Genomic DNA, 144,179 nt, shown 5'->3' with positions numbered 1-144,179 from the left:
ATTCACCAGGACCCAGTCTGTATGCATATCTGAAACTGCCCCAACCTAGAAGTAACACTTTGTACTTGCTCACTTGGTCCATGTAGGCCCAATTCCAAAGCTTGTCCAGATCCCTTTGGATAACACATCTTCCTTCTTTTCTACCAGCTACTCCACTCAGCTTGGTGTCATTAGCAAATTTGTTGAAATTATACTCGATCCCCCTGGGTCATTGACAAAGATTTTAACAAACAATTTTGAATCAATTGAGAATTTCCTTCATTAAAATAATTTTAAAAAATCATGAAACTCTGAAATTTGTATAAAAATCTACTACAAAAATCTGCTTTATGCCTTGTGTTGCTTTGAAAACAGTCTTTTCTGTACAGCCTTAAGACCTTTAACTTGTTCTGTTTAAAATTCTTATGTAGATTATTACACAACCTTTCTTTCAATTTGCCTCTTTGCATTTTTTCTTAATTTAATACATTTGGAATTACTCACTGAGAAAATGAAAGGTACACTTGTGCAAAAGAACAAATATTGTCTCCTTCCACCAGGAGTCATTCCAGTGATAGTGACACTGAAAGCAAATCTCTCAAATAGGCTTGCATTCAATAAAAAGAAACAGCGAACTCCTGTATCTTCATCTTTCAGAGAGTACTGCAGGTCTTCGTGTTGTAGAGATGAGTTAGATGATCCTAAGACTTTAGAAGAGCTTGACAGAAGCCCTTTACAAGGCAGAGGGAACATTTTTCTCTCTGTTGCAGAAGGAAGCTTTCCCACTCTTACATGCCTTGACATCACTTTCTGCAGCCTCTGTTGGAGGAATGAAATCCTAGTAGGTTGATGTGGAGCTTCATTTCATTAGCCTGAGCCCATACTGTGCGCTAAAGAGCAATCATGACTCAAATTTATACTTAGAAGTGTACAACAGGGAAATGTATTTTACCTCTTTCTCTCCTAGATCCTCAGTCATGTAGCTCTAAGCTCTATTGAAGCAAACTTCTATTTCAGCATAGTTGGTTATACCAGTAAAATATGTTCTGCAGAAGCATCTCTATCGACATGTTGTGGTTCAACCCAACAGCAGCTCAATAGCTGTTTGCTCACTTCCCCCAAAAGTGGAGTGAAGGAGAAAACTGGATAAATTCCAATTCTTTTGTGTTGAGATAAAAGCTATTTACTGAGATAGAAGAAGAAAATGGAAACAAAAATGTAATGATAACAATATAAATAGAGGCTATGAAATTTCTCCATCCATCATGCTCTAGATGTTGTGACTCTTTCCCAACAAAAGGCCAGACTTCAGGCATGCTCTCATCATTCAGCAGTAGCCAAGACATTGGTGTGCTATTAGAATCATAGAACTATAGTTGGAAGGAACTTTTAAAGGCCATCTAGTCTAACTCCTCAACATTGAACAAGAACATCCACAGCTAGATCCAGTTGCCCAGGGCCTGATCCAGCCTTGCCTTGAAAATCTCCAAGGATGGGGTATCACACAGTGCCTTACCACCCCCACTGTAAGAGGCTTTTTCCTTATATTTAACCTAAATCTACCCTCTTTGAATCTACCCTCTATTAACAGCGTGTCAGTTGAAATCAGAACACTGTGTCTCATATTTTCATATGTGACACAGCTGGGACACCTAAAATGCAGTGGGCAGAAAAACTTTACATGTACCAGATGGAAAACTTGGAGACACAATTAAGGAACGAACAGTATCCAGAAGCTCAGATCAGACCAAGTAACCTCTTAAGAGTTTTGGAATACAAACAAGACTCAGTAGAACACGCATATGAGAGAAACACAGTAGCCTGGCATTCAAATAGGACAGGTAATGTAACAGGCAGCGCTGTACTGGCATTACCTACTTCTATTACAGATTCATTGCACTGATCAGAAATGTTACCATCTAATTCTGTTGGCAAGGGCTGCTGTTTCGTAAAATTTAAATGCCTGCTTATTTATCAAGATGGAAAATGAAGACTTTTGAAAACCTGCCCTAATATTTTGTGGTGACATTGATGTGTGTTATTATAATAACTCCATCATTATTGTCCACATTTATTTTTGTTAGCTCAACACTGAAAAATAATAAATAAACAGAACTGTAGAAAAAGCAACTTGCATTTCATTTTTGGAAAGTATTTTGCCAAACCCTTTAAAGGAAAGATACTCCTTCATTAAAGTTTGCAGTTTATTATGCATTACAATAGTCTGTAGAGATATTTACAGTGTTGCTTAACATGACACTTTTAAAACATAAATAGATAAGTGGGTTAACATCCAGATGCAAATTTGAGATTTGCAACTCAGGTCTGTTTCTAATAAATTTTGTTATATTCCATCCATATGTGCTTTGAACATTTTCTTCTTGGCAGTATGAGTCAGTAACCATGTGGAATGAAAAAAAGTGACTTATGGAAAATTCATTGCATAAGTTTAGTTTTAATTTTCTTTTGGTATCAGTGCACTGTGAAATCTTGCTTTCAGTTTTGCCTACAAGGCTGCAGTCTCAGAGAAAAATATAGTTTTGTTTTCTGCCTGCCATATAGAAGATATTCTTTGTGATGCCAGAAGAGACAGTGAGAATACAGATGCTTTGGGTTTCTTAATTTATTATTTTTATTATTATTATTATTATTATTATTATTATTATTATTATTATTATGCCACTGTCTTTGCATTTTGTTGTTAAGAAGAGCAGTGAGGCAAGTTTTCTAATTTCTGCAATTGCTAGCTTGCTTGCTACATTTTCAGCACTGATACATCAGTCAAAATCATGTGTGCATTCATTAAGAGGAGGAAATTACTTAATTCTGCCAGACAGTTTGTGCACTGAAATTGTCAAGGCATTTTGTAGCCATTATTTCTTCACAATGAACCAGCATTAGTCTTCCTTCATAAAATGTATATCCCAACTGAGGTTTGGAAGTTGTCAAGTGATCAAGTATCACATGATATAATATTAATGCTACCTTGTTGTTTTACAGAAGACTAATATATTGGCACAAAATTGTAACCATATTGTCTTTATTTTTTATCTTGTACACAAAGAGGTGCTTTTTACTCATCAGCTTGGATGCCTCATTTACGCACTATGTCTGGAAGCTGACGCTTTGAAGTCACTAAACAAATGATTGGCTACTATAAATCTTATTCTGAAGGTGTACCTGAACAGAAGACAGATGTGTCATTTTGAAAAGATATGCTGGAAGAATTTAGATGAGTAAGTACTATCTCACTGAGAACAATTATTGCAAGAATACATGGGTGACTATACATTTTATATTACAAGTGCCAATATGAAGATGAGTATTTGACACACTAAAAACAGTAAACAAAGCATTGTGGAGTGAGTGTGCAGCAGGACATCTGTTTTGCTTTAATGGGACTTTCTGTTAATCAACTTTACGTAAGCAAAAATTTGTTAACCATCAGAATGCGTAGCTTGGTCATAGATCTTCAGAAGAAGACCATGTTGATGGAACAGCAAAAATCTAATCAGCATGTGGGGGGACGGGGATGGAAGAAAAGCACACAAATGCCAAACATTATCCTTGTCACATAAGTTAAATATGTCACTTTTAGCCTTGGGTGTTGGCCAAACATCTCTAAAGACTGAACTAGAAATTACAAGCAGAGTACTATGAAAATGAGGCAGTGAGACAGAGTATGAAGTTCAGAAACCCTCAGTCCAGACTGAGCTCTAGAGCACCTATCAATCTTCAAAAATTAGATCAAGGTTACAATAATTTCTTTTCAATACAAATGTATCTTTAAAGTCACCATTTACCTCCCACTGTTCATATTTTTTTTTAATGTCCTTTCAATAATATATTTGAACTGGATTATGGACACCTAGAACAGAGAATATGAACAAATAAATGATCTATTAATAATTTTAAAATAGTCCTAAACATCTTGGGTAAGAGCAACAGTAACTATTCCAGATAGCAGATATACACAGCCCAGCATGCTTTGAGAGTGAAAATCTACATGAATTGCCATGAAAAAATGAAAGAGATTTTGTTTTTAAAAATCATCTCTTTCTGAAAGACAAATACCTTTTTGAAGACTACAATGAAGCTTACAATTTCTACACACTTTTATAGTTCTGGCTGCTGGCCGCTATGTCAAACATTGAATTCACATGCAAGGTAGAAAACAGATAGGGTTTTGGTGTGGCTTTTGTTACCTTCAGTTCATTGCAAACATTTTTCTGCTTCTCCAAACACACTATATAGAAATACAAACGCAATATCATGGCTCTTGAGAACACTAAATAGAATTTTTAAAAGAAATTAAATATATTTAAGTAAAAATATTTAAATAAATATTTATTTAAAATAAATTTAAAAAATTAAATATTTAAATTAAATTAAATAAATATATTTAAATTATGCCCTGAAGGATTTTGATTTTAAGCCATGAATCTATTTTTAAAACTCAGAATTTTCAAGAAATATGATCTTTCCCTATTTTGAATACTTTTTTACTCTCATGATTCAGCTAATATTTCTAAGCTGTTGCTGTTAATGAGGCCTACAATTGCAAAATTTTTTAAATTTAAAAAGACATTTCTATCTCAGTCATTGAAAACAATCAATAAAAATGGGTTGCTTACTAGTGAAAAGTCTGTAAAGGATCTGCTGCCCTACTGGAAAAGCATGGATTAAGCGAAAGAACTGGAGATCCATATGTCAGCTCTAAAAATGAGCTGTTCAGTTTCTAAGTTCAAAATGATAACTTATATAATTGATTATGAAAATCATCCAAGTTATGTGAGACATGAAACATATTTATAGAAGAGTATTAGCTCTATCATTACAAAAGAATGAAGAACCATAGTGTTCACAGACTTAAGTGCCTTCAGTTATTGAAACAATCACAGTACAATGTGATTGTGATGACTATAGTAAATCCACAGAGGCAAAGGACTGGTCCTGATCATCTAATATCTACAATAAACATATCAGAAAATTTTTGCTTCTGACTAGTAGTGTTCTGATCCTGTGAGCTAAATTATTTTTTTAGAAACAGATGTGTTTCAAGAGTTCTACAGGATTGGGGGAGTGTGGCTCGGGGAAAGCTACACAGCACAAAAAGATCTGGGGATATTGTCTGACACCTCCTCAACATGATCTAGCAGTGTGCTCAGGTGGCTAAGGGCAATGTCATCCTGGGTTGCATCAGAAATAGTGTGTAGTCAGCAGAACTAGGGTGGTGATTGTCTCCTAGTACTAGGCACTGGTGAGGCTACACCAGTGTTCAGTTCACTATTCAAATACTGTGTTCAGCTTTGGGCTCCTTACTAAAAGACACTGAAGTGCATGTCTAAAGAAGGGCAACCAGACTGATGAAGGGTCTGGAGCAGAAGTCTGATGAGAAGCAGTTGAGGGAACTGGGATTGTTTAGTCCGGAGCAGGAAAGGCTCAGGGGAGACTTTATCACTCTCTACAAGTGCCCGAAAAGATTGTGCGTCAAGCTGTGCATCAGCTTCTTCTTCCAGGTAACTAGCAATAGGACAGGTGGTAATAAACTTGTCTTGGTGCTAGGGGAAATTTATGTTGGATATTAGGAAAAAGATTGTTCTGAAAAAGAGTTGTTAGCCTTTGGAACAGGCTTTCCAGGGAAGTGGTGGAGTCACCATTCCTGGAAATGTTCAGTAAAAATGTAGATGTGACACAAAGACAAGCATGTTTAGTGAGAGTGGTTATGATGGGTTGACCATTGGATTTGATAATTTTAAAAGTCTTTTCCAACCTTAAGAGTGGTATGATTCTATAATTCTTCCAGTTCAGCTTTATTAAAAGTCTAAAAAACAATGTGTGAGCTGCAAAATGTCAGCTGAGGACTTTCCAAAATCTCACATCAAAAATCTATTTTGCACCAAATAAACATTAATAAAACTTGCCATCTATGATTCCTTTGGAAATTTTCTATAACAATTTTATTATCTTCCTTAGAGCTTTAAGTATTCATTTTACACCTTGGGTCTTCAGATATGAGATGTTACAAGAATGCTGAAATGTAAATTATTATAATTATTAAAGCCACTCTGAAGACAGACATTAAAAATATCCATAAGAATCAGTTGTGATTGCATTTAAAATTTGGTTAAAGCCAATTTAAATCCACTGTGAATATACATGAGAAGACATTTTTTTTCAGTGGAGAGCGGGTTGGATGATGAGCCGGGCAGACTTGCATACAGGTGCTGAATGCAGGTGCTGAAACTGGTTGCAGGGGTACTGGAACTAGGTGATCTTCAAGGAGGCCCCTTCCAATCCAGGCCATTCCATGATTCTATGATTATTTAATCCAACCTGAACACAAGACCAAGTTCTTAAAAAAATATTTCTGTTGTGGAAAATTCTGCCAATTTCATCACATTTTTTGTGCTGACAGTGAAAATGATTACTTAAACTGAATACTGAATCTTAGAGGAGCCTAAATTTCTAATATAGCAGACAAATGGTTCAATATGGTAAAATACAAAGAAAAACTAGGTAAATAAAAGCAACAGCATGAGTGGAAAGACAAAGGAAAAAAGCAACACCCTAAGAAACTCGGTGCTGTGTGACCTGGGATAAAAAAAAAAGTCGTAAGTTACAGTTTTTTTCTAATTCCATTTGTACAATGAAGACAGTTCTTTAAGTAAGAGCAATGGGGTTGGCTTTTGCTTCATGGTTGTAACCCATCATGTATTTATGCTACAGCCTTTTGTTTCCTCCATGAATCCAATACACACATATGAGTAGATCTGTGATCTGTCAAATGGCATTACATTGCATGAGTCAAATATCTGCGATTATTCCTTAGCCCTTTTCTGTACATAGTGAAGTTCATGTAGACTCACTATCAGAAGCTTGTATATCAACAGTGAAAAGATGCTTGGCCATCTCAGTTGAGTGCCTTTTTTCTACATGTTGAATAACATAATTCAGTATAATTGAACACTCTGTGGATACTAGATTGCTCAGAGAACTGAGGGCAAGAAAAATGCAGCAAGAATGGGCCTGCTTTTATAAACCAATTTTTACACAGGCAGAAAGTGATAGGACAAAGGAGAATGCTTTTAAACTAAAAGAGGAGAGATTTAGGTGAGAGATAAAGAAGAAATTCTTTTCTTTGAAGGTGGTGAGATGCTGGAGCATATTGCCCAGAGAAGCTATGGAATCTCCATACCTGGAGGTGTTCAAGGCCAGATTAGATGAGGCCCTGGGCAGCCTAATCTAGTGGGTTGCAACTCTGTCCAGGGCAGGGTTTCAAAACTAGATGGTTTTTAAGGTTCCTTCCAACACAAGCCATTCTATGATTCCATTGTAGCCAAAATCTAAATGAAAATCAACCAAATTATGGGTTTTTTGCTAGTCAGGCTTGTGGATAGACACAGTTTCACACAAATTAGAAGAAATATGATTGCCAATTCAATCAGTGAAACAAAAAAATATGTACATAGACAAACATTTTATAAACAGACACAAGCACAGACACACACAATTTTATCTAGCTACTTATTTACTTAAGTATTTGAACACATATGTTAGAATTAAACAGTTTGGCTATAATACATTCACAGTTGGAAAATCTACAAAATTCCAATGACATTAATAATAAATAAATAAATAAATAAATAATAAAATAGAAGAGACATTCTGGTGAATGTCTCTTCTATGTTTCCATGGCTTCTCATTGCTGACAAAAGATATCCTGTATTTTCACAGTTTTTCTCTTCTTTTTACATTCTTTCTTCAGATTCCTTCTTCTCCTCTTCTTTCCAGTTATAATGCCTCTTGCTGACTAACATTTTCCCACGTGGTTAAAAGAGGACTGGTGTCAAGGTGTCAATTTTTTTTTCCTCATACAAGACAAGGTGTACGATTCCATGCGGTAGGATGCTTCACTTCGGACTTCCACTTTGGTGCGCTGCTGGTTTGGCTGGTACTAGGAGGATAGCCTTTTCTCCTTTCAACACATAAAGGGAAAAAAGCAATGTGTGAATATGCTTTTGCACTACTGTGGCTTTGTAGGTATATAAATAGAGGTTGAAATGATGAGAAACATCTACAGTTTCAGTCTTCATGTGTTTGCCTGTCTTTGTAGATGCACACTGCATAGTCCAGAAGCTGACTATAAAAGATTGTTTTCTCCTTATGTTTTACTGTGCTGCATAAGCGCTTTTCAATGAAACTGTATCTTCAATTCTCTGCAGCTTCAAGCTGGACTCCTCACTTCTAGGGAATGTGTATTCTGTTTTTCCATGTGATGCTCATTCACAAACTGCTCCATCTTCAATTTTAAGACTATACAAGAAGCTGATTGACTTAGATGACAGTAAGGTGAGTCTTCTACATCTGCTCCTTGAGTTGAAACACTAGTACACATGCAGCAAAGAAGATGACTTGCAACCATCTTTCCTAGTGAAGCATATTTCAAAGATGGTTAAAGGACAAATGAGAGATTTAAAATTAGCAGCAATGTATAATAACGAGTGGCTCTCTACCCACATTTCTGCCATAAAATTAATTGATTTTGGTAGTTATAATAACACTTTGCAACAACAGCACTTTCACTGCCATTTTAGGTAGAGTATAAAAACACATTCTCTCTCACACACAAAAAAAGGATGGAGGCACATATTCATGCACAAGTCTGTGTACATGCATATGTGTGTATATGCATGGATAAACATACAATAATACAAGTATAGAAATTCCTAAAACTCTACTGGCAGAGCTGAAGTACAATCCATGATAGATGTAAGATCAATATCCAAAAATGTACTAAGGTACACTCTGTTCCCAACCTACAGCTTTTGCTCCCACCTGTTACCTCAGCTCAGTTGTTAACTTCATTGTACTGAATGTGTGCAAGTATTGTAGACAGGCAAGTATAGAAGGAATGTTCTCCTGTTTCCCTTGGACTGATTAAAACAGGTATGTGAACACTGAGAACAAAACAGTAACTGAAATGACTGTACACACAAAACAAAAGCTCAAAATGAATGTAGTGGCAGCTGTGTTTGCGATTCTGGTATTCACAGAAGTTCTAACACGATAGATCACAGAAATCAAGGAACTAATCATTAAGTAATTCTTTATGAAGTGAAAATATAATTTAAAAGTATTTATTAATTACTATTAAATCAGAGAACAGCACAGGCAGTATAGGAAGATAAATGGTGGAAAATGAATATAGAACAATAGAGTAGAGATAAAGGTTAATATACACATGACTCAATTACATGGGTTCAGTGTTTCACTTACTTCTTGTTCCTTGTTTTGACATCCACATCTTCCAATCTAAGCACGGTTAATATTTTAGAAAATTCTGGTTGAGACAATCGAAGAACAGTTTAGTGTATGTGCAAACTAACACTTTAAATATATGCATCCCTCTCACTAAAATCATAAATATCTTTTCCTCGCTGAGGCCCTGTGTCTGCCTAACTAAAAAAAAAAAACAAAAAACAGTCGTGCTTTTTTATTGTTCATACTATACAGAATGGTCATAGAAGTTGAATGACGAAACTAATATTATATTACAAAATTTTTCTTTTAAAAATAAGATGAATAACATCTTCATTTAAAACTGTCAAAACTGGCAGACAAGGGTGCAATTATGACAGAGAGAATGTAGCAGTGAATTTACCATCCACACACTGAAAAAAAAAAGGTATGGTATACATCAGTCTATGTATCTGCTTTGTAGGATTTTTCTAATCAACTTTTTTTTTCAGTCCTTATGGACAGTTAAGTCCTGAAAATTCTAAATAATAAATCTGTAAATAAAGTACTTCACTTTTAAGGATCGTTATTTTACATACAGATAAAAACTTGCTCTTCTTTCTTTGAATGCAGTTCGTACACCTTTCCAAAATGAAAAATGACTTTGAACACAACTCAAAACTTTTATAACAGTATGCAAATTAAATATTTAGACAGTTTATGAATATCTTAAAAATACATTTTTGAAGGAATATTTTTCCAATGAAAGGATTATAGTAATTTCATTTAAAAAAGATTTTATTAAGAAGGAATCCTGGTGAGCTTGAATATATGCATTTCACTTCATGTATAGTGCATTTACAGTTTTCAGTGATTTCAGGTTTGCTTACAGAAACTATTTTCTTCTGAAGTATTATTTTTCTCCCTTTCAACAAGTTTTGAAATGGTATTATCAATTTAGTATTTTCTGAGTGAAAAAAAATGTGTAAAAGGAAAATATTATTCATGGCATCTAGTTTTTCTCTAGATTTTCAAGTTTTTGACACTGGATTCCAGAATAAGGGAAAAACTCAAGAACAGGAAGGACCAAAAATAATTTTAGCTTTGAAGAGTTTTGAGGATTTTGAGTCAGGCTCATCTTTGATGTTTTTATATAAGAAATGTATCCGTTCCTGATTTTGCAAAACATACTCACTTGTCAAAGTGCATTCTTTAATCTGCATTTATAAGTAATGATCTTGTTTAATTATACAGAGCAGGAGTTGTACATTACCATACTGAATATGTCATTAGAATAGTTTTTATCGTAAGTACTTTTTTTAAATGGCATTTGGTTACTTAAGTGTAAAAAATGAGAATACAAATATAACACAATACTTTTTTTTCTACCTTATCATGATGACTGCTAAATTAATATAAATAATTAATTTATACAGACAGTTATCCATAACTAGCATATAAACAATGCAGTCACTGATGCTTAATTGAAAAGGAGAGATACAAACAGTTCTTTGATCTCTGCCAAAGGGAAGACTCAGGAAAACTGACCCACTTCCTATGACAGAAAGAAATCAACCAAGCAACCAATCAGAAAGAAGAGAGGGACCACAAGGAAATCAATTAAAAAACAAACAAACAAACAAACAAGGGAACAAAATTATTCTGGAGCCTGTGAAATTGCTTTGGCAAGGGATCTGAATATGAGTGCAGAAAGAAGAAAAGAGCAAAAGAAATTAGTATCTTGTGAAAGATAAGAAAAATAAAAAACCGAGAGTTGAAGGACTCCTATGAAAGTAATTCATTACTATTATTTATTTATTTTTCTAGATTTTGTATTACTTGCTCTTTGTAAATATTAGCATAGCAAATATAGTAAGAAATTAATCATAGCTAGGTCAATATGTATATAAATTTGAAAGATTAGCCTAGGTACAGACCTGAATATTTTTTACTGAGATTAAGTCCTAATATGGTAATTGTCATTTTTAGGCACTCCAGGAAGTTTAAATTTTTAGCTTAAGGAAGATTAATTCAGCCCCTAACTAACAGGGTAAAGTTTTCTTAGTATCTCTGAACATCATAGTCCAGCAGAGATGAGAACAAAAGTAGATTCAATTTCAAAACCACAATATGAGGAGTGATTTCTATTTAAAAATATCTTCGTAAACTGAGAGATTATTACATAAATCCTCACTACGCCAATGTACTTGGAAGACTAGAGCCACATAAACTTCCTTCACACAGATTCAGTAAGGCAGCATGCTACAGGAGAAAAAAATCTGATTTGGTATCAATCTTCAGCTTCCATGATTTTAGCTTCAGGTATTTAGACATGTTGAACTGAGGTGCCCTGCAGAAGTTAAATGAAAAGACAAATGTGGATAGGTTGTTCAGCACTGCAGGTGAAAGGCTACACTTTAATTTGGCAAAATATGTTTAAATTAGGCCTTGTAATAGGTAGGTTCCCCATTATTTTGCGCCATTAACTTGGTTTTAGAGAATACTTTAAAACGCTTTCACTTGTTAAATCTTTCACAGCCAGCTGATTGTCTCCCTAACAGAAAATGAGAAGAAAAATGTCAAGAAGAGCAAGGATTATCTTAACCTTCTACTGCACTGATCAGAACTCTGCTCGAAGTCAATGATTGCAAAACTTGTTCAGAATAACCTGATGATTCAGTCTCCCAGAATGCTAATCTTCAAAATCATTGCAGCAAGAGATAAGAGGTTTAAAGGCACATTCAGTTGTAATGAGATCCATCATTAAAGGCAGATCACAGTCCGTTGACATGAGATGTCTAACTTGTAATTACTTTTACTTTAATATTTTCATTAGCACAAAAATCATTATTCTGTCTTTATATTTTGCCTATTATTTTCATTTTATTCTAATAACAAACTTGTTAATAAAGCTCTCCGTCTTCTGCAGATTCTTGTGTTGCAGCCTTAATTTATACAGACACTGATTTTTTTTTTTAATGAGAAAAGAAACCTGCCTGCATACCCTCTTCGTATTATTCACCAGACTTTTTTTCTTTCTAATGTTCAGAAAAATTGTCTCATTCTGAAACCTGCCTTTCTCTGTTTTCTTAAAGAGTAGATCTCAGAATTATTCTCTACATCTTCTTAATGTATTAACTGCAGTTTGCTAGTGGATCATTCTCCCTTCCTGAAGAACAGACATTTAAGAGAAATACAGTGCACTTACTTCTGCTGATTTATTTCATTTTATTTTATTTTTGTAATTATTTTTCTCTTATTTTTCTTAAATGAAGATTAACTGAGCAGTTCTTCAGGTGACACTTGTGATGGCTGGCTTTACATGGTACTTTTTTTCACTCATAGAACATTACTGAACTTCATCTTCAGCCAGAAAAACTGTCATTTCTTTTGAAGGTGGGGAATGGCAAAGGATACTCTACCTGATTAATTATCATTTAGTATATACTGAAAGCTAATAAATGGAGCAATAATATTGCCAAATTATGCCTGCATCACATTTAGTTGGTTTTCAGTAATGAGATGCAGACTGGAAATACACCTATTTCCATTAATCCCTTCTTTTATACACAAAGGACTAATTCTAATTTCAGCCACATAGTATTTTATTTTTACCATTGAAACTGGAAGAAAAGCTGGAAATATTTATGAATCTTAATTAACAGTTTAAACATATTTTACAGAAACTGATCTGTTCTGTAATTGCTACATTCCCATTTTCTTGTTTTGCTATGTGTCCCTCTCTCTTGCTCCCATATGTAATTGCTTATATAAATATAAACTTATTTTTCCTTTAAGATATATTATGATTTAAAATGCATCAAAAACAGGACAGAGGTAGGATTCTAAGAAATTAAAGGTAAGTTAAAGGTAAGATTCTCCAAATAGCTAAGGTAATCAAAACAGACTTCATGACTAGGAATAAAATCATAATGTAATGTTGTCCCCCAACTACTGAAATTTGCCATTTCCATGTATGGAAGTTGATGCAGTAACAAACTACAGCTTTTAATTCCAGTGTGTTTTAAGACCAAACAAAAAAACCAAAAACCAAAAGTCAGAGTGTTACATTGCAGTCTAAATTTATGAATACTACATAACAGTGCAAAAAAATGTCTGCAATTGCAATTACCTTTGCTCTCAGTTTCTTACTTTCTCACACAGCCTCCCTGGGAGGCTTTAAAGCAAGATAGCTAATAAAATAGATGACTGGATGCTATAACATAGATGTCATATGACAGGTCTGAAAGCATCACGAGCAAATTGACTACTGGGCTACATAATTCTTCTGATATTCAACGAATGAGACAATTTGTCCTGACTTACCCTTGACAGAATCTAAGGCATGAAAATATAAACAAATTATACAAAATCAGAAGTAATCATTTTTGGGCAGTAAGAAGGGATTAGTATTAAGGATTTTTAGTTACATATTGTCTGCCTTTTCCAGTCTGAATTATAGATGCAAGACTATAGATGCAAGAAGCTTTCATAGTGCTTCCTGAATTTTGTCTGTCTCAGCTAAGTATGACAGAGGCAAATTAGGGAAAGAGAGGAGAGAAAGGTGGGGGAGGAAAGACTGCAAGAGAAGTAACCACTTGAAGGTAAGTGCCAAATATTCATAACACAAAACGTAGACTGTTGTAGTAATGTCATAATTATCAGCTGGCAACTTGCCATGCAACATGCAAAAATAACCATGTGCCATCTGGTAATCTCTTTTTTTTTTTTTTTTTCCCAAATGGAAATTAAGGGCTACAACTAAACTGTGATTTGTTACCTTGAAACAGTAGTAGAACAAGCGTGTAGGACTTGTTGGTATATTTGTTTCCCAGTTGTGTATATTGACATTAACATAATAGAGCAAATAGTAATTCTAATGTTCCAGAGAGTGTTTCACTTAGGTATTTCAGGTAAATTATGAAAGGAATGCAATGTCCCTAAGACTGTGAATACTACATACATATGTCTATAAGCCTGGCTGCCTTTCTATGGATTCCAGTTTTAACTCCCTTCTTTTTTATTTTGGATTTACTAGTGCAGTGACATTTTCAGTGAGGACCTGGAATATCAGATCTTAATAGGAAAATTGCAAGTTTGAAAATGGAGTTCATTTTGCTTTTAAACATACTAATTTGCAGATGATGCTGTATGAAAAGATCCTTATATCATTTACGTTTATGACATCACTTCATATGTTTTTTACTACACCTCAGAATTAATATATTTCATAATTTTAATACAGTACATGGTTTCTCCATATTTTGCCTGCATGTGCACATTTTCCTAGGCATGAGATGATTTGTTTATTTATTACTTCTATATATTCTTCTACGAAGACAGGCTGAAGGAGTGGAGCTTATTCAAACAAAAAGAGAAGGCTATGGGGAGAGCTCAGTGTGGCCTTCTGTAATGTTTAAAAGGGAGTTTATAAACGTGAGAGACATCAGCTTTTTACACAGATAGATAGTAATAGGACAAGGGAGAATTATTTTAAGGAAAAGTGAAGGAAGAGAGATTTAATTAGATGTCAGAGGAAAGTTTTTTACAGAGAGTTTTTTTACAGCGAGTGGTGAGGTGCTGGAACAACCTGCCCAGAGAGATTGCAGATGCCCCGTTCCTGAAGGTATTCAAGGCTGGGGTGGATGGGGCTTTGGGCAATCTGATCTAGTGGATCAGATTTAGTGGATCTTGATTTAGTGGATGGCAGCCCTGCCTTTGGCAGGGGAGTTAGAATCTGATGATTCTTGAAGTCCCTTCCAATCCAAGCCATTCTATTATTCTATGATTCTATGATACTCTTTAACTGATTTATATATTACTCTTTAATTTGCATTCAGGTGAAAAGAACATGAGGACAGAAATGAATAATAAAAAATGGTGACTCAGTCTTTCAATTACTAGCAATATTTTAACTTTCTCATTAACCAAAAATTACTTGTAGAAACTATCCGAAAAACTGAATATAGCTGTACTACAGTATTTCATCTAATGTACATTTTCAAGGACAGAAACTTTCAGAATTTATTCAGGACAAATTTACTCTAAATAGCTAGCTGCTAAATCCTCACATCCTTACTGCGTTGGCTTCTTGATCACTCTGTTTTCAAGTGTTGTTTAGATAATTCTTTCCCAAGCGTTTAACTATTGCAGTCCTGAGGGTATTTTCCTAGTTAATATTTCCCAAATATTTATTTGGTAAAGGTATTGTGCATTGCTCAGTGAGCCTTATGCATATTACTGCCGCTGCCAAAATGACGGAGCGCACAGAGTATGACTTTAACTAGACTTACCTGATAGGTGAAGCCAATTAAAGCTCTTTTTTGTTCAGTTCAGTCTGTAACATCCAATAGTGGCTCCATCCACTATTTAGAACACAGCCTATGATAAATCATAGGCTATAATCAACCTGTGAAATCCCAAACGTATGGATTCAAATGAATGTTGCAAATTCTGTTCTCCTTGTTGCAGCTCAGCCCTTGAAGGACCTTTTACTAACACGTGTTTTAGAGAGCTGTTTCAATGTTTGTACTTCATTATTTAATGCACACAAAGTGTGTCAGCATCTCTTACACCAAAATTGTTTTGGAATCTAAGATGAGGTTGAATACAAGAGGTCTTAGAATATTGTTTTCTACTTGTTCCCTGTTCTTTCCCTACAGCTGTGCCTTCACACTTGTTTAAAGAAGTGCTGGTATAAATCTCATGGTTTCTCCCCTGTTCCTTCAGGATCCAGCAACTGCAGAATTTGTTAGTTGGAGTAAAGCTTCTGAATTGATAGCCTATACTCTTATGATATTAGACAATGAAAAATCTCAATAGACCTGCAATTGCTACAGCTCATAAGAAATGCACTGCCTGTGGGATCTTTTTTTTTTTTTTTTTTAACTGGAAGGGTTTGGCTGTGGCTTCTGCTGCATTGAGTTGAAGATAACTTTTCTCTCATGTGAAAGAAACTCCTAGAATATTGCAAAGGATAAGATTTTTCCACAGTTACAAAAATCTATTTTTTTTAAATGAGAAGTCTTATATTCAGATCTTGATAGGAGGATATCACATAAAACAAAGATATTTTCTGTGAAATGATATGTAGTACTTTGAAGCTTAGGAAGCTTTCATTAGCAGGCTTCTCGAGTGTTTCCTTGTCTAGAGGTAATTTTTCCTTTACTTTACTTGGAAAAGTCTACTTACAAAGTTTCTTTTTCAGACAATGAGATTATTTTGTGACTAGACCCTCAAAAATTGCCACTGTATAGAATACAAACATACTGTTAACATAATATTTTTTGGGTGAAATAACTTTAAGGAAGTGATAAAATAGCTTTTCATTCTAAAAAAAATATGTATTTTATTTTAAGTCTCAAGAACCAAATATTTTAACATTTCCCATTACTTTCCCTGCTTAAAAATACTGGCCAGAGCAAGCAGATTCCAAGCTATCCAAACATAGAATTGATTACACCTGAGAACATCAGCGTCTTAATTTTCAGCACAAATTCTGGTTTGACACTTACTGTAGGTACCAAGAAATGAAACAATGAAACAACAGTAGCACGACTTGCGCTCAGAAAACAAAGAGAAATAGGCCAATATTTTTCTGTTGTGAAACAAACTGTGTCAACACTGAACAGATATTATTATCTTATTTTATTTATTTATTTATCTATTTATTTATTTTGTAACTCACTATTAATAATAAACACTGATTCATGGAGTTTCAAATGCCAAAAAAAAAAAAAAAAAAAAAAAAAAATTTAAACAGCGCTTCTCAAACAGTCATAGTGAAAATACAATCATTGCTAATGGAAGATCTCATATTTACTACCTTTCCTATTCAGCCTAAGAGTCAAATTGTGGTTACATTCAGGCTGACCTGTAACTGTATTAGCTGGGGCATCATAAGTTGACTGTTTTAGAACATAAAGTCAAAATGAGATTTTCAAAGAGATTTCAGAAAATCATATAGTATCTTACCATCACTTTTAACAAAACACCATGGTACACGAAGGAAGACATCAATCACTGAGTGTTTTCTAAAGCGGCTTGTGTGCATGTTGGGAGAGAAAGTGTTATTCTTCCCTTTGAAGATTCCTTCTTTCTGTGGCTGCTGAAGATGACTTCAGAAAATGAACTGTGCTAGATGACTACTTTTTCCAGTGAAAAACAGCAGAAGATGCTGACAGTGCAAGCAAAAATTAATCAACATGATTTTAGTGAGTTTAGTTTACCTGGAAGAAGAACTTTTGACTAACATCATCAAATAGTAGTATGACCACTGAAAATATGATAACTTGATTTGAAATAAATTCTTTGTCTTTATGTTCATGCCCTGAGTCTCAATTTTTGGCTTTAAACATCACTGGAAATTTAAAAAGGGATTCAATTTTCAGCGTATTAAGAACAGAAGGATTCTCAGATATTATGACAATGAGTATTTTATATATATATATATATATATATATATATATATATATATACACAATGTCTAATGTGTGTGGAGGAAAAAGCCTTCCTATATGAAGATAATTCAAAAACATAAACCATTCAGTAAATATCGAGTACTAGAAGCTAATTCATGTTCAGAGAAGTGTTGCCTTGTTGTACTAATCTGAGGAAATTGCAGGTCTACAGAATAATTGTGATCACATACTTAACTACAGTAAGGTATAAGTATGCAAGCTTTTATCTAAGGAATGCATTATTACATTTTTCTGTGAGAGGAAATCTCATCAAACCAAGCCCTAACTTTAAAGAATTTGGCATCGTAATTAAAATGCTCTGTAATTTTGTGTCACTGCTTAAGTAGGAGTTCTGAGATTCTTGGCCTATACTCCAAGTTTGTTTATCAAGATCTAGGCTAGAAGCCCTCTAGTTGCATTACTTTGTTACCATGCCTGATAGAACTTCTCAAGGGTACCCAGAGATTTTCTAGTGCTTTAATCAGCTAAGTTATATCCACATGATCAAAAGCAAATGCTTACAAAGAGAACATCTCTATTTGTAAACCCAACTTCAAACAATTATGTTTATTTATTTCATTTTATCCCCAGAACGTTATCTCCACCCTACCGACACTTTTTTTCTTCTAAAAGTTGATTTGCCTATGCTCAATGATTTTACATAATTGCAGCTATTTGGTGTCTGCTAGAGTTTTATTCACATTTCATTTCCTAACAGTCTCTCAAAACATTCCCTGTATAGACTTGATTATAGGTTTTACCACTAGAAAGATGACCAACATTGGTCTCTGATGGCTAAAAAGAAGCTTTACTTTACTATCTTTAGCGGGAGATGAAATTTCACTATAGCATGGCAGTGCAGCTGTATCTGCATTTCAGTAGTGCAGATTCAGGTTGCGTGAATATTCAAAAGTAAGAATCTATGCAGCTTAGAATTTTTATTCATATTTAAGAGCAGAGAATTGATATACATGGTAAAGAATAGTATATAGACTGGGTTGTTCAGCTGAATGGGACAACAGTGTCAAGTATTTTCATCATATAGATAGCAGGAGGGATACAAATAAAGAGCTTGGTAGGGTAAGCACTCATTAACAAAGAAAAACACATACAAATTTGTAAATATGCTTTGTAGCAAACTATCTTCCACTAGTATAAGACAAAATTTGTTCTATCAGCCTCTCTTATAGCAAAGATTTATTAACTGAGGAGTTTGCTTTAATATAGAGTAGAAAGTAATAGATAACTTTGCTATTATTTTCACTATTTCTTTATCTTAAGATAAGATATATGAAGACCACACAGTAGATTTAGCAAAACAATTCCACAACAAACATTTGGCAGACAGTGAAATAGTCGCATCATACAAAATTTGACGTTTTGTATAAAGAAGATCTCTAATTTCTCCCTAGCATTTCCTTCTGGAAATCATCTGAAGTATAGCATTGTTTTATACTTTATATGAAATGCCCCCACTGACCTCATGTTACCAATTTCTTAATATTTAAGCTGACAGATGGAGTGTTGGGATTTGAACTAGATATCAACCTTCTGTTCATATATGACTAGATTTGCCTTCAGTAATACAATGCTGCAGAAACTGAACCCTAATAAGGATTTCATATCATGTTGTATTTTTTTATCAAATTCTCATTAAGAAACGGTACTGCTTGCTTGGGATAAAGAAGATATTCTATGTATTCTTTAAAGATTCGCTGTCCTCCCAAAATGTTAAACGTCACTAATGATGCATTTCCTACTCTCCAACAATAGATAGACCGCGATTTCAGTGACTCTTTCCAAAATGTGCATCCAAGTATTTTAATGCCATCACATTCTCAGTGTATCCTTATTGCCTCTTTGAAGATGCATTTGATGACTTCTTGAAGTGACAATCAGACAAGAACCCTTTTTTTTCAGTTATTCTTATTTGTATTGGAAAGATGGTTATCCAAACTTACAGAAGCACACAGTCAGCTCTTTAGCTTTTAATATATGATGGTAATTACTATATTTATGAAGATTCTTTGACATAATTGGAAGGAGCTTTTTAAAAAAATAGCTGGAGAGAGATAAAGTTGTTGGCAGCATGTGAACTTATCCTTCGTTCCATATCCCTTCTTCCTTCCTTTTCTACTTGTCTCTAATAAAATTTGTGCAAAAAGGGATATGTGTAAAGCAGAGCAAAGAAGCCTCTTTTGTGAGGACTGAAAGATCATCTTAAGTCAACAGCAGATATTTGGTTCAAGGCTCCCTTTATTGATAGCAGCTCACAGTGCAGTTTGAATATTTAGTAACTTCATGCTTACCATTAGTCCTTTAAGTATATTGCAGTGTTTTAAGTAGAATCAGACATCAGACTTTAACAGCATCACAGCATATAGATTAAAACACTCAACTCTATTTTTACTGAAGAACAGTCATATAACTCTTTGCCTACATAAAACCCTCATCTAAAGAAGTTGCTCTCACTGACCTTACGCATACACATGGATCCTGATTATTTTTCCAGAACTTCTGCCTGGCTCAAGAGTGACTCCAACAGTTTCCTCAAATGTGAAGAGGAAGTAGCATGGGATTACTTACTTTTTCATGATTCCTGCTGATGAAGACATATACTAAAATTGCACTGTCTCTTTAGCCTCTTTGGGAGAAAAAAGAGAAAAATATGCGAGAAAGCCTTCCTCTTGCGTGACATCATTTCTACATTTCCTAGAGATTGTATGGAAGGATCAGTAGACTCACAGAAGGTAAGTGAGACCAATCAGTGGGAATGTTTATGCAAGCTTTCTTATGTCAATTTTTCATTACCGTCTCAGGAATTAGATAAATACATGTCACAAAAATCTATTCAAATATAAAATTCCCATGGAGAATCAAAGAGAAAAAGTCAGTCCATTGTCTTGGAATGTAATATCCTGGATGCAATACTTTGTTTATCAGAACACGATTGCCAATTCCTCCACTAAGTGTGGAGTGAGAAGTCATTTTGATTTTTCTATGCATTAGTACAAATAAATCAGTTCCTTCCTCCTTGTAAACATGTAAACTTACAGAAATTTTGTAAAACACTAGAATAAAATTTGTATCCCAGAAATATGGTGCACTGCTGCAAACTAAGTTATGAGTACTTTATTATCATATAAGGCAAAAGTACACTGCTATGATGAAACAGAAAACAAAAAACTTGTGTTAAATTCTTGTGCCACCACATCTCCAGACTAATGATTTCCCTCCTAACAGACAACTGCATAACAACTGGAAGATCACCTCAAACTTGGCAAAACCGCAAGCAGCAGAGGACACAGCAACAGCTTCAGTCTTTCAGCAGTATTAGCATCTTCAATAGCTAATACAAATGCACAAAACCAACTGTTGGGTTAAGAACACCTAATAGATTTTCTTGGTTCTCTACTAATTAAGTATTACACTGAAGGCTGAATGTGTAGAACTGAAATCAGTTTCGATTTTTATTTTTGAGACTTAGCTCTGGTTTGTCAAGCAAGCCCTCTCTGTTCTACAGTTCTTCCATTTTATTATCAACTGAAAGGCAATATTTTTTCACCTATTGACTGATACAAATTAACCAGGTTAATGTTACAGGTATAAACATCACTTTAAAGATTCCATGTCTTAAAAATAGTGCAAAGGAAATGCTTCATATCCAAAATTGAATGGTGGGTTTCACCAGAAATTCAGATGTGAATAAAATTACATCTTCTGTTTTATATGTATGGGTAGTTTTACAGAGCAATGATGCAAAATGGAACATTTTCTTATTGGGATATGGTATGCTTTGGACTAAATACATCATAAGATAGGAACAATATATTAAGCCAATTTAGCCTTAGCTATGAGACAAGAATATGGATGCTATATGATTTCAGCACATACACTTAAAGCTCTACATGCTATACTTCATAGAAATACTACATTAATTAGCTCTAAATATTATTTTAGGCATGAAAGTTTTTGCATTTTTTATTTATTAAATAAACATAAATTAAATGAACAATACAATTTTAAACTTGAGAGCTGCTTGTCCTAAACATCAGGAAACTGCATAGTTAGAGCATTTGTTTGGTTACATCACATGTTTTAATGGTATGTCTAAACAAAGAACATTATGAGGTTGTTGGTGATCTAAAAGTCTGAAATCAATCCTGATTAGCATTTGTAATGTATGAAAATCTTAATTCTGCAATTTTAGCTTGGGCAGTTACAACAGTATATTTTAGTTTTGTAATTTGCTATTATTTGCAATACCACATTGATAAATTATGTCTGTACATTAAGATTAAGGCAAAATACCAGATCAAAGTGCTATGCTTGCTGGCATTGTTTTTTTTTTAAGAATTTGAACAGTGTTGAGATTTCTGATACTACAGTTTTTCAGAATAATAAAAAAATCTGTTTCTTATTAAAAAAACTGAATATTTCTGAAAGTCTAAAATGAACATAGTTACAATAGGACCATTCCAAATTTGTGCAGCTGGACAGAGGAATACTTTCAAAAAAGTATTTCAAAAATAAAGTGTAATGACAATAGAATTTACCAAAATCTTTCAATATGTATAACTTATTAACAATGAAGTTTATGGGAAGATTCAAAACAATTTGATGTTCTCGATCTCTCCTGAGGGTAGACATAAACTAAAGTATTCTTCATACTATGGCTGGAATTTTAATTTCTGGACAGTTGATTTCTTACCATTTTGTAGACGTAGGTCTTCGGTCAGAGTGAAGCAGCTAGAATAGTGTTTTCTATGCATAAAAATGAGGCAAACCTTGCAGCTTTACTTTATTCTTCTCACAGGCTATCAGTTAATAATTGGAATCAAGAGAAGGCACAATATTTTCAGCCCCAAGATGGTTCTTTTGCACAGTTTAAAGTCAATTTTTAAAAAGGTTACAATTTGATTTAGAGAAAAACAGCAGTTACTATTACAGTGCAAAATTATTTTTTAGCCTTATCCTGTCTTCAGAATGAAAACATTAAGAAAAGCATTTGGTTCTCTGAAGAGAAGTAGTTTTGTCATTATGTATCAGAAACATTTGTAGTCAAACTTCAAGCACAAAACATTTTTGTCACCAGCCCATAGAATGATTTCATGATAATTTAGTTTTGTTCTGGTACTTCTGTCCAGTATCATCGTGAGCTTATCAATCAGTTTCAAGCTTACTGATTTATTCAATATAAAAATTATGAAAAAGTGTTTTATTGTACAAGGAAAGTTGATTTAATGTACTTTTTTTTTTTTTTTTTTTTTTTTTTTTTTTTCCAGACTGCATCATGGTAGATTTTACAGGAAGAAAATTTGGAATTTTCAGAACCTGAAATATCTTGGAATTTGTAGTCTGTAAAGAGTTTCTGTTATACATTTTCTACTGCTTTTCAGAACTTTCCTTGTTCTTGCACCAAGGGCTCTGGACATGGGAGATAAAGTTAGGTCTCCTGCTATTGAGATCATTTTCTTTTATAAGGTCATAAACCAATGGATCAACAAACAAACATTTTCAAGCCTTCCTCTGGTGAAAAAAATACAATTCACACACAAAATGGTTACAGCCTAGGCAGTAGGCCTGTCTTTGATGTGGTGAGAACAGCAATTAGTGTCACTTTGAAACAGATTCATAGAATGGGTTACCTGAGCTTTGAATTAAGCTTTAGTGGGGTATTTTGTTGTCTTCATAGTGCGTAGTTGAGATCTACAATGGGTATTGTAGAGTCTCAGCACTTAATTAGGGAGGAAAAGCATCTTAGGCAATTTGATCTACTTGAAGACATTATTTATTGGAACACATTAATTGATTTTTCCATTTGTCAGCAAGGAGCTACATTAAGTTTTGCACACATTAGGACAGAAAAAAATAGTGTGTACTTACACAGTGATGAATGATATAATAGGAGGGAGCATCAGGCACTGAGAGTAATGCGGAATCTTTGAAGGCCTAAGCACATTGATCATTTAGAGTGAGAAAATCTGAAAATCAGAGAGAGGTAACAGGTTTTTTTTCTGGAGATTTAGAAGTATCAATGAAGCTCACTAAATTAACACAAGAACTGTAGATGATTCTATTTCTGTCTAGGGATGTATGCATACAAATTTCCAAGCTCCGGAGCCTTCCAGGGTCTTCTTGTACACAGCACATACAAGACCCCTGTCAACTATGCGCTTAGGGGCATTGTCAAACTAAATTTCAACATGACCTGGTAGCACTGAAGCCTGGTTTTTATTAGAGATTTTTTCATCATTAAGGATCTCTGTAGATATAGCTCTGCTCTGTCTCTACCTCTTTACATTAGTTCTAATACATTATAACATGCAATGGCTACAGTGCTGTACTCTATGCGTGCTATACCTTCCAAAGTTCACCCCCTCCTTTTAGTGTTGCCACTAATCGAATCAATAAATAATTGGATGGGTCGTTTACAAAGATAAGCATTCTCTCTAGGTCTCAGAGTGCCTACACAGCTGGAAAAAAAAGCTCAGTTTAAAAATCAGGTCCCTCTATTTTCGTGAAGTGGAAACATTCCTCTCCTCATTTTGAGGATACATGTAGTGAAGAAATGAAAAGTTCACTACTCGTTAAGAAATCATTGAGCTCTGGGGTCTCTTTTTGAAGCCAGTATTTTAAAGGAATTTCTACTTTGTGTGGTGAAGATTGAAATAACCAGTACGGGTGCAGGAAATTGTAAGATCCCAGGGAGGGATATGAAGGGGAAAGATTTCTTTCAAACCCATTAGTGATTTTAAAGGCCAAAACTACACATGGGTCTGAAATGCAACAAAATTAGTGAGTCTCAGTTTGAAAGTGAGAGGGAGTTTCTAATGCAAGTAAAGCTTTTGCCTCTAAGCCTTCGAGAAGGGGAGTGAAAGCAAGCAGAACCCACAGCAGACCAGGGGCTGCAGTGGGAGAACCCTTGCCGGGAGAGGAATCGAGGGCTGCCCATGCTACCTGAGCAACCAGGTCAGACACGTTCCTGGTAATGAAGATCCATCCATTACCATAACATGCAGTCTAGTGCTATAGATCAGTTTCATGGCCTCCAAAGAAGCTGAACAGTTATCAGTAACATTCAAAATTCCACTGGAAAGTCATTCATTTCACTTTATGGTCCTAATTAGCCATTTGTATAGTTCTATAATTAAATATGTTCCTTTCTCATCAAGTTTTTCACTTTAGTAATGATACCACTGTGCCACAAACAGGCACCATGCTGTTTGGTTTGGGACTTATTCATAGCATTTAATTGGTCACCCAGTGGTTAGCCAATAACCCCTTCTATGGGAAGCAACACTCTGAATGCTGTTAATGGGCTAGAGGCACAGTGATTGCCTCCTGATACCCAGCAGTACTGGGAATAAAGCAATTTCCTCCACTGTGTTGTGTGCTCAATAGCTAATCCTCTCCACTCTTGAAATGCACACTATTTGGTTATAAGTATTTGTACTGGCTTACTTACCGCTGGGTTGTTAATAGGCAGTGATTCTTCAATGCTCCTTCACTGAAGTTACAGTCTGCTTGCTGACTGCTAATTAAAACAAGTTTGCACTCTAAGACTGCAACTAAAAGGTAGCAAGGTCATATTATTTAATGCAGCAGTCTTTTATTTAACAATGTTTATACAGTACTTATATGTGCACATTTTACAGACAGGCACAGATATTATTGATCATAACAATATAGTCAAAATGAGCCATAGATTACTCTTCTCTTCCTCGGAGCATGATCACATCACATCACTAGATTCACTATCTCTGAGATGCAGAGTTAAAAAACAACTTGTACATGCAAGTCTCTCCTCCAGTCTATTTCTTAGCTTGAATTAAAACAAAATAAAACAAAACCAAAGAAATAATAAAAACAAAAAAAAAAACAAAAAAAAAAAAAAAAAACAGATGAGACAATTTTTTTCTACAAGGATTTAAACTTCAGTTGTCTTTATAGTAAGTAGAACATATATTCATGAACACTAGTACTTTTAAACCCAATAAGGTTAAGAGAGAAAGTGATTATGACATGCAGAACTCTGAACTTTTTTGTCATTCATGTAAAATTCAATTTGAGTAAGAACACCAGTCAGTAGGGGGTTTAAGTATCTCTGTCTACAATGTATCTGAGTGCAATATTTATCTGTTGCATGTGATTATCCCTTTCTTCCTGTTTATCTCCAGCAGAAGAAAAGATCTCTCCATTAGATATAATTCTGGTTTATTTATTCTTACTTTCTGCTTTACTAACAGGAAGGTTGCAGAATACTCCTTAGCCATATTGCTACTGAAATTAATATCTGAGACAGATATAAGAAACTGTGCATTTATTTAACTGTACATTCTTTAACATTCTTTCGTTTCTCCGTACATTAAAATAGAAGTTCACTTATCAACTGTCTGTAGCACAATGTAGGACACTTCAATTTCATCAGTGGCTTACTTACCATTGGGTTGCCTTAATCACATAGATTTTTTTCAGGCTTATTTTTCTTTTTAAATAAATTAACATATAGACTTGCACCTTGGAAACAAGTTCAGTGTTTATGAAAATATAAGTATGAGACAAAAAATGCACTGCATCCCATTTACCCTTTACTTCTAGCATATATACTCCCTGTTAGTCTGAGCTGACACAATTTCTCAAGTATGCAGCAGTAAAAAATGTACTTAAACCTACATACCCTCTCACTTTTCTCTGCTACTCCCAAGAAAACAAAATTGAAGCAGTTTTGTTTCTATACTGTTGTCTTTCATTAATAGCATTCTTTATCTTGTAGCACTGGCAGGACAACCTACTCATCTTCAGACTCATTTTACTTTTGTGAGGAAATTCATGCAACTCTGCCTCATCTTCCCTGTGTTATTTAACTCACGGTTACCTAGTTGATACAAAAGAAAAGTGATGAAAACAGGGTTATGCTTAATATCCACAATCTTGCTGCTTGTCTGTGACATTTTTATCTCTTTTGTTTCAATTTTCACTTGCATAATTTTTCTGCACTTACTTCCTTTGTTTTTTTGTTGTTGTTTTTACAGAACAGAAAGAGCTTATTAAACTGAAACCCAGACAAAGTACATATTGTATACCTCTTAAGGCATGAAGGAGTGCTCTCCGGTTTTAAGGATGGCTGATGCTCAGGAGCGGTGCAACCAACTGATTAGCTTATGTTTTGTGGATGAGAAGCTACTTTGCATTCCTCTCTCTTGCTCTGATTTTTTTCATATTTTTTTCACAAAAACGTTCATGAAAGATCATCCAGATGTAATCTTATTCTACAGAATTTTTCCTTTTCATAGTGATTTCACCAGCCTTACTTCAACTTTGATAGACTTGGTTTCCTGAAAAAGGTTTAGATAAACATCTTGATAAGCATATTTGAATCTTATTTTGAATAAAAACCCAGGACTTCTTCCATAACAAACATTACAAGACACTGCAGATGATGTATCAGAATCTTATACATTCTCTTTGTAATTTTTAAAATATTCACATGACCAATCTGTGTATCATGTGAAGATTCCTTCATGCATTTTATGCATCTGCACAAAAGTTATCAAACCTTTTGAACAGAACAGAGCCCTGTTATGCCTTGTACTGTAAACGGAATAGAGATGGAGGAGACAAAAGAGAGTGAGTAAAAAAGAGAAAGAGAAAGGATGCTTTTTACTCCAGTCTACCTAAACAATATACTGTCCATTAACCTTTCCTATATCTGCTCTCCTACCAGCACTCTCAATCACCTGAAGATTAGGTAAACTTCCCAGACTGTAAAGGGTGAGTTTTCTAATTAATATATCTGATGGCATTCTTCCACCCCACCACTTGATCTACAGAACATCTATCCTGTGGATCTTTCAGGCAGAAAATACAATCCCTACTCCCACACAGAAACAAGACAAAATAAAACAAAAAAATATTTAGTGCTTTAAAGTATGAATTAAATATTGGGATAGTCAGTGGAAATCTTTTAAATGTCTTCTTTAAATCTTGGATCAGATCCCTATGAAATACAACCAGTCTTGCTGAAGACTGTCCACAACAGGTATTATATTGCTCTAGTTATTTGACTAATGGACACTAAGGCTCTGAGATACTAAATTAACTTGCTGTCACTATGCAGGAGCATATTCTGCAGTGCCAAACAGAAGTTGTAACTACTAAATCTCAGACTACTCCCATCCGTCAAGAAATATTTAAGTGTCAATATTATTGTTTAACAAAGTAGTCTAATACTACCTCTTAAACATCACTATGATAGACATTGATATCCACCATAATTACATTTTTGGTTTAGTGAAAAACAGATGTGGCTAAAACCCATATCTAGATAGTGGGCCTCAGGTAACTGAAAGGACAGTGAATTCCTATTTAAAACATAGATAAAATAACAGGCACATTGCAGAGGTGAGGACTGATGCTCACAGAACATTAGGAACGTACCTTGGAAGTGATCATTCTGGACCAGTTTTAGATGATCTGGCCCTAGCTGTTGAGTGATTGAACACAGACAGCCTGGGATTGCTGTAAAGTTTAGTGCTACTGCAGTGTGACCTTGCAAGGTCACTTAGCCCTGCATCATGATGATTCTCCAGCTTGCATGTCCCTACATGATAGTCTGCTACATAGCACAGGAATAGGCCATTGTATAGAGCTGTGTTTCAGGGAATCGCTGTCAAATGCTGCATGTGGGAGAGACAGCATGCTCAGAAATCCATCTGAAACAGACAGTAACTGGGTCTGCACATCACGGAGGAATAAGTACACCTACTTTGCAGAAAGAAGCATTCTAAATGCAGGCTGGGAGATTTTCTTGCAAGAAAACTGCCTGCTGTTGTTTAGTTCTACTTCATTCAGGCCAACAGGACTGCATGTGCTCTCTGTAAATAAACTGCTACACCAAAGAATATTCTAGGCTCATGTAATCAATTTGCAGTCTTAATTGAAACAGACCCCCAATATTGGCTGTGTGGGCTAAAGGGGAAGTGATGTTATTATCACCTGGTTGGAAGAGTTAATCTAGTCTGCCATGCATCATGATTTAATTATTCCTAATTGATCCTTAATAGATGGATGTCAAGTCTGGCCTTGTTCAGCTTCAATTATAGCAATTTCACAACCTCATTTTGCAGTGGAGCTTGGCAAATATCTGATGATTTCTGCCACTCTCATTTCAGTTTGAGCACTTCTTGAAACTTTCAAACATTTCAGAACCAGAGAGTGGAGATTTTAATACAGATAGTCTTTGTAGGTGGTTTATGAGCATTTTCAATTTAGATAGCTTTGAAGCTGTGTTTGTTGTTCTTCTGGTGGGTAGAAGGCATTTATGAAAATGGGTAAAAGCCATGAGATGTTAAAAGCGAAACAGAAGTTAAATGTTATTTTTCATTTTCACTTGTTTAAATTTGCATGTAGGTAACCTTAAAAGAAAGAAAGAATTTTCTATTAAAGTTGTTAGAATATACAAGTCCCCATAAAAATTGTAGTTTGTTTTCCATACTTTACTTTTTTTCTTTTACAATTTAAATAAATTAGCACTTTTAAACATGCTCAGACTGTTTTGCATTGTGATTACTAGAAAATTAGTAAAATTATATTCCAGGAGAGTAAGAACTGAATAGGCAAAATAAAGCTTTCAGTGAAAGCTTTTTATTTATTTTCCTTTCCTCGATATGCTTTCTTTCACACCATTTCAACCTCAGAGATTAATTAACATTTTTTTACAGAAAAGAAGTCATATTTGCATTAAATATTCAACACCACTGAAAACATGCTGAATTAAGGCATCAAAAATAACAATCTGTTCTAAGACATGAGTAACTCCACAGTTATTACCGAGAGAAAAATCAGTGTTAGCACTTCATTGGATATGTGTTCACAGGGAAACTACCTCAGATTAGCTTCACAGTAACATTTTTTGTTAAACAGTGCTAAATATATAGGCCAGATCAATGCCAATATATAAAATAGAAGTAAGCTTTTTACATATCCTTTGTGAAAGTCGAGACACAAAACTATTGAGTAACTAACTGAAAAAATGTAAATAACTCAAAACATTTCATCTAGAACATCATTGTTAAGTGAATGAGAAGAAAAATATGGAAAGTGAGAGTGAAATCAGTACACTTTCAGTATGTTTCAGACAGTTATTTGCCCACTGTTCAGGAATATACAAATAATTTCTATTTTAGAGAGATTTTTATTTATTTATTTATTTTAAGAATAAGGAGTTGTACTTAAATAGCAACATTTTTTATAATGTTCCAATAACTTTTTTGTTTTCTGTTAACTATCTAAACCTCTATAGCACCTTCCCTTCCCTGCCAAATATTGCTTCTAATAAGTACATTAATGTTAATAAGAATTGTTACACAAAGGAACCAGAAGAATTTGGTGAAAGAACTTTCTTTCTTTCTTTCTTTTTTTTTTTTTTTTTTTTTTTAAAGTCTATTGTAAACAGAATCACAAATAAATGGGAGAAGAAAATTGTTGGGCCTTTAAAACACTGTTTTCTTATTTCAGGGAAAGACCATCCAAACATGCTATAGGAACATATATATATACTCTATAGCCATTTTTCCTCATTTATGTTACAAACTTGCTAGGCATTAACAAAATAAGATAGCATAGCATAAAATCTATGAGCAAGCAGCATGGGAGTCTTTTATGACTTCAGAAAGAAGACTTGATTTGTCCCTCAGCAGCTTTGCTGTGATTCATAATGAAATTCTTCATGTCACAGAAATACCAAACTGCTTTAACCTGGTTACTTCTGCATGCAGGCATTGGAGCATTCTGTCTGGGATAGTAAGCTATCCAATAAAACCTTAAACACAGCTTTCCTGGAAACAGACCCAAACTACTTCCATTAACACATGAGACAACTTTACTTATTGATCTACTGCTTTTTAAAGGGACATTTCTGACAGGGTTAATGTCATCATAAGGAAGTACCATAGAATCATAGAATCACAGAATGACATAGGTTGGAAAGGACCTAAAAGTCCTTTCTAGTTCCATCTAGTTCCAACCCCCTGCCATGGCCTGGCTATCCTCCCACCAGCTCAGGCTGCCCAAGGCCTCATCCAGCCCAGCCTTCAGCACCTCAGTAGATGGGGTATCCATAGCTCTCACTGTAGTACTCTGTTAAGAGTGTTTGTTGTAGAGTATTTACCATTACCATCCTGGAAAATGATGTCAGAATCTGACAGAATGAACTGCAAAAGTCCTTTCTCCTGCTGGTGTCTATCAAGGGTCAAGCAGCATTAGAAGTGCATGGAACTTTGCAAGACATACTCATGGAGCTGAATCAGGGCATCCCAAAGGGGATTTCAGGCACCAGAATTCATTTGGAGTCTCCAGCAAAGATTAAAGCCTCTTCTCTCTCTGCAGCAACCTTTATTTTCTCTAATGACTTTGTCCAGAGTACACCAGGAAAAGTTTCAGCAGAGTATTATCATTAGGTCTTCTTGTTCTCAGATTAATGGAACTATCCTGCTGATTTAAAGGGGATGAGAGAAATGGATCTATTTGATGAACCAATGGAAAATGGCCAGATAAATATAAATGCCTTGTTCAGCCATTCAAATATTTCACTTAGTAAGTTGTATATATTGACTCTTCCAAGGTTTTAGTATTTCCAGAAGAATGGCCTACATCACTGCTGATAGCTTAAAGAACATCTATTGTTGCACTGCCGGAAGAGTTTATTTCCAAAGGAACAGCATGTACTTCGCTGAAAAAAAAAAACAACAACCAAAACATTACTCAGCAGGCATCTCACTCAGTCCCACACAGACTAAAAAAAAATGTTCCAGAGCTGAAATATTACAGCTTGTTTGCACCTGAAGGTACCGAAAGTGATTTACTGTTGGCAGGTTTACCCACAAAAATTCAAGTTGAATGTTTATTTGGAACTGTACCAGTGTTAGCATGTCTCACTGGGGAACAATGTAACCAGCAAGGCCGCATAAAACGCGGACTGAAAAGCAGTGCAGAGGCAAGCTTTCCATTCTCTAAACATATCCCATCTGAAGCAGGCTTACGAGGCAGGCATCTGCCATAGAAGGATTTGCCATTAATAGGCGATGAATAGTAATGGCTAAGTAGGCACACTGTCAGACACAGGTTTTCTTCTATTCTAAAAACCATATTTTTTTCTTTCTCATAAATGTTTCTACCTTTTTAATAAAAGTATGAGTAATAGGATGGAGAAATATGCTTTATGCTCTTTATGCTGAATCTCAGGGAAGATGTGATGCTTATGCAGGATTGTAACTACTGCTTTTGTAGAAGCATGTCAAATCCACTCTCCAGTGGCTGATGCACTGCCACCCAATGATGAAGCTTTTTAAAATGATACACATCAGCTAAATTAAGATCCCAACATATCCATGCCCACTGGCTAGATACAAAGTCCTTTAAAATCAATCAACTGATTCAGGCCAACATGGCTGTCTCCTACCAGCTATGATGTACTGAAGAAAGAGCACAAGCTAAAGAGTTATGTTGGAAATCATTGCTTCTTCACCTGACTAATTTGGAGAGAGCTAACAGACAAATGCGTAATTAAACAAACAAACAAAACATATCACAAATGGAACAAAAAACAAACAAACAAAACAAAAAAAAAAAACAAAAAACTGCCATTTATTTTTATGAGATAGATCTGGACATATTGCTTTTAATACCAAGTGCAAATTATTCTCAGTATTAGAACCTATTCCAGAGGATCTGCAAAACCAGATCAGCAGTTTATCTAATATAGCATTCTCTTCCTAGTTCTGCTGGAGATTTCAGAGGAACAGTACAATTTGACAATTCATCTAATTGTATAAATCTACACAACCGGGAACCTTTTTTTTCCCCTTGCCCAGCTGGTAATCAGCATATGCCCTGAAGCATGAGGTTTGGTTAGAGAAAAGATAAAAGCAGGGGAGAGAAGAAATAATAATGTAACTTATTTGAGGTATTGCTTTAGACTCTAATGGATCCTGCCACAAATTAATTCTTCATTGTACAAATGCCCTGTGGTGATGCTCTGAACTACAGATAGATCAGCTGTGTCAAGTACACCAAATGAGTGGTGCAAAGGTGCTAGATTTTAAAGGAAAGATTTCTTCCTATTCATGTAGAGAAAAATTTTTCAATGTGGGATCATACCTCTAATGCCTAGGAAATAAATGTATTTCTTCTTCTTGGATGTGTCTTGACTCCATCACTGGATAGCCAAAGCTTTGTGTTCTTAATCTTCATTCAGCTGACTATTAAATTGACTCCTGAGAGCAAAAAGGGACTTACAATGTCTGCAAGTAGTCACAGTGGTAAAGAAGACTATGTTTTTATACCTGTGCTATGTTTCTTAACAGCCAACAAAGACAGAAGGAGTAAGCTGTGTGCCTTGCCCCATCCTGGCACTGGCATTTGCTGCAATTACCTTAAGCTTACCTTTAGGCTGTCACCCCGCAGGACAGTCCTTCAGGTACCAGGCAAAGCAATAAAGGTACCGCTGCAATGGCTTGTCCATCTCTGTCAGCCCTCTTTCCATTTCAAATCCAGCAGAATAGCCTGTGGGAAGTGGATTGACAAAGAGGCTTGGCCATTAGTACTCTTTTGTGCTTTTATCTCTTTTGTTATGTTTGAAAAAGGCTTTCCTTTTTTCTTCTTCAAGGCTGAAACAAATAGCCTGCAGCAGAATCCTGGAGAAAGCAGACTTAACCAAGATAGGACAACAAGGATGAGTGATGAATTGTACTGACAAGACTGCATTGATAGGAATTTACGAACAGTGTGGAGAAAGAAGGCCATAGTCACAGTTTCGTGTTCAGTAGCTGGACAGTGTTTGTCCTGGCTGCAGTGTTTGTGTTTGGATAGTAGAGACAAGGTGAGAGACGTGGATAATAAAAGCCATCCATTCTGATGTCTGCTTTCTAAACTCAGTTTCTCAAGATAAAATGAGAAAAGGACAATGAAGATTGCATGAGATTATAGGTTACCATTTATCGTTACTTGAACAATAAAAAAAATATTATGCTAGGAAAAGTGGAATTGACTGTACTTGCTGCTTTTGGCTTGCAATAGCCCTTGAAAGCATAAAACCCCAAAACAAATGATAATAGGTTATGGTATGTAGCTTCAGTTTCACTACAGTTCAGAAATATTATAAGCTACTGTCCACAATGAGGGGGCAGAGATACATCCGGTCTGGAACACAAAATTACTAAAGAATTCTGATTACAGAATGGAAGTGAAATGATCTTTGGTCTCATGCAGTTGCCCAGAGAACTGCGTGGCAAGAAGTCAATTGCACTAGCTCGACTGATAATTTGACAGAAATGGAATTGGAGTTTAATTTAAAACATCATCCTTCCTGTTGAGTAGTACTGCATAGAGAGCACCTCTTTGTGGACTTTTACTCTATAGGCTGTGAGATTCTCTGTTTTGAAGTTCTGACTGGTCAATCACCACGTCCTCTTTTTCCTGCTGGAAGCGTCAGATTCAGCCACTAAGTGAATCAGCAGTCTTTTACAAACTTTCTGGAAAGGGACAGGTGCCAACAAGTTTGCAGTAAATGTCACACATTCTGAATCTGCTGGGCTTACTGTGCATGCACAACTCAGCAGTGTATCACATAAACACTAAGACTGATATATTATGGATGCATTGAACTTACTGTGCTTGCACTGTACATTCTGGTCCCAAATTTGATGAATGAAAATGAATGAGTAGATTGGAAAGAGATTGAAACACAGACATCATTTTTTATGGAAGTTACAGAAACTGTGCAGCTGATGCTCTCCAATATGCTTCACAAAGTTTGCTCCAACGTCAAATCGCTAGTGCTGTACAGCACAGAGATTACTTTATGTCTAGAATCAGACTGAATTCTGTAAAAGAAATGAAGAGTAAACGTGAATAATAACACCAATAGAAACAATATGATAACATGCCTGTTCACTACCTGACTCCAATTTTTCCACTTGCGTATTTTCATTTTGTTTTTATTCTGAGTGATTAAGCCTCTGGTCATTGTAAACCAGACAGAAATACTGATTAAATTCCAGCTCAAGACTTTATTTTTTGAATGCAATTTTGCAGATTTTCCCAGAGCTTGATTCAGGGGAAGAGAGAATATATGGAACTGTGTAATATTCATTTTTTTCACAGATGATAGCTGAAAAGAAAATAAAACATCTGTGGAGATAAAGCAGAGAATGGGGCAGATGGGAGAAAGAACATATGCTATGTATACACTTCTCTTCCTCATCTGATTTCTGATTCCCCTTTGGTTTCTGTACATCTGAGTTTAAGTAGGAAATTTAAATGAGATTTTCTACTGCTTCTGTCTTGTACCACCACAAGAGAGAAAGAGAAGAAAATGCTTTCCAAATCCCTACCTTCCTTTTAAAATAACTTCAGCAAGAAGATCACTAGGAGAGACAAAAAATTCCAAGTTTGTTCTTTCCTTACTTAATGCAAAGTTTCTGCACTTAGCCACATAGCCAAACTGCAAAATACAGAGGAGCTGGATGTTTTTCTGCAACATTCTTTTCTACCTAACAAGCTAACTCACGTGTACAATAACATCTGTAACATACTTAAGTAATGAGATAGTGTTTCCATTTGAGGCTAAATCTAGGTTGGGGGATGTGCCCTTAAAATTCTCATGAACATACAGTGAAATCTTTCTTATCATATTTAAGGAAAACAATAGAGCTTCTTCCCACAGACAATCATCTTTTTTCCTCACTTCAGTTCAATAGGCTTCACAGTTTCTTGCTACCTATGTTCAGAAAACAATGTTTGTGAAGACCTCCTGTTAGGATAGTGATTGCTCTCTCTTGCACACATTCTTTTTTGATGACAACTACTATTACTCTTGCGTTTTAAAAGTGCTTTTCCTCTATCTCCACAACTTCGTTTATTTGACTTAATTTTGAAAGCTCTTTATCTGGGTGATTTTGTGCAACATGGTAACAATGATGCTACCCATTATTGTCCAAACTAACATTTTAGAAACTTCCTTGTTGTGCTATCTCAAGAAAAACTGTCAACAAATATGTATGGTACCTGAGATTTTCATTTGAAGCTCTTTCAGAATGAACTACATGAAAACGAATCTGTATCCGAGTCTGATGAAATAAGACAGAGCAGGAGAAAAATTTGAGTTCTTTGCAAAACTCAGCTTAGAAACTTGCACAGAAACTTGCAGTGAAGTTGTGTTGCTGGTGCTGGTCTAGGGAAAAACAAAACAAAACAAAACAAAACACAACAACAACAACAAAAACTAATGCATAGTTAATACATTTTTTTTTTTAATAGCTCCTTAGGCCAAATGTTAGATAGAAACACAGACTTCACTAGAATTGTACCTGAGCCCTACTCTAAGGCTTGGCAGGATGATAAGCTGTGCTCTGACTTTATTCAATCCATGGAAAAACTTGAGAAAACTACTGTTCATTTAAAAAATGTAAAGATATATATATAAAGATTTGGGCTCTTACTGGAGATAGAAACAAAACCATGGGTGTTTGTCAATCACAATACATCCGTGCATTCATCTCCTAATTCCAATCATAATTTTTTTTTTTAAATTAGAAAAGCCAAGATCTGATCTGCTTTTCCTCTGACTTCTAATTGAGAATGAGAAATACTTTGATGACATGATTCAGGTTACTGTCAGTAAATGAGAAACAGTTCTAAGAATAATAATCTGAAACACGTGTCTTCGGAGATAAATTAATGGAATGGGTAGCCGTGCTGTTTGAAGCAAAAATTAAACATTTTAAAATTACTTTATAGATATCCCATTGTGAAGGTGATGATACTTCTACCTTGCTGTCTGTTATGGTTTGCTTTACCTTCTCTACTCTTTAGATCTCTGGTGCTTAGAGAACAGCTCTAAACCACTTTCACTCTGTTTTGGCAATGTTCTGCCTAAAGACACTTTTTAAGTATAAATCACTCTGAGACATGAGTATAATCAAAGGAAAAATACTTCTGTTTCTGAAGTAATAACTTAGGAAAGAGAGACACAGATGTTACCTCAAAAAAGCTAACAGTTGTTGGCCGCTGTAAAACTATAAAGAAGCTTATTTTCTGAAAGGATTGTGGGAACAAATAATGAATTGCTCCAAATTATTGAAAAATTCTTTAATTGAAGGATAAAACTTATACACAAGATGTAAGCAAAAGGCCACTTTTTATTTATTTGCTTCTGAAATTACATTTATATTCTTCTTTTTTTTTTCTGTACTACTTTGTAAATGAATCATGTGGCATTCAGCCCCGGCTGTTACTTGCCTCTGTCCATAATTGGTACTTTATTGTTTGTCAGCATTTATTATAGTAGTGCCAGTACCAGTGCAATGAATTCATGACCTGGAATAATGACCCTCTAATAGGATCAAGGGACATTTAAAGTTTCTCTTTTCATATAGTTTGTGGTCTCTTATGAGCAGAACAATCAAAATTCATTGCCTAAAGGATCTTCCGCTGTTGGACATTCAGACTCATTTGCAATCATCATTGGTCTGGGCTAGCCTTAAGTGCTACAGAAATTATGAAGCTCAAGATGACCCTGGTCAGCACGTCACCTTGTCCTTTGGAGAAAGGAGTATTAATGACAAAATCTCACTGCTGAAAGCCGTTTGCACAAAGTACCAACTTGCTGGTATGAAGTAGGACCACAATTACTACATATTCACAGTTGAATAAATAGTGTAATAGTGCCTACAATAAACTCTCCTAAAAATGGAAAATATTTGACATGCTTATTTTCAGGCTAACAAAATCCCAAAATTCATTTATGTTAGATTTTAAAAATGTAAAAAAAATATTTATGATGATACATGCTGCTGCTGTGTTCTCTGGGATGTTCAGTAAAACATACTTTTATTCTCATAATCAGTAGGTTGTATGCAAAACTGTAAAGCCAAGAAATCCAAGGACAGCTGTGTGAGAGAGAATGAGGAAAAATGTTAGATAAGACAACAAGATCCTCCTGAAAGTGCTCCAGCTACCAGAGCAGGGATTCTGTTGCAACCTGTGAAGTAGAAGATGGTGAAGAAGGTTGTACTCATGCAGCCCGTGAAAGACTCACCAGAGAAGATATCTATGCTACCACTTATGGAGGACCCCAAACAGGAATAGATTTTCCATCAGGATGTGCATCCCATGGGGTATCCACACTGGAGTTATCGGAAGAACTGTACTTCTTTTCTGCATCTATTCTTGAAGAATTACAGTCAGTTGGAAAGATCCACATTGATATAGTTCATGAAATGCTACAGCTCATGGACAAGACCCACATCACAGTAGCAGAAAACTGTGAAAAGGAAAGAATGTCAGAGAAGAGCTGTTTTGGATTGTTATGGATTGAGTATCATTCCCATTTCCCATCTGTCTGCACTGCTTAGGAAGGGGAAAGAAATTAAGAAATCAGGAATTAAGTTTAGCTTGGGAAGACAGGTGTTTTGTTTTTTTTTTCCTTTGTTTCTTGCTGTCTTATCACTACGTGAGAATTTCTGAAAATAATGCCTCTTCTATACAAAGATTACTCTGAATATAATGCTTCCTATTTTATTATACTGAGTCACAATCTTAGAGAGATCTGTTGGAAGTATGGCAATGGAGGCTGAACCTCACCGTCAATACTCTCCTATATTTTGTTGCTGTGTGACAAACAACAGCAGAAGGGCAGTGTGACAAAATGGTGTCTGGTCTGGAAGTGCATATGAAGCAAAGGATTCTCACTGAATTCTCCTTGTGGAAAAAATTTGCACACACTGACATGCATTGACACATAGTGAATTTTTATGTAGGCCAAATAGTAGATGTGCAAAGTGATGCTGTGGGTGGTGCATCTCAGAAGCAGTGGCAACAGTGACAGTGTGTCACCTCCACTGGTACAGAATTTTATGAGCACTGAATGCAGGCTTTTGCTCATTGTAGGTAAAAACGAATAGATAAGGGCGATGATTGAGTTGAAAAATATCATATGCTGAAAAATAGTTTTTAGTTGAGAATTTGCTCTATCAAGTAGAACTATAGTGCTCTTTGTATCTGTTGTAGTTTGCATGGAAATAAGTAAGAGGCATTACTTTTGGTGTGCAAGAAGTATTTAACAACCTTCAGAACACCTTCCAAGATTAGGGATTTCCTTGTTTGGTGGGGTACAAAATGTTTTGGTTATGACAATAATCTACTGCCAGAGCTAAGTTGCATGATGGGGCTGGTAATTCTGACAAGTGCTTAATTTTATGTATCAGCTGAATTTTAGCATCTTTAACGAATGAGCTGCAGTTTTCATGTGGACATTTTATGACATAGAGAGTAATTGGATTCTATGGGTTTTTTTTGTTTATTTGGTTGGTTTGGTTTGGTTTTTGTGCTTGCTCTCTCCTACTTGCAGTATCCTGTGCCTGTAGGAACACAATTTCCTCAGCAAAAATATCCACTGTAGACATTAGGGCATATTTTTATCTGGTAATTTTTATCTTGCCTTCTGAAGGCAGTGTAGATGAAAATAGAACTCTTTTATCTTTGAAGATAGTAAACTAGTACTGTTCAATCTGCCTCTTAGAAAAGGGAGTGGTTAGTGAAAATGATTTACATAGATTTTTATATACTGCTGTATTCTGATCTGATAGCTCTTTTTATAGATTACTATACTCACACGTTATAAATGATTACAGATTTTGTCTACACTTTCTTACCTATCAAATAATAATTCCCTTCCCTTCCCTTCCCTTCCCTTCCCTTCCCTTCCCTTCCCTTCCCTTCCCTTCCCTTCCCTTCCCTTCCCTTCCCTTCCCTTCCCTTCCCTTCCCTTCCCTTCCCTTCCCTTCCCTTCCCTTCCCTTCCCTTCCCTTCCCTTCCCTTCCCTTCCCTTCCCTTCCCTTCCCTTCCATGTGCTGCCTTGCTTTCCGTCAGAGAAAATTCTCAGCTAAAAAACACTATATTCTCCAAATACTGTTATCTATGCATTTTTGCCTCTTATGTACAAGAGCCTGCACATCACACTCATAAAAATATACAGAAGTGAAGGTGTCACTGTCACAACTGCTGAAATGTACCACCTACTGCTTTACGTCCTCATATCTACGGTTTGGTATCCATAAATGCTCAGTAAATGTGGATGAATGTCAGTGGATAAAACTTTTTCTTCACGGAGGTAAAATTCAGTGACATACCTTTCCTTTCTATACCAGATGCCACTTTGATAGACTTCCCTCTCTGCTGCTATTTGTCACTGAGCAACAAAATGTAATGGAATATTTGTGGGAAGGTTCAACTCCTACCGCTGTACCACCAGTATCAGTCTCTTCCATTGTGTGCCAACATAATAACATAGGAGGCATTGCTTTTGGAGCAGCCCTCGTAATTTAATTTATTGCTAAAGTAAATTGTGATATATAAAAATATATAGTTCTTGTCGCAATCAGTGACATACACATTAGTACTGAAAATTTTGTTAGTTCAACAAACAAGTGAAAAAAAATTCCAGGAACCAAAATCTTCTAATTGAGCAATCTGTACCTGCTCATCTACATTACTACAGTGGTATAGTTTGGAGATGGATTTCTTATAGGCAGAATTTCTCCCTTTCCTCCCTTTATCAAAGCTTCTTTCTGACAGAATGGTTTTAGTTTTAGAATGTGGACACTCTAAAGAAAAAAAACCCACAAAACCAAAAACACAACTATTGTATTTTCTTGTTAATTTGAAGATAATTTTATACACAGAAAAAAATGTGTAAATTTTTTACTAAGGACAGATTGCATCATCTTAATTTCTAAAATAGGCATGAATAAAAGATATGCTTGCAATTTTGTATCCTCTCTTACCACTTGAATATTTCCCTCTGCTGTTGAATATCTATCTAAAAAATTATGAATATTTTTCATATCATAAATGCTTCATAAGGACAATTTTTTTTTTCCTATTTTCACACAGTTAATGGAAAAGAAAAAAACAAAAAACAACACTTATGAGGAAATGATAAACAACACTGCTTGAATCACCAGCAGTTCCAGGAAAATTTCTAATATTATTCACATTAATTGAATATGTGCTTTTTCAGTCACACAGGTTGCCACATTATTCCTTTTAAAGGTCTGTCCTAGTAAATAGACAATAGTCACCAGTGGTTTTGGAAAGAAGGAGTTTTCATTAATGATCTAAAATGCAGATTTTGTACACTTTATGATTCTAATCTCATCCAAAGAAATGAGTATGTATGTAGATGTTTCTGATATATAGCTCTATGTTTTATGCATTAAAAACAATAATAATAATAAAATAAAATTTAAAAAAAGCTTTTCCACAAGCAGATTATTCCCTTCCTGCATTTGTAGTGATCTTATTAACTTCTTCGTTCTTCTTTCTTAAAAAACCCCTTTAACTCAATCTATCACGTGACAGGAAAAGAGGCTATGAAGAAAAAATAATGATTATTAGGAGTTCTACTCTTTACCTTATATAAACATTCAATCATATAAAGAGAGCAGTAATTTCCATACCTTTCATAAATCACCAAGAAAAATATAATTTGTTATTTTTTATCATTCTTTTAAACTTCACTGTCTTAACACTTCCTCCTTCACCCTCCCCCCCAAAAAAACACTTCCCCAAAAAACAGAAAGAAGGCATTTTTATTATTTTTATTGGTAATTTTAAAGAAAAAAATAGCATAGAAGTATAAAATTAAAATTCTCTGTTGTTATGAAACTTGCAAAATGTTTCTATTCTAATTTTTATACTCCTTTGTTCATCCTTTCCTTCCTTCCTTCTGCCCTTTTTTAATCTGGATACCTATATGTGCTGGAGTGCAAGGTCCAAAAGCTATAACCTTCTGGTTAGAAAGTTACATGGAACTCACTGAAATAATCTGAAGCATTGGAAAAGAGAAAATAAATAAACAAAAAGATAAAATAAACAAACAATCAAAAACGGACAAACAAATAAATACATTTACTTTGTTAGACAAAAAGCTCCTACAAATAAACTCCTAAATTTTTTGCCTCTGATAAATCACATTTATAGTTAAAACAATTCTGCTGACCTAAATCTACAGCAGTTTTTTTCTTATTTGTCTCTCATCCTCACTCTCTTGTACTAATACATAAAATAGCACATAGTATAAAGAAGAAAATCTATTTCTCCTGATAGGTCAGCTGCCTTCGTTAAGTCAACCCTTGCACTTCACAAGGATTGAAGAATTTAAGATTTGCAGAAACTTTAAAAATAGGCAGGGAATGGTAGTAGCATTTTTGTTGTTGTTGTTTATTTTTATTTATTTATTTTTTTTCCAGACACATTCTCCGCAGATCAAGAAAAAAACAGTAAATCTCTTCAGGAATTGAAAAATTTGTATTGAGTATATTATGGTTATTGGTCTGCAAGAAACAGACACAATTTTGGTTTTTTCCACACAAATATCAAATTGGAAACACTATAAAAGGGAGTTAAAAATGCAAGCCTGTAGATGGTCCCTGAAGTATTTACCTGCTCTGCTTCAGTAGTGTTTCAGACAGGTCTAAATAGAGCAATTTAACTGTTTTTGGTGTACTGGTACTGTTTTTTGTTAACAAAAGCAAGAGCAATCCTGTTTCTTTTTAATGTTCTTGCTTTTACTGAAATTGATTTGAGTTACATGGGATAGGCCTTAGCTCTAATTCCAAAAAGCAAGCTCCCGAACAGTGAAAGTAGAAGTTTTGCTTTAATAATAGGTGAAATTAAGAAACTACAGTAGTATGAGGTGAACCAGATGATCTCCAGAGGTCCCTTGGACCCCCTATGATTCTGTGATTCTGTAACTTGAAAACAGCAATACATACAAGCTCCACATGAAATAAAATAATCACATTTTATATGATCACAAGCAATTTCAAACAATGCAGCAGATTATGATAATTAAGATCATATAGGGATGAGAAAATACTACAGAAAGATTTCTTGGGAAAGAAAGAGAAGCCCAGCAATAGCAGCATTACAGGTAGAACTGAAGTCTCTCTGTTTCAGCTATTTGCTATTACTGCTGATCAATTTCCGACAGTAGCAGAGAAATAATGACTCTATTTTTGCGTGGTTTATGCTACCCGACAACTATAAAAAAAATATTTCTATTTTGCATTGAACTCTCATTTCTAAGTATTAATGCTTTAAGGTAGGGATCTCATAAATTCTTTAATTTATGTTGATGAATTTCACACTGAAGGGTTTTAATTGTATTGAAAGACAACAGCATTTATTATCTAATAAAAAAATTCATGATTTTACATTACATGGATACATTTACAGGAAGAAATGTGAGTAAAACTGTTCTCCAAATTCTGTTCTCAAAATGGTCTGCATAGTTTTTCTGATCTCAGTCAAGCCACTTGCATTTGGAAAAACTAGGTGTGAATCACAGAATGACAGAATCATAGAATATCGCGAAATGGAGGTGACCCACAAGGATCACTGAGCTCAACGCATGGCTTCACACAAGATAGTCCAGAATTCAAACCTGATGTTGGAGAGTGTTGTCCAAACACTGATGGAACTGTGCCCATGGCTGATCCATGCATACCAACCTGTGGTACAGAATCTATCCCTAACCCCCAGCTGCCCTCCCCTGACAGCTCCATGCCGTTCCCTCGGGCCCTGTCGCTGTCACACAGAGCAGAGCTCAGTGCTGCCTCTCTGCTCCCTGTGAGGAGCTGCAGCCGCCATCAGGCCTCCCCTCAGCCTGCCCTGCTATGGGCTGAATGCACCCAGGTACCTCAGCTGGTCTCGCATGTGTTGACCTCCAAATCCTTTGCAGCCCTCCTTCTGTGTTCTCTAAGAGATTTATATCTTTCTTATATTGTGGATCTCAAAATGGCTTGTAGTACTTGAGGTGAAGCTGCACCAAAGCTGAGCGCAGGCAGTCGCTTCCTTCAACCTGCTATCAGTGCTGTGTCTAATGCACCCCTCTTGGCTGCCAGGACAAATGTTGACTCACATTTAACTCTCCATCATTCAGAACCCCCAGATACCTCTCTGTGTGGCTACTCTCCAGCCACTTGCTCCCTTGTCTGGACATATAATTAAGTCTGCCTTGTTTCAGGTGCAGAATTTGGTTTATTTTTTAATAAACTTCATGTGGTTGTTCACTGACCTCCCTTCCAATTTGAAGATCTCTCTGCAAGGCTTCTTTATCCCTGAGGCAATGAGCAACTTCTCCCAGTGTAATGCTGTCCAAAAGCTTACTTAATATAGCTTCAACTCTTGTATCTAATTCATAGGTGAAAATTCCATAGAGAACTAGCCCCGAAATGAAACCCCATTGGCAAATGGTTCCAGCCTCAGGTAACTATTTACTGAAAGACTCTGAGCTCAGGCAGTCAACCAATTTTTCACCTACAGCATTACATATTTGGTTGCGTGCTGATCATTTTGTCCAAGATACTGTGAGAAGCAGTAATGAACGCTTCGCTGCTTCCCCTTGTCTACTAGGAGTGTAACTTTATCATAAAATTGAGACTAAGTCACAGAATCACAGAATCACAGAATTGTAGGGGTTGGAAGGGACCTCCAGAGATCATCGAGTCCAACCCCCTGCCAAAGCAGGTTCGCTACACTAGTCCATAAAGGAGACCTGTAAAAATAAGTGTGGAATGATTAAAAGGGCATGATTAAGCCTTTCCTTCAAAACAACCAAACAAGAATAAAAATAAAACAAAACAAAAAAGCCAGTAACAACAACAACCCAAGTATGCAGGGATACTTATAAACTCACCATTTGAGACAGCACCCTGTTTTCACTGAAACATATAGAGCCAGAAAACTAGGTTACAATGTACCCAGACAGCCAACTGTTTCCTGGGGTGAGTGAAGCACAGTAAAGCTTGCTGGTTGAAAGGAGTGATTGTACCACTCAACACTGACGCTATCAATAATCAAGTGCTGCACATGGTTTTATAAATAATATATATATTATTTAAAGGGCATAGAACTATTGCAGAGAGGTGACCGCATTGCAGCTCACAACTTCCTCAAGAAGGACAATATAAAAAGAAGTGCTGATTTCTCTCCAGTGACCTAGTGACCTCTGTGAATTGCTTAAAGTTGTGTTGGGGTAGGTTCCATTTGGATATTAGGAAAACTTCAGTGAGAGTGTAGTGGGAAACTTGATCAGGCTTCCCAGGGAAGTGGTCGTGCCACTGAGCCTGTTGATGCTTAAGAACTGATTGGACAATGCTCTTGGGTTGTCGTCTGTATAGCAAAGGAGCTGAACTCATTGATCCTCATAGATACTTTACAGTTCTATGTTGAACCAGATGCAAGTCTTTTTGATTTTGCTATCTTCATTGACTCAGTATATCACAGAATTTTTTTCAATCCCAATTTCTGCTTCACTCATTTTGCTTTTGGTCGCATTGATACGTTACTTATTATAAAACCAGGAAGAGAATCACTTAGGTTATACTCTGAACACCTGCATGCTGGATGTTGTGTTGTGATTTTGCTGCAAAAAACTTACACACATCTGTGAAATGTACATTTATTTCACTGACTATAGTTGATTGAAGTTAGAGTGATTGTTCTTTTGCTTTCACATATGCATTAATGTAACCTCCTAGAAATTCATAATCTTCCTAAAATATACTCTAATTGAACTGTACAGATTTAATGTCTTATGCTAACACTGTTTAATATTCAAATTTTTCTAATTATATATCTTTTCACAGCTGTAGTAAAGATAAAATATTTAAAATCTACTACTTCTGTTTCATTAGATCTTAATAAGTTATTAACTCTACACATATAATATCACTGCTTCAGCTGCTACTATGAAAACAAAAGAAAACCCAGAAAATAAAATACATTTTTAATAGACAACTTACATTTTTAGAGCAAAATTAGCCTTAAAACTAATTAGGAATGCCATCATTTTTCCAACAATCTGTATTTCTTTAAATGAAAGCCTAGCTTTATCTTGTAATGCCAATAAAGACAGCACCTGAATGCTCTCTAGTACATCCTAATTAAGTCAATGTAACCTGTAACTCTAAATGAGGTAAGTTATGTGACATAGTTTCTGTTTGTTATAGATTCATGAACCTGCTCAAAACTTATTTCCCCTGCTAATGAGCTAATGAACTTTACCTCATCATAAATCTCAAACTGAATGTGCTTTATTTTGAATTATTTCCATATCCACCAAAGATAATTTAGGAGCAGAGTTTATCTTCTGTCTTATTTAGGAAAGTAGGGAATGCCTGATGATCTAGTTAGAAATTATTTCTTTACTTAACAGCACTTCAAACAGTCACTAAGGTATCTGGCTTTAGCAACAAATTACTGTGGAACAAATTTCAAGGGGGAAAAAGAAAAGAGTCAGGATAAATGACAAGAGCTAAGAGACCAAGCACTTTCTACAGATATCTTAGAGAAAAAGGCAATTAGGCTCCTAAATGTACCACTGTCTCCTACAGTTCTTGAATTTATGTTTGCTGAATGAACTGTACTGATATGAAGAGATTTAGTTAGGTGTTCAGAGGTCCCAATGCACAGAGGTATTTACAAAGAACACTGCAAGGTTAGGCCGAGGAAAGTTTGGCAATGTATGTATCTATAAAAAAATATATATAAAAAATAAAAAAAATGACATTGACATTTGTTACCACTGCTTCAAATTCTGGAAAACTGGCTTTTTCTCTCCTCTTCTTCATTTTATATGCTGTGATTCTAAGAGGAACCTATAATCCAAGACTTTATTTGGATATGTCAATCAACTGCTCATTCACAAAGACTCATGAAGTGATTAATGATAGGCTTGACTTAATTGGTAAATTAGCAGTAGAAGAGACCACTATTGCCTTGAAGCAACAGTCCAGTCTACAGAAGGTAACTGCAAACTTATGTCATAGCTATAAATACATAAGCTCAACATTTTGACAGTAATGGCACCCATAAAATGCTACTATTATAGAATCATATAATCGTAATGTTTTGCTATTTTCTCGTTACTTTCTGATCTCCAGCTGGCCTCTGGTCATAAGGGATTGGGACTGGGATCTGTCTTGTTCAGTGTCATTAGCAATGATCTGGATGAGGGGATTGAGTGCACCCTCAAGTTTGCAAATGACACCAAGTTGGAAGGAAGTGTCGATCTGCCTGGGGGTAAGAAGGCCCTGCAGAGATATCTGGATGAACTGGATTGATGGGCCGAGGTCAGTGGAATGAATTTCAATAAGACCAAGTGCCAGCTCCTGCACTTTGGTCCTAAAGATCCCAGGCAATGCTAAGTCTTTGAGCGGAGTGGCTGGAAGACTGTGTAGAGGAGATGCACCTGGGGGTAATTGGTCAGTGCTCAGCTGAACTCGAGCCAGCAGTGTGTCCAGGTGGTCGAGAAGGCCAACAGTCTTCTGGCTTGTATCAGAAATTTTGGAACCAGCAGGTCATGGAAGGTGATCATCTCCCTGTACTAACTGGTGGGGCTGTACCTTGAATAATGAGCTCAGTTTTGGGCCTTGCACGATAAAAAGGCATCGGGGCCCTGGAGTGTGTCCAGAGGGCAACCAAGCTGGTGAGGAGTCTGGAGCACCAGTCTTATGAGAAGTAACTGAGGGAACTTGAATTGTTTTGTCTGGAGAAGATGAGGCTCACTGGAGACCTTACTGCCCTCTGCAACTACCTGAGGCTGTGGTGTGGTGAGGGTCAGCCTTTTCTTTTGGGTAACTTATGACAGGATAAGAGAGAATGGCATCAAGATGTGCCAGGAGAGGTTCATGTTGCATATTAGGGAACACTTCTCCAAAATAGTGGTCAGGCACTAGAAGAGGATGCCCAGGGAGTTGTTTGAGTCATTTCTGGAGGTGTTCAAGTAATTTGGAGATGTGGTACTCAGGGGCAAGGTTTAATAGGCAATATTGGTGGTAGGTGGATGGTTGGACTAGATGATCTTGGAGGTCTTTTTGAACCTCAGTGATTCTATGTTTTTATGATAGAATCATTTGTGTTGGAAAGGTCATCTAGTCCAACATTCCTGCAATAAACAGGGGCATCTACAGCTCGATGAGTTCTTCAGCACCTAGTACACACCACCTTCAATGACTCCAAGGTCAGAGCATTCGCCACATCTGTGGACAACCTATCCCAGCACTTCTCATAAAAATCATTTTTCTTAGGTCCAACCTAAATCTCTCCTTTTAGTTTGAAACCATTTCCCCTTGTCCTATCACATCAAACCCTGCTAAAGAATCTTTTTCCTTCTTTCTTGTAACCCTTCTTTACATACTGAAAATCTGCTATCAGGTCTCTGAGCCTTTTCCTCTCTAGACTGAAAAGCCCCGTTTCTCTACCTGTCTTCATGGGAGAGTTGTTCCATTCCTCAGACCATTTTTGTGACCCTCGTCTGGACACACTCTAACAGATCCTTGTCTCTCATGTACTGAGGACTCCACATCTGGACGCATTACTCCCGGTGAGGTTTTACCACTACCTCTCTCAAACTGCTGACCATGCATCTTTTGATCCAGCTGCAGTTGCCTTCCTGGCCTGCAAAAGTGCATTGCTGGCTCATATCCAACTTGTCAAACACCAGTACTCCCAAGTCCTTTCTGGCAGAGCTGTGCTCAGATGTGCACTGTATATGTATTCCTCACATAGAGTTGCTCTGTACTTAACACTAATTAACAACTATTGTAGAAGTCTCTTAAATTCTGCTGACATTCATGATGTGAACCTGGTGCTTCTCCCTGCAGATATACTGTTCGTGGAACTTAGTTTAGGTTGAATGTTGGTGGTAGAGTGACTTTAAGGTTGACGTTAAAGATGTGAGAGTAAATACCAACAGATTTCCAATACAGTAAGTTACTGCTATTGCCATCAGAATGCCATCAGAAATCAGAAGGCACTGAACATCAACAGGTTGATATAGACTAGACTAAGCCTCTCGGTAGAAATATATCTTCTCAATAACTGTCTCACAGAGAATGAGTTATAACATATGGAAATCCACAAGTTTTCAAGAAGCCCTGCCTTCTTCAACAGAAACCCAGCAACTTAATTAGTTACTAGTTTCTTAGGCTTAAACTGACTATTTGGGATGATCCTAGTGTACAGTAATTACAGTTCACATGTAAACCAGATTTTGTAGTCTACTCATTCATCACTGGATCACACTTCCTGAGGAGTTTTACCCTGAGGTACCTGAATGTACATGTAATCCTAGGGCCAGAAGGTCACATTTATAGACAAGTCATCCGTATGATACTACTATTCTGCAAATAATGTATGTATTATGCTATGCATGCATAGAGTCTATGCATACCATATATACTGACAATAACTGATATCAAGTATTTTGTTTGACATTGTTCACACTTGCAGATGCAGCCCTTTGGATCCTCATTTTGGATTTGAGTTCAAAATTTTATGTTGGATTGGAATTTTTTTTTTTTTTTTTTTTTTTTTTACATAACAAGGAACAGCCCTTTATTGGGTTTAAAACATATAGCTTACCAGACTTGTTCAATTCAGGAGGAACTGTGAGGGAGTTAATTTGAAATAAAAATCTAACTGTGTATTCAGTAGATCCAAATATTTCACCAGGCCTGTCAATGTCTATGTTTATATAGGACTAACTGAAATAGTATAGACAAAGACAGCAAAGGAAAATTTTTTTATACAGAATATGCATTTCATAAAACAAAACTCAGTGAAAATGTTTGTAATATAAGAGAAGAAACAAAACTATACAGAAGACATATAAAGTTTCTCATAATAAAAGGCTGCTCCAAAAGTAATGCCTCCTATTTTGTTATATTGGGTCATGTTGTCAGAATCAGATATTAATGGTACGGCAGTAGAGGTTGAACCTTCTCATCAACATTCCCTTAAATTTTCTTGCCTTGTAATGGATGGCAGCAGAGACACAGTCTGTCAAAATGGTATAGGACATGGAAGTGAGGATGAAACAAAGGTATGTAACTAAATTTCTCCATGTGGAAAAAAATTGCATCAATTGACACATATTGATGCTTGCTAATTGTTTATGGAGACCAAACAAAGGATGTGAGCAAAGTGAAGTGAAGTGAAGTGGACATCTTCAGCAGTTACAGCAATGTGAAAGACAAGCCATGTTCTGGACAACCATACACAGATTTTACACAATGAAAAGAACAGTGCCTCAATCAGCTCATCCTCACAAATCGTCTAATGATGATTATGTTGAAAAATAGTGTTTTGTAGCTGAGAATTTACTCTATCAAAAAGTTATAATGCTCTTTGTGTCTGTTGTAATTTTCATGGAAATAAATGAGAGGCATTATTTTCAGAGCAACCTACATCATTCTAAACTCAGTGGTTTATCAAAATTAATTTTATCTAAAAGCTTTCCAAATGCTTGTGAGGATGATGTTGATGACAACGATGATGATGATTTTAGGATCTAGGACAAAAAATCCGGCCAAGTATTTTATATCTTACCACTCCCACAGAAGAGCAATGTTTTTGTTTTAGCCTGAATTTGAAAACCTGACCCACAAACTCATGGCAGACTGGGCCTACATTAATTACCACATGAAAATCTTAGGGAGATAAGACACATTTATTGTGTTATGGAAACAAAATATTATACTTGTAAGAATAAGTTCCTTCTACAGTCATGGAAAATGTTATTTGAAATTCATCGTGTATACCTCCTAGAAAATTTGGCAACCTATTTCTGTTCAAATGGAAATATAAACCTCTTTACTTCTTTTTACGCACATATCTATATTGAAGCAGTTCTTACACTGTTTTTAAATCTAGTTAATCAAACTCTTTTCTGAACTGTTTTATTTTGCCTCAAGAATAACTTAATTTGATTAAACTCAGTCTTATGCCCAATCAAGATAAACTCCTAATCATTTTAAACTTGAAAAAGCACTTTTAAATGGACCTCTAAGGTATCGACATGGGGGCTAATTCATGTAAAATCAGTTAAATTAAGCCAGCACAGACAAGGCTTAATAGCAAATTAGTTTTTATCCCTATATAATGCTAAGTAGATATTTGTTCTAAAACAGCCTGTTTTTCTTTAAATTATTTTTAATTCTCAATTATGTTATCTACTGGCTCACTGTATGAGCAAAGTTTAAAGCATTTAGTAACAACAAAGGTTTTCTATTAAAAAAAGCAATTTCTGTAAGATATCCTGAATGATTTCTTTTTTTTATATAAGTTAAACTGTATTCAGCATTTGATGAGCTTTCATGTGTGCTGGATATTTATCATCATCAAAGTATTTTTCAAAATCACCAAAGGCAGTCAATTCTTTTAAGACTAAACCACCACCTGCTTTGATGCTATATATTTTTCCCAGGGGTTTGGATCAACCCTGAAGTCATTACTAATGTTTTACTGTGAGGAATACAGGCTGAGAACTGCCATAGTTTGTTTGTGAACTTGCTTTTTGTTCATTCTGCTACGAAGTCCTGAGATTTTTGATGTCATCTGGAAAAATCTCTGAAATAGGGGGAAAAAAAACCAACACAAAAAAATACAAGAAAAGAAAATCACCAAACACAAGCAACCAAACAAATTCTAAAAAGCAATATCTTGGGCAATTTTTATGAGCATGCTTCAGACTAAGATAATCACAGATAAGAAGTCCTAATTCTGATGCTACTGCTCTTACTGGAGTTAAGTGTACCTAGAAAACAAGAAACATTTTATACAGAGAGGGTTGGAAAGAGAGGCAGAAAGTGATAACCATAAATGCTTGCATGTTCCCCAGGAGTACAAAGTTATGCTTGGGAATTGTCCAGAGATTTGTGATTGAAATCCCTGTCCTTAAACTATCTAAGTTTATCTACTATCAAGCTGCTTACTTATCACCACTTATTGGAACCAGTAGTAGAAGGGACATGCATCCTATTGTTCTCACTTGAAAAAAGGATCAAAGTGATTGGAAATCAAGCAAACGTTTTTTCCATCTTTGAAAATAGTGAGATCTTCTCTTTGGGAAAAGAGGTGGAAATACCAGTTGACAATACAGATTACGTCCAGAATCAATTTAGCATTTTCTGATCATATTATAAAGCCTGGCAATTTATTCTTAAAAGTTCTGTGACAGGCAGGAGGAGAATACATACATTTAGCAACACAATACTTATTCATGTATGTAATACTTTACATACTCATTAAAAATTCTGAAGAAAGTTAAAAAAGTCATAGAGCTGCTGTTACTTCCTCAATGGCTCATTGAAGGGGATGGTTACAGTCAGAAGATATACTTCAGTAGCATAAAGCATTCTTGATTTAAATATGTATGCAAGGATACAATTGTTTTGAAGGTTTTGTTGTTTAGCAATTCATTTTTAACTGCTGATTAAGTCATTTTTATATATTTTTTCTGGATCCATATGTAAAACACAGACAAAAGAAGTACAAGTATTTTTTACTATGTACAAATAACTATATATCTGAAGCCAGAAATAAAAATCATTCAAGTATTTGATTTTCTGTTCTGAGCCAGTGTCAGATGTTTTATTTTATACATTTTTGCTGTGGTGAGGGCAGATATAATAATAAAAAAATAATAAAATAATAATTTAAAAAAATAATTTGTAAACAACAACAACAAAGAGAAGGTAAAAATGTGATTGTTAGAAACTTCTAGCCACTTATATAACTATTTTTGTTGTTCACACCTAAAAATAGTTTCTATACATTGCTCTTATATATAATGTAGCTCAACATATAATTTATCTTTGCTTTGAAATATCTAAGCAGACCAAAATGAGTGAATCATTGAAAATAGACTCCACAGCCAAAATTTGACTGACTTGGCATCAAAATACCAAGCTTTTTCATGCATTTAGTTGCCAAGGACATTTTGAGGATCTGTTCCAAATCACATTAAGATGTGACATTTTGTACTGCATATATTGTTAAATTGTATATTTTCATTCCTGTGTGTTAACAGTGCACCAAGCTCAATATCATCAAGAAAAGGCTGATTTAAGAATTAGTTGGACAGCATGGTATTTAGTAAAGGCTCCTGTCATGGAAATAAAAAATGAATTGCCAGATATTTATCTTAACAGGGTACCGGCAGTTGTGCTTTCTTGAACTCAGCAGATAAATGACTACAACTCATATTATAGTTGTGCATTATGTTCTTCCAGAATGAAGATCATCTAGTCACATAACATATGTTTACAATGTATGATGTGTCAGAAAGCTCAGAACTATTTCTGAAGAAGCACTGAGGTCGTCAAAGCCCATCCTAGAATGATGAGGTCATGTTTTTGCTCAGTAACTGAATACTGAATGACTGATCTGATATTGAATGATGTATTTGAATGGGAGGCTGAGCAGCCTGACAATGATGAGGATGACCATGCTAAGCTACACTCCTTGTTTGGACTCAGTTACACATTCATGTCTTACACATTCATACAACACTGCATGGTCAGTTGAGAATGAGGATTCTAGGGTACGAAAATTGACAAATTTATCACTCCACAAAACTGGTTTTATTTAGTTTGAAATAATTTGAAGACTAGTATATAATATTTTTTTTAGATTGGGAAGAGCAATCATCTACTTCTGAGTGTCTATAGATACAATACCTCCACAGGTTATTCTTTTGATTTTCATAGGAATAGACAGAGGTGAATTTCAAGTCCAACTAACTAAGCACAAATTTTAGATTTAACTTAGCAGTGAAAGCACCATCTATGGTTAGGTCAGACATGGGACATTATGCATGCGGTGCTGTCTAACCTTCTTTGAATATTTAAGACGGATACCAAGATGTTATATTCATGATAGCACCAAGTCATCCTACAGTAAAGTTTCTTTCATTATTTTTCTGGTTTTATTATTTGTTTCTTCTTTCATTATAAAAGCTATATTGTGATATCTTAGGAACAAAATGAAAGCAAGAAATAGAATGAAATACTGAATCAGTGATGACACAAAGTCATATATATAATCAACATATTGTGGATTCAGGCTTACATACTAAGAATATGGTCTTAAATTGGTTATATCAAACAAACTCAAAGAAACAAGATGAGAATTCATAATTCATAGTTCACCCTGGTTTATATGAATACAGTTCAATTAAGTGAAACTTCTGTTCAAAACAAGATTATACATATCTAAAATAACAAGCATATTTGCAATAAGAACATGGAACTAAAAAGAAAAAAGAAGTGGCTAGATGCTCATATAATTGGAAACATCTTAATAATCTCAGTAGCTAAAGAGTCAAGAATTTCCAATTTTGTGGTGCATTGTGCATGTAGAATGGGGCAGTGACCAAAGCATGCTGTCATCTGGCAGCAGACTGGGCTTTGGAAGCTGCCCAATAACCAAGATTTGTGCTCCTTTATGTTGAGCTTATACTTCACTTCTCATGAACACTCTTATGAGTGGAAAAAAATCAACAGAATCCAAAGATAATTTGGATTATAGATCAAAATTAAATGTAACCTGATACTCACAGGTTTGCTTTTCTTTTTGAGTGCGTTTGATAAAACTATGTATTTGTCAAGGAGAGAGTGGAAAATGTATTTGTCAAGAGACAGAATATCCACTGGGATCTTAATAATCTTTTCCAATCTACTTTATTATGTATAATGTTATACTGGGTTTCTATCACAATGTAACAACCATACATGTACATGCTCATTTTGTATATTGTCTTAATTATGCTGTTAAACAGGCTAGTCCTCTCTACTCCTTCACCACTCCCTCCATCACTCTCCCAGAATTTAAGTGTTCATTATATTATACTGTGCTGTTTTAAGTGTATTTTCATTTTATTGAATACTGGTACATTCAGTTTTCAGTCAGGCATAATATAAAAAATAAACAATACCAAAGAATTCCTGAATATCTTAGCTATATATTTCATAAAATAGAAAAATGGTAACATATATCTGATGATAGAACTAATTTTCTATATGTGTAAAATCCTTACAGAATGAATATTCTTTGTGAACTGCATAGATAGCTGTGTACATAGATACACCTGCCATGGAGATATTGTTTACAGTGTGTGTATTTAGTATTTATGTACTTGCAGGTCAGCTATGTTTATGCTCACAGATCTGTGCTGTTCTTGGTCAGATATAACATGGCAACTAGGTAAAAATAATTTTGACGCACACTCAATTTCTAGTTGGAATTAGTGGGAAAGGTGCTGTCTTTGGGCTTGATCTGAAGATTGGATAATGTTTTAATAACCTTTGCTTACTAAATAATAGGATATTATTTGAGACGGTCAAGTAAAGATCATCACCAGTTATTGTAAGCAGTTACCGTAAGGATTTCAGGTCTTCGTTCTCAGATCATAAAGTCGTGAAAATGGTTTTGGTCAGAGGAGACCTTAAAAATCACGTAGTTCCAAACCCCAAATAATCCATAGTGGCCATAATCCATAGTGGCCATCCAGTTTCAGGTTACCCAGTGTGCTATCCAACCTGGCCTTGAACACTTCCAAGGATGAGGCATCCACAAATTATCTGGGCATTTCTCTCTCTTATTGTACCAACTTCACCACTCAGCACTCATTAGCAAACTTGCAGAAGGTGCACTTGGCCCCACTTCTAGGTCCTTGATAAAGATGTTAAAGAGCTTTGGTCCCAAGACACTCGAATTCACTCATCACTGACCCCCACCTCAACACAAAGCCATTGAACACAGCTCTCTCTCTGTCTGTGATCATCCAACCAACTTTTTTTTCCACTGAATATTACCTCTCTGATTTAGAGATAAAGATGTGTTATGAGACTATGTCAAAAACATTGCAGAAGTCCAGTTCGATTGCACCAGTTTCTCTTCCTTTGTCCATCATAGAAGACCAGATTGGTCAAGTACCATCTGCCTTTGGCTATCTTGGATCACCTTCTCATCTTATTTGTGTCTTAGCATATCCTCCAGGAAGATCTGTCCTGATCTGTCCATGATCTGTCCTGGCACAGAGGTGGAGCTGCAGTTCCCCAGGTCTTCTTTTATCCCTTTTTTTCTTTTTTTAAATGGCAGTGTTATTTCCCTATTTTGATTCATTGTCAATTTTGCCTGACAGCCTTTTGAAATAACAGAGAGTGTCTTGTCAACTACATTAGTCAGTTCCTTCAGGACCCCGGGATGCATGTTGTTGGGCCCCATAGACTTGCATACACTCAATTTCATCAGGTGGTCTTGAACTCACTCTTTGCTTAGAAGTGAAGGAACAGAATGGGTTTTACAGAAAGTTCTCACAGAGTTTTCATAAATTATGTCTTGGAATTATTTGTCTATTATATAATTGCCTATAATAATTCCATTCTCTTACTGTTGAGAGATATGACAGGGATTATTGACAGTATGGCATGGTTAATGTTTATGACTTGACATGCTTGCATTAAATTAAATTAAATCACTGTTAATACAACACATCAGTTGAAAAAGGAAGAAATTTAGGCATGTTACTCATTATATGTATAGCAATTAAACAATTTCTTTTTCTTCATGAATGTTATTCCCAGATAAATTATTTTCACTAACTTTTGCAGCAGCCAATAAGTAAGAGGATGCAAATATAGCTGAAGATTTGTTTTAATTTTAGCTAAGTATTTCCAGAGATACTCAGCTCTACAGGAAAGTTTGGGTTCTAAAAACAGTTGCAGATGCAGCTGGATTCTTATTTTATCCTCTGTGCCTCTTGTCATGGACAAACAGATGCGTGGACACTGTTGCCAATCTGAAGTACAAGAGTTCAGGTGATAAAGAGAAGAAACATAACGCACGTGTGAGATAGACATTCAAGCTGTTGCCAAGACTACCTGAAAGATCTTTATTCTATTTCTATACAGAAAGAACAATGAACAATTGGCAGGGCTTTTGTGAGGATTGCTTATCTCTTGCACCAGCCACTTAATTCCTCTAAATACTGGAAACAGGCTTCCTCTTCTCAGTCTGGGAAGAGGTAAAATCTGACTGTTAACCTATTGTGTTCCCTGAGGTTCAAAAGAAGTATCAGTATCAGATTTTTATAAGTGATAGTAGCAGCTTTGTCTCCTCTTAGCAGATAGAGTACATGTATTTTAAAGCAAGGCATGGCAGAGAGCTAATTTTTTGCATTACATTGCTTTGTGGAACATATATAAACCAAGTTTATTAATTCTTTTATTGTGAGTGCCCTTCTGTCTGTATCTAGGTTTAGAGATGAAAAGTCATCACAAGGTAAGAAGATATTAAACATCAACTGATCAATAACTGTTTAGAACTGTATTCTTTGATTATTACAAATCGAAAGTAAGATAAGTAAAGCTTGTTTAACTTTCCACTGTGAAATGTACTTGCGTTTCTGACACTTGTTCTCCACAGAGAAGCAGAATACATACTCATATGTGAAGGGTGATCTGAAAGTAATGCCTCCTATTTTATTATGATGGCCCACAATGGCAAAGGCAGATGTTCATAGGATGGAAATATTCCCTTATATTTTATTGCTGTGTGACAGATGGAAGCAGAGGGGCAGTGTGACAAAATGGTGTCTGACAATGGAAGCGCAGATGAAACAAAGGTGCGTAACTGAATTTATTTATGCAGAAAAAATGGCACCCATTTACATTCACTGATGCTTGCTGAATGTTTATGGATATCAAACAGTGGATGTGAGCACAGTGATGCAGTTGGTGGTGCATTTCAGCAGCAGTGATAATGATAGGGGGTCACTTCTGCTAGTGCAGACTTTTATGTGTAGCATACTGGTTCTTGTTAATCGCTGGCAAAAATGCACAGCTCATTGTCAATACTATGTTGAGAAAAATACATTTTGTAGCTGTGAATTTCTTCTGTGAAACTGTGCTCTTTGTATCTGTTTTAGTTTCCTTGACAGTAAATATGGAGCATTACTTTTGGAGCAGCTTATGTATTTGTTTTTCCACATATTTAGATGCTTATACAGGTAGAACACAAAAGTGCATACAAACCAGAAGAAAACGTACAGTGGACACACTGTTGAAAACTTTTTCTGCTTGCTCAAGACAAGATTTTTCCATCTCTAGTATATTGCTTGTAACCTATGTAAGGATTGACTGCACAAACTGAGAACACTAATATTTTTTAGCATACACACACATAGATTATGATCTAAATCACACTAGTGAGGACTAATGAGTTAGTTACTCTGCATGTGGTTCAGTTTAACAAATCAAAATTATGCTCACAGCGTCATAATCAATTTGTATTACACCAGTGCATGCAAATGAACGTAATGAGCGTTGAAAAATCTGCAGGTAGAAGTGGAGATTAAGTAACAAATTCCACAGGCTGTATAAAGTGTTGCTTCTGTCTGCAAATAGAGGAGCCAGTTAATTAATATGAAAATATTACTAGTCCAGATCACTGTATAATTTGAAAATAAATTTAAAGAAGCCAAGTCAGAGATCTGTATGACCAAAATACGACTTTTGGAAGCTGAAATAATATAAAAAGCAAGATAATAATAAAGTAGCAGCGATAAGCATTTTAACACTACCAAGCTGTCTTAAAGGAAAGGTTATGCAGTGCAGCTCCCTGAGGCCCATGGAGCTGGCTGACTACCTGACGTATATGGGAGGGACTGGGGATGAAAGTTAATGCATTTTTTTTCTGCCATTTTGTTTACTTAACTGTAAGAATCTAAAATATCTTACTCTCTAGAATGAAGCGAGAAGAGATTGCTGAGAGGCTGTTTTGAACTTCAGCTCTACTGAGGATCTCTCTCCTTTTGTTTTTTTTTTTTCAGGGCTTGTTTGTGAACTGCATTCATGTATTCCTGTCGGGCTTCGATTTTGCTTTTTTTTCTCCCCGCACATTTTCACAGAATATTTTCTGTATTTTGTTTGTTAGTTTATTTTCATGTACAAAGACTTACAACACTCTCAAATCTCCTCTCATTATTTGGGAAATTTCTTAGTCCACAGAACTCAGACATTGTACAGTATCAGATTTCAGTTAGCATTTTCCTATTACCCTGAAAAAAGAGTGTATACATGTATTTGGCATGTAGGTGGCTGTTACTCCTAGAATTTCTCTTAAAGTAGTGAGACTTCTCAGCCTTTAGCATTAACTAAGAATTTTATATTAACTTGAAAAATGGGAAATTTCTATTAATTGAAAGGGGGAAAGCTATATACCATGAGGGTATTTTCAAACACTGGAGTGGGTTCTTGGAGAGGCTGTGAAACATACACCCTTTAGGATACTCAGAACTTGTCAGAATCTGACAAGACCCTGAAAAGCTTGCTCCAATTGAGCTATACATCTCCAGAGCACCCAGCCAACCAATCCAAAGATGTCATTATGGGGTTACAAAAAACTTCAAAACAATCTAGAGGAAAATATCACATTAGCAACTATGAAGATAAATGTGCTCCAGAGTAAAAATGAAAGTGATGTCTATTGGCTCAGTATCTTCTTACATAAGGACTGTTCTGTATTGCTGAGACAAAGTGATCCTGAGGAGTAATATCCCACTGTGAGAGAGGGCTATTCTACCAGCTACATGCACAGTTCTTCACTCTTCCAATTCAATATAGGAAGCAGCTATGAATGGATTTCCTCATTACGCTGATGATCCTTGCATTTTGTTGTGGTTTCTCAATGTCACTGACAGTCAAAACAGCTCAGAAGAATCCTCAGTGTTCACTTCTCTCAGGGACCAGAGCTGCACACACATGGTTTATGATCTTGTAATCTTTCTGTGCTTACCCCTTATTTACTCTGTTGTGTGTGCTGATAGGTGATAGTAATGGCTTAGAGAATTACTGTATTTAATAGTAAGGAGCTGTTTCCCTCATGATAATGACAACACCTTTTATAGTGGCTCTGAATTTAATTCCGTAGTGTCCAGCATTTCTGTAACATTCAATAGTCTCTGATCCAGTGACACATGCAACAGAATAGTGATGGGGTAGCTAAGGAAAATGTTAGCATGGCATATTCCCCTTGCCTATTGAAATATCTTCCTGAAATAAAAATTTTACCGAATGCAGCAAAGCTGCAACTTATGCAGTGCATATATTGTGAAAATATATATTTATTATATGTGAAATGAAGGTGTTATGTCCTTTTTTAAATCTGTCTTCAGTCTCACTGAGAAGCACAGAAAAGCAGTTTCAGCTGATTCTTATAAATATCTGCATTTAACCAGAAAAAGATGCAGATACACAAAAAAGATGAAATAAATAATAAAGAAATAAATCTAAGTTATGATTAGTTAGAATTTGGAATATTCCTCAAGAAGAAAAAAAAGGCTAAATTCCTTGAGTGAATTGTTTGCTTTTTATGATTTCTTTACTGTATAATTTGACACACTCTAGAATAGAATTATGTAGACAATCTGAAGCAGAAAATGAAAATACGTTATTGTCATGAGAAGATGTAACTCTACCCTGTCCACACACGTGTGTTATTCAATAAGTTACGGAAGAAGAGTGCATTCAGTGTGGTTATGTGGTTATGGTTGTGGGTTACACTTACCTGAACACAGTTCTTTTTTTTATATGTCAAAGAAAGTTCTTTGTAGCTGGTATGCAGCAATAAAAATGTGATTGTCCCTGTCTAGGAACTCTTATCTAATTTGTTATAGGTCTTAAAGTTACTAAAACATGTCAAATTTGGGTCATTTTAAATATTGTATTTCTTTAAAAGATCTACTTGAAACGCATCTCCTGTTTCAGATAGATCCTGCTTAACTGGGAGTTTGTATTATACTTTGTCTAAATACACTCATGTATGGCTTGTTCACTTAGTGCATTATATTATATTCCCCAATGAAATTAGTATTTCTGTGGAAGTTAGGAAATCTTTAAGACTGTTATACTGTTTTTATTAAAGAAGCCTTCTGTGTACAACCAGTATGGAGGGGAGACAGACCAGAAAAATGCTTTTTAGTATTTTGCACATCAGCAGTTACTAAGCATCAATTTGATTCTTTCCCCCACATGTTGAAACACAGCTCAGAGCATTAAACCCATTCTCCAGTGATTGGGACAAAAGTAGGTTAGTAGAGTGGGTTGCTAGGAGACCAGTGTGAGCGTCATCTATGACCTTGCAGGGCATAAAGAAACTGTATAGATTTATTGAGCTCTGTGGCATATTGTCTAAGTTCTCTGCTTGCCTGTCTTACTCCATTTCCATCTGTTGTAGTGCTCTAGCTCTGCCATATACATGCATAAATATCCTCCACTTCCACAGCAGCCATGTATAAAGAGATTCACCTCTGCTTCTTGAGACTTCCTAAAGCATCACCATTATTACTCTTACATTAAGCTACTGCATAGTGTCTTAGCTAACCAGACACAGTGAAAGTAGCATCAGCAAAACCCTATCCTTTTAAAAGCCCACTTCTTCATACTGTTGCTGTTAGAAATATAGGAATCCGTCCTACTGGGAACAGCACTATGAAAAATGTATAAACATCACAGAGTAATTTTGCTGTCACATTCAAAATATTTTTTCTGAGTTGCAACCACAATTTTCTTTGCTGAGGTGACTTAAGGTTAAACAGCTGTGTACTTTAGGGATCTGTGGCAATCATGTCATTTTCCTGACGTGTTTTTTGGAAACAGCTGAAGGCATCAGGTAGAAAGAAAAACAAATGAAAACATGATACTTACACAAATAAATCAACTAAAAAAATGTCTTTTAGATATGCAAAATCTTCAGTACCAGAATTTCTCTTTCTGTGAGGCAGTTTTAGATGTTTACTGTTTGAATGCTACTGTTTGCATTACACAAGAAGAGACAAAGATTGTGGGTCAGATAATAAAACCCTGAGGTAATCCAGCCAATTTTTGTTAGCAATCTGCTTGACAGAAAACTGTCCCAATAATTTGTATTAAAAAGTACTGTGTTGGGTACTTTGACTGAAGCCTGGCCCATTCCACAATTTGTGTCACGTATGAATCATTTTGTCTGACATATACATGTAACAGTAAAGATTACTTTTAGGAAGAAGAACATTTTTCCTAAGCAACCAGATTATCTGTCCTGCTTTCTACCTTAGCAGGTCTCAATAAACTACTTTGTGAATGCCAGTAAAAAATGGCTGTATCAGAGCAGTGAATAAAGTGAATTCCAGAAAAAAAAAAAAAAAAAAAAAAAAAAAAGGCTTTTTTTGGAGGCTATTCCTGATCACTTGCCCTCTTGCATTTTAACCTATGAACAGATTCCTAAAGCATCTCAACTACCTACAACTATCATAGAGATGCTCAGGTACCATGATGAGAACTGGAACATTAAAATCCTAGATTATCAGTGCATCAGTTCTGCCAGTAGACAACGATCCTCAATCAGTACTAGTCAGAAGAAAGAAATTCAGTTGTTGGTTCATTTGATATTACCCCCTCTTGAATCATGAAACCATGGCTGAGAGATTTTCAAGCATATAATTTTTATGAAAACAAAACAAAAAAAAATGGTAATGGTTTAGGAAGTCTCTATTCCTTCCACAAAAAATCTATTGAATTTTTAAATGTGTTGGGGCACTGGGGGGGATGCTGAAAATGATCTGGTCCTAATCTGCCCTGTTAGCAGAATTTGGGATCTAGAGTGCAGTCCAGCAGCTGATGCACACCACGGAACTCTTTGGGTAACTGGATGGGCATCTGTGACTACAAACTCCAAATGCTCACGTTTGCTGTTGGACATGTATGTAGTGTCTGCATCATCTTTGTTAAGGCTGAGGATGTGTCATTTGTTCATTGCATTTTGATTCAGGCCACACCTCTAAAACCAAAATCTCACTGAGAGTCAGTCCCGGGGGTATGTTCAGACATGACTCACTGATGCCAAACTGCACTAAACCTAACACACAAGACAATTATCATTGACATATTGATGATCAGTGGTTCTACTGGCTCTTCAGTACAATATTTTAGTGGCAAAGAAGATTAAAATGTTCTCTACCACTCAGAAATAAAGGAACAATATTTAAAAAATTGTTGAATGGAAAATTTTGGTGCAAGTATTTTCCTTGCAAGTACTTTCCACTGAAGCTGAACACATTTGGAACCAGAATAAGGACTATAGAATCAGAAGAAAAGTAAACAAAAATATAAAGCTTGTGGAATACAGCATTCTGGCAAGGTGCTTCAACATTCCAGCTGATAATCTCTCAGGTATCTCATATGTTTAAACAAAGACTATCTTAAATTTTTCATGCACTTTACACTATTTAGATTATTGTGAGAATCTGGATCTTAAAACGTACAATGACATAATCAGCCAAAATTTTGGAGATATTATTTTTGTTAAACTGTATAGAACTGTGTTCACAGGTGGCAAGATAACTTTACAATTCCCCTCACACAGTTTATAAACATAAAACAACAATTCAAGACTTCTCAGCAGGACAGACAAAATTTTGTTTTAAGAGCTCAAATCTCCTCATGAGACAGAAAAAAACAGATGAGAAAGGGATAGTCTTGAGATGGAAGCTTCAGAATATGAGCTTGCAGCCATATCATATTTCAAGGACTCCGATGGCCCAAAATATGTGTGTCCACTATGTCATAGAAAACAATCTATTATTTCTGTACTTTAAAGTGGGATTTGATTAGGAATGTAAGCTTAATGTTGAAATTAATTTAAAGAGAAATTAATATTATTCTCAATAAGTCAACAGAGAGAAGGCTATCCATTTCTACTCTGAGGGAAGATTAAGGTAATTCATATAAAAACAAACTTAAAACAAAACAAACGACAACAACCCATATATTGATTTTAATAGGAATCACTCTACAAAACTGTCCACACATTGGCATTCCCACAGTTTTAATTTCACAATATACCTTAAAAGAAACATTTTGATTTATGAAGGGAATATAATCTCAGAACAAGATTTTCCTCACTACAGTGTTGTTGCTTCTACACAAAACAAGACATTATGTTGTCCTCAAGGTTTGATAACACCCAGTGTGAGGATGTGTATAAACAGAAAAGTCTGAAAGGGGATGTTTTGTTACTGTTGATCTTCAAACAAGCCCTTGTGTGTATTTGATTATCTTCTAAAGAAACAATTAATAAATGATAATCAGCAGTTTCCTTTCTGCTTCATTCAGATTAAACTTGTCTACATTAGTAAGTTGATAGAGTACCCAGAAACAGCTTATTTATTAAAATCCGGTATATCCATACCGTAAAAATCCATACTGTATTGCACTCACCTTCTTGTACTGTGCCCCCTGCTGCTGCTGGATATTGCTCTGGATTTAGTACATTGCCAGAAGAACTACCATTAAGGAGTATGCATACAGCTAGTCTATTCTAAAATCTACTGGGATATGGAATTGAAGTGTCTCATGCTATCTGGTTATCAAGGATTGTATGGAAAATGGGAGGAATTAGAAATCTGTGTGCAATTGTGAGGCTGTGATCTTTCCAGGCTATGGGAATATGCTGTGATGACACCTATGACTGCAGTGCTGCAGTATAATGTTACAGGACTTAAGAAATGGCAGTCAGGAATGATGAAGAGATGGAGTTGTTCTTTATGTGATAGAACAAGTACTGTGCATTGAGCTCGTCCTGATAACAGATGGTGAGCCTATTGAGAGCTTATAGGTAAAGGCTAGGATGCAGACAAAAATATGTGGCTCTTTAGTTGGTATATTTCTACAGACCTCCCAACCAGGAAAAAGTGAATGGGGCTTTCTACGCACAGCTTAAATTAACTTCACAGTCACAGACACTGGCTCTCATAGAAGATTTCAATCACCTTGATAGCTCTTGAAGGAATAACACAGCAGAGCATAAGTAATCTAGGCAGTTCCTGGATAACATCAGCACTTGCTGACCCAAGAAATAGAGCAACAAATGAGGAAATATTCTTTGCTGGATCACATACTCAAACAACTAAATGTTTGTTGGAGACATGAATGTTGAAGATAGTCTTGACTGCTGTGACTTGAGACAGTGGAGTTCACAATCCTCACAAAGATGAAGGGAAGGGCAAAATCACAGAATCACAGAATTGTAGGGGTTGGAAGGGACCTCCAGAGATCATCGAGTCCAACCCCTCAAAAAAAGAAAGCTCTAATCCTTGTGCTGCAGAAGCAGATTTTGACCTCTTCAAAGATTCACTCAAAAAAATTCCTTAAGCATGAGAAATCCAAGAAAGCTGGCTGATAAAGGATCACCTCCTCCAAGCTCAAGAGAACAGTCCATCCATGAGCAGGTTTTTGGGGTAAGAAAGAGTACTTAGAGATCCACAGGTTATATTGCCTCACCTTGTTTCCAGAGAATGTGAGGGATCAACTAATCCTGGAAAAAATTTCCAGGCACATGAAGATGATCAGGCACAGTCAGCATGGATTCAACAAAGGGAAATAAGAGTTGACCATATCTATAGCCTTCTACAATGGCTGGCCTGTTAGATGAGTAGGGAGAAGTGGATGTAATCTGCCATGTTTTCAGCAAAGCTTTTGACATTATTTCACATGAGATCCTCATAGAGAAACTGATGAAGTATAGGCTGAATAGATAGTGGATTGAAAAGTGGCTGGATGTTGGGCTCAGGAGGTGACCCAAAGCATGCATGGAGTCATAGAATATCCTAAACTAGAAGCAGTCCACAAGGATTATTGAGCTCAGTCCTGGCTCCACACAGGACTACTCCAATAACAAACATATGTCTGAGAGCATTGTCCAAACACTTCTTGAATTATGGTGGGCTTGGTGCTGTAGAAACTGCCCTGGGAACTCTGTTCCAGTGCGTGACACTGGAACAAGTGAACAATCTCCACAACTTTTCCAAGCTTTGAAGTGAGACTGTAATTACCAGGTCTTCTCTCTGTCTCTTGAAAACTTGGACATTTGCTGGCTTCCAGTTAACTGAGACCGCAAGACTGATGATAAAGTCATAGAATATTCTGAGTTGGAAGAGATTCACAGGCACTGTGGATCCCAGATATGGGATTTTTTTTTTTTTTAATTTTATTTTTATTTTTTTTTATTTTTGCTTTTGAACATGAAAAATTGAAAATATTGAATTGGGTTGAAAATATTGGAATTTTACATTATAACATTATACCATTACATAACTGGTTCTACCTCAGAGGATGGTGATCAGTGATATGAATACTGCTAATTAGTAATGTATGTCAGGATTCCACTCTGAATACAATCCTGTTCACCATCTTCATTAGTGACCTGGGTGATGGGGCAAGAGTTGGTTGGTGATACTGGTTGCCACATTCGGCAAGTTGGTTGGTGATACAGAACTAGGATGAGTAGCTGATATAAGTGAGGTTCATGCTGGTAGCCAGAACTACACACAGGAGAAATGGGTTGACAAGAAGCTCATGAAGTTCAACAAAGAGAAGTATAAACTTCTATATCTAGGGAGGAAGAGCCCTATCAGTCAGTGTATGCTGGGGAGTGACTGGCTGCGAAGAAGCTCTTCAGAAATGGCCCTTGGCATACTTGATGACTAAGAGACATCAACATGCCTCCATGAAGAGACAAACAACAGTATATTGGGCTGCATTAAGAGTGTTGCCATACTCCTCTACTCAGCATTGATAAGGTTTCCTCATGAGTACTGTATCCATTTCTGGGCTTCCTATTTCAAGAAAGATATAATGCTACTGGGGTGAGTCTGACAGTGGGGCACTACAAAGATTAAGAATCTTTCAAGAAATAAGAGCAAGTTTCCTATGAAGAAGAGCTGAGAGAGCAGACAGTGCTTTTTCATCAATATATACGAATATGTGAAGGGGGAGTGCAGAGAAGAGAGAAATGAGCTCTTTTCAACAGCTCTCAGTAAAAGTACAAAAGGCAATGTACAAAAACTGGAACATGTAAATCTCCAATCAAACATCAGACTGCAGAAATGATGGAGAGCTTGCACATGCTGTCCAGAGCAGTTGTGGAATACTTTTGGATAAATTCAAAAGCCAGGACATGGTCCTGGGCAACCTATTGCAGTTGAGTAGATGCTTAGGACAAGATGAACTCCAGAAATGCTTTCCAACCTTGAGTGGTCTGTGATGTTGTTTCCAGACCCATGAATATGGGGCTGTTGTAACAGAAAATTCAAGTAGAGGACTGCGAGTTTTACTGGCAGTTTGATGCCTGGCATAGTCTTACTCTCACGTAATGACTTTGGATCTCTGTTTTGAAGTCATTAGTGTATTTCCCCATATTTATGGGTAAAACATTTGTGGATGGAACAAGAGATAAGATTAGGATATGCATGAAAACTTTCTTATTTGCTGTCATTGTTACAAAAAATAAATGTCTTATGGATTTAGTGGAGTAACAAGAAATCTTTTATGATCTAACACTGAACACTTACTGATTTTTTTTCTGCAGGAGTACTAGAGGCTGAAATCTCTGCTTCGCATTCAAGCAGAGGAGGAACCTTTGTTCAAGAGTCACAGGAAAATAAAATTTAATTTTCTTTATTGGTAAGAGTTAAGTTCATCCAAGAGATGGAGATAGCCTGTATGAATACATAACTGAGGAAAATCCAGCAATGTTCTTCCCTTCTAGAGTTTGCTGCACCATCAAAAATGGGATGCCTGGAAGATGTCACCAAGTACATAACCTCAGTCTAGGAATCTTGCTTGAACTATTCATCAACTGCTTATGGTTTAAGACTCACTGCTAGCCACACCTGCAGCATATAAAGAGAATTTTGAAATGGCCCAGCTAGACGTGACTGAGTACTTGTCTGTCAAGAGGAACATTTATTTGGAAAGCATTTTCTTTGGAGGATTATCATGACTGAGCCTCTGTGGATTGACAAAAGTAGCAGGAAAATAACAAATTCTTAGTTTTGTAGGAAATTCAAAATAGTTTTTTTGAATTTTGCTTAAATCATTTTAACCAAAACAGATATTAAGACTTTTCTACATTTACTTACCTGAAATGATCTGTATTTCAGCAAGGAAAGTTGAAATGAGAATGTAAAGCTTTAGTGAAATAACTATGATGAAAACTGTTCTTAAGTATAACATTTGGGAAAATAGGATAGTTATTGATGGCAAAATGACTGGAATTGTTACTACAGCTTGCCCTGTACTCCATGAAGAATGCCAGGCCTGCTTTAACAGGCATCATATCAGTGAACCCTCATAGCATAGAACAAGTCTATGGATTTCTTCACAGTTGCCTTTCCATGGTGCAGACAGCAGCAAAACCTCCTAACACAGGCTAGCTAGTTTCACCTTCTCTGTGTTCAGGGTATATGAAAATCACTGCTGTGCATACACGCCCTTGAGAATGCCAGTCACACAAATATTACTGGAAGTATTGTCTCCTCTTTATCATTTATCACAGGAAGAATTTCTTATTTTTTTATTTTTTATTATTTTTGGGAAAATGTAAGTGTGTAATGGAAAAATATGTGACTGTAAAAAATGTGGGAAGTCTGCTCAGACATTTAGGCTAACCTTGAAGCTATCAATAGACAGCCATCCAGGATCTAGTTCTTTTAATTCATTTGTTTTTAGAAGCATCTTACAACAGGCAATTGGGATGTATGTAGGATATTAAATGACTACTAGCTTATCATCTGGTTCCTTCAACTACACACACGTTTACTTCAATTACACACACTCTCCTTCTGAAAATCTCTCATCAAAATTAGATGCAAGAAAAACATATAGGAAGCTATTTTTATGTCTGGCTGGCACTATGTACTTTCAATACACTGCAGACAAGTTTTCTAGCCTGATTTTAGATCTCGAGGATGTTCATATAAAGGCAAGTAGTTTAAGTTAAGATACTCACCATTTCATTTTTGAAAATTCATAAGAGGGACATCTGTTACTTCAGTAGAATTTTCACAACAGAAATTTCATTTTCATTTCCAAAATTCTAGCAACAAAATATCACATACATAGGCTGTTAATAATAATCAAATTGGCTCCCTGTGAAGATCCTGAAATGTAATGGTTTGATTTCACTGTATATTCTAACTGACTTGATGTTGTACTCTTTTTTACAAGCAGATAAGCACCACAGAGCCATTCACTCACTCCTCTTCCCCAAGCCCCCCGCACAAAGAATGGGATGGGGGAGACAATTGGAAACAAAACTCATGAGTTGAGATAAAAGCTGTTTACAAATACTGAAAAGAGAAAGAGAAAAGAAAGGGAAAAATAGCAATGGTAACAATACAAATCTAAATATCTAAATATTCACAATGCAACAGCTTGCCACCTGTCGACTGATGCCCAGCTATCAATACAATTGCTTCCCACTGCTGGCTGATGCCTAGCTAATCCCTGAGTAGCAGACGGCCCCTGACCAACACCCCACAGCTTTACAGACTTCTTCATGATGTCACATGGTACACAATAACCCCTTGGTTAATCCAGTCCATCTGCACTGGCCCCGACACCTCCTGCATCTTGCAATCATGAAATAGCAGTGGTGGCTCTTCTCCTCCAAGTGGCCAGGCCCAGCCCCATCACTCATCAACAACCAAAACATCAGCATGCTATTTACACTGTCTACGATGACACCAGGGTGATATTCTCTCCTTATTCCATATCATTTGCACCCAGCCCCGAAGAGGCAGTTTGGGTGCCAAGATGATCTGTGCTTCAATACCAACCGCCTCCAGAACAGCTCAAACCCCTATGTATGTTGCTCTTTCCCAGCTGAAGTGTTGCAGCCTAAGATCTTGAATCCTTGATCCCAAAGCCATAGAACCTGATGCTTCCTGCCAGATGCTCCAGGTGGAGCCATTTTCTGTGGCTGCAGTGTAGAGCACATTATTTTTTACGTCTTATCTTATCTTATCTTTACCAGACTGACCCAAAGGATACTGCATAAACTATCTCCTGTCTAATTTGTTCAAGGTCTAGTTGTTGTTCAGGATCTCATACAAAATTGTTCTTCTGGGCTACTTGATGGAGAGGGTTTGCTATCAGAGTGTGATTCAGAATATGCAAACTCCTAAAACCCACAACATCTAAGAAGACTTTTCATATATCTTACAGCTCACACACAGTTAGGCATTGGATGCTTACTGACTACTTTTTGTGTTCTGCCTACTCCTCCTTTCCATCTTCATGATTGCTTCCTTTTTCCTCATCTTTTTCTTCTGCCTTCTTCTTACTTGTCTTAGTGAGTGATTATCATCTTTTTGTCTTGAATATGGGTGTGACATATACTGGAACAGATTTGTTATCTGGTTGATGCCTATTTCAGGGGTTAGAGTGACCATATGAGTCATGGAGTCCGGAGCAACTGCAGGGCCTGTTGCACTGTCATCAGATCCAGATATCTCTTTACTTCCAGGGTGCCAAATAATGTTGAAGAGGGCTTGGTATGTATGGGCCAGGACTCAGCATGCTGTAGTGATTTGTGCCTCCTTAGAACTGACAGAGTGGCAGCAAACTTTCTCCAAATATTTCACTGTTTAATCTTAAACAAAGAGTAAAACACATCCAGGAGCATTAGGAACTCATTGGTTTCAACACCCCATTCGACTCTTCTATATCCCGAAGGAGAAAAAAATAAAGAATGAAGTTATTAATAACTTCCAAGATAAGTATGAAGATGATTACTATACCACATACAAACACCAAATTGGTTTGCCAAACAGTGTTACATAGTACAGAAAAATGATAATCTTAATCCAGCCTACGGAGATGTAAACAACTCAATGGGGGACATACATAGCAAAAAAACAAAACAAAACAAAAAACAAACCCTTTAAATAATATAGTTCCTGGAAACAAAGTCTGAGAAATCTACTAAATAAATAAATAAATAAATAAATAAATAAATAAATAGAATCGCCAAAACATTGTGAACTTTAAATACTAGACAACTATAGTGTTTATAACATTATAGTTATGTTGTAACTATATATATATTATGTATAGTTTTGTTTTCATATGCTCTGGAAAGGTCTGCTGTGATTTTAACAATTTGAGCCCCATATTGGATGTCAAAAGGGACTGCTTTCATTTAACCTGACATGAAACTAGGCACCACACAACCATTTGCTCACTCCCCTCTCAAAGAGTGGGATGGGGGAGAGAACTGGGAACAAAATACAACTCATAAAAATTTTTTACTAAGACAGAAAATGAAAATAAATAAATAAATAAATAAATATCTGTGTATAAACAATAGCTATTTTTGTATATATACATTATGCAACTACTTGTCACTCATTGACTGATGCCCAGCTAGCAATACAACTGATCACCACTGCTGACTGATGTGTAGCTAATCCTTGAGCAACAGCCAGTCCCCCCAGCCATCTTCCCACAGCTTTATAGCCTTCCATATGATGGCATGTGGTATGGAATATCTCCTTAGATAATCCAGACCATCTTTCTTGGCTCCACTGCCTCTTACATCCTGCTTCCATGTTGAAACAGTGGTGATGGCCCTGGGCTCAAATTCATCACTCAGCAATAACCCAGACATTGGTGTGCTGTTAATGCTATCTCAGCTGAAATCAGGACATAATCCCTTTGAAATGGGCCTATTTTTAACCTGTATTATCCACTTTCTTATAGCATTTCTAATAACTTGCCATTCACACACATGATGGATGCAACACATTAAACTGGCAAAAAGCTATCCCTCTCTCTTTTTTACTGGTTTCAGTTTCTGTCAGTGTGATGAACAGAGACAGATCTCAGAGGGGTCAAAAAGTTGTGAGGATCACTGAGGTATCTACAGACGTATAAATGCATACGTAATAAATTAAGTGCAATTGAGACTGATTCAACTATTTGTAATTATATGTTCATTGTCAATACATGCTGCATGCTCTGGATAAAGCAGAGATGGGCTGAAGTTGAACAGCATTGTACTTCACTCTATGTAAGTGTGCTGTTGGTCAAATATGAAGGCCAAAAATACATCAACTCTTTTCCACAGTCACTGCTGTTTTATGTGTTGACATCACCTCACTGCTGAATGCTTTTGAAAGTAATGGGCAGTGAAGCAAACAGTAAAGAGTAAAGCTCAAGATAGAAAAGCAGCATGAGGAGGACGAGCTGGACAGAGGTGCTGAAGACCAACATAAAATCGCTCATACACTTCTGCTTTTGAAGTGCAAGTGTGTTTTCAGAAATATACTGAATATTTTCCTTTGACTCTGAACATGTTTGCATGCACCAAGCCCTTGCTAAGAAGGAAGCTAACTTTCAGAAGCAATTCCCAACTCTAGTGGTTAGAATGGTCACAAAAGAACAAGTCACCTGTAGCATGACTTCCACTAGTATTTACCATGACAGGAAACCCAAAGTCATGGAAATGTCATCCTGATGGAACTGGATCAGAATGATTCAGCATAGTACTGAAATCTGGGTCATGGATTTTAATGAAAATGCATTTAATTTTAGTTGATATTTTTTTGTGATAGAATATTGAAGCCTTTACAGTGCAATATATGCATTCTGAGATACACTTACTTCGTTAAATAAGGAAATAGTTAACTATAAGCAAAATAAATGGATTGAGTACAAATAATGCATTAACACGTTTATTTTAGAAATGAATAGCTATTTTTGCCAAGATTTTTTATATATGTGTAAATAAATGAATGAATAAATAAATAAATAATATTAGACAATTAAATGTACCACATCAATTAAATGTACCTACTTAGAAAACAGTTATTAAGATGATATATCTGCACATGCACATTTTATGAGACATGAATATGTAGTGTGATGTACAAAGAAACAGAATCTAGTCTCAGAGTACCTTGTAAATATCTAATATGAAGCTAACAAGGATAAGAACTGTTAAAGCGAGGGGAGGAGAAATTTAATAGTTGTGAAATAAATTTCCATTATTTTTGTCAGAATCGCTGAGGCAAGCAGCTGCAACATCACAGAGCTAAAAACTTCAGAACTCCTTTGTACTTGGACCAAGATCTGCTTCACCTCTTGAATGTTGCTGCATGGTGAAAGAGATCATTGTAAATGACTGACTAGACCCCCTTTTTAAAATGACTACAGACTTCTGCAGATGCAGATCAAACCTTCAGTATGAAAAAATAGTTACTAGCAAAGCAAATCATTTAGAAGATTTGATCTTTCAGAAAGAAAATCAGTATCAGAAATGTACATAGAAACTTCATAAGCTGTCTGATTTCTCTGTTGGGAGAGGTGATTCCTCCATGCACAAGACTTTGACACGCTTTGATGATTGATGCTATAAGAGTGCAAAACAACATGACCTTAGCATCCAATGCACCAGGGGAACCATAAAGAGAACTATAATGAAGAATAATAAATTAAATAAATGAATGTTTTCTTTTCCTTTCCCCCATTCCTTTCATTTTAAGCTAAATAAACAAAAGACCTGAGGAATAATTAATACTCCTTCTAGACTTGCTCATACCTCGAACCATGCTGTCCAACATATAGAATTTGTTGCTGAAGGGTATCACTGGTGTTAGGAATCAGTGCAAATCGGGTGGTGTTCATAGCTGCCAGACCTAGGGAAGATCAAAATTAACAGGAAGATCAAAATACTTCAGAGTATCCTGTTCTTCCTCCTTACAGATCAAGCTAAAACATTTCCCCCATATGCTTTTCTATTATCCTCTTTGAAAATTAAAAGAATCAGAAAATCCAACAAAATGTTTGTAAAACAGAAAAACAAATCAAAAAAAAGAAAATAAAAATCATATGCAAGATAGACACTAGGGAAAGGTAAAAATAAAAGACGAATAGTGCTTAATTGAGATCAATTAAATGCACGTATTTCGTGTCAGCAGTTTGCCACGCAGGACCTGGCTAACTCTTAAGCGTAAAATATTAGTATGTTTTCATTTTCTTCATTGCTTGTAAAATTTTTCCTGGTTATAACAGAAATGACAGTTATGTTCTTAACAGTGAGAATATTTAAAAAAAAAATAGATAAAATACATACTGCAGCATGCTTATTATTCTAATCATTTTATTTCTTCACTTTCAAACTACCACTGTTTAGTGAGCAGAAATCTGGATGTTTCCCTCTAGTTTTTCTTGCCTCATAAATATTTTAATAGGGAAACAGGCAGTGTTACCCTGGTAAAGGTATTTTTTACCTGGACAGCTTTTTGTAACACATACTAAAAATCAAGGTATTGAGTACAAAAAAGATGTCAGGCTGCTGTTAGCTATCAATATGTGTGTCTGTGCTCATGAATGTACAGTATGTTAACTAGTCTATCTGTTCCAGCGACTAAAGAATGTCACTGAGATAAAGTTATTTAGAAATTGTGGATAGAAGCAGTTAAAAACACTTTAGCAACTCAGGACCTACAGAACAGATGATATTTCTGATGCAAAATAACAGAGAAATGCCACAAAAAGGAGCAGAAAGAGTTTGAGAAAAAGCTATTTGAAATCTGCTGAAATCATCGCCTTAATCCTGCTTTACACATACTAGTCATGGACAGACAGATTGTACTGAGAGATTTTGTTGTTTGTTTGTTAGTTTTCCACCATCGATACATAGCAGTAGGGAGCATGTGACAGTCACCCAGAATATTTGCTGAAAAAAATTACACTGATTTGAATCCCAGAAACTGGAGTTTATAAATGCACATGTGTATGTAGGGAGAGTCTCAGCTTTCCTAACCTTCCTATTTTAAAATATCATGCAGTGAGAAAGAGAGGAAAGATAAGAGCCATTCTGGGAACAGATAACAGTCTAAACAGAAATAAGTCCAAGGGACACACAGAACATTAAGCTGATTGTATTTTTTTTCTTTTTTTCAAACCATTTAGTGACATGCATCTAAAAGTAAATTTATGCTTTCAAAGGAATGAAAAATACGTTTCAAAAATGGCAATGCATTTCCCCAGCAGCTGCAATGCACTTATTTGGCACTGTGCAATACCAATGCTGGCTGCATACCACATGGCTCCCTTGACCTTATACCCTCCTTCTGATCCTTTGCGGGATCTATTGCTGCATGAACTGTGGGATGCGCATGGGGACTGAAGGACTCATCTGGCATTTTGGTTTTCATTCCCTGATAGACTCATTTTTTTTCATTTTCCTTGCCAGATTCTCAATTATTGTCTTTTTTTTTTTTTCTTCTTGCCTTCACTGCCCTCAACTTTCTCCTCTTTCCTTTTCCTCTCCAGAGTAGTTCCTACTACAAGCAGTGTGTGAACTTAGCAGATTGACAATCCAGGTGTCCATCCATTCTGTTCTGCTGCAACAGGAGCATCTGCATCAACATTCCACCTTTTCTGGACTTGCTGCAAGATGTGTAGCACAAGAAGCCACTCCTGTTAATAAGAAATCCTATTTAAAGAGGAAAATAAGTTCCAGATTTAGAATGAAAGCTTAACCACATTGCAAACTCACTGAGGTCAAAATATCCCTGTACTATACAGTACATTTGCAATGGTGTCACTTTCAATATACAGTAACTTACCAGATAGCAAGAATGCTATGTTCTGTCATTCTGTAGTATATTTCATAATATGAACTGCCCGAAGCACAGCAGAAATTTAAATCTTTCCCTTTTTCTTCTAAAAAGTAGGATGACACGAATGGTTAACATACCTTATGTACCTTTTGCAATAATGCAGCACACCAAATAGCTACATAGAAGTTCAGTATCAGAATCAGATTCTGGACAGAAAAGCATTCACATTTTTAGTGCATTTCTGGATGCTTTAAGTAAATTTGATCATATAAACTAAAAGTAATGCCCAAGAAATCCAATCAGTTCTGTCCTCAGACATGCACTTTCCTACTCAGAATATTATGTAATACAGTTGATACCTTCAGAAGTAACAGGAATGATCAAAACTTAAATTTGAAGTAAAAATATCATGAAATGAGTTGATGTCCAGTGTTCGTGTACATATCGCAATAGAATCTGTGAATTTTATAATGTATTGGAATAATTTATAGCATTCATATTCAGGACTCTGTTTTACCTATACATTTGTTTGTCAGTATGCAATAGAATCATGGAATCTCAGTATCACAGAATGGCTTACATTGGAAGGAACCTTAAGCATCATCTGCTTCCAACTCTCCTGCCATGAGCAGAGCTGCAAACCACTAAATCAGGCATTAGATCAAGCACTGGATCAGACTGACCAGGGCCCCATCCATGACAACAGCAAAACAAAACAAAGCTTTTTTTTTTTTTTTTCCCACAGAACTTATTTCCTATAACAGATGCAATTTTTCCCTTCAAAGGGACTCTCAAGTTGTATGTCAGAAACAGCTGCTAGAGTAGAAAAACAGCAATCAGATTTTCTATCTTCTCTTCCACACACTTTTTGCTATTGTCTCTCCCATAGATAATCCTCTGTTTAATATACAAAAAACATTCTGAGTTTCAGTGATTCTTGTGTCTCTAGAAACACTTCAAATCTGTTTTAGGAGATAAGCAGCTCTCTTCCTCATGTTACTTTCTCCAGAAAAGGAATACTGGAGCTGGACTACATGCGAACCTCCACATGCTCTAATAAATTTCCTTTATCTGACATGAAACATTACAACACACTTCAGCATCCATACTGTCTGTTAAACTGATATTTCCTGGGCTCTAATAATTACTAACACTCTTCTCTGATTAGCAGTTTCAAAAAGAGGCTCTGACTGGTGAAAAGCAAACCATGCATTTGGACCAGGATTTTTATTAATAGTAGAAACAAATCATAAAACAAGCATATCAGCTTTCTCTTGTTTAAATACACTTGTCTACAGTACTGAAACAGGAAGAACTAATTAAATAGTTTAAGCTATGTTTAGATTTCTTTACTCTGAAGGAATGCATGACACTCTCTTACATAAAAGTAACTTTTAATACAAACCATTAGTGTAGTTAATAGTATAATATAGAATATAAAAGAAATTTATTGCAAATACCTTAAGATCAGTGATTTTGTGAGTCATATTCAAGAATGTTGTTTGAAGTAACAGAAAGCAGGCTTTTCATTTAGCATTCTCAGATGCTGTTTATTTAGAAATATATGAGTTTATAATTGAGATATAAAATAATGTTAAAGTGATGTTAGCAAATACAGAAGGATGACTGCTTTAGGAGGACGGATACAGAAAAAATAATCCATTCATCAGCTTATGGATGACAGCGATTGAAGAGAATAGAGAAGTGAAGCAAGAAGATGAGAGGAGAGGAGAGGAGAGGAGAGGAGAGGAGAGGAGAGGAGAGGAGAGGAGAGGAGAGGAGAGGAGAGGAGAGGAGAGGAGAGGAGAGGAGAGGAGAGGAGAGGAGAGGAGAGGAGAGGAGAGGAGAGGAGAGAATACCCCAATACATCCCAAACTGTGGTTTGACTTCTTGACTCCCCCGGGGGACACTGCTGGTTCATGTGGAACCTGCTGCCACCTGTACCCCCTGATCTTTTTCTGCTGGTCTGCTTTCCAGCCACTTGTCTCCCAGTCTGTACCTGCTTCTGATACAGATCATTTTTTGTATATTTTTAACGCTACAAGTGGGATCATCCCTGTATTCAAGGACAACTATTTTTCTGTATTCAAAACTTACTTGAAAAACATTTTTCACAAGTAGCTGTATTCGTCAAAATCTGTCACTTCAGCAGCCATTAGCTTCTATACATTTCTATGTCACGATGCTCGGCCAGATATTGTGATGGACTTTACAATGAACCAAGAGTAGGAATTCAAATAACCAGATTAAAGAATATATGCTAGGAACAGAACTCAAAATGACTCAAAACAACCTTTGCTGTTGACACTAACAGACTTCTTGTCTAGGCTGAACCCAGTATTATTTTTAAGATAATCAACAGCAACAACAAAACATTTTTAAAAAGTAATATAAGAATTTTTTTTCTGAATGAATAGCAAGGAAAAAAAATTACATATGAACTTCTTTGTCATCTACGAACTTATTTTTGCCTCAATTGATGAAATACATTTTGAACATCAACTGCTGAAAGCTTGAGAGTTAATGAAAAGTGGTCTTTATTATTTTAAAACATCAGTGAAACCTATAGAAGGTGCCAGGAACTGTTGCACAGTCCAACCAATTGTTCCTCAGAGGGCTAGTAAGATCCCAAATGCCTTTGGAGAAACTATTGCTCTTAATAAGCATTCCATTTCTATTGCAGAGAGTCTGGTCTTCAGATGATTGATGAGAACATTAGGGCTTTTGTACCTGCTTCTTTTCCACTTTTTTTTTGATTTTCAAAATATGCTAATTCACACATTTGTGAAGTTTTGTTTCAAAACTTAGGCAAATGATTTCCATTCATTTTGGTACATTAACAGAAAAATACTAATAACTATTTTATATATTGGGAACCATTATCTCATTTCAAATCCCTCCACATAGGCATACACACACACACACACACAAACCAAAATAAACAACAGAAGTTCCACAATGGATCTCCACAGTAAAAGGGCTTCAATGACAGTATGTAGGCATCAATGTCATGTTACAGAATTATGATTCTGAGAGTTCTAAGACAGAAATATTGTTATAGATAAGCTTCTCCTTTTTAGAAATGAACACCTCCTCAAATTGTTGTAAAAATATAGAGCTTGGCTTCACATCATTCTTTATTAAAAAAACAAACAAACAAACAAACAAAAAAAACTCTTGCTTTAAATACACTTCATGTTTTTCTATGCTGAGTGTTTGAATTTGCTTAAAATATGATTTTAAAGCCACATGTCTTCAAGACTACAGATGTTACTTTCCTCTCACTCAAGAAATGTCATGCAGAACTATTTCTGTAGGTTGCACCTGCTATTTACAACTCCAGTACTACATTTAAGAACAAGAATATTGGAGGTATGCACCTATCAGTTCCAAATTGTATTAGCACTCCTTATTTTACAGATTTTCCTGCCATTTGACAGTGTTCCTTTCCCCTCATATCTGTGTCTTGATTATGCTGCTGTGGTAATGATGATCAAAATTTGATGTTATTTCCTATAAAAAATTCAGATTTCTTAGAAATTTTGGAATAGTGTCATTCTAATCTTCCTGTTATTAAGTCTTCCAAAGAGAAAGCAGGACACTGGAATATTTATCTGAACCAGTTTGCTCCTGGAAAACCCAGTTCATTACTCCAAGTTCCCCCTGGGGTTAAAAAGTGGAAATTAAGGTGTTAGAAAGGTGAGACAAATTCCTTCAGAAATTATACTTCAGTAGAACTAATGTTGACTCTAAAATTATCTGTACTGACAGTGACTCCTCAATCTTCTATGTTTGAGGCTTTTAGGATCCTTAATGGTCTTCAGGGTTGGCAGCAAGCGCCCAAATAGCAATACAGTGTTAGGAACTGCATGAAAACTTTTGGATAAGACTTTTTCATTCCCTGTTCTTATTGAAAATTTGAAGAAGTACAGACTGGACTTTTGAATTGTTTACTCACAAAACTCATGAATCATGTTTTTTCTACATATTTGTTACTGAGTGAGCACATCCAGGAGATACAACAGCAAACCTAATAACACAAATAATCTGGAAAAAAAACGTTAATCTACAGGAAGGACTCCTGCATTCATAGCATATGTCCCTCAAATCTTACAGTCCGAAAAGTCAGAATTTAAATGAGGTATGAAATAGGATAAATAAAGCAATGGCAGGAATATAAAAAATACTTAGAGAACTAATATGGTGGCTATACACTCTATATTCTTTCTCAAAAGTTTCTACATATTTTTTTTTTTTTTTTTTTTTTTTAAGATTACTTTGTATATTTCAGATTTTGAAATTCTTGAATATATTTCTTCAGTTGTCCAGAGTGCTACTGTTGCTATTCTTGGACACCAAGAAATCCAGATCAGGTATTTTCTGAGTACTGTTTGAGAAGGGCAGAGAAGTCTTGACTTTTTTCCATGTGACACTGGTTACATTTTTTGTATTGAAGAAGGTGACAACTCGAGGTGCCAAAAAATATGTGTAGTTTTCATATTTTCCCTCAAACAAATCTCTGTGGTTGCTACTGTTCTTCATGTAGAAATTACTGTTTTGTTGTCAACCAAGATTAAGATGTAAAACTCAGTCTGGAGGCATTAAATTTTTTCTAGACTCCTTAGAGAACTGGGCAACCTTTAAGTGCCAAGCAATGATGACTATGCTACATGGATAGAATGAAAATATGTGGTAAAATAGAAATGATAACAGGAACGTTTTCTGAATAACTGGGCCGTCTACTGGACTGGATCAGCATCTCCAGAGAATGTACCTCTTGGAATTTTCTAAATAACAGAAGATTTAATATCTGCCAGGCTACATATCTTCTCAGTAGCTGGATATACAACAAATGATATACATTTGCACTGTCAACTTACAAAATAATATAGTCTTTCCAAAACATGAAACAGTTGAAAAAAAATATTAAAATTAATATAGCTCTTTGAAAACTAAGCCTTTCTATCAGCTCTAAATTCATATATCTTTGTAAGATTTTGAATTTTGTTGCAGTAAGTTTTAAAATCTGCTTTCTTTTTCTTAGAAAACTAAAATCTCTTCTTAGGCAGTAGCTGTTGAAGTAATCTCTGTTTTATTCAACAAATTCAGCAGATTAATTATACATAAATAAAAACAGCCCCTGACTAGTAAAACTTGATACTAAGACATTTTATGAGCTAAACCTCTAAATACCCAAGTATTTCCTAAGACAGATGTAGTTATGTTCTATCCTTTCAGCTGTATGTTCCAGAATGTCATACTACGCTTCCCTCTGAGTTTTGATGTATGTTAGAGCTTCATTAGAGTGAATATATATTATCCTACTTAGTAGGATTATCAGTGTAATTAGCATTACTCATGTGCTGCTTTTGCTATCACTAAGCAATGATGTCTTAAAAGAAGTCTGGGAATTTTTTTCTCATTGTGATATATGCTGACATCAGACGAACTTACTCAAAGTTCTTAATCCTCACTACAGGGGAAATTTCTGAGTCCAACCTTTTGATTACTACTTAACATGACTGGAAGTTGACATTTTCTTCCTAGTTAGTTGGAAGTAAAACCAATAGGATCAAATTGTTGCAATGCAAACATTCATTCCCAGAGATTGCCACTTGCTTCATCATATTTATACTGAAACTAATTTAGTGCCAACTTCTCACTGAGGACTTCTGCAGTCAGGATTGCAAGCCACATACTGGCCTTGATTGATATTACCTTAATAGAATGTTACAAGAAGGAATAAAAATCTGTCTAGACATTGGCAGCTAAATAGGTAGGTTGTTTTGTCCCATATTATAAATAACAATATGTATTAAACAAAACACATTTAATCTGGCAAGTAAAAGACAAACTTGCATCCATGAAAATAGCTCATCAACTGACACAGTATTTAATTATTCCTTTAAGAGTACCCTTAACCATGGAAATATCTCACTTAATACTTCCTCTAATTTCTCCGTCTATATTTATGAACTGCCTGATGCGTATTTTAATGAATACTCAGAATACCCCAGAAACTATGCTATCCTGTTTCAATGAAAAGTTCAGTCTGAGGAGTGTTGTAAGGAATTTGAAGACATTCTGCACAGATTTATCCTGAGAAAAACAAGACAAAGCAAAACAACAACAACAACAAAACCCGCAAAATTGTAATCCCAGCATATGGGGGTTAGTGTTATAATGTTGACTAATCTGAATGAGAAAAATATGGTTAAGACATAGCCCATAAAGAATCTACAGTCATAGAACAGCTTAAACTCAGAGAAATTTCAAGTGGTCATCAGGTCCATTGCTTTTCTCTGAACAGTGACAGCTTAGATCAGACTGCTCAGGGCCTCATGTAGTTGCATTCTGAATGCAAGAATGGAGATTTATTTACTTGATTTACAAGGATGTAAACACAAATACTTTTATTTAAGTAAAACATTTTGTCCGTAATCTTTTGTCATCCTGCAATTTGAGTTTATGAAATATCCAAAGAAGTCCTCTTGACCAAAGATATCCAAAGTTGCTGCTTGGAGCATCGTTTTTTTCTGAATGAATTCATTGTTTGCATGTGAATCATTTTCTTTACCCAGCAAACTGTCTGTAACTCAGCTCATGAGTTCTTGTACTTTCACCTTTTCAGTTCTCTCACATGGGCGGAATGAGTGAGCAGATTTGTTACTTAACTGCTTGCTAGGGTTAAACAACAACAGTCTATACCATGGCTTTCTAAGCCATCAACACAGAATCCTTAATTTATTTTTCAAGTAGAGCACTCCACCAGAATCTCTGATAGAATAGTATCCATATACTAGTATTTATTTAAAAAATCATACACAGAGCTTTTGAGTAAATGGTACTTCTTGCTTAGCAGAAGCTTTCACAGTTATAACAACTGTGCCAGCCCCAAACAGTAGAGTGATCTTGAGGTGACAGTGTTCTTTCTGTAGAGAATATATTAGATCGCTGACCTTAGCTAGCTGGCTTTTTGCTTAACAACTAGAAAACAAGAGGAAATAGCATCTCTGGGGAGACCACTGAGCTATTTCAGGTATAGAATGCTCTTTTCAACACTACTTACAAAAGTCTTCAAGAAGATAATGAGCAGCTGATCCATAACTAAAACTTTTTTTAAACCTTTTTCATATCATTTTGAATATCACAGTTCCTTAACAAAAATTCTTATTTCTAAATATCCAAACATTTTTGTTTATTAGCAGTGTTCTCTTTAGTGGAAGCTTGTAGCTTAGAATTGCAGTAGAATAGAGCATTATATTAAGTGCATTTATTTTTTCATCCATTTCACTCAAAATGAAAGAAATATGTATGTTTCTTTATCTGTGGATGCTTATTGATGCATGAGGCTTATTTTTCTTTTTTATGTTTTTGATATTTTGCTTTTCTTTTTAATATTTTGGGTTCTCTTCTATTTCTATTGGTTTCAAGATATATTAACTGTATTTTACATAATACATTTAATTTTGAAAAAAAAAAACCCAAAAAACAAAAAACAAAACCAGAAAATGAATAAATGTAAAGGGAAGTATATCTTTACTTAAATAATTCCTAGCATTTAATATACATGGTTGGAAGTAAGATTTAATAATTTCAGTTCAATTCAGCCGTGTTAATATGTGTGCTGGCACCTTGAAAATTTCATTCAGATAACTGAGTAGTTAATTATCAAAGAGTTTGTAACTGATGACCTTTTTTTTGTGAAGTCATTTATTATAGTAGTTTATTTATTAAGTAAATAATTGTTTGGTATTTCATTTCTTATCATAGAATAATGGATGAATACTTGAAACTCTTCTGCTTTAAGCATTGGAGGGAGGATTCAAAATGAATTTATACCTGAATGGTTATACTATAAACAGCAGCACCAGACTATCATTTAATCAGTATGTTTTAGAAACATTCTCTTATTCTCTTATCTGGCACTTGAAACAGAAGCTGATAATGTATACTTCCACTTCCGAAACAATCTTTGTTTAAAATGACAAAAGAAGCCTTTTTCTCTACATTCATTTTTTTGCTCTTAATAAGAAATAAATAAGAATTTTAAATGAAATGTCCATTGTAAAACTAAGCCTGTTCTCCTTGTTTGTACTCTTTTCTCATAAATTCTACCAAACAGAAGTATGTCAGCTGTATTCATTTCTGTACAAGCTGTTTCTTGCCAGTTTTTCAGCATGTTGTTAGACATGATTTATTGTGTGCTGTCACTCCTGTAGATTTTTTTTACCAAGAAGCAAATCTGACTACCATTCCTGAATGAAGAAGTCATCTGAATCATAGTTAGAAGAGTGTAGATCTTATCTGATCATTTGTAATATGATGTTTTCTCATTCTTTTAGTTTTCCATTGCTGGGCACTTTTGATGGGAAAAAAAATATCCAGCAACAAACATTTATATAAATACTCACATATTCTATATAATTTTAAATATAAGATTGCATTTTTCTTGTGTTTTTAATGTCTTCTATTATACTGAAAGTTTAACTCCTTGGGTTATCACAGTGCTGAATTATTGTGCAATTATCTCATCATAAGACTGTTCACAAGTGCTTACACACTGATGATACATGTATCTTAAGACTGTATGCATGGTCACTTCATGAATCCAGATCAGACAGAATTAATCATAATAATCTAGTTGCCCATTAACACATCTGCAATGGAAAATTGTGCTGCTTTCACACATGCACATTTACACATCTCCAAAAGAAAACTGAAATAACTCTGTCGTACAAAGTGTTTAATACTGGAGAAATGCCTTACAAGAAGAAGGGAATGTGGTAAATATATTAAAAAGTCAATTTACTGAAAAAAATGTTCAATCCTCACATCAAATTTATCAGCTGTGGCTAAGATATATGATGCTCTAAGAGGTCCATTTTCCCTTCTGTGCTTTGAATACTTGATGTTTGGCAAAACTAGTCCATTCCAAAGTGTTTCAAATAATGTTTATAACATTGGTTTGTAAAATAACTACACTCAGTAATAAATGATAGCTTGTGAAAGGGAATATCAAGACATTAATGTTTATAACAACATTTGTTTAAAATGTTTATATAATGTTTGAAGAGGGGTGGCACAGCAGGGAGAGGGAGGTAACTGTCCCTCTCTACTCTGCCCTCATGAGGCCCCATCTGGAGTACTGCGTCCAAGTCTGGGGCCCTCAATACAAGAAAGATGTGTAGCTGTTGGAGCGTCCAGAGGAGGGCCACAAACAGGGCTGGAGCACCACCCCTGTGATGACAGACTGAGGAAGCTGGGCTTGTTCAGCCTGGAAAACAGAAGACTGTGGGGTGACTTCATTGCAGCCTTCCAGTACCTAAACTAAGCCTATATACAGGAGGGGAGTTAACTCTTTACCAAGATAGATAATGGCAGGACAAGGGGAAATAGTTTTAAGTAGAGGGAGGGAAGAGTTAGGTTGGATATCAGGGGGAAGTTCTTTACAAGAAAGTGATAAGATGTTGGAACAGGCTGCCCAGAGAGGCTGTGGATGCCTCATTCGTGGGAATGTTCAAGACCAGATTGGATGGGGCCCTGGGCAGCCTGGTCTAGTATGAGATACAGAGGTTGGTGGTGCTGCATGTGGCAGGGGGTTTGGAGCTTGATGATCCTTGAGCCAAGCCATTCTATATAGTATGATAATTTATCAACACTATCCTTTAAAAACTACTTTGTACTCTTTGTGACAGACTCTACTGCTATGGGGCTCAGGGGGAAAACAGCAATAAACAATATAAATATCATTTTGGTATATCCAAATACCCATGATAATTTTGTAAACAAATTTCTGACTTAAAAAAAATCTACTTATCTTTTTCTATAAAATTAATAAGATGTTCACCGTTGCTATTTTCTCCAGTTTTTCTTCAAATGCATTTACAATACATTTTCAGGCCTATACATTCTAATTTCCTTTTGAATGTACTCATCTAGATCTCAATTTACCATCTTCTGGTAGAGAGAAAGAGAAGTAAACCATAGTGAGTAACACAACTGTCACTTATTCTTGAAGCTTTATTTATTCATGTTACAGCCAAACTTGACAATATAGTGCTCTTCAAATCTGAGTTTTGCTAATGTATATAAAGAAAATGAAGGTGTCCTTTGAGTTGAAGATTCATCTAGGCATCGTCATATACGCATTAGAATTGGTGCTGCCTTCCACAGAGAAACTATCTATCTTGTAAATTGCCACATACAAGTGCCTACTTGTACAGAGCAAAAGTCACCATTAGTTAATTAAGATGTTCTGTCCTTCCTCACCTGGGAGACTAGCTTGTCTGTTGGCAGTCACCAAGACCACACATTTACCATGGTCTCCACCAGGCAACAACAAGCTAGTTCCACGAAGACTGTAGCAATCCAGACCGAGGTCCTGACCAAGAATGTGGTTGTTCAGGTATCTGGCTTTAGGGAGTGCCTGAGCCTGCTGTTGCCTGAGGAGAGCAGCAGGAATTCCACCTGCATGAGGTGTGAGCAGATGGAAGATCTGCTTAGCATGGTGGCAGAGCTCAAGAAGGAGGTGGAGAAGTTTAGGACCATCAGGGAGTGTGAGCAAGAGACTGACTAGTAGAGTAACTCCCCAGCATGCCAGTGAGAAAAGCAACAGGGAGATACCCCCAAAAAAGTGGTGAATCCTCAGTCCCATCACTGTTGGTCAGACGGGGGCAACCTGAGAGATAGCAAAATTTGGAAGACAGTCCTGGCTTGGTGTCGTGGGCAAACCCCTTCCCTACCAGTCTCACTTGCCCAGATACCCTTAAGTAATGAGTTTGAGGCACTGGACATTGAAGGGGAGGTGAGCGAGAAGGAGGGGGAGGGTTTGCATAGGACGTTGCCAAGGACAAGGTGGTCAACTCTGTGTCTCCAGACAGTCTCTGCTAAGAAAGATGGAAGGGTTATTGTTGTAGGCAATTTCCTTCTCAAGGGAATGGATGGTCATATACAGGTTCAGTCCAGCCTGTATTTTGCTGACCTCCTTCCAAAACCTTCTCACTTTCCTCCAGGAAACATTGTGGGAAAACTTCAGATGCCCCCCCAGATGTTTGAGGAAGGGTTCTTCTAGAAAGTATGTCAGAAAGTCCAGCTGTTAGTGACTTTACACCAATGCATGCAGCATGGGAAATAAGCAGAAGGAGTTGGAAACTGTGATGTGCTTGGAAAATTACAATCTGGTTGCTATCACAAAAATGTGGTGCGATGCCTTCCATTACTAGAATACTACTGTCTACCGAGGTATCATTTTTTTAAAAGGTTTAGGCTAGGTAAAAAGGGTAGGGGAGTTGCTAAAGAGTGGATAGACTGGAGTCCATGGATGATAACTTTCGGGTTCAAGTATTGGATAGACCAACCAGAGGTGAAGCACTGCTGGGTCTGGCGCTCACCAATGCAGAGATCATTATAGAGGTGAAGATTGTAGGCAGACTAGGGTGCAGCGACCACGGCCTGCTGGAGTTTGTGATCTCAAGGAACATGGGCCTGGCAAAGACTGGGCTCAGAACCCTGGATTTTGGGGAGAATGAACTTCAGGCTACTTAAGGAATTGCTGGACAAAATCTTATTGGAAGCTGTCATCAGAGACAAAGAGATGAAGGAAAGTGGAAAAATCCATCGTTAAGGATGAGAGCATCGTTAATTCTGAGAGCACAAGAGCTCTCCATCCCTCAGAATAAGAAAGTGGGCAGAGGAGGCAGGAAACTGGCATGGCTTGGCAAGGACCAGCTGGTCAGAGTGCGGGAAAAGAAGGGTTTGTACTGGCTGTGGAAACAAAGGCTTGTCATCTGGGAAGCATACAAGGATGCTGTCCGGACTTGCAGAGAGATTAGGAGAGCCAAGGCACTGCAGAGAGAAGGAGGTAATTGTCACTCTCTACTCTGCTTTTGTGAGGCCCCATCTGGAGTATGGTGTCCAGGTGTGAGGCAATCTTCATGTTTCTTGGCACCTCTAGGGACAGTAACTCCATCAGTTCCCTGAGCAGCCTGCTGTAACTCTTGACCAGAATATTCAATATTTGTCCAGAAAATGTTCAAAACAAAGGAGAATCTGTGTTGTTTCCTTCAACACTCAATTTCTACCAACTTGTTACTACATTACATTTTCTTTATGCAGTTAAAAATATAATCAGTGTGTACTATGGAACTGCTTTCCTTAGGTGAGTCCAAGAAAACTTCATCCCTATCAACTCAAGGGCAAGAAGTCAGTGAAAATGATTTTTATTCAAGAGTCAAATTGGGTGAATAAGTAGCACCGCTATGAAATCACCACTAAAGTCATAAACTAGTCTTATCCTATGGCCGAGATTTTCTTCCAAAAATCTCTGGTCTCAGCTGAAAACAAAACAAAACTTCCATCCCTTTTAATCTGTTTCTGAATATTTTGGATTCTGAATGCTGTATAACTTTCCTGAAGAAAAAGCAACATGACTTGATATGTTTAAATGGTCCTGTGAGATCTGATATTTTTGCTATTTTAAAGGCTTCCAGTGTTGGTTTTTTTTTATAATTTTATGAAGCTGTTAAAAGGTTACCAGCATCACGCTAATGACTTTTACTCATTTCATCCTAGGAAATGAAAAAAAAAGTGAAATATAATTTCATGAGTGTCAAGTATAGTATGTAACTGCACATATGCAATCACAATGGCTTTGGCAAAATTAAAGAAAAAAATATGCATGACCAGAGTAACTCAAGTGGCAAGTGTGTGGCAAATACAAGAGAAATGAGCTTTCTGGTATGCATGGAGAAGGGAGTCTACAAAGAGATGATTGACTGCATCTTGGCAGCATACACAGCTTGCTGCACTGACAAGAAGTTTTCTGATATGTGTCTACTTTATTTTGTAAATTGTTTCAGATGGAATAAGGAAGAAAAGATGAACCTACATGTTACCAACCAAATTAATGAGTTTCTGAAGACACAAATATGTGATATTGTTAAATTTTCAGTGAACTCAGTTGTGTAACTCATGCATGTCTGCTACTTTTCTCTCCCACTGGAGGAACTAGGAAATTCCTTTATTTTGAATATCTATTTCTGCCTTTATATTAATGAAACTGTATTGATCTGTACTTGCTGAATATCATATAGGCACAATACTTCAGTGTTTCTCAGCTTTATTTTTTCCACCCTCTATGTCCACTCCTGTTTCTGGCAGCTCATTTCAATACTGAGTCAGTACTACAGCTGGTCCATCAAACCAGCTATTTAAACCAGTATACTATTGTGTTTCGTTCTCGTAAAACGTAACCACTGAAAAACTCCTGTTCAATTTTTCAAGCTACTGATAGCACATAAATTCTCATAATATGAGGGTGGGAATCTTGCTTTAAGGATTATCTCCTTGTATCTTTGCATGTTTTAACAAATGCAAGTTGTCCAATGGGGACAAAAATAATATCACCTGTCATATAAAATGTCAGAGAGATTGTGGAGCACATAGGAATAATTCCCCATACATATTGCAGTGCTTTTCACAAATCCATGTGCCACAGAAATTAACTACAAATATGACTTAAAACAGTAATTTCATTCTGGGAGTTCCAAGGATTTCTATAAAAAGAACAAGACACAAAGTGCTGGCACTTTTAGTGATGACATTAAATTTTGAGTGGTATTACAAATTTAAGAGATAATTCTAGCTCATGCATAAGATTCTGTCCAAAAAACCTAATTATTTTCTAATGTAATGATATTTTCAGGACATGTTTACAGCATGGGCAAAACTGATTTGTACTAGTCTAGATCTAAACAATGACATTGAAAGTCTCATAAGTTTAATTCCAAAATCAAGATTAAAAAAAAAAAAAACAGACTTGAAACAAAGAATGCATGTTTACAGAGGCTGAAGAAAGCTCAATCTGTGTATTAATTTCGGAGGTAGTCTTAAAATCTGAGAAGTAACTGAGTAAAGAGCTGCACAGAATTGCTTGCTACAGGTTAAATCTCATGGTAACTTCTGACGTCACCTTCAGGAAAATGAAAATGTTTACTGAAGTGTGATGCAGTGCCAGGTCAGGTCCTTCATACCACCAGTCCAATAAGTATAGTCCAATGAGTATAAGTAAGGAATTAGAATATAAAATTATATAAAATATAAAAATATATAAATTAAAATATAAATTAAAATATAAAAATATAAAAATTATATAAGATATAAAATTATATAAAGATATAAAAATATTATATAAAATATAAAATATACCTACTAATAATGCTGGAGAACCAGGCTATGATTTATGCCTTGTACTCTTAGCTTATCAAATGACACAGGTAAAGATCGAAGGACAGCTGTTGGCACTTTGTTTAAAAAAAAAAATCAGGAATACTTATACTGATGGTGTATGCACACACCATCAGGTATAGCATACATACAGAAAACAAAAGGAAATCAGAGAGAATTTTGTTATTTAGAAACCTGTCTTTTTGTGGTGTTTGTAGTTGCTGTTGTTGGTTCACTTGTTTTAAATAAACATAGAGAAGGCCTTGACACTGTGCAAGCACTGCTCATCAACAGCAAATGCTGATGAGTTATCAACACACATTTTGTCACTGATCTGAAACAAAACAGCATTTGGGCTACAGTGAAGAAAATTAATACCAACCCAGATCAATCCAGTACAATGTGAAAAGTAGGAAGGAATATAGTCCTCCAATAGAAATGACCACTGAAGCAAAAGAATCTTCTGTGTTACTAAAGATAGACAAATAAATAAAAATAGTATTAACAGTAAACAATTCCCAGGGAATCAGCATACATATTTGTTGAAGCTAAGTCCTGTGAAGTTTGATCTCCTTCCTCTTGTCTTCTTTGGATATCTTTCTATTTTGATTTAATTGTTTGAAACATAACAGCATGATAAAAGTTTCTTTTTATGGAAATTTCTCACAGTAACACAATCAATCATATTTCGAACTCATGCACCGTTTTGAGCCCCTGAGCCTCAAATATTTCTCTTCTATGGAGCTTACTTGTTAATTTAGCACTGATCAAAGACTAAAACATTTATCATGCTTATTAGTGAATAAACCTAGCAGCAGGTATCCCAAGTGAGGAAGCAAATCCTCATTTCCTGCAAGAATGAATTGGAAATTATCCAAAGAGCTTGCAAACATTTTTCAGGAGTGACGAATTATCAAAAAGAAAGCAGCTGCTAGACATGGCAGCTCAAGGGTTTGGAGGGATGGGAAAAAAAATTAAAAAAGAAAAGCATTCAGCAAAGCATCAAGAGACTACTGCGTGGCAATATATTCTACACTTTATTTACTGTAATTGCCTCTGAAATTGTGCGTCATCTGACCTTAGGACCAAGTTACAAATAACTCCGTGAAATATCCTGGTTGTTAATGTACAGACAAATATCAAATTCTTCACACTTTCTTCCCTACAGCCACTTTTTATCATTTCCAAAAATGCAAATTGACAGATTGTAGAAGATTGTCTAAAGCATGGGTATCCAACCTTCTGGCTTGTATGGGCCACGTTGAGTGAAGAGGAAATGTCTTGAGTGACATATAAAATATGTATATATATATATTATATATATATATATATATACTAGTACACACACACACAAAAAAAACAGTGAAAACATAACACTAGAGAGATATTTGATCTCTGTTTTGCGAAAATAATGCAAGTCTAGTTCGATGGAATTGATTGCAATAGTTAATGAGTTTGAATTCACAAGAGGTTTTTTTTTTTATGAACTTCTACTCTTCCTGTGCTTCAGCCTTGAAAATTATTCACAAATGTACTTAAAGCAAAAAGCAATTATATAAATAAGGCATGCCTGTGAAGCAAGGGATATTTTCCTCTGCTAAGAGAGAATTATAGAATGGCTTCGTGTGGGAGGGACCTCAGAAATCATCAAGTTCCTACCTGTTGCTGCAGGCAGTTACTGACTGTTAGATCAAGCACTGCATCACCTTGCCCAGAGTACCATCAAACTTGCCCTTGAACACCCCATAGGATGAGACATACACAGCTTCTCTGGCAGCCTGTGCCAGGGTCTCACTGCCTTCTCAGTGAAAAGCTTCCACAACATCTAAGTCTCCCTCCTTTAGTTTAATTAATAGTATAGTTAAAACCATTTCCCCTTGTCCTATCACTATCTACCTGTGTAAAAAGTTGATTTCTCATTGCTCTCCTGTTTAGAACCATAAAATCATTGAATGGATTGGACTGGAAGGGATCTCAAAGATCTTCAAGTTCCAACCCTCCTGACACAAGCAAGATTGCCAACCTCTAGACCGCATACTAGATCAGCTTGTCCAGATCCCCATTCAACCCAGCTTCAAAGATTTCCACTGTTAAAAAGGTCTAGAAAAGGAACGTTCCATTTTTTTTCAGTGGAATATTTGATTGAAGCTCATATTTGATTGAAGTTCAATTCAAAAATTGGCAGGTAAGATTTTTACAGTGACTGAAAATGGAGTAAAAAATGCACTAAAAAATTTATGATTTTCTTGACTGTTCTTAAATTCCTTTATCAAAAAAGGAAGCAAGGCTGCATATTTTTCACTGTTCACAGGATTATACTTAGCTAATGTATCAAATACAAATATTTATTTGCAATAACTTGAGCTTCCATAATTTAAGTTTCATTCCACTTCGTTTGTTTCATTTCATTTCATTTCATTTCATTTCATTTCATTTCATTTCATTTCATTTCATTTCATTTTTCACTACTGTTGTAGTTTTAAACATAGCACAGATAGGGTGATTTTCACCTTGAAGACATATATTTAACTCTTTTAGACGACTGGTCAAATCCACAAAATTGCTAAATCTGTGAGCCATTTTTAATTTTCACATCCTGGCCCAAATTTTCCTTTTGATTTCATAAATTACTTCATTTTCACTTTGCAAATCATGAAATCTTTTTGGCATTTAACTTTACCTATCCACTTTCCTTCAGAAAAGTAACACAGAATCAGCATCTGTTTCTTTAAGGAACTCCAGGTACTGGTGATGATTCAATCCCTTGGAATTTACAAAATTCACAGATTTGATGACGATTTGCACAATATTATCCATTTCTAAAGCACCCATGCATAAATTTTCTTGTAGTATGATGCAGTGATATTTCATCAAATGTGAGTTTCTGGCAGCGATTGCACTATCTTGTATTAATTTTGAACGTCCCCTCTTTTTTTTTTCCAACTGTAGCTGGGTTGCCATCAGTAGCTATAACATCTGTAAAAGTTTAAGAAAACCATTTTAGTGTATTTTTATGGATTTATACAAATCATGAGATTTAGCTTTTAAAGCATCAAAGACATAATTTCTTCTCTGACATTTTGTTATCGTTATCTCTAAGAAAAATGGCAAAGTGAGCTGTATCTGTAGCATAAAGAATTTCATCTATCACCAAAGCATAATATTTGAAATTAGTGGCTTAATTCTCCAAATTTCTTCTGATAGATTTTCCCATTTTTTCAATTTGTCTGGCTACAATCTAGTGAAACAAACTGGTCTTAGAAAAATCTGTTTTTTTATCAAGACTCATTATATCTGCCATACATTATATCTAGCTTTTTATACATAGCTTCACAAACTCATCACCAATAAGCGGTTTTGCTTGTTTTAAAATCAGATTTGCTACTACATAACTAGCTTTAATAATACAGTCCACTCGATCTGCACATCTTTTTTTAAAAATTTTGTTGAGACCACAGACTTTTTCAGTTCTACTATTTTGTCTTTATGAAATATTTATTGATATGTGTTAAATTTGGCAGCATTTCTTTGCATGTAATCTCTTTTCAAACTGTAATCTTTGAAAACCTGATGTAAACACTCTTTACAAATTAAGCATAGTCCCATATCATTTGTTGTGAAGTACTCATATATTCTTGTTGTTGAACAATATTCTTTCATCCATGATTTTCCTTATTTTTGGGGGATGGGAAGTGTTCTATTTTCTTTTGAGATGACATTGGGGAGGTTAAAATATTATTCCTGACAATCACCAAGTGGCATATGCTTATGTCATGTGTAATTGTGTTTTAGTGAGAACTATTGTTGATGGGTGGATGTTTGGACTGGATGATCTTATGGGTCTTTTCCAACCTTGGTGATTCTATGATTCCATGATTCTGTGATTCTAATACATTCAGGTTTCAATATAGCACTGCACTGTGCTCTCCCCTTGTCCTGGTTTTCACCCAGGCACATTGATGTTTGGTTGTTGCTGAGTGACAGATGAGCGCCTGGGGCTGGGCTGGACTGTTTTGTGGGCAGAGCTGCCACCACATTGGCACAGGGCAGGGGATGGCCACAGAATGTAAGGGCTGGCCTGCGTGCAGCCTGTGTGCTGTGAGTTGGACATAACTGCCCTAGAGGCTTACAAGAGGCAATGGGCACAAAGTGATAGATTAGAGGGTTCATTTCAATATTAATAAGCACTTATTTAATGTGTAGGTGGCAAAACTGGCACAGGTTGCCCAGATAGGTTATGATGTCTCCCTCATAGAGATCTTCAAAAGCCATCTGGACACGGTCCTGTGCAACTTCTTCTGGGTGTCCCTGCTTGAGCAGAAGGCTTGAACCAGGTAGACCCAGAAATTCCTTTCCACCTCATCCATTCTGTGATTCTGTGACAAAATCTGCAAAATCCGTTTTGGTCACAGTAGCAGTAGCAAATCCTGGTGCTTGTGCACTTGTCTATGTCTTCTCAAAAAAGAAGAGAAAAACAAGGACTACGGCTTATTCAACTGAATGGAAGATTCAATATGAGGCACATCCAGTGATCTTTATGAAGAAAGACATACATGTACACATCCCGTGTGGCACAAGAAAAGAAAATTACACTACAGAAGTGCTAGATGTTCTGATTTCATAATGCTGTTCTTGGCAAAATATTTTTGTGTGCTTAATATAATAACAAAAAGTGTCAGAAGTCAGAAAATAAGCACAACAAACAGCCAGGCACAGATAGAAACATGACTTTGAAACACTCTTGCTATTGGATTACTATGGGATTTTTTTATTTTCAACTGGATTTCTTCACAGTGTGAACACAGCAATGCTCTGTGCACCAGCTCACTCATGCAGGATGTTTCAGAATTATAATTCCCAGTGAGAATTTTCTCTGGAGAACTTTTCAGCTTATAACTGACAGATATGAAAGCTCCTTTCTGCTGCCCATATTGGCCAATATCCCCAGTGCCAGAAACTTGTGCTGTTTGAACATACTTATCTGTGCTAACCTTGGTGAAGATATAGTTAGAATTTTCTATGATAGGGATTGGAAACTCTTAGATTTTAGATTATGAATATCCCTCCCTCAGCACAGAAAGAACATAGCCAAGTTTTCTCACATTTGTGATTATTTTGCTTTTGCCTTAATGTTCAGCACTTATTTTCATTTGCAAATAGGGATGAAGCACAAGAGTTTCCATTTTCACTGAAAGTCCTACATAATTCTGTGCAACATCTACGTACAAGAATAACATAGATGAGTGTAACACTTATTATATGTTATTTAAGGATATTTAAATGGCAAATTCCTTGCAGGTCTCTAGATTATCAGAATTACGTGACCTTAACTTGGGCATTCAGCCATCACAAGAAGAATTCTAATTATATACACAAGTATGGCAACTGAGGAGAAAAAAAGTAAAAATAATTTTAAAAGACATCAAATTTTTTCTTGCTTATGTACAATGAATCTTAGCAATTTTATATCTTTCTGCTGAAGGAAGATGGATGTAATTTGAACACATTGCACTTTGTCTCCTATTTTATACTCTTTCGAAGGTAAATAAAGACAAGTCACATGAAACAAAATTCTAATTTCTTTACTTTCATCACAACTCATCCTTGTCAAGAATACTCTATGAAATACAAATAATCAATTTCAAGCAATTACATCAGTTTCAAAACAAATAAGCAAACAAAATAAAATGATAACAAAAAAAACATACCAAAAAAAACCACAAACAAACAAAAAACAAACAAACAAACAAACAAAGAATAAAGGAACAAAAAAACCCCTCAAGAAATCTTTATTAATGCTGCCTTCTCACATTGAATTTTATTGTCACCTCCATCCACACAAATTGTGATGCTGGAGTTTAGACTGAAAATAAGTCTGAAAAAATAGTACTATGAATATTAGTTTCACACAAATCTTCATTTTGGTTTTATTGGAACTAACGTTCACTCCCACAGTTTCTTAAAAAATCAGACAACTGTAAACTGGATCTGGAATGGCTGAAATGATTGCTAATCCTTGTGAATGAGCATGAGATTTTGGAAGTGACAAATAGCTAGATAAGGTTTGAACAAGTTCTGATCAATCCTTATACATTACATATTTTTAGTAGAAATAAAAGTCAGAGCAGAGATATTTAAGTGTTGTAGTATGTAATTTAAGCCAAGTAATTCATATACTGCTTTTTAATCTAGACAATGAACCCAAAACAATATTTTATGCTTTTAAAAAAATATTTATATTTTAAATGCATTAAATATTATCGGCATTGTGCTCAGATAAGTAAAATGTCCAAGTATATATTTTGACAATTTAACAGAACATAAGCCTCAAAAATCAACAGCAAGCACTATTGAGTTGTGGAATAATCTCCTCTTGGAAACAGTGGGAAGAAGCTTCATCTCCAGGGATATTTACAATTCCTCTGCACAAAGCACTGGAAAATACACTGTAGGGAAAAATGTTGTGCTGACAGCAACCTGGACTAGTCTTTCCTCTTCTGTTACATCTATTACATCTATAAAGAAAGTATTTCAGTTGCTCAATCTTAAATTTGCCTTTGGAACTCCCATAATCTACCGTATAATAGATAGAGTCTAACATAGAATTTGATTACTACAACGTATATTTTAATAACCAATAATATGGAGTCTGAAAAGAAGTTGTACAATGACCTAAATTATAAATAATATGGACAAAGCTAAACCATAACAGTATCAAATATGCTAAAATTATTTTGTGACTAACTAACATAGTTATGTATGTATTTGGTCATGGTATGCATTTTTCTTTTAAGGGCTGATGAAGAAAAACATTATGTAGCATTATGTACACTGTTCTTATCTTGTAAATTACTGTTGCAGGTATAAAAAAGGAGATATGAAAATGCCCTAAAAAATGGCCTTATAATTGACCCCCTATGTTAATGAGAACAAATATATCACAAATATACCTTTTCCAACAACACTTCATAAAACATGGTTTTTTTTGGTAAAAGTTTTCAATTTTCTTTTCCAAGTTTGTGTGCAGTTATTGTGCTATCATTCCATCCAAGTTATATTCTTCTCAATTTTTCAAGTTGGAGGAAAAAGAAAAGCCAGAAACATACTCCTGATAATAGGCTGGTGCTTGTGCAAGGGTTTTTATTTTTATGACAATGGGACTTCCTATTAAGATTGTAATCTCTTAGGGATGAATGGGATCCGCATATCTGGAAGAGGCAGGGTAGTCTTTGGCAGCACACTGGCTACCATAGTGAGACAGGCTTTAAACTGAAGGACTTGGAGTGTGAGATCCACAACAGTGATGCTCATATCATTGCAACTGACTGAAGAATAAGCCAGACCAACCAGAAGAGTAACAAATGTTCCTTAGCTGTCTCCTGATGTGAGCCAGACGACCAGCAACCTCAAGCGTATATAGCTATGGGGGATCTTCTTGCATTCCAGAAGGGATATCTACATCCTGTGTTCCCTTTTATTCCCTGAAGTGTTGATACACCATAGAAAGTAGCATGAGAAATAAAAAGGAAGAACTAGAGATCTGTGAATGACTGCAGGGACATTATATCATTGCAATCATGGAGACATGGTGGGATGGTTCACACGACAGGAACTCTGCACAGATGTCTGTGTACTTCTTAGTATAGACAGGTCAGCAAGGTGAGGCAGTAGAATTGCTTTTTATGTGACAGAGGGTGGTTTGGCAATCACTGGTACCAGCTCCACTTTCTCCAAGCTCCAGATCAGTGCAACCTTAAGAAATCAAGAAAAGGTGACAGGAGACCTACATGGATGATCTAGAGAGTTCATGGGAAACTCGTGCAAGAATAAAGCCTATAGAATGTGGAAAAAGGATGTGTCCACTTGAGAGAAATACAGGAGCATTGTCAAGGCATGTAGGGATGTAATGAAAAGGTTTATGGCTCATTTAGAATTCAGCCTGGTGAGGGAGGTCAAATGCAACAAAAAAAGGCTTTTTAAAGTATGTCAGTATCAAAAAGAAGACTAGGAAATATGTAAGCCCACTCACTGCTAAATGAGAGAAGATTGAGAGAGCATCTTATCAATTCTTATGAATAACCACTGGTGAGGAGTCAAGTGCTAGGCTCTTTTCTGTGGTGCTCAGTATCAGAACAAGGGACAGTGGGAACAAACTGCAATAAACGAAGTTCCATACAAAAATGGGGAAAACCTTTTTACTCTGAGGGTGACAGAGAGAAGTTGTGGAGTCTCCTTCTCTGGAGATATTCAAAACCACCCTGGACACTTTCTTTTGTAATCTACTGGAGATAACCAGCTTAAGCAGAAGTATTGGACTAGATGTTCTCCAGAAATCCTTGTCGTCCCCTACAATTCTAAGATTCTGTGATTCTAAGATTTTGTGTGTTGTTTCTATACATTCAAATAGCATTTATCTGATTTGAGAACAATAACACTTTGAAACTTTTTACACTCCCATGTGTAATGAAGAGAATAGGTTGCAGAAGAGTTCTCAGATTTGTCACCATTATAAATCTAATTTAACCCCTCTTGGGGTATTCAAGACAGTTATCATACAACTCAGATATATGTAAATTTCTCTATTAGCTTGTCTTTAATTTCTGTGATGGAATCAGATGTGCAGTTCCATTGCTTTCATCACCCAGTCTCTTTCTCTATTTTTATGCTGTCCTTGTGTTCCTGTTTCTATTTCCCAGTAGATACATATATATTTTTTTCTTTTGCTGAAGCTGATCACAGTTGTGAAACATTTGCTGAGTCCTCTTAGATTTCCCAAGAGACAGCGGCTTCATCTTAAGATGAAGCGATTTCAGACTCTGAGAAGGAGTTAGGTTTTGTTGTCAGTTATTATTTTATCTATTGTAAATTTTATTATTTAATTATTTTACATTCTAATGTAAAAATAAAAATTAAACAATCAGGTTCATTGTTTTTGAGAGGTATATCCTATTTTTTCAGTTCGAATCAGTTTGATATAACATTTTTTTAAAAATCTATTTTGGTTATTGATTACCATTAATTTGAACTTATTAAGGACAAGTATAAGTTGTGCAGTTGCAGTTGTCTTGTTCAGTATAATAATTTGATTAGGTTAGACTGGACTCTAACCAATTTTCTTTTGATAGAAGAGGACTTGTAACAAAGAAATCATTAGCATTCTGTGGACCAGTGCTTCAGGGCATTGAGACCACACTGTGTTCATTTTTGAGATACGTCTTTGTGCATTCCTCATCTGTTAATAGTAGGCCAGAAGAGAAAGAGATTTAAAATTCCACTGTACTCTGATACTAAACCACCAAAATCCTTGTTTTTTGAAGTCATTCTTTTAAAAACAGTATACATGTATATGAGTCCTAGAGTTTTAGTGAGCAAAATTGTGTGAATAATGGTGGGAAGTGACCTCTTGTTGTCCTCAATTAAGCAACAAGAGAGCTGACAGAGTATTTTTGACAAAATAGGCAAAACCTTACAAGTTAAATACAGTTTTCTTAAATTCAGATTGTATTACTTGGTCACTACATTGTCAATTAAATCTAAATTCTTTTTGACTTGCAATGTTACTTGTTTCTATTAAACAGTGAGGTAACGTTGCCTTTTTTTTTTTTCTTTTTTTTTTTTTTTTTTTCCTGCAGGACTTCGCCAGGCAAAGAATTGAGACAAACATCTGCATTTTGCTTTGAGTTGATTTGTGTTAACTTAGCTGTCCTTTTTGATCCTCACTGTTCTATAGCAGTAGCTAAATTTTAGTGTAAACAGCTTATGAAAAGCAGCTGTTCCTCATTTGACATCATAAATCAGAACATTTTGCATTACTAGAGGTTTGTTATGGTAAAGAGGAGTAAACAGTGAGAAATGTCTGAGACTTTTTGTTATCTAGCTAAGAGATATGAAAACAGATATACAAATGGAGCATGTTTTGTCCGTGTGCATCTGAACATTAAATGCTATTTATTCACACAAGGTAAACCATAGGCAGAAAACCTGACTTGAGTAGTGACTTTGCTTTTAATTTAATCGTATCAGCTGAGGAGAAGTACAAAACACAGTACGCTGAGTTGAAACGTTGCGGTTTGGTGACTTTTTAGTCGTCAGTATTTCACATCAGAACATCATGTGGACCAGTTAAAGAGTTAATGTTCTGGCCTCTGTTACTGCCCTTTTACGGCACTTCGAGCATCCTGATGGCAGGGCAGAGGGCGGCAACCCCGGAGGACCTGGCGGAAAGAGGAAGGGGGGCGGAGCTCCGGAGGAGCCCGGAGTCTCCTGCTGCTTTCTGCAGCGGCTCAGCTGTATCAGCTCGCCCCGCGAAAAAGCACGTGCTTTCCCTCGCGCTGTCGTGGTTTGACTCGCATTTTGGATACTCGTGTCTCTCTCGTTTTCTTTGATTTGGTTAAATTCAGTGAATTACCGTTCCTCCTCAGATCGCTGCCATTGTGTTTTCTGTTCGTTAAAGCTACCTGCTGGCTCTCTGCCCTTCTCCCCCTGCTGGAGCGCACGCGGCCCGGAGCACAAACCGTTCATTCCCCTTCCTTTTTTTATTTTTATTTATTTTCTTTTTTGTTGGTGTTTTTTCTTTTTTTTTTCTTTTCTTTTTTTTTTTTCTTTTTGACTGTGCAGCTAGAAGTAAACGAGGCAAAAGGATATGTTCTTACAGCAGATCTTATTTAAGGAAAGTCACTAAATAAGTGCCTAGGCTTTGTTTTTGAAGAAGTTTGAGGGTGCCAAGCTAGGATTACCATTGAAAGATGATTAATGTAATGTGCTTGCAAAAAGAGGGAAAAGCTCTCTACTTTCTCATGAGTGAACTCAAGTCAAATTTTGATTCTGCTTATAAAAGACGAGATTCACTTTACAAATCTACTGACATAGATCCAATAACTTGGTATTTGAACAGTGAAGTCCCTTTATTTATAGTGATGTGTGAGACAAAGTGATTTCTGAAGTATTATTTCAACAGTATTTTTCAAGTTAGAAACTTGCATTTCTTCTCATTAGGTCTGATCAGTCTCTTGCTAGAATCAGTAGGAACTTTGATATGAGAGGAGGGAATCTGTGTGCCTTCTTATACTGCAGCTGTGCCATGAGCCGTGTACATTACCCTTGCTCCTTGGACTCAGGAGTTCATTGATACACATTAGTGTCCTTCCTAAAAACTACATTAGGACTTTTTTGTTACTGGCACTGCTTAAGATGTTCTTTTTAATATTCCTGTATTTTCTTTGAGGCATACTAGATGTCTCTTTTTTATTTGGAATTTCTTCTGTTACAATGCGTTTGTGCCATTCTCCTTTTATTCTTTTACACAAAATATTTTCTTATGTTGAGAAGTGAATTATGTCCAGTGACTGTTAAATAAGTTGAAATTCAGTGTTAATGAAATTTAGAGATCAAAACTAATCAGTTACCAGTAGAAAAACAAAAACAAGCAAAGAAAAACAAAACACTGTGATCAATATTAAAAAGGAATCTGTACTTGTAACTGCTGAAACTCAGATTATGTAAAGTCTGTGCCAGTGCTGGGGGACCCTTTTAAACACTGTTAAGTAAAACAGAATTGTAATTGAAAAATGGCTTGAGGTGAAGAATTAATGAAAAAAACTACCCTGTTGTGAAATCCAACAAATTAGGAGATATAAAATGGGTATTATATTTAGAAGTGTTAAAGCTGTTTTGAGTTTTTACATTTCAGGGGAAGAAGTAAGATGTACTCAACAGAGTGCATCTGTTACTAGTTAACTTAAAATAGTAAACACATTAATAACTTCGAAAAATATCCACTGGGGGAAAAAAAAAAAAAAAAAAGAATTACTACAGTGGTAAATGGAACTTCTGACTTGAAAATAGTTAAATGAAAGAAGTTCTGTTGTTTGATACATTTTTCAGTATCCTACAGACTTTTTCTCCTAAGATACCTTTGGAAACGACATTGCTATTGCGTAGAGAGATAGTATTCTCTAAAAATGACTGATAAACTTATACTTTCAAAAACAGTTAAAACTGGTGACATTTAATGCTTGAATGCTGTTATCTGTATAATTGATTTTTTTGTTTTGTTATCTGTATGTTTTGTATTTCCAAAAGAAGGGGAGGCCCATTCCATGTTTCTCTCTGTGAGCAGAAGAAAGGAAGAGTTCTATGGCCCAGATCTTCAATGAGGAGACAGCATGATGAGGGCTAATGAATTGTTAGTGGCATGCAACTTCCAGCAGGTAGATACCAGAAGCAATTAGAGGAAGAGGGCAAAAATGCCCTGGAAGAGAGAGGAGGAATCTACAACTGATAGGTGTAGGTAAAAACAGCACACACAATTACAATGTTGAAAAAAAAAATCTTGAATTCAAAACTGTTGATACTGAGTAGCATCAGGAAAAACATTGCACTAGGTAAAAAATAAAATTTCCTGGCAGTAGCTTTATAACTCCATCGATATAGCAAACAGAATGTAGATTTAAAACTTTACTTAAAAAAAACCAAACCACCAAAACATTACTTTTCTTGGGAAGGTAATCAGTGTGTACTTCAAAAGCAACAGTCTTAATACACATACATTGCAGATAAGCACTGATAGGTGGATATTGAGCTAATATAAGCTGCCATCCTTCAGTTTAAATCAATAAAGAGCACTGAATACTGAACTCACTTAGTCATGTCAATGAGAGTCTATCTTACTGTCCAGCTGTATATGCCTGAGTGAATATAGTTAAATGTACCTACACTAATGAGGATTGTGCCAACATGGTCGAGTGAGGAGAATTCATTATAATCACATGTACTATGGTGCTCAGTGAAAACAACATTGAAGTATGCTGAAACATTTAAATTACATTTATACTTCTTACACTGAGCCCTTGAAGTTTCAGTACATTCAAGTCATTGCTAAAAAAATCTAAATCAAACAAGTTTTATCTTAAGTTCTTAGAAGGCGTCTAGGACAGAGTAAGTTATGTTTTCTTTTTATACAGTTTATTCTGAAGTAGGACCCTAGCATGTGCTACAACATTAAAGAGTCTTAGCAGGTTTACATCTCTTTTGAAAAAATGCTGACAGATATCATAAAATTGTTACTTTCATATGTAAATCTTAGCTTTTGTGCCTGGTTCCCATCAACAATACAGAAAATGAATTGCAGACTTTTCTTATTAAAATGTTTTAACAATAAAACCTGAGCAAAGCAACCCTGAAGTCTCTTTGATGTAATAGAAGATGAAATACAGTGATGATTTTGCTAATGGATGTGAAAGGGGGCCTTTTTTTTTCTTTCCCTTTTTCCAATAATTGAGTTTAATGTCAAATCGCAGATCAGTTCATTATCAATCAGTACTAGAGGCAACAACACCCACTTGAATTATTTTAAACTGAGGTGTAAATCTGAGATTGAGTTGAATGGTCATGTTTTTCAGATAGTCTTGGGCTGTAAATCAGACACTTCACTTAGAAACAGATTTATTTAAATGGTGTAACAAGCAGGCATTGATAAATAAACTTTTCTTTGTCAGGAAGAATAATTGCTGGCAACCTGAGTTTTAACACGACACAAGAGCTTGATCACACAACTAATTTATTTAATCAAGGAAAGTTCAGAAAGACAGAACTACTGAATTTTGAATAGATGAGCATCAGAAAAGATTACACAAGGATGCATAAAACTTGAGATATCTGCAGTGAAATGGCAGCAGCCCTCGTAAGGGTTTTGACAATAACATAATGCCACAATAATTTTGTGTGTTAGCCTAACATATACAAAATTTTTTTAACTTCTGGTGTACAAATGCTATTTGTCCCCATGCAGAGGGTTGGTAGATCAGTAAATTCTAGGAAAGGGAAAGCACCCTGACAAGAAAGATTGTCTTACAGCTCCATACAAAATGTATATATAAGACAGGACTGATGTTGTAAATGTTTAGTTGTGGTTCCTTCCAGAAAAATATAAGATACAAAGTTAGCTCAAGGGATTTTACTGCCTGTGACAAATTTAAATTATATCACTTGTCTGGAGCTACTTAAAATTTTGATGCTTCTGATATACTCTGTGACCATACAAAGTAGTTATACAGAGCAGGACAGGGAAGCAACAGGTCTAAGGGCAGTGTCATTGATTCCGGCTAAGTATTGTCTGAGATAGTCAGTCAAGACAAGAAATATACATAGTGATGGGAGGAAGAAAAAAAGCAAACAAACAAAAAGATCAAAAATCCACTCGTAAGATGTGAACACTGTAAGACAAGTGGAGTTTCTTTCTGCCCTTTGCTTTCCCACTGTAAATGAAGAAGGTAAAACAGGAAGACTGAAGATTAAGTTACTTTTTTAGAGCTATGAATTCTGCACGGGGCTTGTATACAGCCTTCACCCCTGATCTGTCTAGATGTTTAATCATCAGTTGACTTCTTTCATATCTACTGTTTCCCAAATATGGTAATGGCAGCTTTTCTCTGCAAAGGATCCAGTAAAGAAGAGGTGTAGTGAAATATGCTCTCTCCACTACCTTCGCATTGCCTTCACAAACTTTACCAAAGGACAGTGCTCATCTACAAACCAGAACTATTCACTGGAATTGTCCTGCATTTCCCTCAGTACATGAACACTTCTGTACTTCTCTTATTTTTCAATAAAGCCTTTTTTTTCTGATCTGTTGTAAAATGACATTTTGACAGTGTTATTATTCTCTTAACTTACTCTTTATTTAATGTCTGCTCACTCAAGATAGTTTGCATTAAGTAATTTTAACAGACAATTACACTACAAACTCATAGCATAATTCAAGTTTCTTTGTGGAGGGACACTCATGTTGAAAAATTGCTTCAAAATTCAAATTAGTTCCCCGCTAGTAGGGAACATGAGCTGGGATTAAGCCGTCAAGAGACAGGTTAGTTTTACTCTACTGATGATATGTTCTTGTGTTAGTAATTCTGGGTGGGATGGAAGCATAGGTTGGAGTAATCAAAGCTGTTATTCGTAAGGTCATGACTCAATGCATTCGTAGGGGTAGTACAAATACCTGATTCAAAATAAAGTGCACCTCATCGCACAATCGCTTAGAGAGCTAGATATTAGAGAAATAAAAGTTAAGCAATTAAAAACATGTTTGTTGACTTCAGCAAGTTTCAGTTCATTGTTCATCAGCTTCATTGCTCTATGTGCTCTACTTAATGTTTAATTTGGCTGAATTTAGGACCAGAACAACAAACAAATGTGCAGTGCAAAAAATGACTGCAGGCCAGAAGCCCTAATGTAATAGCTATCAATGGACTGTCTTAACATAAAAAGACAGAGAAAACTTCTACATCTTCAGTATTCTGATTACATTCGCTTTAGAATATGGTTCCAAAAATCTCAAAAAGTAAATAGAAGAGTAGATCTTAGCAGTTAAATTTTAGGTCTGAGCCTTTTCTGATACAGGTTTATTTATAAAGATACTCTTTATTGTTAGTGACAGGAGTGAGTAATAAAGACCTTTGTATTTAAATTGACCCCTTTACAAAACAGCTACGCTATAGAATCAGATTAAACATCCCTCTGGCACAATACCCTGTTTCTGATAGTCATCAGTGGTAGACACAGCAAAGAAACAAGCTCACTTGTAGCTAATCTTTGCCCTGATATAACCCACCTTTCGTTCATCAGATATTTGGACGTTCATCTCTAAATCATCAAGTTTGAAAGGCCTTGATCATGTATTTACTCCCTGAAGCTGCCAGCCTGCTTCATTTCTTATAACATACATGCTTTTCTTTCAACATTTCTGATGGTGAAAGTAAAACAGGAAATGAATTTTCATTTTAGTTCTAGAGCTTATAATATTTTCCTTATTTTTATTTACTGAAGTCACCAGTCAGTTGAGGTCTGCTATCAGAATCAATTGAAAATGAGATCAAAGGTAGGTTCTCAAACTTTCTGATGCTGAAAAAAAATCAGTTACCTACTTCTGTTTATAAACACATAGTCCAAATTTTCTGTACCTCTGAACGTCAAGTTGGTTCTATCAGAGACAACAAACCACAGGAGCATCAGAGTTATCCAAGATTTCCAGCCTGAATAGACAAAGGATCCTGTGTAAATTCCTAATCAATATTCATTCTGAGACTTACGATTTTAATTCATGGGTCAAGGAAACCTAAGACAGAATGTTTAGCAGATGTCTTCACAGATGAAACGAAACTATATCTTTGATTTCATTACTCTCTTTTGCTGTGCTTTTCTTCCAACAAATGAATGCCATAGCATTTGCCCTTATTGTTCTAACCTAGAAATATATATTTGAAAATACTAAGTTTAGTTAGTGGAACAGATTATTCTGTAAGGCTTTCTGTTAGTTTTACTGAAATATAATTAATGTAGTTCTATGAAGTCTAATGATACATAAGTATAATTTGGATTCAGTTTGGACTCAATATTGTTCTGGAATTATTCAGATATGTATGTACTTATATCAGTGTAATAATCCTTAAACGCTGCTGATAGCTCAGCTGAAGTGCCTCCACATCAATGTGTGCAGCATGGGAAGTAAGCAGGAGAAGTTGGAAGACATAGCACAATTGGAAAATTGTGACCTAAATGATGTCACAGAAATCACAGAATCATAAAATGCCCTGGGTTGAACAGGACCACAATGATCATCTAGTTTCAACCCCCTGCTATGTGCAGGGTCACATAGTTTGGCCAGCCACCAAACTAAGCTGCCTAGAGACATCCCGCCTGGCCTTGAATGCCTCCAGGAATGGGCATCCACAACCTTTCCCCTACAACTGGAATGCTGTCGGCAAGGGCTACAAGTGGTTGATAAGAGATAGGAAGAGAAGGAGGAGTGGATAAATTGCTCTTTATTTATAGAGTGGATAGATAGTGAACAGCTGCCTGTAAGAAACAGCCATGCCCAAGCTGAGAGTTTGTGAACCTAGACAGTGGGATTAAGTGTACCCTCAGTAAGTTTGTAGATGACAGACACTCTGTGTAGTTGATACAACAGAAAGAAAGGATGCCATTCAGAGGGACCTGGACAGGTTTGAAAATTGGACCCATGTTAACCTAATGAAATTCAGCAAGGCATAGTACAGTGTTGCATTTGGTTTGGGGCAGTCTTAGATGTGTGTACAGGCTGGGAGAAGAACTTGTGACCAGCCCTGCGATGAAAGATTTGGGTGTACTGGTGGATAGAAAGCTGCACGAGAGCCAACACTGTGCATTTACAGCATGAAGGGACAACAGTACCCTAGGCTGCATCAAAATAAAGTGGTCAGTAGGGAGAAGAAGGGGACTGTCTCACTACTCTGACCTTTTGAGACTCCATCTGGAGTACCGCATGCAGACCTGAAATCCCAATCACAAAACAAAACAAAACAAAATCAACACGGAATGGATGCCTACCTGTGTGACCTGGTGTAGGGAACCTGCTTTGGCATGGGGGTTGGACTCGATCTCTGGAGGTCCCTTCCAACCCCTACAATTCTGTGATTCTGTGATTCTGTGAAATGTTGGAGTGGGTCGAAAGGAGGTCACAAAAACAATCAGAGGATTGGAGCACCTCCAAAGAAAGGCTGAGGGAGTTGTTTTGATTATCTTGGAGAAGAGAAGGCTACAAGGCCTCACTGCAGCCTTCCAGTATTTAAAAGGAGAGAAATATTTTAACATGGCCAGATAATGATAGGACAAGGGAGAATGGTAAAATTAAAAGAGGGGATATTTAGATTAAATGTTAGGGAAAGTTCTCTCAGAGGATGGTGAGGTGCTGGAACATGTTGCCTAGAGCCATATCTTGGGAAGCAGTTCCTCAATATATGTAGTGGCTGTTCAGGAGGGCAGACAGTTTCGTAAAGAGCTGAGCTTGACCTTGTCCTTCCAATTTCCAAGCTTCTATAGCTGAGTGCAACATCACTATGGAATATCTCTTTGGTGACATCTCCTCCACACCTCTTGCCTGCACCCAGACTATTGGATTTGGCAGGTTGAGGGAAGGGTTGAAGAGGGTATGGATGTTGCAGAGCACTGCTCAGATAAAAACATTGGTATGATATCCACCCTATTCTAGCTACAAGAACATAGCACAGCACTGTAGGAGCTGCTATGGGGAAAATGAACTCCATCACAGCCAAATTCAGAACAACATTTTCCTCCTGGAAGCTGTGTTAAAGCACATAGATGGGAGGGATTTGATATGGGATAACCAGCTTCATCAATGACAGATCCTGCCTTACCAAATTTGATGCTTTTTATGAAGCATAACTGTGATTGTGGAAATGGGAAAATACACTGATGTAATCTATCCAGACTTCAGTGAGGCCTTTCCCCATAATGTCCTTCTCTCCAAATTGGAAATATATGAATTTGGTGGGTGGACTGTTTGATGGACAAGGAAATGGTTGCAAGATAGTATCCAGAGCGTGGTCAATGACTTACTATCCAGATGGAGATCAGTGAAAAGTGGTGTCTCTCAGTGGTCAGTACTGGGGCCAGTGATTTTTTAACATCTTCATCAATGACAATTGGCAGTGCAACCTAAAGCAAGCAGGATGACAGCAACCTATGTGGTACAGCTGACATGCCTAAAGTACAGGATGCCATTCAGAGAGACCTAAAAAAAAAAAAAAAAAAAAAAGAGATACCTTTGTTTCATAATTTTTTGGAGTTGTATGAAATATGTCTCAGGTGAGTAACTGGCAGTCATGATGAAGGACTCGCCCTGTACCAAGCTGCTGCTTTTGTCAAAATTGTGTCCTGTCAAATTCCTTCAAAACTGACAGTCCTGGACTCATTCATTACAGGCAATGGACCTTACAAATTTTTGTCCAAAGGATTTTTAGTCTTAAAACTGAACTGTGACGATATACTTCCCAAGAGTGATAAGAAGATGTGTCGTAGTAAAATATGTAAAAGACACGTGTAGGCAGGAATTCTTTTACACAGGAAATTAATAAGATGGGTCTTAAATGACCATCATGCATGGCTCAGAATGGCTGCTATGTTTGGAAACCTAGGCAGAATGAGTGTTCAAATATGAGGCTATAGTCTGATGCTACCTAAACAAAAACTGTGCTTTACACCCTCTGCCATTTTGTCCTCTTTGTCACCCAAACCCTCACCTCCCCCAAGAAGTACCCTTTGTGGTGAGCTAACATAGCTCACAAAGCAGAAGAACTGCTATAGTTTTATCTTAATTTGCAAGACGAGAGTAGAGTTTATATCATGAGAAAAAAAAAAGGGAGGGGGGAGGAACTGCAACAGAGAACATTTAAATTTAAATAAACATTTAAATCTAATCCACATCATTCAAATTCAAACAGAAGAAAGAGAATGCAGTGTAAAGACATAGGGAATTCCCATGTATAAGACATGGGAATTAAAGTACTTGTCATGTACTTCATCTGACTTTTGGGTTTTCTAATTCATTTTCCCAAGCCACTATAATTTTATATAGTTTCAATTTTCAAACTTCCAATTTGACTAAACAAAAGTCTCTGGAGGTTGTTTCTAGTGGTAGATTTGTAATATGAAAGATTTTAAGTAGAGCTATTGGTCCTATGCTTGGGATGCACAAGAAAGGAAATGTGAAAAAATTGAGAACGTGAGCAAGTGTTGAGAAGATCTTGGCATGAAAAGAGATCTGCAAGTTTCCTAGTAGGGTAGAAAAAGATAAAGGACATGAAAAAAGAAGCCACGAGTGAAGAAATAGCACTGTGCAGTAAAAGCTGAAAAGGGAACATCATTGAGTTATGGAAGCCACAAATATTAATAAGGCACTGTTTGTTGCAACACAAGTCAGCCGGAGTTCAAACACTAAGTGCCTTGATATCAGTTGTCCTCTTTTGAAATGCACTTTAAAAATTCACGTTCTGAACTATCATCTACTGATTCAAATTGATTATATTCATCAGTGCTTAGAGTCAAAACTATCAGTGTAACACTAGTACTCAGCTATTTAACAGCTATTTGGTGGCTGACAATATTTAAATAATGTACTCTTCCTATTTATTCAAATATGTGCTTTCCACAAAATGATTAACTATTTCAGGTAACTAGTTCATCACTTCATCTCCACAGATGTTCCCTTATAGCCTGGAAGAGAGAGGGAGACATATAATAGATGCTCATCTTTGACACTTCTTTCAGTGATACTAACAGGGGACTCCTCAGGTAGTCAGGTGAGAATCCAAGACTCTGATCCACTCTTGGGTTATAAAGCTTAAGAAAATTGACTTTGTGTAGTTGATCCTGGCATTACCTTTTAATGGTACCCAGTGACTGGTTTCCTTTCGCAAAAAAAAAAAAAAAAAAAAAAAAAAATATATATATATATATATATATATATATATATATATATATATATATATATATATATATATATATCTTGGACTCAGTCATATACTAGGCATATTTTGTACATTATTTCCTTTTTAGGTTCATTAGTTATTTTCTCAAAATTTTGGGAAAATAATTTTTGCTATTCTAAAACTGTTTGGATGAATATCTAGCCATTTTGAAACAATTTGTGTATCTACAATTCTGTTTTGGGATAATAAAAAAAGTATCTTCTTCCACATTTCATAAACGCAAGTATTTCAGATTATAACTGTGGTCTAAGCTGTTCTCTCAGAAGAAAATAATACCATGAGGAGTTCTCTGAAGGTAAAGCATTACTAAAATCTCTTCAGAGAATCACTTTTTAATCACATTGCTTTGTGATCTATTCATCTTACTCTGCCTCAGAACAACAGTTTCCACATACAGATAGGAGGAGAAAATTAGTATATCTCCTTCCAATTTTATTCCAGCTGAGTTGGTTTTTTTTTTAACATTTATTAGAAATTGCATGATGTGGACACTGCTAATCAGCCCTATGTGTAACTATTTCTCATTCTCTTCGTATATTTTGTCATGATATGTTTTTAATAACTGTGCATTAACTCTCATTTTTGAAAAACTGTAAAGAGATCACAAAAATAATATGCTTTTTTGATGTTTGATACAACTCAGGAAAGTATCTCTGAGAGCAGACAGAACGGTTGGAGTTGCTACTCTGGCACAGTCACAATTTCTTCAGCACGTTTTAAAACAGTTAGAACTCATCCACCTAAAGAAACTTTATCAGATTATCTACAAATTGACTGCAATTAAAAAAAGAGAGAGAGAGAGAAAGAGATAATGAGACAGACAGGAAAAAAAATAGTGTGGTGGGCAAAAAAATAAGCTTGTACATCCAATTTTTGAGGATACATTAGAATTAAAAGATTTTGTCTTTGCTCTTTCCATAAGGAAATACGTCAAAAAGATGGAATGAGTTCCACATCCAATAACTTCCAATAACTTTTTATAATATTAATGGCAACCCAATAAACAGAGGGAAATATTTTTCAAAGTACTGTACAAGGATTGCACTACAAAAATCCCATTAGAATTCCTGAATCTGGGATTAGTGTATATATACTAAAAACTGGCACGATTCCAAGTTATTTGTGTTAACTAATTAATGTAATGATGTTGAAATCAGTAACATTTACTTGATCAACACATAAATAACACAGGTAGGCTGCTGGAAAATCCAAATAAAGATTTCCAAATATTATAAATATACAGTTTCTTAGGAGGTCTGCTAGCAACACATTCTCCATTTCACATCTTCATACCATGGAAAAAACAATTTATGCCATTGTCTTTGCCCTGAATATGCACCCAGAGGTACTATGTATCAGATATTGAAATGTCAATTTTTGTAACAATCATCTCCCATTACCTTAGAAAAAAAAGAAAAAAAGGCAAACAAAATCCAGAATATTCTGAGGTCCTTATGCAGCTGAAACATAAACAAGACAAAGTAGGATCTTTACAGTTTGTATCTACACCTGTAATTTAGGCATAGATTGGGACACCTGAAATCTTTCATTTATTGCAGCAGAAAACCATACAAGTCCATTGACTTGTCCGCACATGTTGGCATGTCCACACTCCCAACCTATGAGCACCATCGTAATTTATAGAAGGCTTCAGACTTCTGACTTATCCTTTATGAACTCTGTTTCCCACTTGAATATTTAATTTGGTTCCTTTAATTTTATATAATGTGAAATTGGCCTGGATGATCCTGTAGGTCTTTTTCAACCTTGGTGATTCTATGATTCTATGATTGGAAGTACTATATAAATTTATTAATCTTTCTTACCTTCTGCATACACAATATATTTTCAGAGACAAGAACTATGTTTGCTTGGAGTTGCACCTCAGCTTTTCTTTAGATGAAGAAATATGTTTATTATTGTGACAAAGATTCTTTATTGCTAAATGTCACAATTGCCCTGACAGTAATGCTCCCTTAAATTATGGAAAAGAATTTGCTTGTGTTGAAATGTAGAAAGGATGAAACAGCTGAGAGGAACTAGACACAACAGCCCAGTAATACTGGAATAGCATTCTTAGCTATTTCTTTGCTTTTATCAGTCAGTTTCTATTACAGAAATGCCATTAAAATAAATGTCCTCTTCTCTATGTTTTTTGGGCACCAAATAAAATGATACTTCTCATACAAAAAGCCATGAACTCTCAGACTTTGAGCTGTATTTCCATCTCAAATTGTACCTTTTGTGCACAAAAATCATGACTGAAAAGTTGTGAAGATAGTTTTCTAAAATAGAGCATGGATTTCGCTTATGTAGCTCCTTTTACTATAATTCACTCACATCCCTTTACACATGGCATTCTTGGAATCACAAGGTATGCGGTAGAAAACTTAGCTCTTTTCACAATAGCACATATCTGATTTGCCAAAATGACATGATAGTCTTGCATTAGTAAGATGAAAGGCTTTCATCTTGCTCAGAGACACACATACTATAGTCATTTCAATAGATGAATTGTCAAACTGCTTGAGAGTATCAGTTTTGACATACAGTCAAGTAATTGCCTTGGGAGGCTCTAATACAGTGAGTCTGAGATACAGGAAGATGCAGAATTGACTAATGCAGATGCTGCATTTTAGATCTATTAGATGCGGAGATGAGGGAAGCCATAGTAGTTTCTGTGAGAAATAAAATAAGACTGTAGCTATTTAAAAACTAAAACCCCTTCACATTTAATCAGAGACCTTGCTCAAACTCATCTTCATGAGATTGGTCCCAGTGGTAAATATTTAATCAGTAACTATGGTTATGTCAGCCTCCATTCCTGCGTAGTCCTTTGACCAAGCGAATACAGTTCTGTTACATATGACTTGGACTAACCTATTACACTTCCATAAAATGAGTTTCAGATAGCATAAATTTTAAATTTAAATTATCCTAAAATATTACATTACTATAGTTTTTCTGAAATAAAGCTTTAAAGTTGAGCATTTAAAATATAAAGTCTTATCTCCAAGATATAAAAGTATTGAAGATACAAAAGTGTGAAATGTACCAAATGTTTACATTAAAATTTGGACTGATGCACTGAGTTAAAATAAGAAGAATTCACCTCATATATATATGCAGGTACAGATGATAGTTGTATTGATAACTGTGATACAGCCTTCTTATCTATTTAGAATCTGTGTCTTTAGGTTGCCTTAATTTCTCCAATTTGGAGGCCTCATGCTGTACAGCATGGAAGAAATCAATACAGTTTTGTAAACTGCCTGATTAACTTTTGTTGACCTATGATAGAAATGTCAGGATTTTTTTTTTCTTTTCCTTTTTTCCCTTTATAATCAACAGTCCTTAGAGAATGAGCATAGCAAATTCTAAGATGCCAGTACAAAAGATCATTTGTTTCAAACTTCTCAGATCAAAAGAGCACTGAGCTGTTTAAATGCTATGGAAAAGGTTAATGACCTTTTGGTAACCTCTGACATGGTAGTAAAGGAAAAATAAAATATAAAGAAAACATATATTTTTTAAAAATTCTAAGTAAACTGGAATATTAACTCTAAGTACTAGTCATTGAGTCATCCTTTTGTTAGTATTTTGCTTGGAGTTTGCTTCTTATTAAGAAAAATAGGTAGATAAAATATAATATTTACAATGTCACATCCTTATAATTTAGGACTTTGTACTGGCAAAGCTGTATATTCATCTTCATTTAAGATATGAAGAACTTTTAAAATGTTTTTAAAATAGTTCTAGTCATGATCACAGCTGAGTTATAGTAGTTTTATTATATTTTTCAGCTGACCGTAATTATAACTCACATGAAAACCAACTCTGAGTAGTCTATTCTGAATATTAATCATCAAAAAGAATGCAAGTTTATTATTGATATTTTTGCAAACAAACGGTGTGTTTGTTTTTTTGTGGTTGTTATGTTTTGTCTTTTTTAAAAAAATAATCTTGTAAAGATTTTCAGACTAGAAGTAGATAACTTTGTAAGATGAATTAAAGTCATCTACCTTCCCATTAGAGAAGATCTGACATCTGCAAAATGTGATTTTATTAAAGTTTATTATCTAAGTTTGCAACAGCTCTTACAGTCAAGCAGCACTAGAATGACCATCTTTTTTTTCATCATTAATTACCATTCAAGAGTATAAACAATTTTTTTTTGTAAGGAAGAGATCTGAATATTTCTGTTTTTATTAGTTTTACTCTACTGAACTTTGTCTCATTTACAGACAGCCCACTATAATCATTAATATAAACCAATATTTAGAAAGATTTCAAAATAATATTCTAAATATAACTACTGCAGAACAAATTAATAATAAACTTTTCTGCCCTTGATAATACTGCTAAAATAATTTTCAACTAGTCATGCTAAGGTTATCACAAATCTTCTTCAGCTGAGCTGAAACTTCTTGAACTGCACAATTATAGGATTGAAATTTTCAGAAAGTACTATCTGAGGGGAAGGGCTATTCCTCAAACTGTGCTCATTTATAACCCAAATCATGCAAAGCTATGATGTCATATGAAGTAACCAGGATTTTATTGAATTAACTGTATGCCATTTATATAATCTTCATGCTGACAATACTATTATTATCCCATTAGTTTGAAGCATAAAGTAGCAATACACAGCTACATCTCCAAAAAATTGTACAGAAATCTTTTTTAGCCTCACAAGTTTCTGCTCACTGTAATCATTTTAAGCGTGTCTCGCTGAACAATACTGTAATCCAACAAGTCAACGCATTACAATGCTTTCTTGTTTATTTTCAGAACAGCGAAAGGTAATCATTTCTACAACTTCTCCCTCATGGGTTCATAAGTGACACTCAGAATTTGTATATTGCTATCACAACTGCCAAAGTCTTAGGATAGTGAATACCTGCAAAATATTCAAGTTCCCTTTTATCTCATAATTATTATCTGATAATGTAATCTCAAATCTCTAAAAGTCAACTCCTTGGAAAAAAAAAAACACATGTTTTGTCTGAGAGGCATACCCTATGTTAGTTGACATTGTACTAGAAAGTAGTTTTAACTCTGATGACACTGCTACACAATGGAATGAGAATATTTTTCAATCATGTTGTAGAAAGATGGTCTCTAGACACACAGAGAAACACAGGGAGCCAAAGGCAGGAGAAAGATTGCCAATAATGCCCTGCCCTGTTTTCTCCCAAGCCAAAAACAGAATCCACCAGCCTCTGTCTATCATGAGCAAGCAGAAACACCTTGCCCAGTCACCTGTGAGGTGAGGGGACTTACTGTCTCTGGGTAGAGAACACATGATAGGATGTAGGGGAAAGAATCCTCTTGAGATTGTATGAAGTTTTTAATGAGATCTTCAGAGGAACTAAAAGCAGGGAAAGGGATGGGTCAAAGTAGTCTGGGAAGGAACAAGCACAGGAAGTGATGGCCTCTAAAATGAATATGTCGTTTCATTTATCTGATTTGCCCTTCTGATCCCAAACCTGTACAAAATACTCCAGATGGAGCCTCACAAAAGTAGAGTAATAGGGAACAATCCTGGTCCTGGTCCTTGCTGGCCACCTTTCTTTTGATGCTGCCGAGGATACAGTTGGCCTTCTAGGATGCAAGTGCATGCTGCTGACTTATATTAAGTCTTTCATCTGTCAGGACCTCCAAGTAGTTCCTGGCTGGATTTCTCCCAATGAGTTTTTCTCTCAGCCTGTATACATGCCCCAAAACCAAGTGTAGTGTCTTGCATTTGGCCTTGTTGAACCTTGTTTATTTGTGACAAGTGGCAACTGTCAGGGATCCATACTGGGATTGATACTCTGTGTAATATAGGGAAGGGATTTCATTCAGGGGAACATGGATGGGTTTAAAAAGTGGATCCACATAAAATTCAAGATGTTCAACAAGGCCCAAGTGCACTTGGATTATAATAATTATAAGAAAATCAGGGAGTGTAATGATAGAGCAAAGAGTATTGGTTTAAAACTAACATAGTACAGATTTATATTAGGTATAAAGAAGAAATTCTATATCATGACAGTAGTGAGGAAACCTGAAACGATGTTACCTGAAAAGTTGTGGATGCTCAGTCACTAGGATTGTTCAAAATTAGGCAGGTCTTTGGGAAAACTGACCTCGTGAGAAATGTCCAGTTTCTGGCAGTGGTGTTGGACTAGATGATCTTTAAAGGTACAGTCCAATCCAAATCATCCAATTATTTTATAATTATTGTACTATAGTGTTACCATGCATACAAGATAAATATGATATCTCTGTATACTAGTATCAGAGATGATTAAAGCCATACGTCAGAGTGCTCTATGGATCATGAACATCACTAGAAGAATTAAGCTGGTTCTCACACTCACTCTTTTCTACAAATTTGTCTTTCTGAATGACTGGTTTAAAGTGTAACACTTTTATAGAAACAACATGCTTCTATTCCTTCTTTATGATTTCTCTTTCTTAAAGCCTTCCTCTTACAATACTACAGCTTCTCAAAATTTGGCTACTGAGCTATTACAATCAGATACTTTCTACTGTGTCATACTAGTATTCTGAGATTGTTTTATAGGCTTTGAGAGCTTCGTATGTAGTGGATGTTTAATATAAAGTTCAGTGAGATACAAAACTCACTTTGCTTGAGTGGAAGTTCGTATACTCCTTGAAGGATCATAAGAAGGATATTTTAAATAATCTTTGTGAATATATACAATTTGTTTCATAGTAAGAAATAATGTTTACTAACAATAAAAAGTGGTAAATAAGAACAAAACTAGCTCATAGAGAGAGCTCAAAGAAATTCAGATGCAGTGAAAGCAGTACAGAAAGAAAATCTCAAACCAGAAAAAGTTTGACTTAAGGTTTTGCTGCATTTTAATGCTTTATCTGTATGTATCTGGCTTTGTATCTGGCAAACTGCACGAGAACTTCAAAAACTTCGTATTGGAGTAAGTTAAAATCTTTCCAAGGTCATATTTCAAGGGAAAAGGGAGTGTCAAAAATAAGGAATGTTGCTTATGCCTTAGACTAAATCACATTCTAATTTATCTTGATTAAAGCAGTACAAACTTAGCATATAAAAAACCTTCTGCAGTCATACATGGTTTGTTCTGTGCTTGGTATATTATAGTTCAATAACATTAAAGAAAAAAATAAAGAAAAATACATGTTTTATTATGTTAATAAGTAAAAGAGATCATTAAATTGTCTAAGTAGAAAGAAACCAAAAATCAACAAAACAAACACAACTTTCCACCTTGAGTAAAACTTTCAGAAATTATAACTGTAATTTTGACAGATTACTAGTGGAGCAATTATTTCATTTGTAACTTTCTCAGTATCAATTATATCCTGAACAATTGAAAAGTGCCACATATTGGATGGTCATACTCAGCTGCCATATTGCAAAATGAAGACAGTCTTGATCAGCTCATTCATGTGAACTGGTGAATTGCAATTAAGAAGCTTTGTATGGAGCTGAATATTAGCTTCAGTGAGTTGGAAATGATGGTGGCAATGTTGGAATATCAGAGTCTCCAACAGGTGGGTCACATGAATGCTTACAAAGGAACAGAAAGAAACTATGTAAGCAATTTTGTTGAGGACCAGTGCAGTTTTATCAGCACAGCTCGTAGATTCTTGCTCAATAATAGTGAAAATATACATCTAATGAGGGTTACTATATTGAAAAATAGTGTTTTGTGAATAAGTGTTATGGTGCTCTTACATCTGTTGCTGTTTGCACGGAAATAAATAGGAGGCATTACTTTCAGAATGACTTACATATATTTCTATATAAAAGGAGAATTTATTAACTAGCTTAGATTTAGACAAATAATTTTTGTGTGCTTAAATGTAATGCAAATAAGACCCTCTGTGGTAATGTGAAATTTGGAATGTAAGCTATTTTTCAAAAGATATAAATGTTTTTGTTTGCTTAATGCTATGAAGTCAGACACTAGAATATCCTGGATATTCCCTGTTTCCTCCTTCCTTCCTTTCTTCCTTTACTGTTTACTTCCTTTCTCCCTTTTTCACAAGACACCTAAATCTTTTCTCTTATTATATCAAAGGTACTGAATGCCTTACCCTAACATTTATCATTAAAGATAGGCCTTCACACAGAAGGCATCCTGAAATATTTATGAAAACAAGGAAGAAAAATATTCCCGTCTTCCAGTCACTTCCCTCCTTTTGCCTTTAGTAAGAAATAAACGTAGGACATTGTCTCAGTGAAAACTCCTGATTGTAGTCTTACATATAAAGTATCCAGCGGTTTGTCAAAGGGTTTGCATTACTTTTAAATGAGTAGGTTCTGCCTTTGTCTTAGAAGGGCTGTAAGAGAAATGGAGATTCACTTAGTGGTTACACTCTAAAACACTATGGATTACCAGTCAGGGCGAATGCCATTTTTGAGTATCTTCTCAATGCAGTTGACATTTACCTTGAATTCATAGAATTTAGAGATAAAAGTGGAAGAGAGAGAGGAAGACAAAAGCTCCATTAGCTTCACTAGCTCACTTCCTGCCCATGAATTGTGCTTCTTACAAATGCATTTTCTATTATATAGTGCAGCCTAGTTTTTAAACGTGCCAAAGCAGTGAGCTTCCACCACTCTGCTGGGATCCCTCAGTGCTGCTAATTGACTTGCAAGAGCCAATACTATGAAACTATAGAGTTGAAGGAGAAAATTTGATTTCTGAACTTTAATTTTATTTCTGTTATCTGATTTTACTGCAATAAGACTATGAAATTTTTCAACTTTCATTCGATCTTCCATGAATTACACCAACTTTCACTTGGCTGTGCTGTAACGAAATACTGTAGGCCTCAAAATGTAAACATTAATTTCTTGGAAAGTTGTTCAAACACTTTAGAAAATAAAGTCATCTCAAGGACAAAAGGATCATAAAAAATAAGGATAATTCTATTGTTGGAAAACAAGCCAAATGAAGAAACGAATATATGAGGAATCTTTTTAGGACTTCTGCAAAAATTATCTCCATGTCTTTATGCAGTATATTAAGCTGATCAGTGTAACTGGAGATTTTCTCAATTCAATTTATTTCACACGAAGTTTGAAATTATTCGGTAGCATGACTTCATCATAAAAATTTGAGATCATGTTTTGTAATTGTACAGTAGTTGCTGTCATAAGATGTTTAAGAAATAAGGAGTGAAACAGAATCATAGGATCACAGAATCAGTAAGGTTAAAAAAGATTTCCATGATCATCTGGTCCAGCTGTCTATCTACTTCCAATATTTCCTAACTAAGCAAACATCAAAACATTTCTTGAACAATTTCTGGGACAGTAACTCAATCATTTCTCTGGACTGTTCTAGTACTTGGCCACTCATTCAGAGAATAAAAATAAGAGGCAGGTCCTCCTTTTCCACAGGAAAACTTAAGAGTTGCCTTGGCATCTGTGCAAACAGCAGTTCAACTATGTAGTCTATTTGATTGGACAGAATCACAGAATCACAAAATCACAGAATGGCCAGGGTTGGAAGGGACCTCAAGGATCATCAAGCACCAAACCCCCTCCCACATTCAGGGCCACCAACCTTCGCATTCAATACTAGACACAGGTTCTGTCTTCCACATAGTAGACATCATATCTTACTAAATGTGCAAATTATGCACACTTAGTGCAGAAGTTTACACTACCTTAAAAATGGAGGTAACTACATGGCCAGCAACCTTATCATTAAGTCTACTACAGTTTCATGGTAACTTGACAGTTTCATCTAAGCAACTGTCTCAACACATACATACAACACAAATAAACCCTGCACGTTTTAGTACATTATTTTCTCTTTTCCTATTTTAAAGAAAATTAAGAAAAAAACACAACACTAAAGTCTTTCATTATTCTTGATTTACCTCCAATGTTTTTCTTGATCTGTGCTTTCGTTCCAGTTCCAACTCTGCATATTTCAGATGATGGGGGAAAATAATCTTGTTCTAACTATAAATAATAATGTTCTTATCAGCCTGTTTCATTTATTCTCGCTTGGTTTCTTGGATCTCTGATAGCGGGAAAAAACTGAATCAAAGCCAGAGTCTGCATATAGAAGTTACTGTTTTCTTATGTAGGCAGAAATGCTGACTTCCTCCTTTTTAATTTGCTGCTCAGGGATATTCAAGATTGCTAAAGGTTTTTTTGAATCACATGCTTTTGTCTGGATCCTTCTCAACAGCCTGGACAGCTTTCAGAAATACGCAAGCATGTGGACATGCTGAAACCAAGATTTCTAGGTATTGCACTCCATTTAATCGTATTTAAGTATTTAATCGTCCAGTTTTATACTTTCTGTTACTTCCAGGTCACAGCAACAAGCCATTATTTTCAGAAAGAAAAAAAATGAATATGCTAATATTGCTCATATCCTTTGTTAAACTGTCCTTCTGCAATCTCCTACAGCATCAATGTTACCAAGGCATTTTCCAGAGCCTTTGACAATCAAAAGTGTACAAACCATATGTATTCACTGGTGCACAAATAATTTATTACTGACTCTCTTCCCTTTGAGAATGCTGCTAACAGTATGCTTCTGCTTATTTAATTCCTGCCCTTATAGTAACTTTGGGTTTCTTACTTTCCTTCCCCCTAGTAGTTTAGTTAGTTACAAGGTGAAAATGCAGGTGTAGGATATTCGATCAGTTATTACAGGGATTGCTAGCAAATCAGCAAGGAGTACTGAGGCAAGAAATTTTGTCATCCCCACAAGTCTAGCAGTTGATTTCATTATTAGGGAAGCATTTGGATTTTTCAGTAGTTATAAGCTATGTGCTGTTGAATGTCTGCATAAAGACCTATTTATTTGCAGGTGATTGACCAGACATGTACCCATTAAATAATATTTTGCTACAGCCAATCATTTTCACTGTCCTAACTATAATACTATGACATTCTGATGTATCCCCACAAACTAGAAGCAGAGGAAATAAGTGCCTGATCTATGATTTGGTAAGTAAACCTTCAGCTTACTTCTGGTTCCTGCTCAGACTACAATGTACACATTGTCATGCTTATGCAATAATAATTATCAGTTCTACTATAAATAATGACAGGCATTGTTTGTCTATGCTTATATCTCCTACTAAATTTGCAGCATGCTGATTTTGTGCACCAATAGTACGCGGATCACACCTAGCCTGGAACCTAACATGTTTTCACCCCATTCTTGTGTTACTATTAATACTCTTTTGATGTATGCTAAGAAAGCAGTTTGGACAGGTGACAGCACTAATACATACTTGCATATGTAATTCTTTCTGAGTATCATACTATATGTGAACTTCATTGACAGGGAAGAATATGAAGAGTGACCACATCGTGTGCTGTATTTTGACCACATACATTGATCACACATCATTATCTTATAGTAATTCTGAGTTGATAAATATACATACTTTTTTTTTTAAGAAAGATGTAAGCTAAAAATTGTACTCCAAATGACATACAAATTTATACTGACTCTTCTCATACAAACTCAAGGGCCACTTTTGACATCAATATTAAGCAGTTATCACTCTCAATTAGATGCTAATTTTCTTCCCCTTGGAGAATTAAAGACTTGGTTCTCTATGGGCATCTGACAGGACTTCAATTAAAGAAAAAATATAGCCCTTTGAACTTTCTATCTTTTTCACTTACATTGTGCCAGTGTGCTCACCTTCCTTCTAGGTCTGATTTCTGTGAAAGCACAAACTATTAGGTGCTGAACAATCATCAATATTGGGGCCTCTATGTGTTAATTCCATAGTACTACAGAGATAAGACAGAGTAAAACTGCTGGCTTTAATAATCGAAGTCACTGTGCTTTCTCTACTGTGGAGTCTTATACAGTTGTTTATTGTTCCATATGCACTGCCATGACAGTGAAAAGCAGTAAAAAAGTGGAATGAAACACCACTGATTTTCAGCAGGTCTTGTAATCATGTACTTCTCCCATTAGCAATTGTTGATGTAGGTTATCTGTGCAACAGATAGGACAACTATTGAATGCTTTTTTTGTGTAAATGCAACTTTTAAATTTTAATTGTCTGATGATCCCAAAGGAAAGTTGGTAGCAGAATGGAAAAAAAAAAAAAAAACAAGTGATTATGAATCATTAAGATAAGATGGTTGAAATATCAGAAAAGACAAAACATCACAACAATCCAGATCCAAGTTCAAACTCAGGTTCCTTCTAGTCTTCAAATCAAGTTGTTATCTTGAGGTTCTCTTTGAGCTTTTTCTGTCCTCACTGGGAAGAGGAAATGCAATATGAAGTTACTCACTGCCACAGGACTCTCCCTATTTTTTTCTCTCCTTCAAATAAATTATTTTTTGTGGGATTTCTGACTCATGGGAACTCTGCCACTGAGGAGTGAACAATGATCCCATAGGGAATTTTTCTCTCCCACAGATCTGACTTTAGGCAGCATTCACCAAATTGCAAGAGCCAAAAGTGCTGAAGTTTTGATTCTTTTAGATATCATTAATCAGTGTCCATTGTCCCTTCCTATTAACATTACTCCCAAACTTTCTAAGTCTAGTTGCTAAATATTTATTGCTGACATAGGATCAATGCAAAATCCATCAGACAGCAGATAACCCTCATCTGATTTAGAAATGGTTTAGAGTTCTGTTTTCCAGATTCTGTGCAATAGCTGACTCCACTGTATGAATAGAACAACTTTTCATTAAAGTTTCTTTTAAGAATCTTCAGAATAAAAAGACACTTTCAGATTAAAAATAACTCAAAAATTAGGGGCATGGGTAGACAAAAATAAAATAATAAAAAAGAAAAGTTAAAGGCACTTCAAAATACTCTGAAAATAATATATTGCTGTACAAAGACAGTGTATGAGAAAAGAGATGAAGTGTGAAAACTACTGCAAAAAAAGAAAGTGGTAATTTAGTAAGAAAATTACTAATAAGCACATAGCCTGGTATTTTAAATATCATTTTTTAGAGCTTCTGGTGATTATTATTGTTGTTATTGAGTTATTAACTCAAATATTTAGAATTCAGAATCAGGGTTGCAGAATTGCCTAAAAAGTGTGGTTCAATATAATTTATTTATTTTTTATTTACATAATTTTATCATTTTCTAGAAAGGTGAATGGCCTGTTTCACATGAAGCATTATTGCACAGGAGTTAGATGAAAAATCCTTTAACACATTCTATGTAAATTATTGTCAATAGCTTGACAATAACGAACACTAACCAGAATTGCAACTTCTGTAAAAAATATTTCTCAAGCAAAAGATATTAATCAGATCAGTTTGGAAAATGATTTAAATAGATAATTGGATATAACTAATGTGTTGATAATTTTCTGAAATAAAAATAATAATAAAAACACATGGTTTTGCTAAATTATTCCTGGGTCTGAACCAATAAACACAATATTAGTAAGGTATTTAATTCTATGCCGAATCTGATACCTCCTCAACAAGATAATATTCTCAATAAAGATCACTGAGACTTTTTCTTTTAATCCATTTTAAGCTGTGTTTAACATTTTAACTAAGAATCATAGAATCACAGAATGGCTTAGTTTGGAAGGCACCTCAAAGATCTTTGAGTTCCAACCCTACCACCATCAGCAGAGTAGATAATCACTAAATCAGGTGCTAGATCAGGTTGTCCAGGGTTCCATTCAACCTGGCCCTAAAAACTGCCAGGGATGGGGGATCCACCTCTCTGGGCAGCTTGTTCCAGCACCTCACTACACCCTCTGTGAAAAATTTCACACTTACATCTAAATGAAATCTTTTTTTTTTTTCAGTATAAAACCATTCTGCCTTGTCTATCACTATCTATCTGTGTAGGTAGACAGTGCTCTAGATGTGATCTCACAAGGACAGTAGAGAGGGAGAATCAGTCCCTCTCTTTTGATGCAGCTCAGGATACTGCTGGCCTTTCAGGCTTTAAGTCCACGCAGCTGGCTCATGCTGAGATTATCATCTACCAGGTCCCCAAGTCTTCCTCTGCAGGGCAACTTTAAATTAATTTTTCTTCCAGTCCATACAGATATCCAAGATTGCCAGTTTGCACTTGTTGAACTTCATTAGGTACACAAGCACTCACCTTTCAAGTCTCTCCACGTCTCTCTGGATGGCATGTCTTCCTTCATATCACCAGCATCAAAAAGTACTAAACTCAGCGAATAGTTAGAGAAAGCATAGACACAGACACATACACTCACATAGATCACTTTAAAAGTGATGCTTCCTATTTATTTTTGTGAAACTACAACAGGTACAAAGAGCACACTGTTTCATAAAACAAATTGTGAGCTACAAACACATTAGTTTTCAATATGGACAGTAACATTAGATGTACATTTTCACCAGCACCAAACAAGAGCACACATGTTGCACTCATAAAAAACTGCATGAGCAGAGGTGACCCATGATTTCACAACTCTTACGATGGCTTTGTTACTCAGAAAATGTTGTCCACAGAGTCAAGCTTTGCTTGGCTCAAAAAAATGGAAGTCAGAATGCACAAAATATGCACTGTAGAGTGAGCGTGGAAGGACAGTTCAATGAAGTTTAGCAGTGTGTTCCACAGTGTTTAAACTGGCATGGGGCCTGGTCTTACAGCATTGCAAAAGAAATGTAGTTTTCTTCTCTGTCCTGATTCTGCAAGTTTGAGCCTTCAGCATAGATATATCCTTGGGTACATTATCCTCCCCCTCTATTCTGCTCTGGTGATGCCATATCAGGAGTATTGTACTCAGTTCTGGACTCCCCCATTCAGGAAAGGAAGGGAACCTCTGGAACGAGTCTAGCAGTGGGCTACAAAGATAATTAGGGTTTGGGAGCATTTCCTGTACGGAGAAAGTCTGAGATACCCGAGACTGTTCAGCTTGGAGAAGAGAAGGCTTAGAGGGGATCTTAATGCTTACAAAAATCTAAAGGGTGGGAGTCAATAAGATGACACCAGGCTCTTTCAGTGGTGCATGAGGAAGAATTTCATGGAGGGTGTGACAGAGCACTGGAACAGGCTGCCTAGAGAGGTTGTAGAGTCTTTTTCTCTGGAGATATTAAAAGTGCACCTAAAGTTTTTCTTATGCAACCTACCATAGAGAATCTGCTTGAGCAGCAGTACTGGTCTAGATGACCTCCAGAGGTTCCTTCCAACCCTGTGGAAGGATTCTGTGCTTCTTGTGACCTTAAAGATCATTCAGTTTCAAGTCCACTGCCATAGGCAGTGGTATCTTCCATTAGATTAGCTTTCTTGAGGGCTGATCCAGTCAAGCTTGTTTGTAGCAGCTAGGTACAAGTTTGACAGAGAAACACTTTCCTGTTGAAAGATTAGTATAGAGATAACAAGTTAACTTTCTGGTTATGGAGAGGAAGGTAGTATTTACAACAGAGACAAATATCCCATGTGTAATTACTTGTAGTGAATGGAATGTTTCTGAATGCTTCACTACATTCCTTGGTGTTTTTGAATTTGTATTAGGTTCAATAATATTTGTCTACTTCATTTGCAGTATTATACTTCACAAGTGCTAGTGAGTGGACCTGTATTCTTAGGCCTTGGTTTATGGTTTAAACAAACAAACAAAAACACACACAAAAAAACGACATCATGACAGCTGATGTAGAAAAATGAAACTCATGCAGCCCTACAGACTCATGATGTTCTTTCTGGTTAATTAATTGAATAATGCCCAAATAGTTAGATAGCAGCATTGGTCTGACTGGAAGATTAGACAAAATGACCTCTATGTGTCCCATCCAATCTAAGTTTCTTTATTTACTTCTGGAAAACAATTAGAAGTACTTGAATTTAACTTTGAGCCTCTGGGATCTGAAAAATCACTTTTTTCTTAGAAGCAGATCCACTAGATAAGTCTATTTTCTAGTAGAAATAACAATAACTATGTGGTTATTGTTCAAGCCCATGTGATGAATTAAACATCATACAAAAAATCAAATCTGTACTTATTTAATGAAGCTGTCCTGGTTTCAGCCATAATAGCATTAGCAGCACAATATTATAGCACATATTAATAGTATTAATGGTTGTTGTTGAGAGACAGGAACATACCAATATCTGCAGCCTTTATAGCATGACAGAAGTGGGAGAGGCAGAGTCAGTACAGGTGGACTGAATTAGACTGAGATTGATTCCATAACATGTGACCTCGTGTAGAAGACCATAAAGATTTGAGGAGCTAGATGTAGACAGCTGTAGTTTAGCTGTTGCTGTTATTGGGTGTTGGCTTGTGGCAGGTGGGGTATCATATTTGTGTTGCACATTGGTGGGTAATTGTATTGTCTCTATATGTTGTTATTATTGCATTTTTGTTTCCGTTTTACTTTTCTGATTTAGTAAGTAGTTTTTATTTCAACACACAAGTTTTTATTTTAACAACTTGTTCCTGGTTCTCTTCCTCATCCCATTTAATAGTGGTGTGAGTGAACAGCTTTGTGGTGCTGAGCTGTTGCTGAGTTAAGCCACAATAGAAGCCTTCCAGTCTAAATACTTTTGGAAGTTGCAGAAAAAATAATTCAGGGGGAAGAGAGAGTTAATAGTAGGCTATTGTTAAGCTGACAGGTGTTTAATGACCAAATCACTGAAAAAGACTTCATAAATGTAAATTCACTATATCTGGTTCAGTGATGGTCTGCTCAAGATCACCAGCATTTTGAGAAACATTGACTATAACTCCATTCAATCCTTGAAGTGACTTAACTTTCAAGATGAGTCAGCACTCAGGATGATGTCAAATTTTATTACTAAGTCTACACCCTTTTTGGACAGATAAATTGTTTAGAGGGAATATGAAGTTTCTTAAGATTAATAATAAAATAATCTTAAAAGATTTATATTATTTGCATGTGCTCATCATTCAGGACTTTAAATACCTAAGCCACTTTAGTGATTTGGATATGACAAAAAAAGTCAGATTTATGGCATTTGTTTTGGGAAAGAATCAGGGAATAAAAAGGAAGGAAAAACAATTAAAAAAAAATAAATAGTCACTGACTAAGTGACTGAGGATCAGTGTAGTAGATGTTGTGTACTGTGACTTCAACAAGGCTTTTGACACCATCTCCAACAACATCTTTGTAAATAATCTTAGTAAGTGTGGGATAGATGAGCAGACAGTGAGGTGGACTGAGATTTGGCTGTCTGCCAGAGGGTCATGGCAGTGGTGCAGAGTGGATGGAGAGAAACCTCATGAAGTTCAAGGAGGGCGTATGTAGAGTCTTGTACATGGGGAGGAATAGCTGCATAGATCACTGCAAGTTAGGAGCTGACTTTCTGGAAAGGAGCTTTAGAAGGAAAATCTGGGTGTCTTAGTGGACAACAGATTGATAGTGAACCAGTAGTGTGCCCTTGTGACTAAGAAGGCCAATGCTATCCTGAAGTGCATTAAAAATAACATGGCCAGCTGGTCAATTCAAGCTCTCCTCTACTTCTTCTCTGTCCTTGTCAGGCCAGAACTGTATCCAGTTCTGGGTTCCCTGGTACAAGAAAAACAGGCAGCTACTGGAGAAAATCAGGTGGAGGGCTACAAAGATTAGATGTTGGGAGCATTTCTCCTCTGAGGAAAGGTTGAGTTACCTGGGACTGTTCAACCTGGAGAAGGCTGAGATGGGTCTTAATACTTATAAATGCCTAAAGGATGGGAGTCAAGAGGCCAGGCTCTTCTCAGCAGTACCCAGTGATGTGACAAAGAGCAATGGACACAAAACTGGAACACAAGACATAGCATCTGAACATGAGAAAGAACTTCTTTATAAGTGTGACAGAGCACTGGGACAGGCTGCCTAGAGAGGTTGTGGAATCTTTTCTCTGGAGATAATAAAAATCTGCCTGAATGCTTTCCTGTGTAACCTAGTGTAGGGAACTTTGGCAGAGGGTTTGCACTGGATGATCTCCATAGGTGCCTTCCATCCTCTGTGATTATGTGGTCCTCCATCTTTTTGTAAGCACAGAAAATTCTTCTACATTTCCTTTTAAATGCAACTCAAGATAACTTCCCTAGATGTAGCAGGTACTATCCTCTATTACATCCTAGGAAATATATATATAGGGTGAATCCTTATTTTACTAATTCAGATGCTATAGAAGATATGCTTCTGTGGTACCAAGTGTTCTGGGAAAGTCTGTATTTTGCATAAAGATGTCATCAAAGAATTCAAGAGAGGAAAGGCGCAATTTATTTTAAGTGTCCACAAACACCTGTGGAGAAACGTATGACATCTCTGAATACCAAATGAAACTATTATGATCAGTGATAACTCTGAATTTCGAGTCACTCTGTAATGAGAGGACTCTAAGTGTTATTTTGATCAATTTTGTCACATACTGTGGGAATATATCAACAAGTATTCATAGGCTGTGAGTTCTTGTCTGATTTTTAACTGTATAATTAATACACATATCATTTTGTTCTGTAACTTAAGAGTTGTGAAGAAATCACTATATTACACCAGAATTCAAGAATTCCTTAATTCTTAGCCATGTTTCACTTGCTCAGAAAAATCGTCCTTTTTCATCCGTTAAAACAAAAGAAAGAAATATAGCAAAAAGTGTAATATATGTTTTTCCATCAGAAGGCAGCAAAATATCTTCTGTAGGATAAAAACACTATAACTGTCAAGACAGTAGAAAAATAAACTGTTATTTTCTGTCATCTGAAAAAATCAGGATAAGTCTTTCACTAGAAACAAAGCTGATGGGTTTTATCTTTATTAAAGTAATATCTTCATGTATAGTCTCTTACTCATCTAACACAGATTCACACTCTTTTTCATGATCCTTGAAGAATTGAGATTACAAAAAGTAAACCTACATACCAATACAATAAGAGAATGTATGCCATGTCGTTAAAGAAATCACATATCTTTTCAATTGTTCTCTGATCAGCTCAGCTGATAGAAAGAACATATTTTAGTGGAATTAACTAGATTTAACAATTTTTCTGACGGAATTACTTGAAATCATCTCTTATTCTTTATTGAGGTGAAGAGGGAAGTGATGTTTTATGTCATTATTTATGTGAATCTGAGACTTAAAGTCATGGCCTGTATATCTTCAGGATCTACCTACTTGATTAATACTTGAGTACTCTCAGCTTCTGAAAACCAGGCTTTTTAGAAAATTAAGAAAGAAGGCCTTCAAAATGCAAATTCTTCTAAATCATGCAATCAAACCTTTCTGGTCTATCTGAAAAGGGTGGGAGTGCTAAGAAAAGGTTAGGACCTTGGCAGTATTCAGTAAGCTTACTATTGCAACAAAGCAAAACACAGTAGAGTCAAACTATCCCTAGTGGCCATTTGGGAGCTGTCAGTATTGTCCAATACAGATGGTGTCTGACATGGAAGTGTGTCTAAAGCAAAGGTGCGTGACTGAATTTCTTCATGAGGAAAAATTTGCAACCACTGACATTCATTGTTGCTTGCTGAACATTTATGGAGATGAAAGAGTGCACAGTGGGTTGGCAAATGGTGCATTTCAGCAGTGGTTGCAGGAACGTGAAAGTTAAGCCATATTTGGGATGGCCATGTAGATTTTTATGAGCACAGCATGTAGGCACTTTCTCATTGCTAGTGAAAGTGCATAGCTAATGATGGTGATTATGTTGAGAAATAGCATTTTGTAGCTGAGAATTTTCTCTGTCAGACAGTGTCATTGTGCTCCTTGTCTCTGTTGTAGTTTCTATGGAAAGAATCATAGAATGGCTTGGGTTGGAAGGAACCTCAAACATCATCAAATTCCAACCGCCCTGCCACAGGCAGGGATGATAGCTGCTAAATCAAGTACTAAACCAGATTGCCAGGACCCCATCCAACCTGGCCTTAAACATCTAAAGAAAGGGCATCCACAACCTCTCTGGACATCCTGTACCAGTGTCTTACTATTATTACCATAAAAAACTTCCCCCTGAAATCTAATCTAAATCACCCCTCCTTTATTTTAAAACCATTCCCCCTTGCCTGTCCTACTGTCTACCCAGGTACAAGCATGATTTCTCTCATGTTTATCAACTCTCTTTAAATACCAGAAGGCTGCAAAACTTTAATCTTAAATAAATAAATAAATAAATAAATAAAATAGGCAACATTGCTGTCTGAGCAATCAACATAAAAATATTTTCTCTCCTGCTATTATAAGAGCAACAGGATATTGAGGAAAACAAATGCATGACAGAGTGAAAAAGCATATATAAAAGCGAATATTTTACGCCAAAACTGCTGCCCTTGTCTGAGTCTCAATCTGAATCTTGTCTTAAATTTTTTTATTTTCTGAAGGGTTAGTCCTCTAAATCCATATACAATGTGATAGAATCCAAAAACTCCTCAAGTTATTCTGCAAATTATCAAAATCAGTCAATCAGAATCAGTTATAATCTACAAGTAGAAACCACTTCAGGAATTAATGTTATTCTCCATAAATTGGAAGTATTTCAATTACTGTCCTTGAATAACATTCTGGAGGGGATATCTTGTTTTTATTCACTGTTTTCTTGGCAATTTTGCTTTTCCTAAGCCTTTTATTACACATGCATATAAATTTCCAGCTTGAGGTAGGAAATGAGAGAGCTGGTTTCATTTCAGATTTTTTTTCTTACTGTTATTTTAAAGTTAAATTTATTTATTAACATTAAAAAAAAATAACCAGTTGAGTCATTTGAAGTTCACAACAACAGAAAAAAAAATATCACGTCACATTTTGTGTAGCAGTGTACTATGACTAAATCTTTTAGCTTTTAGTGATCCATGCCATATTTTTGAGGAACTCTTAAAACAGGCGTTCCTGAATCTACACAGCAGACAGAATTTTGATGACCTTATCCTTAATGAAGAGCAAGTTCTATAAACATGTAAAGTGGTCATTAGATACAAGTTCTTATGCGATGCCAATATTACTATGTGAATATCTTTTTATTTAAATTTAATCCTTGGGTTTTGAAGTGTATTGCCACATGCAGTTCTTGAAGGAATTTGGTTTTGAAATGGATGAAAATGGGGAGGAAAAGAAAAAAACAACAACAGCAACAAAAAAACAAACAAAAAAAACTCCCAAAAAACAAAAAAACCCACCACCACAACAAAAAACATGGAAAGGCTGAACTGACAGATTCCTCCATGCCCAGAAGTAATATGACATACTTCTGCAAAAAGATGCTGATCAGTTACTGATTTCTACCAGTTTCCCCATCAGGCAGCCAGTCTCTTTCCAATTTGTGCAGTCATTGCATTCCCATCCATGAACTCTGCAGGACATGGGTCAGGCCATAAGCAGTCAAACCACATTTCTCTCTTCTCCCCAAGACATAGACAGCTATGATGAGCTGAAAGTACCTGCTTGCCATTCACAAAGACTGTAGTATAGCTGTGTTATCGTTTCCCTCCTTTAGTTTACTCAATCACTCAATTCACCAGGTGCATCACTCTCCCTCTGGGCCAGTGCAATGGATAGATTAATTATGCTAATCATCCACTCTAGGCAACAAAAGCACAAAACACCCGTCCCTTCTATTCCTCCAGCCAATTCTTTTCTATCTACACTTGTTACCTCTGGGTCTCCCCAGTGTGCCTGAATTTTCACAGGGCTGGGATTTGGAGACAGAATCCAAGACTTTCGTTTAGTCATCCTCTACTACCAAGCCATGTTAAGAAGCTTTGCTTCTTCTGACTACTGTGGATATCTGTACATTTGCCAGTTTTCCAATTTTAATTCCATAAATACTAATACTCTTACATCACTTCTTTTCAAACCAGTTCCTAACTATGTTCCTTTTCCAAACCTACAGTTGTATCAAAATTCAAAGTTTTGATGCTTTCTACAATCATTATTTTTTAAAATTTTATTTATCATGTATGTTTTATTTCCCTCCTGGTAATACACAGACCATTTTTTTCATGTTTAGGAAGTTTAGCTAGGGTCTCTTTCTGAGGTTTTTCTTTTTCATTTTTTTCCTTTTTTTTTTTTTCATATCCAGCACTAAGTTAAATAGCACAGGACTTACTCAATTAACTACATAAAGTACAGCATTGCTTGGGGTTTTAAATATCATGATGTATAAAGCAACATGGGTAAGAATGGATTAAAATGTTTATTTGTTTGGTTTTTTTGTTTGTTTTATGTTTTATATTTTTTTGTATGTTTTTTAATTTGTTCCAATCCTTCAACACAGTTCTACAGCAGATTTTTCCAGAAATCCCTTTCTTTATTGCAAAATTTTGAACTAAAATTTATTCCTCTTGTTAAAAGTAAAGAGATTTCTGTCTCTCAATTCTGTGATTCTGTGATTCAATGCTGGAAGGAAATCCACAGTAAACTGAAAAAAAATTCTGGAATGACTAGGACTGTGACCATTTAAATGTCAATGTAATTGATTACCTCTAGAGATTATTTTAGAAAAAAAAAACATTCAGTTTCTCAGTTCTGACAGTTTTCCAGTTATCTGATGTTTCATTTGCCACCTACGCAATGTATGATATATTCTCATCTCTTTGAGTGTTTACATGTGGTCATTGTACACTTTCTCAGGATATTAAAAAAAGTATGGGAAAAATGTGGGGAATATATAATAACTTGATTTTAAGCACATCAAAAATAACACCAGGCCTAATCTATAGATGATATCATTAATTTTCATGTCTGACTGAGAATCACTCCTTTTATAGATGTGAAACTGATGGAGAAATGCCAGTTTGTCACACGACAGCATCACAAAAAGCTAGGCATCTTGCCATCAAAATTGTCCTGTTTGCCAGGGCATTGTCCAGAATAGATTTTTAAATATACATAATGTTAAATAGAGTTTTAAATGAGATTATACAAGGAATGTGTTTAAATACAAAAGCTGAACTTGTGCAATATTTTTTTAACACTGAAGTGTGAATACACTGCACTAAGACACAGCAGAATAAATAATGTGTTGCACATCATTTTGTTGGTGTTTGTTAGGATGCAGTATTGGCAGATTTTAAATCAAGTGACCTTCCGTCACCCTCAGAGTCTGCTAAGCCAGGGACAAAGTGAAAAATCAAGGTCATTTTTCACCCTGTGTTAACTAGAATGTCAATTACTCTTTTGCTCTGCCACAAAGCAGTCACAGAGAGTTAGTGCACAAGCTTAGACATGAGCATGTAGAGAGGGACAGCCTCAAGATATATTCAGTCTGTTGCTGTCAACGTATGCCTTTCTAACTCTGTTGGCAGTCAATATGCTACTCAGGGTTTGGTTTAGTTTTTTAGGCTCTCAGTAGTTAATTTAAATGCACTCATCTGTAATTCCTGGTTAATTGGAATAAATATTTTCCAAATTCTGTGCAGTTTAAATGTTTTTCACTTCTGTAAAAATCACAGAACAATATCTGGTTGAATTTGGAAAGGACCTCTGGTCATCTGGTCCAATCCCTCTGCTCAAACAAGGTCACCTTGAGCAGGTTGACAGGAGTTGTGTTCAGAAAGCTTTTGAGTAATTCCAAGAGAAGAGGCTCCACAGCCCCTCTGGTCAACTTATTTCTTTTCAGTGCTCTATCACCACACAGTAAAGAAGTGTTTCCTGATGTTCAGACAGAATTTCCTGTGTTTCAGTTTGTGTTCATTGCCTTTTGTCCTAATACAAGAGCCCAGCTCTGTCTTGTTTAGATAGTCCCTTCTGATATTTGAACACAATGATAAGATCTCCTTTGTGGCTTCCCTGCTGCAGGCTGAAAAAAATCCCAGCTTTCTCAACTTTTCCTCATACCCAGTATCCTCACTATTCCATTAGATTAGTATTCGTAATGTTTTTAATTACAGAGATATTTAGATCCTTCTTCAAAGATAATTGCCTACTGTGCAGCCGTGGCTGAATTAACACTGTGAAAACTTATACTGCAAGATGGTCATGGCTACAAAAAGCCATTCACGTTCAGGAAAAGATATGTAGCCAGATTTAGTAGTGGTAACAGCAATGTGAAAGACAAACCACATCCTGGATGGCCACACACAGCTGTCACTTAACAAAATGAAGAGAAACTGAGTCAACTCATCTTTAAGTTGGCAGAAAATGACCACAGAACTGTGCACAAAGTTGAATATCAGCTTTGATGCACTGGAAATAACAGTGGCAATGTTGGAATATCACAAGAATAGGTTCCATGAATACTCACAGAGAAATAGAAAGAATACTGTGTGAAAATTTGTCAGGACCTATAAAACCAATATGAGGCTGAAGATGACCTCTTCCTGAATTGCATCGTTATCAGTGAAGAGACATCACCACTATGAGCTGGAGTAAAAACAGCAGTCTGTGGAGTAGCAACACAAAATTCCTCATCGAAGAGAAAGATCAAGACACATCTCACAGCAGATAAAGTAATGTGTATTTCCTTTTAGAATACAGAAAGGCACGATCCTTCTGGATTTCCTGGAACACAGACAAACTATCATCTCTGACCACTACATTGCTATGCTTTCTAAGCTGAAGGCTCAAACTTGCAGAATCAGGACAGAGAAGAAAACAACATTTCTTTTGCAATGCTATAAGACCAGGCCCCATGCCAGTTTGAAGACTGTGGAACACATTGCTAAACTTCATTGAACTGTCCTTCCACGCTCACTCTATAGTGCATATTTTGTGCATTCTGACTTCCGTTTTTTTGAGCCAAGCAAAGCTTGACTCTGTGGACAACATTTTCTGAGTAACAAAGCCATCGTAAGAGTTGTGAAATCATGGGTCACCTCTGCTCATGCAGTTTTTTATGAGTGCAACATGTGTGCTCTTGTTTGGTGCTGGTGAAAATGTACACCTAATGATGCTGTTCATATTGAAAACTATTGTGTTGTAGCTTACAATTTGTTTTATGAAACAGTGTTACTGTGCTCTTTGTACCTGTTGTAGTTTCGCAAAAATAAATAGGAAGCATCACTTTCCGATTGACTTACATAACTGATTTCTGAAATTGTGCTGTAGAGCTCTGCTTTACCCGCATTCAGTCCCATACAGTCTTCGACTTGCTGGACAACCACAGCTAAAGGAAACATTTTCAAAGTATCCAAAAAAGTGAAAAAAATGACTTCTACATGCTAGAGCCTTGTTCAAGAACATGCTGTATATTAATCCTTTCTGCCTACGTACAAACTTGACTGGAATCAGTTTTACTGCTTTGTGAATCTTCCTGTTGTAAGCTGAACTAATGAAAAGGTGCCGTTTTAGCTCTGGTAATGAAAGGTAAAGAAAATCACTTGCTGAAGCAACTGACATTTTGAGCAGGAATGAGGACTTAGTATGGGAATTATACAAAATGCGTGATTTGAGGCACAGCACAGAAAAACATAAAAAGTCTGTTGTGGGTCACTTCCACTTGCATCTAGTCACCAAGAATGGATTATTACTGCTATTTTTATATCTATATGTATTAAGGTAATCAGTTAATAGCTTTCATGGGTCTATTTTCTCTGTCTAAATAGCCACATCATTCTAAAGGAGAAGGTAGTTGCTAAATTAGAGTGTCTGAACTGTCTCTCAGGAAATTTAAATATTTTTGTTACCCAGACACAATCACCCCTCCCTTCAGTGTTTATTGGCCTCACTAAGTAGCACATTGCCATTTCTAAACTCCCACAGGCTCTGTTTGAACTTTGCAGTTCTTCTTAGACACTTGGTCCAAGTTTGTGTTCCATTTCAAGTTTGCCACCATTTCAGGATGAAGCCTGTTATATTCTGTAGTTGAGACTTGATTTTCCTGGGGAGTAAGCCTTGGCTCATGAACTAGAAGAAATAATTCTGTTTTATGTACTCATTCTGGACAATCAGGTTTACAACTGAGATCTACAAATATTATATCCATGGAATCTCATCATGAAGACTATTCCTGGTGAAGTCCAGTTTACTCAAAATCAAAATCCTGGACTCTGATTCTGACAAACTGAATCCGTTAGAAATGACTACAGAAGAACATGGCTGAATAAAGATTTTAAAATCATCTTTTAAATGTTATGAAGGGCCTTTGAAGACCTGGTTTTGTACCATATTTAAAAAAGCTGAAACAAGAAACAGTCATATGCACCCATGACAGCCTCAGGGAACACTCTTGAGTTATCATTAGAAATATTTTCAAATTATGTTTACTGTGTATGTTTTACAACTTTACTTTTGCATTGGATATGTCACTTTCCATTACAGTCTAAACGTAACGTATTCATGTGTATCAGCACTGCTGTTCTTTGAAATGGCATTTTGTAAAGAAGTTGTCCAAAAGAAATGCCAGTTAATATACTACCTTATTATATAAGCATTATAAATGTAATATTAATAATTTGTTACTTATGTAAAATTCAAATGAAATGACCAATGACTTTGAAAAATATTTAGGAAGAAATGGAATTTAAGTGGAATTAAGTATTCTACACAAAATAGTTACTGAACAAAAGAAATAAATGAATGTTTGTTTTAACATCTGAAATATATATTTTCTTTTGGTGTCAGTCTTTGAGCTAGTATCACTTTATGTATTTTCTGTGTGTTCTGCTTACCCCTCAGAAAGTATCTAGAGTATAACACTTCAATGAGACAATCTTAAATGGTTTCAGGCATCCTTATCAGAATTTAAATAAATAAGTAATAATTAGTCTTCTACATTCTAGATACACTAAGATTTTGAAGAAGGGGAAAATAATCAGCTAGTGATATTGTAAAATACAAGAGTTGCTCTCTTCTTGGGATAAATTAAACAAGAGAGTATTTTCAGAGTAGCTTCATGGCTTCTTGACCTGAGGATGTACCTCCCAAATTCAGGAGTCAGAATCCTGGTCCCAGTGACAAGGCATACAACAATCGCCTTCTGCCTCTCCTCTCATTGGGAAGGCTGTCTGCACTGTAGTTTCAGATACTAACTCTTCTACAGGCTAGTTTGGAGATGGCTTGAGGCACTTAGCTTTCTGCAGGCATAATAAAGATCTGCACTAATTTTTAGACATCAATCTGGGAGACATAGCATGCCAGAGTAACTTATTTCACTATGTATCATCCTTCTTGACTTTCTCATTTTGTCTGGAGATCTTTTCTTCTCTGGAGGTCTGTCTTCAGCTACAGATAAATTTATGAGCTGACTCCTGATTTATCTGTTTTATTGAGACAAACCACATCTTTCACAGGAAATTGCAGTTTCAGTTTCCTGCAGGTATGATAGGTAACTACTGAGAGGAGCTGAGAACTGAATTTTACATACATTTCCCTGGTCTTATTAATACCTGAAATAGGCCTTACACATTGAAGTGTCTTACTGAATATCTTGAAAATTTCCGTCATACATGTATCCCACCAGCAATCCTGAGTTGTGTCCCAAAATTAGTTCTCTTAAAGCATCTCTTAAAACCAGCATTTTTTATTCCTCCATTTAAATAGTAAATAACAATTATTATGTTGTCAGAAAATTGTTGCTCCCTTAAGTCTTGAAGGAAGTTGATAGTCAGAATCTGTTTTCTAATTCAATGCACTTCATTTATGATTATTATATGCCTTTTGTTTTTAACAATTTCTTACCGTATCCCATAAGGTAATGATTAAAACTTGAAAGCTTTAAAAGTGAAAACAATTGCTCAAGAAACATATAAACCAGTTTAGTCAAGTGCTTTGGGCTCTGACTGTCTCATTCTCCCCCTCCCAGTCTTCCCTTGGGTCTTCTTTCTCAAAGCCTGTTCTTCCTCAAGACCTACTATTCCTGTCAGATTGTCTTAAAAGACAAACTTCATTCAAAACAGGGATAACACAAATAAAATGTGCATGTATATTGTAAGATTTTTTACTCTGCCTTCTTTGCACCCTTTTTGTAGTAATGCCATAATAACCTCTGAGAGAATTCACTACAGCATAGGTGAAATTATGAGGGTAAAACTTTCATTGGTTTCCACAAGTGCAGATATGCACTTCAGACAATAGCACTGATTCTACAAACGCTCTGATCCTTGAACAGATTCACTGAATTTGGTTGAACTGAATACAGGGCATATGTGAGAAGTCATTTGCATGCATAAATGTTTACAAGATTGGGGGGGGGGGAGGGAAGGAGGGGATGGGTTGTCTGAATTTCAAGTGCTGAAGTTCAAAGAAAACATAATTAACAACAAAGCCATTCCCAAGAGCTGCTTAGTAGTTCCTACAAAGTACTGGATATCCTCAACCCTCATTAACTTCAATAGAAGTTGAAGCCAAGTGACATGAAGCAAGATCAGGTCTCAAAATTCCAGCTAATATACATTTCTTCTTGACAGCAACAAAAAGGGGGTCTGATATAGTCTGCTCAGCTCAGTGCTTGTGTGAAGCCCAAATCTGTTTTTGTCTCTTTGCAAGTAATGGTCTCATTAATTCAGCAGATCTTTGGATCTGCTGAAATGCAGTTATTGAATAATGATACACAGTGTATTAAGATCATTCCAAAGCAACTTTTCAATGACAGAGATAAAATAGATACCAAAGGCATTTTTTAGAAAATTCATTTTTGTATCTTAAAAAGTCCCCCTTGCAAATATTTAAGAGAAAAGAAAAAAAAAGGTATACATGTGTGCATGTTCGTATATATGTGCATATATACATTTTTGAGTTTGTATGAATATAGAAGCATGCATATATATATATACATTTTTTTATCTCACTTTCACTTCATCTATAATTAACTATACATAGCAGACTTCCCATTACAAAGAACTAAGCACTTAAATCTTAGTAATAGATTCAAAAATCTAATACTAATCAATTACATAATTTTTTTCAAATTATGCAAATAGCAAAAAGGTTATCTGGGCTGAATTCAGATTCTCAAAGCTTTATCTACTTCAGTTTCAGGTCATTTTCAAAATCAGAATGGGCCTATTTTCTATATCTAATTTGCATGCAGACAAAATCCTATGGGAACAGCTGAACTTAGAAGAATTCACTTCCAAATTGCAGAAATTATCATTATTATCATTATTATTGCTGTCATTTACATACCCATCAATAAATACTCTGGAAGTACTTTAAATGGTTGAAAATGTGATAAATTGACATTAACCAAATAGGATAATCAAATACTTAATATTTCAATCCTTACATGCATGCCCACACATACATGTGCATACACACACAATGTCACTTTGAAAGTAAAATGAAAAAAGATAATTATCATAATATTAAAATTGAGTAACTGTGGTCAGAGAGAATCTAGGAACAAGAAATGTATACTTTGATCGTGGTCTCAGAAGTGACTAAACTAGATATTAAATGGGCATCTGGTAGAAAATAATTCTAAAACTGAGGGATGCAGGTATGATAAAGCTCTGATTTTGGTAGCACACGAAGAGGTAGAACATAAACACTACTGAGAAATGGAGTTGGCAAATAGGCAGTGAAAACTTTACTAAGCATGTACCTCAAATGTGCATGATGTGATTGCGGATAATATTTGGCCATCAAGCATCCTAATACAAAGCTATTTGAATGTTTACACAGTCTGGGTATCTGAACGTAATGTGAACTAATTTCAAATCCCTGCTACTTCTGCTGTCAGTCAATCTCATGCTTATTATATTCATTATATATCCATTGCAGACTTTTAAAGAAACGTGTTTTTATGGAAAAATAAAATGAAATCTTTAAAAATATAGTAAGGACAAAGAATACATTGGAGACATGACAGAAGAGACGGATTAAGCTTATCACTGTGTAAGTGGTGATGAAGTACATCTCATTAGTTTACAGGTAGCTTCACTCAAATTGTAAACAAAGAGCAGACCAGGCCAGAGTCTTCTTAACAAGGTGCTGAAAAATGATCAGGCAAAATCTACTTTTTTCCCTAACTTGATTAATTTTTTGCATATGTTTATTGCTATCCATTATGGGATGTTCTCTATTGGTACAAAACAACATTTTATGGAAGTGTTTTTTGGGCAGAGACATCAGCTAGAAAACACACTTTTAGATTGTTTATCTCACTTTGTACGCAGCCTGAAATTTTATGCCTACTTCAGAATGAAAAGTATTTGCAAATTTGTTAACTTTATCTAGCTAGAAGAAGTGCCAATTCCAGTGTAAAGGCTGTGGTACAGCATTTAGGTATATTTAGATTTAACGTTAGGCATCTTCACTGCCCTTGCTAACACAGTCTAAAGAAAAATCATCATCCTGACTGTTGAGAAACAGCCTAGTGGGAAGCCCATATGCTACTTCATTCACATTTGTTCAGTGATGTGGCAGTGATATCTATATCTATATCCAAGTCCTTGATTATTTAGGATGTGGGATAACTACATGCAGAGAATCTTCTCTGTACAGAAAATATGCATTTTGCTTTTGTTTATAAAGACAAAATAGCACTGTACACTTTAAATCTGACCATAATTTCACATCATAAATTTTTTAGTACCTTAAATGTTAATGATATCTGCGATCAGGTGTTTATCAATATATTTCAGTATCCCATATATGCAATCTTTTGTGTTTGATGTAAAATTGTTCTTTCAGAACATGTAACATTTTATTTAATTGATGGTTAAGATTTATGAAACTGACAGGTTAACTAGGGCAGCCTGGAGCCTGTTACTGGATCCAAAGATTTGATAGCTGAATCACACTTAAAATTCCCACTGTGGTTTGCAAGTTTTTTGGAGGAGAGTGAATTTTATTACAAGGGGGAAAATTATTTCTTTTTTGCACAATCTTAGTAAAAAGGATTTATTCTAATGAAATTCCCCACCTGTCTTGTGAGTTCCCCACCCATGACTAACAGTGGAGAAGTTGACTGCTTACGAATTTCTTTGTTAGCCCAGAGGGGTTTGTACCAGCAGGGAACACTTGAAGAACAAGATATGCTTCTCCTTTCACTTGCTGCAGCATCCCTGGAGGCCCTATGTGTTAAAGCACCTTACTCTAGAAGAGAAAAAGTTGAAGTGCTCCTTCAGCTCTGTAGACAGGGACCCCCATGAACATAATTTGGACTATAATTAGTGGTTGCAATGTTCAGGCTCCATTACCCGGTACAATTCCATGTTATAGTTACTGTCTCCTCTGACTTTCAGATTCACTTTGAGTCAATTGTCTTCTGTCTTCCACACATTCTGTTTCAGAAAAAAAGGCTTTGATTTTTGCCTGCATTGCACAAATGCTGCTAAGCAACATTCCTGGATTTAAAAGTAAATTTAATCCTTTTGAAAAAAAGATAACATGACACTGATTCTACATGTCACAAAGTGTTAAATGGCATCTTTAGAGAAACTGTAAACATCAAGGGCAAATTTAAGCCTTGTTACATGCTCATAATTGAAGGCATAGTTCTCATAGTTCTGTCCTTACAACTACAATTTTCCTGAAGTTCCTGATTATTTTAATGGGATTATAGCTATAAACTGAGCAAGAATAAATTCATACAACTCAAATGCATTGTAAAGGGAAATATGTGTTTTTACCTCATACTAGTTTAAATGTCTAAAACTTTACTCTTTACTCCTACTTTTTAAATTTATTTTTATATATTTAAATGCCATAAATATTAGAAATAAATCTATTTCTTATATGTTAATTATGACAAAAGTTAACAAATTTGAAAGTGGAAAGGAAAAAAAGGAAACGATTTCTGAGACACAGCTCTGTGCCATGAAGATTAAACAGAACTAAAGAGGGAACACTTTTTTTCTTCTCTTAAACTGAGGTCAGTATTAAAAGCCACTTTTCAAGCTCTTTTAGAACATTCTACTTTAAGAAAATTTCTATTTTAAGAGAATATTGTGTTACAAGGCCTAGGCTCAATTAAAATGATTTTTTGGCTTTTTTGTGAATTTCTATTTAATCTCTGTGGCACTGTGCTGACCTGCATAAAGATGGCAAAGCTACCTCTTAGCTTCAACATCTATTCCTGTAACACAGCCTCAGCAGTCAGTTTCTAACAGTTCTTCTGACAAAAAGACTTCTTATAGAACACTTTATCATTTAATAGCCAAAATAGAAAAGAAGAAAGGACATTCTCTAAGTCCAAACCTCACTGTAGTAATTCTAAGTGGTCCCTACACTAGTGTCCTTGGTACTAGAAGAGGGATTTTTAGAGGGAAGTAAACCTGTAACATACTTTCATTAGCCAAAGAAAGCTTGCATAGCATTACTCTCTGTAGCTGATATTGGTATTGATGATTGTGTATAAATAATAGCTTTCTATATCAAATCCACTTTTACTAATATTTTCAGTGAAACTGCTGTTGCAATAGTTAAAGGAAGCTTAGAACTGGACTGGCTATCTAAAAATATATTTTCTACTTCGGGAAATTTTGTCTAGTTAAGTCATATTTTAGAGGATGGCAATTCTGAAGCTATTCTATAGGATTCAGCACTGGAAGGATTCTCCTGGGTCCTCCACCTGTCTCCTGCTATTACAAACAGGTATGTCTCATAATCTTTTTTGATTAACTGCATTTCACCTAAAAATAGTTAAGTCTTCTGTCTGTGCTGTTTTAAATGTAAAAGCATTCTAAAATCCACTGACCTGAGTAAATGGTACAAAAACTTTCTGCTCTCTTGAATAAATTCATATCCAGCCACTTGCTTGTTTTTGTGGCACCCAAGCACAGTTGTGTTAGTTTCCTCAATGACAGTCTTTCCATTCACTTGATTTTTGTTATTTTTCTGCATATTTTCAGTGAAACTATTATTTTAGTTATTTTTCCATTAGGAACTGCACAATCAGCAGATATACTTCCTTTTGCTTTTTTTTTTTTTTTTTTCCTTTTCCTTTTTTAATGTAATTGATGCACATATTAAAATGTTTGTCTCAAATTTCAAATTTGAAAAGACTTTATGTTGATATCTGCCATTTCAGTGTCATTGTTTATGTAGAGTAATAGAACTGTAGAATATTCTGAATTGGAGGTGATGCACAAGGATCATTCAGTTCAACACATGGCTTCACACAAGATAGTCCAGGATTCAAACCTGATGTTGGAGGGTGTTGTCCAAACACTGATGGAACTCCAGCAACTCAGTTTTGTGCCCACTGCCCTGGGCAGGCTGTTCAGTGCCCACCACCCTCTGATGAAGAACCTGTCCTTAGCCCCCAGCTGCCCCTCTCCTGACACAGTTCCATGCTGTGCCCTTGGGCCCTGTCGCTGTCACAGAGAGCAGAGCTCAGCACTCATAGTAGTGAGTTAGTAGCTTCCATTCTCAGAGAACAAATTCCACTTGCCATCCCAACTTTATTTGTTCTTCTTCATGCTGTCATGTTCACAGAAAACTGTGGATGTTTTATATTTAACAGCAGTCATTTTACATAGACTTTCTTGATTTCTGAGGCTTTATTTTTAATCTCTACCACATCCTCGCTTCATTGCACCATTCTTTTCTTTTGTTATTTTTATCTGTCTGAGGGACATTTTGCTTATGGTTTTTGTTCAAATAATAATTCTGTTACACTTTCAGCAATTCTTGAATAATTCTTGAATTTTAAGACATGACTGTCTTTCTTGCCTTCACCCTATGCATGTTTATTATCTCTTTTCATTTTTAAAGGGTTGCAGATACAACTTCAGTTAAGAAGTTAGTCTTAAGAGGACATCTAGACTCATTTTCTACACTTTTATTTTTATTGTTTGGTGGACAAATTCAAGATATTTTTTGCAGTTTAAATTTAAATAAATGTTAACCTAACTTTACATTCAAACTCATCAACTCATTAGTTCTTGTTGGAAATATTGTTAATCATTCAAGCTATGGTAACTAACTTTGACTTTTATCTTATCTAAATAAATACATCTCATGTCACTCACAGAGACTAAAAAAGTACAGATCTAGTATATATTTGCGAAGTCCTTATGTGCGATAGACCTCATAATCTCCTCAGAGAAGTAAGACTGACAAGAGTGACTTATGTCTTGGCCTAAAATTATCGTAATGATCTTTGATAGTCATCTGCATAGAGTTAGCTACCACTGAATGCAGGAAACTTGACTGAATACCTAACTTAGTTATTCCTACAGCATTGAGATTCTCTTTCAACTACTTAAACTGTATTCGTTCACTTTTTTGTTTTTAACTCACCAAGTATGCTTGTTCTAAACCTACTGCATATTAGTTCTCAGTTAAAAGCTTTTTTCAAAACCCCCTACCCCCTTTTATTTATGATGATGAAACTGGAGGATACTATATAGTTGCTGAGTATTAGATTTTCCCACCGCTGCAGTGAGTATGTTTTGGATTGTACTGAGATGTATGCCTTTGTACATTTCTAATCAAGGAAATAAATACTAATGGAAATGTTTCAAAAGTAACAGAACAGGCCCTCAAAACAGTTTCAGCTACTTTCTTCTGCTTCAAAATATAATCTCTCCTAAAACTTGTGAAAAAAATATTCAAAGCTCATGAAAGATCTCAAGTTACTATTGAATTTATGATCATTTATCTCACTCCACTCAACTAGTAGCAAGATAATTAAAAATAGTGATTTGATTGTGTTATCTTTACAGCTTAGAAAATCTTATATGGAGATCACAATTATGAAAAAAAAAGACTGATTGTACATAATAAAAAAATAATAGATTAATAGATTAATCACTAAACTTTAACTTCTAGAGTAAAACTGTCCATGCTAACAAAAGAAGAGATCATAAGTGGGAAG

The sequence above is a fragment of the Lagopus muta genome, chromosome Z, assembly GCF_023343835.1.
Source record: "Lagopus muta isolate bLagMut1 chromosome Z, bLagMut1 primary, whole genome shotgun sequence".
In the NCBI taxonomy this organism is placed as follows: domain Eukaryota; kingdom Metazoa; phylum Chordata; class Aves; order Galliformes; family Phasianidae; genus Lagopus; species Lagopus muta.
Note: the sequence above shows the minus strand (reverse complement) of the source record.